At 39.2% G+C, this 144179-nt stretch overlaps 2 protein-coding genes across 4 annotated transcripts; one reads left to right on the forward strand and one right to left on the reverse strand.

Annotated features, from left to right (window-relative positions):
• The first annotated feature begins 6845 nt into the window (after window positions 1-6845).
• VRK2 (VRK serine/threonine kinase 2) lies at window positions 6846-53652 on the forward strand. 3 transcript variants are annotated; one of them, XM_074817124.1, is made up of 15 exons: window positions 6846-7006; window positions 7277-7417; window positions 18230-18285; window positions 18804-18873; window positions 19703-19790; window positions 19929-20037; window positions 21452-21544; window positions 30335-30467; window positions 41481-41601; window positions 44154-44212; window positions 46012-46193; window positions 50172-50345; window positions 50648-50854; window positions 51591-51682; window positions 53116-53251. In XM_074817124.1, exons 2-14 carry the CDS (start codon window positions 7282-7284, stop codon window positions 51660-51662), a joined length of 1500 nt encoding a protein of 499 aa, XP_074673225.1. In that variant the 5' UTR covers window positions 6846-7006; window positions 7277-7281; the 3' UTR covers window positions 51663-51682; window positions 53116-53251. The 3 variants fall into 3 exon arrangements, with proteins under 3 accessions (XP_074673225.1, XP_074673223.1, XP_074673224.1); XM_074817122.1 differs by lacking the exon at window positions 51591-51682 and having other exon boundaries at window positions 6847-7006; window positions 53116-53652; XM_074817123.1 differs by lacking the exon at window positions 51591-51682 and having other exon boundaries at window positions 6847-7006; window positions 50648-50773; window positions 53116-53652.
• FANCL (FA complementation group L) lies at window positions 53193-84859 on the reverse strand. Its single transcript, XM_074817125.1, has 14 exons — window positions 84713-84859; window positions 81741-81799; window positions 80705-80765; window positions 79630-79686; window positions 77860-77957; window positions 71247-71343; window positions 66545-66613; window positions 57919-58069; window positions 56040-56123; window positions 55371-55416; window positions 55197-55278; window positions 54283-54399; window positions 53914-53985; window positions 53193-53454 (listed from the first exon to the last, which is right to left on the reverse strand). Exons 1-14 carry the CDS (start codon window positions 84803-84805, stop codon window positions 53419-53421), a joined length of 1122 nt encoding a protein of 373 aa, XP_074673226.1. The 5' UTR covers window positions 84806-84859; the 3' UTR covers window positions 53193-53418.
• Between the last annotated feature and the right edge of the window lie 59320 nt (window positions 84860-144179).

Here is a 144179-nt window from a genome sequence, read left to right on the forward strand (position 1 = left end):
AATCAAGACATCACTATCTTATTAGATGTATTATACAATCTATTTGCCACTTCACCACTGTTTTCAATTTGAAAAAAACACCACCAAACCCCAAAACCAAAGCACAACAACAAACTGAAAGCCGTCTGAACAGTCATTAAAATCAATGGCTTCCTGATTTCTCCTGGGAAAGAAAGGCATTGGCACCCTGCCTCTTTCTTTCTGGATGGGATCTGAGAAATAACAATGCAAATATATTAATATTGCATGGTCAGGGCTACTTTCTATTAATATGCCATTAATAGAATGACCTTTGCACTACAATTAAGGATCATGAAGATCAATATTTATTCTGGGGTCAGGAAAAAAATCAATCTTGCAGTAAAATGAGTCATATTTAATATATCCTATCATCATAATTAAGTTTATACATAAAAGTAGCATTGATATGTGAATAATGAATGCTATGACAGATGATTTTCCCTTCTCAAACAACTTTATGTGGATAATCTCAGAAACAGAAAGACTTAAATGATTATATGCACCTTCTCCCCGAGTGCTTTGCCAAACCCCTCCTTGTTTCTCTAAACCTTTTCATATACACTGCTGTATAGGAAAAAAAGTCACTGCCTCCTGTAGACCAAGAACACTGGTGTACTACTGGTAATATTGCTGTAATTTCTTCATTCCCATTCCTAGACATCGTTTGAAAAGGCCTAGGGTCTACATAATCGCCATGGAAGATTAGCAACCTTCGTCCTGCTTTTCGGATCAGTGTATCTTTACTTTTATGCCTCAGACAAAATGTATGAGAATACCAGTGGAGGCAAACTACTTATTTTCTTTGCAAGGCTGTAATAACTTCAACTTCATGCAAATTTTGTGTGTTTCACATGTGTTTGGTTTTGGAGGGGAGAAGCCTGAATTAAAAAAAAAACACTTGAAACAATGACAGAAAGAAGAAGATGCCTTCAAGCTGCCTATACGGGAAACCAGTTCTAATGCATCACATGTCCCATGACAAGGTAGGGCTAATGTTCACCGCCAGGTAATAGCCATGGCAATAATACATATACAGTAACTCACAGTAACAAGCCACCTGGACCACTTCAGATGGATAAAATAAAACAGATATGAAATTATTTGTATAAGGTAGTATACCAGTAGCAAAGCCAGGATTAGGATTCCTGGAATTACTCCCATAAGGAAAATGATTCCTGATCCCCTTCTCTGCTCTAACCACTAGACATTCTGCTCTCCCTGCAAACACAATCCATTCCCACAACAACAATAAACTTACAATATCTCTTTGCACATTTCTGAAAGTAAATAAACATGGATAAGAAAACACTTCTTCTTCAGTGCTCATAAATAATTGCTTTCTAAAGGTATGAGCAATAAAACCTCTGACACACAAGAGATAAGGAACACATCCAAGGTCTGACTGTCTTTCCAGTTATAGCGATAGGAACTGGGAGTAACATCTCATCCCAACAACCATTAAAATGATGCGAGAGCAGGAACAGACTTGGGGAGCAGAATCCTGACCCTGACTGGACAGACAGATCCTGTAGCTCATTCGAAAACCAGACATCACTTCTTCCCTGTTTCAGGGCTTTTGGTGCTTTTGTTGCCAGAAGGTTTGACCTAGTTGTATTAATCCACTATTCTGCTTAGTTCAGGATGTAGAACTGGTTACATGTTTCCACAGCATTGGTAACAAGGTGACCGTTAAAGGGAGACTGGGTAGACAGAAGCTAAAGTGGCCCCTCTGGAAATGTGGGAATCCCTCTTTCATTCAGGGACATTAAAACAAATGTCACCCCTTGCCACTGCCACCTCCTGTACTTTAATAGAGCTTTTCTAATAATTTGTTTGCAGTATTATATTTAAGATGAAAGTTCTAGGATTTTTTTCCATTTTTTGTGTTTTCTTTAAAGAGAGGACCAATTTTTTGCCTGCCTTTTAAAAGTCTCGGCTGTTCTCTTCTACTCTGTTTAACACGTAAAAGCCTTTAATACTTTGAACTTACTGTGAGATGCAAAAAACAAGAACTGTCTACATGGAAAACCTTAATCAGTCAGGAAGTTGGTAAATTATGTCTTCATGCCATCCATATTGAGTGTCCATTACTCCTGGACATAGCACATTAACTGACTCATTAGCTATTACAAACCATATGGACTTAGGTTTAGGTGGGTTGCTCTGATAATATCCTGAGGTGAGCTTCCTAATTATTGTAATTATGTGATCTCAATCATGGGGCCAGTCACACAAAATAGAGTCAAGAGTCCTTAAAATGGGTGTCAATGCACCTAGACAATGACTGAGTTGAGCAACATGCTCCCTGGATGGTGGAGATCCCTTGATACTGCAGAAAATAATTACTTTAGAAGTTCTAAGAAACTGGCAGCAAGTACAGCGACAACTGAATAAGCACGGCAAGCGCATGGGACTCTGCACAGATGCACGAACACAAATAGATTTCTCGGCAGAAATCGGGAAGCAGTCTGCAACTTGATGCCTTGTTGTCAATGATCTTAATACAGAGATGTTACATCTATAGTATAAATTTAGCCATGATATTTTAAGCAACAAGGAGATTGGGAGTGGAGGAAGGGGAATTAAATATGGAAGTGTTAAAATGTCAGTGTTAAATACCACAAAAGTGGCACAATGTAACAGTGAGAGAAGCTACAACTTACCTACTGGAGCAGTTTTAAGGAGCTTTGTGTACGTGATATTACGAGTTTTTATATAATTGACTAACATATTTTATACTTAAACTTTGGTCTGAGCAAGAAGAAAAAAAGGATTGAGATAAATGAGAAACATACCAAGTGTTTAACATACAGTGCTTTAAAACAAAACCAAACACAGGCTCAGGACAGAGATAGAAATAGTTTGCTGCGTTATTAAACACTTAAAAAAAAACCACTCCCTGAGAATCTCACCACGCTTTTTAAACACAACCTATGATCACAAGGCACAGTTTTTTAATAATCCTTTAGAAATTATTTTGGAAAAAGAATTAGGAGTAGAGTGCTACTTCTGAGCCACAGATCAAGATAAGACTTCCAAAGTTTGTACTCTACAAGTTAACTTCCAACTTTCAAAGTACCTCTTTGGCACCTACAACTCCTATAAACCAAATACTAAATAGTACTAGACACCTGAATGCATAATTGGTTACACAGAAACAAACATTCAAAACTTGTTTGGGCATATAACTATGATTCACTATGTGAAGTGATCTACACTCATGTTTTCACTGTAAAACTAGATCAGAATATTTACCTTGCAGAAGCACCAGCCCAGGGTATTAGTGATGATGGCAGAGTAACCTAAGTACAGCACTGCTATCTTCTTTTTCAGTAATACAATAAGAACCATACCAAGAGCAACTCTGCAGAGAAGCTAAGATATCCTTAGATATTGTATCTCAGTAAGCATATACTAAACAAAATAGACTCTTAAAACCTGAAGGATATCAGAAGCACTACCCAAACAACCAGAGTATTTTTCCATTGCTTCTAATATACAATTCTGAGTAACGAGAAAATGCCCACCTGAGTTGCATGAGGGATAGATTCTTCATGAGAAAGGCCTGGGGCCCTCAGCTGTTTGCAGCAATGTGCCATTAAGAAGTAAAATAACAGTAATTTGGTAGCATTTTCAGTTGTATGCTAGCAGGATTTGTATATTTTTACTCTTATTAGCATACACACCTTCCTCCGATTGCAATAATTGAATTTGGCTGTAATGGTGGCTATATCACCTTGAAGAGAAATTGCTTCCATCATAATTAGGGTTTCCTGACAAAAAAACCCAACAAACAAAAAACCCCACCCTTGTATCTATAATTATTTTGGCCATTCATATCCCTTACATCACATCCCCAAACTGCTAATTTGAAGCAACTGTGAAGAGTCAATGGAGATTTTAACCTGATTAAATGAAGCTCATGTTTCTTGGGAGGTTGCTAATTGGCTGATGATAAGCAGGGGAAAAAAAAAAAAAAAAAAGCCCTCTCTCCAGTTCAGCCCAATAGGAGAGGAAGTTTCCTTAGTCCCACCCACAAAACACAGGGATGTGCTATTTATAGGGCTAAAGGGTGTTGTATCAAGTTGTAATCTGTTTAGAAGTTTCTTAGGTAATGTCTTTGTTTTTTTATTGACTTTTAAAAATATATGTGTGGGTTTTTTTTGTTTTGCATTGTCTAGAGCAGTGTTGTATGAAAAATTTGTTGATGATATTTGTATACAATTTTTGTGGTTGGTGGTTAATAAAAATCTGATTTTAAGTCACAAGCTCATTCTTCAGGAGTATCCTAGTATGTAGAAGAAACTTTTTTTTAATAAATCTTTTATTATGTGAGTTATATTATTAGTCTTTATTACTTTCCCCTGCATCTGCTTTTGAGGGTTAATTTTTCTAATAATGACAAAAGCTTTAAAGATTTTTAAGCTTAAGTTTAACCTTGCTTTTTTTCAGAGAAAAAAACCCACAGACAAACCCGTAGTGATGTTATGTGACTTGTAGAGTATGTATTTTAAAGTTTTCTATACTACATGATAATGTTAAGCTGTGCAAGTTGTGAAAGAGTTGTAGGATATGAAAGATGGCTAAGACTTCATGTACTCTTGTGTTTAGATAGAGTTGAAATTGTATGTTTTCAGTTTTTTTTCTTTTGGTAGTACAATGAAACTTCCATTTCAAAATGGAAGACCTTAAGTCTTAGCTACCTATGTAGATACCTGTTACATGAGTTAAAAAGATGTTATGTAGCCTAAATCAAGCTTTCAAAAACAGTTACTAGATTGCATATGCTTCTGTATTCATTAACAATGAAATAGATCTTTGTGTATCTACTTCTACTTTCAGTTTTGGTATTAGCTTATAATAACTCTTTCTAAAATAGTATTTTCTGATGACTTAATTTCTCTGAACTGCATGAATTTGTTTTCTTTGAGTGATCTTCTCCTTTCTCATAAATAAGAAGCACTGAAGAATCTCAAAACAATTTATATTTTTTTACTGTGAAGTTTTGTATTGAACCCTAACTTTTCAGTAAATCAATGTATCTATGAACTTTCTCATGTTAGAGCATTCTCAATAGTTTTGTGGGAACAAAAGGGAAGTCACCTTCACTTCTTGGGTAATTAAAAATGGAAATAGGACTATCTAATCAGTTCTGTTTGTTTAGGATCATGTGTTTCTCTTAATTCATACTTGATCTGGCTTTTTTCTGCACACAACTTCTATAAACTGAGTCTTTCAATTTAAGGGATTTCCTCTGGGTTCTACGAAAAAGTTTTAAATGATGTAACAATGTAGGAGTCCGCTAGCGAACTAATGCTATTGCTGATATCTGCTAAATGTCTAGAAGACTAATATAAACCTCATCTGTTTCACTTTCCTTTCCTGATGTTGTACTCCGGTGGGTAGGGAAAGGCAGTTCAGAAGCAGTAGTCCTCTAATACATGCTTTCGTTTTGGTTTATTTATGTGAACACCTTTTTGCATCACTTGAGCAAAACAGCTTTCTCCTTAAACAGAGGCTGGTTCTCTGATTCCCAGACAACTTCCTTCTGAAAAGATCCTTCACTTGAGGCAGAATAGTAGCTCTCATCCCAAGTGACAGCATGAGAGCATTGCCCAAACTGTCTCTGAAAAAAGGTGCTAGTTCTTTCAAGTGAGTGGAAATGATTTCTTTAATGCATCTGTGGTTGCTTTGGGGTGATTTTTTTAAAAACCAAACAAAACAACACTAACCTTCTACAGAAACCTTATGAAATGCTTTATGGAAATCTTGAGTTTGTTTGCTTTATGGCTAAGCTTTCTACTGGCAAGTCTTTAGCTGGTCCTTTCAGTAATGTAAAACCACAAGGCCTGCAACACTGATAAGGCAGAAAGGGTTGTTAAGTTAAAGTCTACTGATGGTACTATATACTTTGCCAGTCATTATCTGTTACTATTTTCAAGTTCACTTGCAAATTAGGTGGTTGCTGAAGGTGTTCTGGATTTTAAGTTCTCTTGAACCTTTTCTTTTGCTAAAAGGATTTGTAGTCATTGCTTGGAATATGTGGTCCCCCATGAGCTCTACCCTTGGTAGACCCTACTAATAAAGCAAAGCTTCCACAAGATGGTGGCTTGTGATCAGAGCTGTGCCTGTGACCTTGGGGAGGGGGGAAAAAACCCCAAAAAATCAACCAAACAAAAGCCCTCCAAACCAGACAAATCGTGTCCTTTACCAACTTACTAGCTGATGATGGTGATGGGGCTGATCCACCCTTGGGTCAGCTGCATCCATTTTCTGTATGTGTGTGGAGCAATTGTTGCAAGTTGAGTTGGGGTGAGTATCTATGCTCCTGCGTGTAGAAATGATCCTGGAATACAACAGGTAGGAAGGAGATGGTGGACCTCTGAGGGCAAGGTCCTGAGGTAAAAATGAAGCGGCCTGACTTTGCCGTGCCACTCCGACTTTGCTACAGCTCTGGCAGTCCTGGCTGCGCAAGAAAACGGTCTTTTTTACCTCAGGTGGGGAACAGTCTGATCATCTACTTGTATATGCATTAAAGTCCTTTAAGGAGGAAGATAAAAAAAAAAAAAGGAAGGTATTTCCTCACTTGCGAAGTGCGGGGCTGAAGCAAGGGTGGGGGGCAGCTGCGTCATCCAACGTGTCCTTTTTCCCTCAGGCGAGATGCCGTCGCTTCAGGGGGGAGCGCCGCGCGGGAGAGGAGGCGGGAAACCTTCCCGCCGCCGGCCGGGCCCCGCCCCGCCTCGCTGAGGGCCGCCGGGCGGCAGAGGCAGTCCCGCCCCGCCGGCGAGGGGGCCGGGCGGGCAGAGTCCGTGTCGGGCCGCGGCTGGCCCCGCCGTTCCCCGCCCCGGGGTTTCCCGCGGGAAGACGGCGGCCCGCCTCCGCTTCCTCCGGCTGCTGCGGGCGGGCCCGCGCCCGGCCTGCGGGAAGTTGCCGGGTGGGAAGTTTGTGGCTGGCGCCGGGGGGAGGCCGCGGGGGCCCTGCGGAGGTGGGTGAGGGGGTAGCGGGCGGTGGGGCTGAGCGCGGGCCGCTGACTTGCGATTCCCTTTGCATTTTTACCTTGACGGGAGCCGCCGCGGCCTGCCGCGCAACTGCAGGGCCCTGGGGCGGCCCAGAGCCACCCGGAGGGGGATCGCCGGGGGAGGCCGCGGAGAGCTGGGCCCCCAATCGGTGCCCGTTGGGGAAAGGACGCGGAGGGGTGTTGTTTCTTCTGACAAAAGTCAGATTTTTTTTCTTTCATTTTCTCTCCCCTGTCAAGGTGCGATGCCGCCTAAGGATCGCAGCAGAGGCAAGCTGCCAGCTCCCCTCCCAAAAGACATGATCCTGAAAGACACCGAAGGAAAAGTGTGGAGGCTGGGCAGTCAGATCGCCCAGGGAGGATTTGGCTTGATCTATTTAGGTAAAATACTGGTGGTGATCAGAAGGGTGATATGTAAATTTCTTTCTAACTTCTTGACCTAAGACAGAGTTTAAAAAGTTACTGTTGTTTACATGCTGGTGGTCATCTGTGTTGAAGTGTAGTTTTCTGAGGTTTGCAGCTCCCTGTTGGCTGTCGTTGTAGTTCAGAAGTGTTGGTGATGGTGCAGTTAGTTCTCCGTAGGCTGTCCAGCCCAGTTTGCTGGCTCCTAGAGCAGTTTTCTACAGATCTGGGATGGGGTAGACAAGGTGCTGCTGCTGTCAGAGACTGCCAAAGAGCACGGGCAGGCGATGCTCTTCAGAGAAATGGCAATGCTTTCGTTAGCTGCTGCCTTGGGCTTACGCCAGTCTCATGCTCTGGAGTGCTCTTTGGGTTTCTGGTGATTGGAAGCGTTATCTCTGGCCAAGACTAAATCAGTTTTCATCCCAAGAAGCATAACAGTAACAATAGTTAGCTGGGTGTTGCCTCTGAATTAAAGTCTTTCACCAGAGGTGGAAATGCTGTTCTTTATTTGCTCCAGCCTAGATATGTTTCTGTATTTTCATCACAAGAAGCTGCTGCATGTCACTTTAGTCTGTTTTATAAAGAGTGAATGGTTCTGAAAGGCAGTTTGTAAAGCATTCTGGGTCACTGGAGAGGATATAATGTTTGTTACTATTGCTAGTTTCTATGAAAGAGTAAATCCTGTTTTCAAGACAATGTTGTGAGTTTGGGTTGGTTTTGTTTTTTTTTTTTTTGCATAGCAAACATATACAGGCAAACTACTCCACAGTGACTGTTAGGGACTAAATTGAGCTTGTATTAAGACAGCAGTGAAGAATTATCTAGAAGCAGTTTAGGACATCGTCCGTGGAGCCAAACATGATCTTTTAAAGTTAGAGGTATGTTAACTCTCTATTTGGAGTATTTATGTTTAAAACTTGATAAGCAAGTCACTCCTATATATAAATTGACTTCCTTTTATGCATAAATCAACTATACCTTCTTTTTTTAAGCTTTCCCTTTTTGTGTGTTTCTGTCATGGGAAATAGTTTTGATTGTTTCCCACTCTTGTTCTTTTCCAGTTCATCTGTTAATAACGTTTCCTTCATATTGAGTGAATTGTCAGAAAATAATCTGTTAATACACTGTTATGAAGCGCGTGAGCTTTCCACTTAGTGCGAGTTCCGGATGGTTATAATGAGACAAGTTTTCATTAGGACAGGCATTGTGTGTCATGTGCCTTCTCAATTCTTTTGTCTTTAATTCCTTTCAAATATGCAGAGCTGTGCTAGGTTTGATGTGGCTTCATTGAGGTGAAGGAGTTGTCCATCAGTGTCAAATTGTAGCATCAGGCACCTACTGTAGAGAGAGAGAAAGTGTGTGTTTTCTACAGAAGGGTTAGCATGTTTGCTCTTTTCGTATTTGCAGACATAAATGTAGCACTTGTGTGCCACTCATCTCTTGGTGACAGATTTACTGTGATCTTTGTTACATCTGTCTGGCTATCTCATGGTGCTTGTCTGCTTTCAGCTGTTCAGGAACGTTTTATATTGCACTGAAGTGTTCTTCCTCTCCCTCTTTTTTTTCTTCCTTGTGTCCATTATGGTTAATCACAAAGAACTGAATGGCAACTGAAGACTCAGATTTTATTGCATGGTGTGATAGTCCTATATGTGGTCAGATGTTGCTTCTCTAAAGTGGTTGCCCAGTTATACTGTTCTTCCAGCTATTAATGTGTGGTTGTAAACTACAGGAGGCTGGACAGTTTTACTTGTGCACCTGCACTTGTTGCATCTGGACTTGAGGTTGGAGTGGAGAAACTTTCTAAGGGGTAGAAAAGGCCAAAGCTGACACTTTGTTCCACTGAATGCCTGTGTAAACAAAGCAAAAAGATTTCAGTAATAACCTAATGCCACCGCTTCTGCTTTTTCTCAAAGTAAACCCAGTCACTGAAGAACCTGGAGAAATCTGAGGCTGGGTGTATGTTTGCAAGTAGTTTGGTGTAACAGAAGTGAATGGGTAAATGGCAACAGTTGGTGGTTGTGGCCCTACATCTACTCTTTACTGAAGTTGAGGTTTTGTTTTACTTACAACTAGGTTTGAGATGGTCTGCTGCACTGAGTTTCCTCACCAAGTGCGTGGTTTGAGGCTATCTGAAGGAACTGTTTTGAATCCTTATGTTGCTGCTCGTAGTTGCAGTACATCAGATGGGTTCCCGCAGTGGTGTTTCTGGTTTGGTTTCCTCTGGAATTCATGTAGTTCACACATACCTAACTGCTCTCCAGACTGAACCAGCGGGGATAATAGGGGTTTCAACCAGCTGCAGTTCCAGAGGAGTCAAAGGTTAGTTCACTTAAAGAATATTTATTTTTGTTTTTCCTTTTGATATATCTGATAGCTTATTATGACCGTCTTTGAAACATCAGTTGGTTATGTTTCAGAGATGTTGTGCATAGAGCATGTATGAGGTGTTACCATAGAAAAATAGGCCTTGGCCTGAGCCAAGAAGTGAAGTTAAGGTGTCTCTGGATATTGCCGTTCAAGGATAAAGGAGAGGAAGACAGAAACTTGTAGAAGGCTCCCATGGAGAGGAGGGACTGAGGGAGCTAGGGATGCAGTGCAGAAAGCAAGGTAGTAGTAGTTTTCCATGTGTAAGACAAAAAATGTTGTGTTCCTGAATCACTCGAGATACAGCTCTGTCATTTGCTGCTGCAGTCAAATCGCTCTGGACCTTGTGGGTGGTATAGCACATAGGATTCAGTCAGATTCATGCAGATTTTATTCTGCCTGATGGCACAGACTACTGAGCTGATTTCATGTATTGTGGTGTTTGTTGCAGTTTGGCTCCCAGTGAACTGAGGTAGAAAGCAGTCAGTGGATTAGTTGAGAATGAGAATACAATCTAGGACCCTTGGTATTACTATTCTGTGTTTTTTCATAAGTGACGGCAAGGCTGAAGAAATACAGCTGCCACTTTTATAATAGTCTTTGTGTGTGTTTAATCTCTTCTTTCATAAGGGGTAGTGAATGTTATATGTAGCACTGCACTGAAGGCTTACTTCCCCTTGTAGCTCATCCTACAACTAAAAGAGGAAATGGGCAAGATTTATCCCCAAGTATTGGCCCTGACTGAAGCTTTCTTGTTTAGTCCACCTCTTTCTGATACGTCTTTATATTAGGTGAAGTATACCATTCAGTAGCTTTTCTAGGGCTTCATCCTGCAAAAGAGTTCAGCTGCCTTTGAGAGTCAAGGGGAGTGAAGTAGGTGATGAACCTTTGAGAGTAAGCTATGGATGCTTGGTGCTGAGGGGCACCTTCTTTCTCTGTGCTGTTCAGACTAGATTTTAGTGCATATACAGCAAGGTGTGAGAGGACCACTAAACTTTCAGTGAGAAGCTAACCCAGAAAGAGCTGTAGAGAGGTGGGCAAGACAGGAGAGTGGAGACAGATTCGACTGCCTGCCAGATAGGAACAGCACAGCCCTTTTATAAAAGTAAAGGTTAACTTTGCCAGCTATATCTTTTAATAAGTATTTTTACAGTAGCGGTGTAAAGATTTTGATGTGCGTTGTTATAGCTTAATTTCCCATTAAGGGTACTCCATACTCCATTAATCTATAACAATGTTCTTGGGAAATTTTACGGTATCTCTACAAAGTATATTTACTAGGGTTGCATTCTGTGGAAGGTTCTGTTCACTAAATCAAAGCTGCTGGAAGCCATTTACTGACCCTGAGCCCTAGGATGCAAATAGTCTCTTCAGGTGCAGGGTTTCTAAACTTCCAATTATGTATGTGAAAGTTATCACTATCTACAAGTTCTGTCCTGCCCCTGATTTTTTAATTATACCTTCTCTTTCCTGTCTGTGCCATCTTCTCTGATTCTTTGTTGATTTGTTCCTTCTCTTGGATTCCCTCTGCATTTTAGTCTTGACCAGAGCAAATGTAGGAGCAGAAGGCTTAAAAATACTGATTCCTCCCAATGAAGAGGAGAGTTTCTGCTGCTGCCAGAAATAATAGAAACCATTTAGAGATGTTGCCTCATGCATTGCTTCTGTTGTAGCAAGAGCAATATGGATCATAAGATGGAATTAACTATACTGTTGTGTGTTAGAAATTTTATTTTGTTACTGGTGCTGATTTGCAGGCACCTCAGACAGAACTGTTACCCCTTAGATAAGGGGGGGGCAAAATGGAGAGCAACCAGTGAAGAATGTGAGGTACTGGTGGGCTCATGGCTAGTTTGTAGCCCTGTGGAGAACTGAGGCAGTACATGGGAAAATTACGCAAGGGTTGAGGAGGGTGCTACTGAGAGCCTTACATTCTCTCATTTATCTTCCTGATCACAGTCAGTAATTAACACCAGTCCTTATATAAATCATTTTCTAGTCCTACTGCAAGCTCTCTATTAATGCACAATTTGGACTGAAAATTTAAACACAGAAAGGTCACACAAAGTTTTGTTAAGATTCCGCTGTCACAGTGAAATCTGCTGTACACAGCATTATCTGTTTGCAGGCTTCTTTCTCATGGAAACTGAGGGTTCTGCAAGGTATTTTTTACGTATAGTTTTACATACACATGTTAGTGTCTTTTACAATAGAACTTACTACGTGGTAAATGTGTTTTAATTGTATTATAGCTGTAATGGGACTTTAAGCGGTAGGTGAAAACTAAGAGTTTTGAAACCATTTTCCGTAGCTGGCTTTGGAGCAGGTGCTTATGTGTTGCTGTTTGACTGCTATTTTTGCATGTGTTGTTACGATACGTGAAGCTCAGGAAAGTATATTGGTAAAGCTATAATCAGTGATAATTCTGCCCTGCTTGGGGTTGTGTCACCAGTATAGCCAGGACACTGACCTTTTTTTCTTTCCCCCACGCCCCCATTTTCCAAGAAGCAGCAAAGAATACCTGCTTGAGCAGTAAACAGTGATTATTGTCTTTTTAATGGTGAATATTGTCTTTTAATCCCAGCACCACAGGGAGCTCTGCTGCTGGTGGAAGTAGGGAAGAGCTGTGCTTGTGGCATTTTCTGCTTTTAAGCTTGGACTGCAATACGCTCTGGTGTTGATATCGTGAGGCCTGGTATTCTGGTAATCAGGCTGAGGTGTGAAACTAAGTTTGTTTCTCTTTCAGAAAGTAATTTCTGTGGATCATTCGTGTAACTGCGATCAGGGGTGTACATGTGTCAAGGAAGAGAAGCGTTGATGGAGCACATTCTGTCATTGTCATACTGTTCGTTCCTTGGTTTGTGTTAGGAAGCTGAGTTTAGCAATCGGTTCTAGAAAAACTAAGTGCTTCAACAGTTGCTTAAATTAGCTTCACTGAAAATATTTACTATAGTGCAGAAAATGAATTAAAAGTTCAGTGAAAATGAAAGATACGTGTTCAGTATGATTTTTATAAACTCAGTGGAAAGAAGAATATTAATAGCAAAACCCTGTAATTAATAGCACTAAGACGTAGCTGTCTGGTTAGGGGTAGATTTTTCTTAACCTTCAGATGTTAAGATGTATTTCAGGAAAGGTCTCATTGTACCTGCAGGTGTGAACCTTCCTATGAGAATAAATTCATTGGCAGACAAACAGCACTTCAGGAGAGTCTTTATCTAGTCGCTAATATTAAACTATATAAATGTAGACACAGCAAGTAGATTACCTTATCTTTCACCCTGTCTGTAGGCAGATCAAATCATATATTTAGCCTGATTTTGCTACTTGGTGGTTACTTAGAGCTGGCCACAGGGTACAGGATGTGCCTGCACTATCTGTTAAAGAGGAAATCTTCCTTACCTCAGCTAGTTCTTGCTGATGACTGCTTCCTCTTGAATCTTCCCTCTTTCTTTTTTAGGTCCTCTGTAGGCTAGAAGTCAGAACTTCGAACACATAACTAATTTTTACACAGTAGTCTAAAGCCTGTTATAAAGTCTGCAGAGATCACTACTATTACACTTTAGTGTTCTGCCACAGAATGTGTTGGTGGGTTTTTTTTCCCCTATGTATGGACCAGTGATTTGGAAGCCATTGTCATGCTCTTCATTAGTCCACCTTGTGAGAGTTCTGGTCAAGGACTGAGACCCTGGCGTGCCAAGTAAAACCAGAAAGTTGAGAGAGCAAGTTTGAATTTTTTTTTTCTTCTTTTTTTTCCCCCCCAGTGGGGGATGTATTTCTGAGCAGTGTTACATAGTAAGAGGAGCTGCTTTGGGCGAAAGGTAGGGCACCTGTTACCTTATGGAGGGCACTCCCTTCAGCCGCCTTTGGCACCTGTACCCTGCTGAAGCTGGCATAGTAACTTCTGAGTGGGCACCATGTCAGACTAACAGATGGGCTGGAGCAGAATCTTGCCAGAAAGCAGTTTGTGCATCAAGTTTTAAATATTAGAGGCCTGGACTCCCATCTGAGAGTGCTGTAAGAGCAGACCATGTATAGCTTTTCTGCCTGGGGTTAAAGGATGTATCATACCTATTCCAGCTTAGAGTAAATAACTTTGAAAGTCAAACAGTGGCTTTCATTGCTGTGGAATGCAAAACCTTGGCTCTAGCGAATCAAGATTAAGGTTTCATAGAAAAGTGAGTAAGAAATGAAGTGAAATTTCTTAGCAGTACTGAATGTTTTTAACTTGGAAGCATTTGCAGTTATCTGCAAAACAGTTTAGCAGTTGAGCAAAATTTTCTACTAAAACCAGTGTAGTTAGCTCTTGTGGAAGATGGTTTCACAAGCGTGGTACAGAGAGCTATGTATATGTAATTTGTATAATAAAACTCTGCGTTCACAAAGCTATCTAGAAGAGGAATTGAGAAAAAAACTTATTCATAAACACTGCTCAGAAAAGAGCCTGTCCAGGAAATGATGATGCATCTTTAACAATATGAGCAGAGAAGCAGGTCTTGCTTAGGCTACGTTACAAATGGACTGTAAACACCCTTCAAGCACTGAATGTTTCAGTTCTTGGGAAATATTAGATATTGTGAAGGCAGGGTGGGAAAGCAGTGTGCTTTGTTGGCCTTTGAATATTTGCCTTAGTACCCTCCATATATAGGAAATTTTTGAAGATGTGTGTTAAATAGCAGATGCTACTTTTCATTTATTTGTGTACATTTTGTTTTTAATAACTGTATTCCTGCGACTTGGATCCTTTTTTGATGTTAGATGCTCTGAGCAATGCTCCCCACCCTGTTTGTTAGCCATTGAAGTTAACAGCTCTTGTTTTGACTTAAATGGGGTCACACTTTTTCCAGCTTTTTTGTTAAAGGTAGCCTGTAACTTCTAAGTGTGGTATTTTTGAGGTTGTTTTTTATTTCTGCAAAAAACTAAGTTGACAGTATCACTCGTCAGGATTAGTTAACCAATGAAACAAAAATAAAACACTAGCAACCCAAGAACTTCTGAAAATAATTTTATTCATGCTTCCCAAACAAATATATCCTCAAAATATGCAGCAGTGGCAAAGACACCAGCTGTGGACAGGAGCAGAAATGTTTTTTCGAACTGCCAAATCAATGCTGTTTTCTTTTCCACTGTGTAAACTTTGTCAACAAAACTGGTTCTGTGAGAGCCATTGAAAATATTTCACCATCTTCCAAATGTGACTGCCACAAATTAACTGCTAAAACTACAACAAGCACGTTTGAACTGGCAAATAGAATTGGCATGTTTCTTTGTCAGACTGCATGCAATTGTGCTGTGTGGTTGTAGGAAATCGCAGTTCATCCAGAAACACCCTTTTGTTACCATGTCTTATTAACATTTAGAAAGCTACATTAATTAAGGTTGTGGCACTCGGCAACAAAACGGATGAAATTCATGATTAAAGTGGATGATAAGACCATAACTGCTGTGTCTGGGTGAAACTAGGGAATTCTGGACATGGGTTAATTTGAGGTGAGTTATTTGCTCTGTGCAGGCACAACAGTTGGAAATTACGGCAAAGAATGTGTATCTTAGCGCACTGCTTTATTTCAGAGTGCATTTTAAATTCGTGTGCTTTTCACTGGCGTGGTAGATGCAACTGTGGGACGAAGGGGAGGAAGGGAAAATAGGGCTGTGCCCTTTGCAAATGTTTTGTGAGACTTGTCTTGGCATGAGATAGAAACAGCCACGGCCCCCTGTGTAGCTTCATCTTGCACCAGTGTTCCCAGTTAACAATTATGCAGACAATGGTTTTGATTGTGTGCATACAACACCACTCCCCCTAAATGTAAGGAGGTTGTGTGCCTCTAGTTGATAAATGCAATGTTAACTGTAAACTGGGAACTCTCACACTTGTTATGCTATTTTAAGGTATCCTTTGCAAACATAATCTTGCCATATAGTGCTCCTGGTACTCTATGTGTGTACTTATATGCCATCAGAGACCTCCTGCCTATCAGCATTGCTCTCCTGCAGGGTCTCTGCTTACTGTCCTGCAGTCTCGCATTTAACTGATTGTAATATTATAAATAGCCATGTGCTACCACACAGAACGAGGATAGCACATGGCTAATTACGAGTATACAGTAATTAACTATGAGCTAAACTCGCAGGAGAGTATGTGGTGGTGGTCTATGAGGTATGTAATCAGACTGTTTGTTAAACCTTGGGAGCCTTTCCAGTCTGTTAAGTAACTATACATAGTAATGAGACAATTTTTTAAAAACCATTTATGTTTATTTATGGCCAAAAAATAGTCTGTCTTATTTCTGAGCTGCGGCTGCAGTATTGCTGCCTGATATCTGAATGGTTAATTAAAATGATGTAACAAAAGGTATGCATGCAACTTCTGCTTATCTGTATGTATGAGACTGTCTAAGCATTATCTGTGTAAGAAGTTTAGAGTGTTACTCATTGTGAATGGCATGCCTTGTTTCATGTATGTGCAGTAAAAAGAATAATACCATTTCTCCTTTTGTAGTCTTGAATGTCATGTTACTCATTTTGTGGAGCATCTGTTCATATACCTTGTTGAGCTTTGTCTGACTTTTCTCCCTTTTTGCGTTGTAACGATAGCCAGTTAGTTTTGGTTTTATTTTTCTTCAGGATGTTCTTTCAGAGTGAGTCCAAAAAGCCTCCACACCGGCATAGTGTAAGAAGCATGGGGGTTAGGCCCTTTTGCTGGGCTACCTCCTGTTAATTGCTCTTCTTCATTACCCTGACAGCTGTTACTCTCTGTTCCAGTTTACCATGAATGAGGCCTCTCTTTATAAAATGTCAAGATGTCTACAGGGAAGTTAGAGCAGACTCTTTCTAATACATTTAAATTTGATACTTGTCTATACCTATCAAACCTTTGTTAAGTAACTTGGTATTAAAAATAATTTTCTTATACACTGGTTATTTTCTGATCTGTGTCGGTAAGGGAGCACATTTAATTCTGTTTGGGCAATGTGATGTTGTTGAATACAATGAAAACGCATGGGATGTTCCTTTAAACTTAGTCTTCAGCCATTTACACATACCCTACATGTGGCAGAGGAAGGTAGACCTAAGCACCTGTGCCTTAATTCCTGCTTCAATACAATAATATGGTAAGAATAAGGTTTACCAGAATTTCCTTCCTGGTTGTATGGTAGCTTTCGATTGTATTCTTAATGTGACTGCTACTCGTCTGAGTCTGTGGATAGTTCGCACCTCCCAGAGCTACTGTTTCAGGATATATTTATTTTATCGTAATGTGTTGTTTAGCACAGAAGCGTTCATGTGGGGAAGAGTCAAGCAGAAGGCAGTGGGGACCCTGCGGGTGTTTGGGGTATGTACGCTACCAGATTCAACCCAGATGCTGAATAGAATTGAAGGAACATGGTAGCTGAAGAACTCTGTTCATTGTAAAAATATTTTTATGCCCTAACCATCAAAAAATGTAAGCTTGGATGGTTTGATTAGATCCAAGTTTACTTGATTTTTATTATGTGGATAAAAGTAGTCTATTTTTGTGTGTGCTGATAGTTGAAGTGTTTCACACCTGGACTGTTGTTGGTATTTGATCATTATAAGAAGTTTGAAAGGGACACTTATTTCCTAGGAACTGTATTCTTTTTAGTTTTTTTCAGTGATGATTCTAAAAGATGATTTAGTCTCATTAAATTTTAATCCCAGTGTAGCTCCATGTAGCTTCAGTAGTATCAGAGAGAACTGATAGTTCTCTCAGGGTCAGAAGAAAATAGGATTGCATTGTCTGTGCAGAGAGGTTCTGTCTCCTGGGCTGTAATTGGCACATGTGGTCAATTATTGTTTTGAAATCTCTACTTGCACTGAGAGACACAATCCCTCATCTCCCCTTTAGGCAGGTGGTGGCTGTGCTATCCCTAACTTAGGCCAGTGTCTAAATAATGTCAGAATAGAAATCAAGGTTCTAGGGCCAAATTAATTTGTAATAGAGAAAACCAGACAAGCCTGTCTAGAGGCATAATGTAGGTCATAACTTTTAAGTGGTGTCTTTGTCACGACAGTGGATTGACAGCAACCAAATACAGAGGTTATCCAATTGACTGGAATGACTTAAACATAGTCTGTTATAATGGAATACCTCATTGTGGTGCAAACGTGCAGTGGGGACATCCTGCGTACTCCTTAATTAGCATTGAGGGAGAGACTTCTGAAAATGTGGGTTAAAATTGCTTCTGTACTTGTTTATTAAAACTTCCCTGGGTGTGGTGTTTTCGTTTCATTTTCCTTTGAACTTGGGAAAACTCTGACCTTTAAAAGCAGGAATTGAGGCAGAATGTTGGTTATCTTTGTCGTGTATTTTTTGGTCACCTTACGCAGTGTTAGCTTGGTCTTTGTTTGCAATTGTATTTTGTTGCATACAGCTTGATCCCCATCTCTCTTCTCATTTTGCAGCTTCCCCTCAAACTGATGTTCCTGTAGAAGATGATGCAGTACATGTAATTAAAGTGGTAATGTGTAGATCTCTTCTCTAAATTGTTAACTTGTATGCAGTTCTTTCTCTTAATTATCTATCCTTATTTTCAGCATTGGGTCTATATTGCATGCTTGTGGCTTTTGTTTTTTTCCATTTTTATAATATCTTGATATACTTTCCCTGCTTGGGGATGTATTTGGCATTTCCATGACACACGGTATTTTCTTGGCTTGATTCTTTCCTTTCCATGATTACTGCCCTCAACAGTTCAGTAAGGAAAATCAGACTATGAATTTAAACACATCTGTCCTACAGTATTTATAAAAATAGTGTCTTAAATAATTTCTGAAAGAATCTGTCTTGTTTATGCAAATGTGTTGCCAGTTTTTCTTTTTACCTACTTATTAAAATTACATTTTAGATGGCATGGTATATGGGAGGTGGGGAGAAAAAGGGAGTTTCATCCTCTTTGAGTTTCTTACACACTTTTCTTTAGAAACTGTTTGCTGCTTAATGCATTTTATGATACTAACTTTGTTTATTTCTCAATAGGAATATCTTGAAAATGGCCCCTTATTTTCTGAACTGAAATTTTACCAGAGGGCTGCAAAACAAGAGCATAGTAAGTAATATATTGGTTCTGTACAGGTAGATTTAAGGACAAGTTTGGGTTGAACTACTTCTAGAAAGAAGTAGTGCTGTAGTGCTCGATAGCCAACTCATTTCATATACACTGAATTAATCCTAGTCGGTGCTACAAAAAATTTCAGGTACTGTAGGTTTCTTTACTTGGATGTCAGCCTCATCCCTTCTGATCAGAAGGGAGAACAGAAGTGTGCCACATTTATTATGTGCACACTGCAGAGTGCACAGCAATGAACAGACTCCAGAGAGAGGCCAGCCTTAGAACAGAGGTACTACATGGACTAATTGGTGACCATATTTCTGCTAGTAACTATTTCCATGTGCACAGCTAAGAGTGTGTATAATCATCACAGGATTTAGTAGTAATCAAGGCACTTGATTCTGCAGACACTTAAGCATGGATGTGATTTATTCATGGGAACTGTCCTAAAGACTTTACATGACTTAGGTTGCTGGTAGACATAAGCACTTTTGATAGCATTCTGTATTGAATAAAGTGAAGCTTCTGAAGGAATTAATTCTTCAGCTATTGATAACTGCTTATCTGCCTTCTAAGGGAACGAAGTACCACATGCTAGAACAAAACCTGATTCTTTTTTTGCAGATTGTGGAGAACCTCAGAGTAAAGTTATGGTCTGAATTGTTTGCTACACAAACTGCCAAATAAGCCTTAATTGTTTCATTGTTTCATTCAAAGTCTTGGCTTGATAGCTAAAACAGAAACAACAACAACAAAAAAACCCACACCAAACCTGAAATTCTCTAGTTACCTTTAACTCAATGTTATCTTTTTATTATTATTGCAGTAAGAAAATGGATGAGTCTCAAAAAAATAAGATGTTTAGGGATTCCAGTATTTTGGGGATCAGGCTTGACTGAGTACAAAGGAAAAAGGTAATAAGATGAATTGTAATTAAGTCTCAAATTGACTGAAGATCCATTTTCAACAAAATGGAGATAAATCCTTTCAATCTGACACAAGCTTGCAGTCTTGTCTTAAAGGATTCCTCCCTTTTATGTATTTCCTGGTAGCTATAGATTCATGGTCATGGAGAGACTGGGGGAAGACCTTCAAAGAATCTTTGAAGATTCTGGAAGCAGATTTAAGAAGGAGACTGTTCTGCAACTTGGGGCACGAATGGTATGTACGGAGAGAGGGGAAATTGCTATGTCTCAAACTTGTTGAGTTCAACTATAAAATTATCTTTGTAATATAGTTCCTTTAGCTCTTGAGTTTAGAATTAAATGTGTAAATGCTATGTATTTTCTTATTTTTCATCTTTTTTTAAAATAAAATGTGTGTTAAGTGGAAAATCAAGACTCCCTGGAGACTGGAAGTTGGTGGGCTCAAACCGAAATGTTTTCTAATAGGTTAAAACATAGACCATGCACTTCAAAATGTGTGTCTAGACTGAGATGTGTAAGCCTATTCTCATATGCTTTAACATGTATTGATTTTTTCCAGTGTCTGAGGGTATTGTATTAGACATCCATATTTGTCAAAGTTCACAATTGCATGCCTGAACGCAAAATTTTCAGTGTGTTTGCTGAACACACTGATTGTACAGGCCAGAATTAGGCTAGTCTGCAAATAACAGTTTTGTTTTCAAATGTGTGTAGACTGGCACATACTTAACGGAAGATTGTATAGGTGCTCCTTTGTGATATCTTTTGTGTTGTGAAAGACTGCTGTTACTGGACAGAAGCGCACAACAAATGGAGTAGAGGCAATGGTCATAAATAGCAGGAAGAGGAATTCTTGACTGTAAAGGAAAAGTTTTCACAGACAGAGTGTCTTAGGATTGGAGTGTGCTTTCCAGAGGCTGTGCAACATCCATCCTTGGGGATTTTTAAAACTTGACTATTCAATCTCTTGTACTACCTGATCTAACTTACATTAGTGCTGCTTGAAGCGGGAGGTTTAGACTGCAAACCTCCAAAGTTTCCTTTTAACCTTAATAATAATAATTAAAAAAAAGTGAAGGGCTCTCATAGTCATATAATTGACAGACTTGTAACACTCATTGTACTCTGCAAAAGCCAGGATTAGGTCATCCTTTGAGTTGCCAAGCACAAATGTTCTATTTAATAACAGTTGGAGCTATCATACCTCAATAAGGAGCTAAAGAAGGATGATGGTGCAGGGGTATGGTGACATGCAGTGCAGGTCATATAATAACAGGCATTATAAACCTTCAGGGCTGATTGAATATCTTCTTTTTAAGAGCTTGGTATTCTCAACGTTTCCTCCAGTGTTTGTAAAGTACTAGTTTCGTTCTTGCTTTATGACCTTAGAAGCTGGCACTCATAGGTAGTTATGCAAGGATACCTCATGGCAAAGCATGGCTTGTTTTTGATTTGCCATCAGCTATGTGCCTGGGGGGAACAGACCCTGCGGACAGAGTGGGTAGTCCTTGTGCTCTAACTCAAACCAAATTTGTCAGCTCAGTCTGTGTAGCCCTTGATTTCACTGTATAAGTGAGAAATATTTGGTGGTAAAGTTAGGGGCAGAGTGGAGACGATGGTGATGTTTTCTTTTCTAAATCCTTTTCTAGTTGGATACTTTGGAATATATACATGAAAATGAGTATGTTCATGGTGACATTAAAGCAGCAAATCTACTCTTGGGCTATGCCAATCCACATGAGGTAAGCACGTTTACTTATCTACACTGTTACTCTAAGGTGTTTCTAACTGTTTAATAGTTTTAACTTATGTATATTCTGCATTAACAATTCACCTATTAAAAGAAGTTTATGCATGAACATTAACATCCTCTCACGACAAATCTGAAAGTGGCTCTGTAGAGCTTAAGGTCTGAGAAGGAAACACGACAGACCTCTGCTTTTGTGCTCTGCTGACTGGGGTACTGGTATGAATGGGTAAACTAATCAAGAGGCGAAGTTAGAGGACCTAATTGCTGTTCTAGGTTATGCTGGTTTAAGTATATCAGTAGAGTTTGAGGATATGGCCTATTGTATTTTGATTCTTGGGAAGTTCTAGCTTTCTAATGTTGTCACGAATTGTGTTTCCATGCTGCTAATTCTTACGTCCTGCTCATTGTAGTGGATATAACAGGTAAGTAGGATTAAGGTTGCTGCTCTCTGACATGCCAAAGCCTAAAGCTAGCCTTGAAAGTGTTTTGGTGAAACGTTCTGAAACAAATCTTTTGATCCTGTCATACTCCACATGCTCTTACAAGGTCTTTTTTTCTTTGGCTAATAAAATTGAAGTATGCTTTTTTTTCTTAGAAAAAATATCATTTAGGAAAAAAGGACATCTCTTAACTTCAAGTAAATATAATTAGCTGTAAGCAATACTTCTCCCTTTTTTTTTTAAATTTTTGTTTTTTGGCTGTAGTGGTGAAGAAACAGGTCTTGCAAAACAGCTCACTGCCATCAGAGGTTGAACCATTGAACTATATCTGCTTTTTTACAAGTTTCAAGTTAAATAGTTGAGTCAAATTTAACTTTTGAGCTTTCTAAAACACATAGTTTGAAAACTATTGTAGCTGTTTAAAACAACCATGTTTTAGACAGTGGCAGCAGCCAGTACATAATCTCAGTTTATGGTGTTTACCAGCCTGCTGAATCCAAAGGAGGAGGCTATTTAGAGACAAAACGATCTGCTACCCAAACCCATTAACATAACTCAAATGACTTCTTTTGTCTTGGCTATTGTGTATTTTTATGACAGCAAGATATGCGGCTGTTTTTCACATTGAAATCATTTTGGAAGTGTCCATTTACAGTAATCATAAAATTTTAAGACATGTAGCTGGCTTTGATCAGCTGCTTTTGAATTAGCCAGATTGTGGGGTGATTTTCTGATTTGTTTCTCATGTTGTCTGTATCATGCTATACTAGTGTTTTGTTTTCAAGAGTAGTAAATTCATTGACAGATTGAAAATAAGGTACTTGTGAGTTACTGGACAGAGGTTTTAGGTGGCAATATAACTTAAGTTTATTAAATAGATCAATAGATATTCCAGTTTAAGTGACTCCTAGCTCAGCTCGTACAAAGCGTATGTTACTGCTGAGAGGTTTTATGTAGAATTTTGTTTCAGTAAAATTTCTTTTTCACTGAAGTTATTCTATAAAAAATTCTAGAAAGTTCACATTCTAATTCAGAAGAGTTAACAGGAGAGAATTTCTAATGTTTGCTTGCATTTGTAAGGTATGAATTAAACTTTCATTTCGATATGCTTAAGAAAACTTAGAGCTGTTCAGATATTATTCAGGTAAACTTCCGAGTCATGGGCCCCAAAAATTCTGCAAGTGGCCAAGGGTCTTCTGATTTCACTGAAGCCATGATAACTATGCCATGCCAGTCTACAGCCATGTAGACAGTGATGGTTATTTCTCAATGTATTTTAAGGTATTGTGTGTAATATTAGCTTCCATAGCAGGGCAGATGGCTTAATGGGTCTGTTTCTGGTCAAATAAAAAATTATTTTCCAGATGCAGCTTGCACAATACCTTGAAATGTGTATGCTCTGTGACTTGTGGGGCATGAAAAGGAGAAATAATCTCACCAACACAACAGCTAAAACTTTCAAATTAGTAGATCTTCATATGTCACTAATTGAATATCCTTCCCCTGGAATTACTGAGTCTGATGTCTGTCTGTCCTCGTACTTCAATAAATGTTCTTTACCTGGGTTTGGAGCAGTACTAGACAATATTCTCACACAGATTCAGGTATTCAGAACTATACATGTGTACTTGCGCAGAGGAGTTTGCATTTGTCATGTCCTGGCTATTTGCATGTGCCATTAATCTGCGTGTAATTTTGCCATGAAAGTTGCTTCTTCGTATTCCAAACGTGTCCAGTTCCTACGTAACATTTCATGATGTTGCGACAGCCTTTTCTACAAGTCAAGCTGTCTTTATAACATGCTGGTGAGCTGAATGTATTATGTATTTACCAGGACAGTATTTTGGGAAGCTCTGTGGAGCATTGTCGCTGACTAAATATGACAACAATATGGAATATTTTGTCCTGTATCCTCTAAACTGTTGTCAGAGATGCTGTATTTTAATTCGGCAATCTTATACTAACCTTGAACACTTCAGATAAAACCTGAGACACTGTTATTGCTACCAAGTGCCTGTGAAATGTTTAATCCCACTTTCTCTCTTTGCTAAAATGGTGGATAGCTAGATTGCCCTTGTCTTGTTTTTTTTTAAAACAATGGGACTGGGAGGTAAGGTGATCAACCTGATCTCATAAATAGGGAGCGAGAGCATCTAGCCAATGTCAAACTCAGGAACACAAGCTGAGACACCTGTAGCTCCAGTGGGAGTTGGCATGATAAAGCTGTCTGACCTAACAATTTCTGTGGTGAGTTTTTGTTAAGAATTTTATGCTAGTGGGTTCTTGTTCTTTAGGGTCTAGGATCTTAAGAGAAAATAAATTGGAAGTGTTCTTTAATTCTGCAAATTTGTTTTTAAAAGAAACTCATAACTAATCTCTTGGAAAAAAAAAAGTATTCAAAATGTATTTCCAAATTCTGTTTCGGTGAAGAGACACAAATCTCTGTTCAAGAAAGCATGTGTACCTTTATACTCAACTTTGCATTCTTTTATCATTTAGTGGCTGTTCATGTGTACTCTTATGAATGAATTTGTCACCGACTGCCTGCAGTTCCAAAAAAGATCTTTTTTCTATGTTAGACTTTCTGCTGCTACTCTCTCTCTCTTCTGTAAATTAACTTGGTAAATTTACACCACAGCCAATAAATATCACAGTCCCCTTTTTGAAAGAACATGTGAAATCCATACTGGTATCCCCTACCTTCTGTGGCAAGGCAGAGAAACAAATAAAGTAAAGGTCCTGTCACTCTGTAACCTCCAAATGATGTTTAGAAATGGTTAGAAGATCAGAATCAACTGACCTCAAAGAGCAGCCTGCTGCAGATCTGTTCAATAGAAGGGAGCGAGGCCATTCAGTGAGTTACAGGTCAGAAGATCAATTCTGTAGTCAATATGTTTCTGAACATGGACCCTGCACAATGACTGACAGAACAGGAGTGATGTACTGAGGGAAGTACACAGCCCATGAATCTCGGAGAGGCCTGAAAGAAAACTTGAAGTGATCAGACCTATAAATTACAGAACAAGTGAAGCACTGTCTCAGTATTGCAGCGAGTTAAAGATAATTTGGTGCATAGTAGTAACTGTATGATAAAGCAGAATAAGCATTACTGATATAAGCCCTGAAAAAGAAATTGAAATCCATTAAACTCATTTAAATTGTGATGCTGTTAAAAGGGACAAGTGGTCACCAGACAAGAGCTTAAAATCCAACTTTTTAATAAATGAAATAAGGTTTGGAAGAATCCCTCTTCCAAATGATTACCTTGTAGTATTTTCCTTTCTTCCCCCATGGAATAATTGGGAAGTGTTGCAGACTCCAGTCTGTACCAGAAGTTGTCTATTTGGATTTTTAAGTTGTAAATTTTAATTGCATTTGTACCTCAGTTCTGATCTTGATTGTAGGCATTTCTTAGACAAGACAGGTACAGACTAAAACTCTCAGACTTGATTATCATAGATAGCCCTAACCATAAAGGAAAAACGAATACAAAAATGCTTCAAAATAATAACTTCTAAGACCAGCTTTCAATGGACCAGCGTAGCAGATACAGAACTCACACACTGATCATACGGGAAAAACAGGCATGAAAACAATTCCAACTTTAAGGCATTTTTCATTGTGAGATGAACCATTGTGATTCCTGCTCTTTAGTCAAGTATGCCAGACTGGCTAAAGAGCAGATGAATTGAGAAAAACTAAAATCTTCTCTGTTCTCCTTCACGTGTTTTTAGGAAGGATACAGTATGCAGAGGTACCGGACAGAAACAGCTGAGTTTTAACTCATGGATGCTGGCTGCACCCCTGATCTGAGATGTAGCTTCACAATCAGATGACCTTAATTTTCTTTCATCAGTCCTGCTGCTATATTTGGATAGAACTGTTTACACTGGTTTAATTTTTTTTGTAGCAATGGCCCAAATATCTTGGAGTTCAGTTGATTCCAGCATGGGGACTTGCCACTGACAAGTCACAGATGTTGTTCCCTCTCTCCTTTGTGTAACCTGCTCTCCTCCTTCCTTTGCTTCTGTTTTGTGAAAGATGCTGTTTCTGACCCGAACACTATACTTCAGACTTCTTGTCCCAAGACGGACTTCAGTCTACATTTAGTCGTCTTGTAGCGTAGTGTCCAACGGAAGTTGACAGCACTTCGGCCATTAGCAACTAGAAGTTGACAGCACTATGGCCATTAGCAACCAATCTGCCTCTTATTAGTAGGTATCTACTTAATTATTTACAACGCATTACATAAGCCTAGTAATGGAACCACTGGAAAGAAAATATACAAAGAAAATCACTGTGTTGTTATCCTTTCAGTGATAAATCTCATGCTATGTCTACTTCAAGATAAAGAGAACACCATGAGAATCCAAAGCGCTAGGCTTGTGACTTCCCAGATTAGTGTAGTTATATATCATAATGCATACAGGTTGTAAGAATTTTATATGTTTAGCAGATACTTAGCACTTCAGATATAAAGCACTGAGGGAGTCTTGCACAGAAAGGACAAGAGGACCGCTGAATCTACGGCTGGTTGCTTGTGCATGTAAATTATTTGTGCCTGTGTGGCTGGTCGCTTGAATAAGATGGGCACATTCATGTTTGCATGAAATTAAGTGTGAAGACTTCAGAAATCTGTCTCTTAATCTATAACAAAATCTATTAATAATGGGCTGTGCTAAGCACTGCTGAATCTAGTGCAGACTGGGATGTGTAAAAATAAAAAAAAAAAAAAAAAAACAAAAAAACCCCAAAAAAACCCCCAAACGGAAAAACAAACAAACCTCCCACCCCCAACAAACCAAAACAAAAAAACAAACCACGAAAAAAAGAACCAAGAGTTACAGTAAGTGTATGGAAAGGAGTGTACAACGTAACACAGTTAAACCCATCTGTATTAGGCTTATGTCACTGCTGTACCTTCAGCATCCATGTTGCCACCTCTTGTTTCGGGTGCCTTGTTTCTCTTACTGTGCATGTTTTGTTTGCTTTTTATTCTTATTTGTTTTGTTGCTTATAAAAAAAGCATGCAGATGAAAAATATTTATGGTATTGAAACACATATGAACACTTAATTTTTCTCAATATTCTTTAATACTTATCTTGTTTTCCCCCTCCCTGTACCCTGAAAACACTTGCAAAAACCTACAAATTTGTTAACTACCCCTACCAGCCATGTTCTGAGCAAATTTGGAAGGGCACGCTGTGCTACATTATCAAAAAGTGACAACTAGCTATAAAGAATTATATATCTTTTTAATGATGAAAGGGTTATAATGAGAATTGATGAAATGAAATTAATGGTAATTTAAAATAATGTAGTTGTACTGATAATGGTTGTGGCAAGGTTGTAACAGTGCATTGCTGGTTTTGTACAAGCTGAAGGGGATTGATTTTTGTTGGTGGCCAAGAGGCTTTGCCTTGAGAGGCTACCAGCGGTTGCACGTTTGTGGAAAAAAATCTGATGTGAACGTTGTGGAAGTGATAAATGGCTCAGCTAGAAGCTGAACAATGACACTCACAACCAACTTCTGGAGCAAACTGTGGTGCAATCACAGATGTTGTTGCAACTGCATGTGAGTGACTTGAAGTGATTGCTTCTTGGGTTCCAGGTCTTGCCACCATCAATCAAGGCAGGATAACCTGAAGCTATTTTTCATTTTTAGAGGGGTTTTTCAGTATAAGTTTAAAAGTGCTTAGCTGATACTACTACAGGAGGTATTTTGAGCAAATCTGTTGCTTAAAAATGGATTAAGAGTATATCGTTACTGTGATGTGTCTGTGGGATAACTGGCAACTTTTTCGTGTGGTTCAGGTTTGACTAGCAAATGTTTGTGGCTACTTTCTAGACGCCCTGTTGTGAGTTTTAAAGACCAAGGCTGGGCTGCCATATGGGAGTGTCTATCACATAAGCTCGTGTTCCCGGCTCAGACAGAACCGGAGAGCTGGCAGAGATGCTCTTCTTGTATTGTTTTTTCTAACGGTTCAAATCTCATTTTACTATAAGGCATAGCCTGAATTTTTAAAGGTTGAAATCTGCTCTGTATTTCATGTTATTGTACCTGGTCAGCTGTACATGTCAGAAATCTAGTTGAGCAAAAATCAAAATGTACCACTTAGCCTGGGAAGAATACACCTTCTAGCCTGCTCTCCTTCCCAGCCCACAAAGGATGCAGAAGACTCGCAAAACTTGATATTAGGGTAGTTTAAATTAGTTCTCTCACACTGACTGTGGGCTCAATTAGGACAGGTACCAGAGCGTCAGGAATACGCTGGAGAACAGATGCAAGAGAAAATCAAATCGGTCAACCCAACCAAGTTTATGCCTTGTCCCAGATTTTCTCAACGTGCCTACGGTCTTTAATCTTGTATCACAGTTTGTATAGTCTGTCAGGTGAAAAACATCACCGGTAGTCTTAAAAGCCATCACCCTGCAGGAAGTGAATGCTGCATCCCAGCTTACATGCTCCAAATAAGCACAGATCCTGCAGCAGAAACAGTAAAACCAAGAGACCGACCATCCCAGGATTTGAAGCTGCCTGGAGCACAAACAGGAATCAGTAGTTCAACAGACTGTGCTACAAAATAATGCGTTAAGTTTTCTTGAGGGTTTTTTGTTTGTTTGTTTTTCCTCTACCAGGAGTGACATAATTAAATTACAAGTGAGTGCCAGAAGAGTTTATTTTAGACTTTTACAGGATAAACTATTTTTTTAGCTAAAGAGGAAACAAAACTAAGGTTCAGATAAGAAACTTTTTCTTTATAATACGATTTAGTAGACATGATCTCTGTAGGCCTTCAGATGATTTATCTTTTGCCCCAGAGATCAGTTCTGTTGGCAATATAATAGCAGTCTGTAGCATTTTTTTAAGTGAAAGTACCATACTTGGATATTTATAAAAAAGCACTTACCTAATGTGAGAACTGGTCAATGTAAAGGGCAAAGGCCAGTGGGAGTGTGAAAATGACAGTGAGAAAATAACCTGTGGGATATTGTGAGGTGGACAGTCTGTGATGAAATTCCAGCTGCTTTCAACAAGTTACTGCTTGTCAGTTGAGCTGCAGTAATTGACCATGTGCATGTATTATTTCTACCCCGTTGGAGGGTAGAACATGTTAATCTGAACTTCATAAGGTGGACTTGTGCCCTTAATCTGAGTTATGGTGAGTGGCAGAATTGACATGGATGCAGTACTGCGTGCACGGTGCCCGTAGAGAAATAGAGGCGTAGGAGCCAGATGGCATGTTCGGGTTTGTCTTGACAGGCAGCAGCAGAACAGAAAGTAAAAATCAGCTCTCCTGAGCTATTCCGTGTTCAGTTTCAAATACCATAAAAGTGAGCAGGACTAAGTTTAAAGTCAGTTTAAAGTCTGTTAATACTTTCACAGTTAAGTCCCAAGAATATGCAAGGGCATCTCCCAGAGATGTCATTCAGAACTGTGGGGCTTCTTCCCTCTGATCATTTAGGTAGCTCTAGTGAAGCATCTTGGAAAAAAAAAAATTGACCTGTGCCAGGATGGAAAGATAACTGTGGCAGAATACATGAGCTTGCTGCAGTATACACAGTGGGGGCCCAAATTTCTTTCCTTTATGCCGATTTAGCTTCATGTATTTGCTTCAGAGTAACTGAGAGCGAAGTCTGGCTCCGTGCCTTTTAAAAATTTATTATAAATAAAATTTATTATAAATTACTAAGATGGCTTTCTGAGTGGGGGGGCTAGTTTTGCTTTGTTTTATCACGTACTTGGTGTTTAAATGGTTGTTGCCAGTACGAAGTTACGGACAGTGACATTCCAAAAGATGAGGCTATGGTTAGGCTAATGGCCAGCAGTCCCCTGGTCACAGTCCCTGTTAGTGCTGCAGCCCCTCATCCAGTCCAGCTGGGGGAAACTACTGCCTCTCTTTTCCTCTGGCTTTTAAGCTGCACTGCTGTTATGAAATTGTACAGTCTCAGCTGGTGGAAAATTTGAACAGGGGTGTGTATGTGCCTGTTTAAGTAAGGAGGGGAAGGGGTCCCATAAGCAATGTGAGGATCCATAAAAGGCATATTGCAGTTTATGATGTCTAGATGCCCACCTGGAGAGGAGAGAGCTTAGGAACAAAATAAAAAGACTGAAATTCTGCTCGACTCTGAAATAAGAACATAGTAGTGGAAGGATTTAAATGGGGAGGGCAGCTGTTATAGCCCCCAGTTGTACATATTTTATCCTGAGGCACCATTTGGTTTAATAAAATTTAGATCTAAGGCTGTCCTTAACCTATCAGTTTCTTAAGACTTAATTATAAAGGTTATACTTTCAAAGGACAAAAGCATTATTCATTTGTCTGTTCATGTCTTCCAGGTTTATCTTGCAGATTATGGACTTTCCTACAGATATTGTCCCAATGGGAACCACAAACAGTATCAGGAAAATCCTAGGAAGGGCCATAATGGGACAATAGAGTTTACCAGCATAGATGCCCACAAGGGAGTAGGTAGGTTTCTTTTTTTTATTTCAGAGGAGTGATTACAGAATGAGTAATCAGGCTGTGTGAGCTGATGTATACAATAGGAGTAGTCTTGGGGATTGCTCAGGGTTGATCAGACCCTTGTGTGGTGACCTCTTCTTGTACCTGGGAACGCTTCTCCGGGGCTGGTGGGGGAAGGGGGGCGGCACGATGAGAACGGAGAGGCTGCAGCACATATGGTACTGGGAAGGCGGACCAAGATGCCCTGAGAAGAGCTTGCCATTAAACTTAATTGGTTCATGTTGGGAGTACTGGTTTGTGTTTGCTATACTCTGCAGAGGCGATGTTTGCTAATGTTGCATTGTCAAGGAAAAATGTTTCGAGTCTGCACTCTCCTTTAGGGAGAGCTGTGTCTGAGTGTCACCATCTGTGTTATGAGAGGATATTTCAAGATGACATTCCTTCTGCAAGGAGAAAAACCTTTTTTGAAGCCATAAAGTGTTAACTTTTTGAAATCTTTTTCCAGTAGCCTTTCATATATCTTACTTATTTAAACTCACTTTGATGGTATTGGAAACACATTTGCAGGTAAATTACATACATAGTCCTTTTATTGGATATTGATTGTACTGCCTTGCATTCCAAGGCAGACTTAATTCAACAATTCCCTAATTAGTTAAAGTCATAACCTATGTCTTGTATTCATTTACCATTAATTAAACCTTAGCTGTTTATTACACTGCAGTCCAAATCCAATAGCAGACCCATAGAGCCATGGAAAAGGGAATGGGAGGTCAATATTGAAAATATATGGTGCAGAGTCCCACTGATGGCTGCATTGTTCACAATCAATATGGTCAATGCGACACAACTTTCTTAGTTGCTATGTCAGCAAGACAAAAAGTCAATTCTAATGTTATGCTAGTGAAAAAAATGGTGATTATTGAAAAACTTTGACGCTTCCAACGAAGCAGTGTTTTTGTTAACTTTTCTTTCCCTATTCCCCCCCACCCCAAGATTTTCTAAAACAAAAGGAATGGTTTTCTGCTGCCAGCTTTGCTAGGATCACAGTGTCACAAGCGATAACTGTAGAAATTTGTGCTTGTTAATAGCTGCTGAACTGTTACCTTAAACTAATACTTTCTAACGAGTTTTAGTTGGCACAAACAACTGTATATTATTGCTTTTTCTATTAAAAGGACCATTGACCATGTAATGTAGAGGGTCTTGATAATTTGCCGGCGCTGTTAAAACCTGCAGTCGTTTAACTCTGGTCATTAGGAAAAATGAAATAAGACTGTCAAGTATTTGCTGCTAAGACAATTGCACAATTTCGCTTGCTAAAAAATATTTTGTGGCGAAGAGGGCATCTGTTTCAGACTCTTCTAGCCCTCCTGAGCATACCGTGCATTTTTTGGAGATCTGGCTTGTTTTTCCTGGTAGTGTGAGCAGTGTAGCTGTGTACTCATATTTGATGTGGATGCTATTTGAAGAATAGGTGGAAGCTGGAGTATTTGGCATTTGCGAGTTGGATAGTTATAGCAGCTAGTTTGTCTAGTGCACAGGTGTCTGATGGGTATATGATTGCAGAACAGATAATTCCTTTTATTTGAAAGAGTATGGAAATTTTACAGGCTTGGGTGGCAAAAGGTGTCCCCATGCAAGTGTGAGTTAAGTTGTCTTTTGCAATCTGTGGGTTAGATTCCCCGCCTCGAGGAGCTAAAGCCATGATGGAATTGGTGAAAAGCAGAGGACTCCAGGAAGCAAAATATTCAGAAAGGTATCTTGGGGGAGCTTACCCCCCATCTTAGAGTTGAAAATTTTTTGCTTGTTAATAGCTGCAAACAGAAAATGCGCAGGTTTTTCTGCTGCTCCTGCCGGAAAAGCCTGCAGAACATGATGTGGTATCTGGTATGTCGCAGAGAATCCAAACTTTCCATGTTGAATGCCTCAGCTCTGACCTTGCAACAGCCTGAATCCATTAAGGTCAGGTTACCAGACTTTCCCATTTGCAGCAGGTCTCTCAACATCCCAGGGAAAATACGCATCTGCAGCCACTTCTGTCTGAGGTTGCCCAGGTCCAGATGGCAGAACACAGCGACTCGTTTCCCTCATCTTGTTGTGAGGTTCAGAGTTGCAGAGATGCTTCAGGATTCTAAAAGACTTCCAACAGCTGGGGCAAAGGGTTGCTTTCCTCAACAGTCTCCTCTACTCCCAACTTGTGATGGAGTATCATGTACCAAGTGAGGTGGGGTGTTCTTCTGGAAAGTGTTTAAAGATTACTTCACTGTTGGCAAATTAAAGCTGCATGGACAGCCTTCGTTCTGGTGTTCCCCAGTTTTTCAGAATGGAGTATTTTTTTGTGTCAATGCTCTTGGAATATAGTTCTAATTTTTAAATTATATTTTATATAATTGAGAATCCTTTCCAGAGGGCATTTCCTGAATGTTCATAACAACATAAATATCTCGAACCTCAAAACTGCTGAATAGTACCTGTTGTTGTATTGAGTGAGACAAATGAGAACATTTAGACTTGCTCATAAAGTAGCTACCTGAATATATACAGTGATTTGAGGTACATACTGCAACTTAAAACAAAATTACAAATTTGTTGATTTTGCAAATGCCTCTTGGCAATGCTTGAAGCCGATAACCTCCTTGCATAAAGCCAATCAAATGCAACCACTTCCCACTAATTCAAATCAACGTTGATGTTCCCCGACTTGCATTGAGAGTTTAACCCAGCTGCATGCCTGTTTATTCCCTAAGCTCTCTGTGGAGTTCATCAGGTGTAGAGGTTCTGCAGTCCACCGAGATCCAGAAAGTTTCCTACTAGCAGCCACTGTGTGGGAACACTTTTGGGTGGTAGAATTAGTCCATATTTTTCTGACAGCCTGTGGTAAGGGCTGAGTCGGATGAGCTGCTCCTGTGGCAGCTGATGGCAAAAGGTTGCCTTCAAACAAGTTACTTTAATGAGTGCCCGATGTATGCTGGTGGTGCTGGTGGCTTTCATTTTGTGCTAGAACTGAAGAGGAATTCCCCTGGAGCTGGGAAGGGCTGGGAGCAGCTGCCCTGCCTCGTGTCTGACCTCTTCATGCTGGCTTTGTCTTTAGTTTTCCACGGCTCATCTCTGCTCCGCAGTGGGTGTGTGTGGGCCCCGCAGGCTGGTTCTCCTGTGCCACAGTGCTGCTTGGGGGCTTCCAGGCTTGTCGGGGGTTTGCAAGTGTTCATCGCAGCCTTGGTTACATCCCTGTCTAGGTCCAGAGGTCACTTTGAACCAAGTCAGGGCCTAAATGGGGCTCTGCCACAGGATCTGACCCACCCCATCAGCATTCCTGTGTTTGGTGGCTGGATCTCACTGCAACCAGCGTGTGGGTTTTTTAAATTTCCAACATTTTTATTTTGATGCAAATTTCATATGGCACAACTGCATGGTTAGTTTTAGCGTAGTGTTTGAGTGTATTCATTGTATTCATTTTTAAAGACCATACTGTATAAACAGTATTACATTTTTGTTTGCTGATTGATAATTAAACAGAATTATATCTGCACCCGGTGTACATTTAAAAAACTGTTACATAGTTAGTGTTAAAAAGTAATATTTGGATCAATGCCTCCTATGGATTTTTGTAGATTTTCTACTCACTGAGGCATGCAGTCAATACCTAATTTCTCTGGAGATATACTGCGCTTAACATATTGAGTTTTTTTTAAATACTCCAGTCCTGTGCATTGAGTGCGTAAGACCAGTTTTAATTTGCTATCATTGACGAACATAAGAGTATGAACTGTCTATGTTGAATTCCCTCCAGCATATATTTGTGTTTGCCATAGATTTCAAGATGATTCTCCTCTTCCTTTTAACAATGTTTCACAGAAACTATTAGCAGTTTTGCTGTCTCTTGCATTAAGTAGAGGGCCTCCCAAAATCCTTGCAGAACCTACAGCTACATCTGGAATAGTAAAAGCTGCTGAAGACAGTAGTGGTGACTTTTCACAAGCTTAAGGATAGGTAGAATGTCTGATGGCATTTGCCTCAGGCTCCAATGGTTGTTGCTTTTTTGTAGCTGGTGAATACATTTTGTCCGAGCTGGTTTCATTGAGCAAAAGTGTGTTTGTTTATTTTCATCTTCTGTGTTGAGGAAAGCAGTTGGCCACGTTTGATGCCAAGTTTTAGCCAGTTCTTTGTGCCTTTTCCATTGTGTTATTGGAACATGTGCTCCTTGAGCTCCGTCCCAGTGCTTGTGTGCTGTGTTTGTACAGGACAGAGCAGGCATCGGGCTGACTGTGGGGAAGGCTCTGCAATTCTTGTTCTTATTTTCCCCACTGGTCTGGCAGAACTGTTGCTGTTTGATATTAAAAACATAGCTCAATGCTTGTCCATTTTTCCTTTTATTTTACATGCAGGGGTTGACTGGAATATATGCAAGGTTCATTTTGTGAGGAAGGATGTGCAAGAATATAAACACCTATGCCTGGAAACTCATTCTTTCTGAGCCCACATGGCTTGCAGAGAACAGAGCACTAAATGGCTCTGGATCAAGAGGTTTATTTGGCGTCTATCCATGTGTAGTTAGGATTCAGAGGGAGCCTGCTGGATTTTTTTGTTGGTCAAATGAATTATTGATTTGCTGCAGTTTGGTATGTATTTCCCAAAGACTCTGTGCAGGACAAACTGTAAATCCTAAAAATAAAAGGAGAATATAACTGGTCTGGCAAAAAGCAGGTGGAACTTTGCAGTGTGAAATAAATGAAATGCTGTTTTAGTTTGAGTGTTGGATTAGAAATGTGTGTCCAGCAGAAGAGGGAGCAGGAGGTTGTTGTAAGCAAAAGAAGAGTTGGGCTTTAGCAAGGAGAAGATTGAATAGGTTCCTATAAACACCTCTGTAAGCTTATTCTGTCCTGCCAAGAATTTCCAGAAGCAGCAGAAATAAGATGATGAGCAGCACAACTTTCTAGCACAACTGATGAGTGTAGCTGGGAATTGGCTGTTGAATTTTGGCTCTTGTTCTCTACACCAGGAATTTGTAAAGTTAGTGAATCTCCCAGCTGCTTGTCAGCCCCTTACCTTTGTGATTTTTTTTTTTTTCTGCCACACAGATGTGAAAGAAGAGTAAAACTTCCTGTCCCCACTCTCCTGCCACATGTTCTCCTTCCTGCAAGCTTGGAACCTTTTGCTTCTGTCCAGGTACCTGCACCTCTTGCCACCACCATCTTAGCTCCCACCCAGATCTCGTGGTGAAGTTCTGTTGCATCTCCCAACCTTTCCACTATATAAACCTCTCCTCACCAGATCAGGACCCCAGCTCTCTGCCTTTCAGCGCATCCAATTCCCCCAGTCCTAATGATTATTCACTCTCTGTCCACGTTTAGAGGAAAATCCTGCTGTTGGCTGCACTCTTCTATTAAGGATGCAGCAAAGCAAGTGTGAAAACGAGGAGGCTCTGCGGTTAGATCCTGCTGGTCAGTGGATGTGTGTAACTCCTTGTGTGGTACTTGCTGTGCACGGCTGCACATTGGGCTGTTGTGGTTGTCCGGGACAGCTCTGCTATTTCAAAGATGTGTGAGGGTCACAGGTTGGGAACTTCTGGCTTGAGACCTCCTGTCTCACTGTGTGCTCAGCAACTTGGCCCTGGCAGGACAGCGACAGTAGTGTTGCTGCTTTTGTGGGTCCTGAAGTGAGTTATCCGGCTGCTGTGCTGGGACTGCATCCTGTGACCGACAGGACAGTGCTGATGTGTGGGCTGGTCACCAGTTTTGATGCCACCTTTGAGAGGATGTGAGCCCTCAGGACTGTGAGGCTGATATTGTTAGGGTGGCACTTCTGAGCGCCCAAGGCAAGGTCAGTGCTGGGCAGTTGTGGTTGTATCCTCCCAGTGAGCAGCTGTGGGAACTCCTGCCTGCTCTGCTGTAGGTTTTGTGCCGATCAGCTGTAGGACCAGTTGAGCGTATAGCTGTTTGATTCGGTCATGAGTGGTGTCCCCCAGGGGTCAGTTTTGGGGCCACTCCTGTTTAACATCTTTATTGATGATCTAGACGAGGGGATCGAGTGCACCCTCAGTAAGTTTGCAGGTGACACCAAGTTGGGTGGGAGTGTTGATCTGCTCGAGGGTAGGGAGGCCCTGCAGAGAGATCTGGACAGGCTGGAGCGATGGGCGGAGGCCAGCTGGAGGAGTTTCAATAAGGCCAAATGCAGGGTTCTGTACTTTGGCCACAACAACCCCCAGCAGCGCTACAGGCTTGGGGAGGAGTGGCTGGAGAGCTGCCAGTTAGAGAGGGACCTGGGGGTGTTGATTGACAGCGGGCTGAACATGAGCCAGCAGTGTGCCCAGGTGGCCAAGAAGGCCAATGGCATCCTGGCTTGTGTCAGCACTAGCGTGGCCAGCAGGGACAGGGAAGGGATCTTACCCCTGTACTCGGCACTGGTGAGGCTGCACCTCGATGACTGTGTTCAGTTTTGGGCCCCTCACTACAAAAAGGCCATTGAATGACTCGAGTGTGTCCAGAGAAGGGCAACGGAGCTGGTGCAGGGTCTGGAGCACAGGTCTGATGGGGAGCGGCTGAGGGAACTGGGGGGGTTTAGTCTGGAGAAGAGGAGGCTGAGGGGAGACCTCATCGCCCTCTACAACTCTCTGAAAGGAAAGTGCAGAGAGGGGGGATGAGTCTCTTGAACCAAGAAATAAGCAATAGAACAAGAGGGAATGGCCTCAAGTTGTGCCAGGGCAGGTTTAGACTAGATATTAGGAAGGATTTCTTTGCAGAAGGGGTTGTTGGGTGTTGGAATGGGCTGCCCAGGGCAGGGGGGGGAGTCCCCATCCCTGGAGGGGTTGAAGAGTCGGGTTGACCCAGCGCTGAGGGATCTGGTGGAGTTGAGAACTGTCAATGTGAGGTTCATGGTTGGGCTGGAGGATCTTCAAGGTCTTTTCTAACCGCGATGATTCTGTGTGTGATCCAAGATTAAGGGAGAGACACAGGAAAAGTTATTCATTGCCATGTCCCAGACTGAGTTCTCTGGAAGAGTTGTAGTCCGGTTGTGGTGACACTGTGTTTGCATTGGATTTTTTTTTTTTTTTGCAGCATTCTGTGGTGGTGGTTTTTGGTGGGTGCTTCAGCAACATGCCAAGCCAACGGTGCAGAACTGTGCATGAGGGTTGGAGAGTTTGTTCCCAGCCCCCGCTGGCAGTTGCCTTGCCTGAGACTTGGTAACTCTGTACAGAATGGCCTCTAAGCATTAAAATTTATCAAACTTTTAAAATTTAATTATATTTATCTAAACTTTTCCCTGTAGCTACCCACTCTATTCAGTTAGTCACTATCCTGTTGCAGTGCACTCCTCAGACTGACCAGTACCTTGGGAAAGCAATACTTTGTTCTTAGCTTTTTTCTTTTCCTTTCTTCTGCCCCTAATATAGGCACAGGTTTTTGACAATTTCTGTGTTTGTCTGTCATCTCAACCTTGAGTTAAACAGTTATATCACTATTAGTTCATTTATTAAAACATTGTGATGATAAATTTTTTAACATAATTCTGTTCCTCCATGGTCATGTTAATACTCCTTTCCTTTATGGGCTTTTGGATTAATGGCTATGGTATGAGTTAGATTTGTTTGTGAATTAACATGAATTTCTATGCTGTAATACCAGTGAGAATTGGAAGTTCCACTGCATGTAGATGCAATATGAGCAACTAAAATGATCCTTTTTATGAAAAGCTTCCAATCTAAAGAAACACTAATGGTGAAATTATAATGTAACAGTGCTAATTAAAAATAATAGAAGAACATTTCATCTGTTACTCGTTAGCCTCCTAGATCTTTACAAAAGGCTTGAGAAAGTTAGCTTAATGGGGCCATAGAGGAAAACTCCCATTTTCACGTGGGTTTCAGATGATATCTTGGGAGCAGTGTAGTTTTGAGAGCATATTGTGGTCAGTGTGATACCATTTATGATCTATTTTGAACTAGTAATCTGAATATAAAATAGGACTCGGATAGCTGCCCAATCCTGTGTACAAAGAAACATAATATATTTTCTTCTCAGGGTGAATTGCTTCAGTTGTGTTATCCTGAGTTATTGTTGAATCCTGTGCCTGCATGTTGAGTACATGTTTGCAGCGTATATAAAACTTCTTATGGCCTAACTCTTGAGTTCATTGACATGGCTGTTAATTCATTAACTTCTGTGGACTTGTTCCTGATTTATCTTGGCAGGAGTGAGGACAGAATCAGGCCTTAAATCTTAAAATTAAAAAATTAAACTATAATGAAAGTGTTGTGAAATAAAATATTGCCAACAAGTTACCATTAAATAGTATTTCATACGAGATTAAAATAATAATAAAAAAATCTTGGTTAATAGAAAAGCAGAAATCAAATATCTATTAAAAAAGAAAGAAAAAACCCCAAGTTTTTAGTGTACATAGAAGTAAGATTTTGATTTACATAAGTACTGTTTTGAATGTATACTCTTGTAAAAGTGACAAGTTATCAAGCAGGATTGTTTTATTTTTGCATGACTATCACATTTAAAATGAAGCCAGATTGACTTCTCTGATGTTTATCAATAATTCTTGTAATCTCCAATTGTATTAGTTATTTTTTCAAGTAAACATATAGTTGAAATTTATGTATTAGTGCTTTCTTTGGGTTTAAAAATTATTCCATTGTTCACAGATAATAGTAATTCATTGAAGATTAGTTGAATACTTTTTTTATAAGGATCTAAGTGAATTTAAAAGTTGAGGAAGTTAGCATCTCTAATATTGAGCTGACAAGGTAGCAGAGAAAAAGAATAGGCTAGTACAGTCAAATAATCAAACGTTGACATTTTCATGTGGTTCTATGAAAAACACATGTAAATGTCTTTATGGAGTAACACTTGCAGTGACCTGGGAGATAAAGCGATATGGGAATTTACCATCTCTCTGTAAAACATTTCCCCTTTTATTTTTGAGAGATGTATGGCTTAGTTATAGGTACTCCCCCCTCCCAGCTGACTGCTGTGTCTTTAGGAAGGTATGAGTCAAGTCTTACTTGCACACATCTCCCTCTTTGTGTTGGCTTTGCCCTGGTGTGAGTCTGGAAACGGCTGGAAGATCTGCATGTGTGTGAGAAGGTAATTAGTCATGGCCAAACTGTTAACTGAAGTAAACTTGACTCTCCGGGGACTGTTTTGTCAGAAAGGGAGTTATCTTAGGTTAGCTTCTGAAATCTAATTGACTTAGCATTATTTACAGACTCGTATCAATTAGCCTTTCAGTGGAAAAAAGCGGTCCATTGTAATTTTGACAATTTTTCTCAAAAGGCCACTTTCTGGAGCCCATCTTACACGAGCAGGTGCCAGAAAAGCATTGTGTGAAAATTAGAGAATCTGCAATCAAAAATACTGGTTTATATGGTTATAATTTGGAATTGCCATAATGGAAAAAGGAGTTGTGAACACATGCGTATGAATGGAATTGTTCCACAGTTAACAGGAGATTTACGGCTGAAGAAATCACTACAGAACAGCAAGTGGTAGAGATTGTGTTTTTATTTTAATATGAGAGCCAAGTCTTGCATTAGGACGTTGCTGAATCTAGTGCAGAAAATAAACGACACCCAAGGGATAGTGCAGCTTCTGTTAGATTGAAGGGCCTTTAATAATCCCATAGTCTAATAGCAGTTAAGATAGAGAATGTATAACAACTAATCTTCTGCTTTTACTATAATGTGTGTACGGTAACAAGAAACAGTTATGATGTGTTGGCACCATAGCTTTTAGCAGATGACTTTGTAAATTAAAAGATAAGTTTGCTGAGTGACTTTCTGGAATTTATTTAATGAAGGCCCATAAAATATGATATCTGTTTACAGCTGGATTAACAGCACTATGCTCAACTACTAGTCTTTAGGCTAGACAAAAAGTACTGAACAAATCTGAAATCTTCTTTCCTTCCTGAAAAGTGCAAATTCATTTTGGAAAAGCATAAATTTAACTTCCACATCTGCCTTTCTTTAATCACCTTTAACAGTTTCTGGTTTTGCAGATTCCATGTGGTCTTGACTTGCAAACTATAGGCTGCAAGTTAAATGTGTACAAAGAAATATTGCAGCAATCCTGCTTGTTCAGTTTTTTCAAGTTTGGGTTCCTCTGAATAGCAGCAAGCAACAGCAATTCTATTAGTATTGCACTTTTTCACCCCTCTTTTTCTTGGAAAAGTCAATCTATAGATTAACTTCAGTTACTTGATTTTCTGCATAGATGATGATGTTTGGGGATGGGGTTAATTTTTGATTGAGTTATATCTACTGCATTTTTTTTCTGTAGTTAGTGTATCTGTTTTGTGGTGTGCAGAGTGAGTGTAAATTGTTCCTGAAGTAACTTCCTTTTTGGAAGCAGTAGTGGTAAGTTTACAGAGGACTTGCCAAACAGCAAGTGTATTTTAGCCTGTGCTATGACTCTCTAAACAAACAGTCCATGGGAGTTGTAAGCAGACAACCTTGGTGTGTAAATGTACACTAGATGGCAGTTTTGTCCTATCTTCCAAGTTCAAATAGCTCTGGAGGAGAACAGGAAAGGCCATCAGTGTTTAGTCTGCACTCGCAGGGTCCCTGCATGACCAATGTGGACCCCATGGACTTCCTGGAACATGTGTTAGCAATTTAGCAGCAGACATTTATTTCTTTGTTTTACTGCTTGGCTCTTTGAGAAAGTGTTGGTACTCAGTTATGGGCTGTCTGGATCATGTCAGAGGCCATGGGGATCAAGTCCATGTGACAGGCCAGACTGAGGAAGGATGAAGTTGGAGGAGGTGAGGAAACTGACCCTTACTTCAGCAGTAACAAGTCACTGCCTGTCTGTGGACTGCGGCCAAATGCCGCGGCGTTTTAGGTCTAATACAGCTGAATAAACAAAACACGCTGCCCATTTGGCTTTTTCATATTTCATCAACACTAGTTCAATCAAAGTCTTTTCTATTTCCTAAGATGAGGTTCTTATTTTTCTTTTTTTTTTTTTTTTCCCCCCCCTCTTCTCCCCTCTCTCCCCCACATTTTAGCCCCATCCAGACGAGGTGACCTTGAAATCCTTGGCTACTGCATGCTGCAATGGTTATGTGGGAAGCTGCCCTGGGAACAGAACCTGAAGGACCCTGTGGCTGTCCAGACTGCAAAAACAAAGTAAATATAAAATGGCACACGCAAGTACACACACACCACCCTAGAACCCTGCAACGTCCTCATCGCTTAACAGAACAGGTCTGAAAAAGACAACTTTACATCGTGTAGAATAGCACCTTACGAGAAAGCCGAAAAAATTTTCCTTAATTGAGCGATCTTAGAAGCAGTTAAAAATGTGAACTCTACGTGCAGATACACCCACTTCCACGTGTTTATGTATGTACTGCTGTAGAGATATGATAAATTCAAATGCGCAGTATGCAGTCATTTTGTCTGCTGTGTGGGCTTTTTAGTACTCTTTTTTTAAAGAAAACATTTGTGAATTAGTGCAGGCCTTATTGCACATGCAGAAGGTGGTTGTGTGTTTCCATTCAACTTCGTGGGTGCTTTATAGAGACTATAGTACAAACATCTCTTGGAAGTTTTTCCACATGTGCATTCAATTTATTTCACTTTCTATATGATACTATTTTTCAGATGGTTTTATGTAGGTTTTTAATGTTATATAAGCCTACTGCCGTTACAAACAATTAAATACCAAGATACTAAAGAACTTGATTAAAATCTTTCTTTTTTCCCAGCATGACTCATTTAGAGCTTACTAAAGCAACAGTGTGTTAGTGTTTCTTTCTCTGCTTTCACAGTTGGGACTTGAGAGAGTTAATTGCATGTGGTACAGTGTAGCCTGTAGAAGGCTATACAGAAGAGTAGTTACCCATAAATGTAACATCACAATTGGAGGAGGCAGCAAACTTTTAAGTAGGGCAAGTCACAACAGAGGTACACAATAGGGATAGCTGATCCACAGAAATCAATCTGCAAATTCAGTGTGGCATCGGCTCTCAACAGAGAAAAAGGTTAGCCTGCAGCCTGTGGATAATACAGATTGCATCTGTAAATGTTGACATCGTACGTTATGTTTAATATTTCTCCTTTAGAAGTTCTGATCATTACGCAACCCCCTGCAAGGTAACACTTATACAATTCAATGTTAAATCAATTTAATCAATCAAGCTGCTTCACTAATGCCTCACTAATTCTCCCCTTGCGGTTAACCCTTAGATTGCTAGCTTGTTCAGGATGCCAAGCAAACAGATGCTTCAAGGAAATGCACAGAAAATGATACCGATGCCATTGATCAGAAATAGCCTGTTAGTCTAATGAATTACGTTCTTGGTATTAAATAACTTGCCCAGGTCATCGCCTTTTATTTATCTTAATTTTCAGTGCCAATACTGTTTTCAAAAGCCAGAAATAGACATCTGGATAGATGTGTGTATGTACCCAGTTGCTCATAAGTTAATACAGCAGCACAGTTGAATCGCTTCTGAGCGTGCCAGTCCTTTGCTGCAGAGGCTGTGTGATGGTGAAGAAGGGGCTGGGCCTGGAAGGTGGGGTGTAGTTGAAAGCAGGACCTCCAGTGCTGTCGTTCACCAGTTGCCTCATTCTCTCATCCCTTCACTACGAGTTCAGTCTTTTCTCCCAGTAATGCTGGGGCAGTGAGGCAGCTGTGCCAAAGCTTTGGGCATTAGTAAGGGGGTATTTAAGGGCTGCTGGTATATTTGAGTTTAGAAATGTTCACACCGTGCTATAATTGGAGGAGATTCCATTTGAGTTGGAATTTATGCCAGATTACAGGAAGATTTTAATGTTTAAATGTTTTTATTTCCCCAAAACTGAAACCCCTACTTCAGATACTAAACAACAGATTACTGAGTTGAAGGTTATTAGCTGATGTACTGCAACTGTATGCGTTTGGGAAAACATCCTGTTACTTACTGATGGAGCTTTATGACTCCTTCAAACAAACAGAAAGGATCCTGTAAGAGTATTAACAGCTAGACTGAACTAACAGGTTTCAATTACTTAGGAGATCTAACTAACAGATTTCACTTAGGAGATCATCTGGGGTCATGCCTGCACGAAGATGAGAGCTGGCATTACTTTGCCTGTTTTTAGGGTGCGATTGATTCTGAGCTCCAGCGTCCTTCGCTATTTCTGTTTCTGGGTAGATGGAAAGTACATCTGTGGCCCCGCTCTTCAGTTTATGAAGTGCATGGGACTTCAGGTCGTTTAACCTCCCTCTCCCCTTTTGTCCCTGCCATGCCTGCTTGTAATTTTGACAGCCATCACCCAGCTGCCTGTGAGCTACATGGCAGAAAGAATCTGATGCTAAATGACCCCTAGGCTGCCCAGAACTGCTTCTTAAATTCCAAAATACAAATATTAATCATTAAGCTGACATCAGAACAAGCCATCTCAGCTCAAAGGATTTTTATTTTTCTTTCTAGAAAGGTTAAAACATCTACAAAGAAAAAGTTAAAGTACAGGCTTTAGCTGTAAGCCTGGTCTTGGTGAAATCAGCAGTCTCCAAAGAGTTAAAAATGTAGCTGGGAAGAGGAGATTTTGTTTTAAAAGCAGTACTGTGAATCATTAGCTATCCCGGAGGTCCACTCCCTTTGGAATTGAGACTTGCTGTCTTCCTAAATCCCAAATGAAGAATCACCTGCTTCAAAACCACATTAAATTCTTGCACTCTCATGTTGTTCCAGACTTATGGATGAGCTCCCACATTCAGTGATGGAATGGGATTCTTCTGGAAGCAGCTGTGGTAAGTGTACTCGTACTACGTACCAGCTAGCTCTTTAGCCTGTTAGAAAAAACACTGAAATGTCTTGCTCTGTTTGGGAGAGGCAGAAGGTAAGTAACACAAGTTTAACAAAGTCTTCAGTTTAAAATCTTAAATGTAATTGCTAAGTTTTGCACCTTAGGGCAGATGCCTTCACCAGGCCTGAGCCCATGCAGTGTTACCAGGCTCTGGTTTTAGGGTGAAATATAGCACGCAAGCAAGGAGTCCTCCTTGAGTCAAGGCCCTGAAATGGAGCCTGCGTGAACCACTCTGGCACAAACCTGGCCAGCAGAAGGGTTCAGCCTCCAGTGTCTGTCGTTAGCTGCTAACACAGGAGTTACGTAATACTCATTGGTAGGTTATATGTCACGCTCATTAATTCCGGGTGCAGTTTAATTGAACTAATAGTTCTGGTTTCAGTGGAGCTGGATCAGGCCCTTCATGTACAAGCTTACTGTATTTTAAGCATTTTTAGCTTAAAGGCTTGTTTACTGCGAGGGGAGAAGGTAAATTTCTGGTTGCTGTCAAATGCTGGTCGCTCTGCAATAAATGATTCTTGATGCTTACTGATACAGGATACTCGGGATACTTAATGCTTTTATTGCAGGAACTCTTTTTCTGCTGCTTTCCTGCATTATCCCATAAACAAGTACTAAGTAGCTGAAATAGACATTGAGGGCTAAATTTTCAGCCCCAGTGTGTGGTAGTATAAAAATCTTGATCAGTCTCATCTGTGATGTATGGCATAGAGTGACATAAGGGATCTTTAGCCATATGTAACGCGAGGTGTTAGGAAGCAGTGACTATCTTAGCAACAGAAGTAGCTGTTAGTATGGAAATAGTAAGCAACTGTCTGCAAAAGGTTTATTGCTTAGTATTCAGAGTTAGAAAAAGCAAATGAATGGACAGTTTGTCTTGTCATATGTTTCCTCCTTCACTGAAATACAAAAGTAACCCAGGGAAAACACCAAACTTCCTTCAAAGGTCTGTATCTATTTTTGATTTATTCACTTATTTTCATAGCATTTCTATACTGGAATTATTGGAACGTCTTGTGTATTACAGAAAGTGTATTCATGGTGTGTATACGTATTTAACAAACCTTTACTTCTGGGATTTTTCTGGATGCTAATATCTCCAGTTTTAGGGTATACTTGGGTCATCAGCTGAAAGAAAAGGTTGATCCCCCCCATATGTGTTTCCTAATAGCATAATTTCTGATCATTCAGTGGTTTCCCTGTTTCTGAAGTCACTCTATAATGATAGCAAAAGAATGCTGCTGTTAGACCCTTTTAGGAAGTAATCTCAAAATCAATATTTGTCCAATTAGAAGCAAAAAAAAAAGTTGCTTTTCTCCAAAGCATTCAAAATATAATATCTATGCAGATTAAAATAGTGTTGTTGAGAGTAGTTAATAATTAGAGGGGTATTATGATCTATCAAGTATAAAATACTTGTGTTTTACACAGAACTATCAATATTTGTCGATAAAGTATTTTGATTAATTTTTATAGGCAGGTAGCTTTCGGTACTATACGAATTAGTGCATGAGCATAACAAGACATAGCAGTTAAGGGATCGCTTGTTTATCCAAGTCTATCTTTTCCTTTTCTCATCTGAAAAAGACAAGATATTGTCAGTTCTGTGTTTTGAGTGTGTCTTCAGCTGAAATTGTGTCATCTTGTTTGGCAATGCAGGATTGGCATCCCTTTTGGAATGAAAATCTTACTGAAGTTCTAGGTCTACACCAAGTGAAATTTACATTAAAATATGCTCTGCAGGTGAAATAGCCAAGTTTTTGGCATGTGTCTATGGCTTAGCTTATGATGAGAAGCCAAAGTACCAAGTGCTCAAGAAAATCCTGCTGGATGGGCTGGAGTCAAGTGGAGCTCGCTACGATGGCCCTCTGGAATTTTCCGCTGCAGCACGCACGCGGGATCACTGTGCTGCTAAAGCGTCCAAAGTAAGTAAGACAGCTCTGGGATTATTTCTGACATCGCCTGCTTGATTGTTGCCTTTTCTTTTGGAGAAGAGGAAATAGTTTAAGACCTCAAAATGAGACTGACGCAGCAGTTCTTTTGCCTTAAATACACCATGTTTGTTAATTCCCGTTTCCCCTGGCTTTGCTAAAAAGTGGGATGTCAACCCTTAAGGAGGAAGAACTGTCATGAGTCCTTTTGACCTACAGCCTCTCACTTCAAAGCAGTAGGTCTGCAGAGAATGATTTACTTTCAGGATAATGGGCAAGTCAAGGACTTTGTTCACTAACATCTTGAAGACCAGCCTGAATGCCAGGTTTTTCCTTCGTTCCAGATTAAAAGCGAAGTTACCTTTATTAGTGAAAGCGTTTAATTCATTTTCTTGCTTTCAAACTGTTCTTTGTCGTTTGCCTTTATACTCCTGCAGCCACTAATGTGGAGGAGGTATTATTCTGGGATTTAACTGTGTTATTGGTATGCGGCGCTATGCGATGCGCTAACGCAGCGTTTTAAAACTGACAGCTCTCGTGTTATATTTTCCTGTTGTACTTCTAAGTCTGAAACGATACAGTTAATAAAACCATGTTTTAATAAGTGGAGATTGAGGTAATTAGCAGTCTTGCTGGACGTGCTGTGAAATGTCAGTCCCATCATACCTCTGCCTCGAAACTCCCCGTATGCAAAAGCCCCGTTTCTGTCTCTGATGCGTGTGCAATAAGGCAGGGTCAGGGGACCATTCATTTTTAATATTTCTGGTGAACTTTGGACCATCACAAGTGTACGTGAGCCAAGAATGCAGGATGCAAACTAATGTGACTGATAGGCTGCTAGATGAATGGTGATTCAAGTATCAGTGCACAGATGGTTCTGATTTGCTGAGTTTTGTAGCTGCTGCAACTGAAGACATAAAATATCCTTCTAGTCATAAATTAGCTCTTTGGAAGCAAAACCTTGGCACCAGAGCTTTACAACCTTCAATTAGTAGGGAAAGAAGTATTTGAATGACTGTGGTATTGACATCTGTAGGCCTGCATAGTAATCATTCCTAATAGAAGAGAATATCTGTTTGAGGGGGTTTTGCATGGCTAATTAACCACCAGTGAGAATATGTAATTTTTTCATGATCTCCTGATTGTCACCTTTCTCTCATGATACAATTACATTTTATTGTAGCAAGTGCCTCACAAACCAATTGTCAGCACTATTTACGTATTACGGAAGGCAGAACAAAAGTTCATGTTTAATAAAAAGGCACTGGGTTTTGATCTTGGTAATTACAGATACTTATTTTAGCAATTTTACTGACTTTTCTGGTTATATCACTTTTTTTTTCTTTTAACAAAAACAAAAGCTGTTCCAGTGACAGTATTTCTTGTGCTGTGATGGTGACCACTTTGTCCTCACTACTCTGAGCAGCTTTTTTTAAAGTTTGTACAGTTTTCTGAGCTGAATTGAAATATCAGGTAGCTGTTAACTGATCTCCAGCTGATCCTGTTGGATCTCTGGTTCACAAGAGTCTTAGATTTCTTAGAGTCAGATACTGAATAGTAAATCTATTTTCTTCTTATTGCCTGCCTAAGACTTGACAGTATGCTGGCATAAAAGATGATCCTGACCTTCCAGGCCGTAAAAGCTGCTGTAGCACTTGCTGTTTGCAAGTGCACAACCCCACTGAAAAATCCATGAGTGAGGAGTGTCAGTTATCAGCACTCCTGTGCTGCAGGACTAAGCAGAATTGGTTTTGATGGCCAAGACCAAGATCAGAGAGAGAGAGTATGTCTGCATATTACTGAATCTTGGCGCCTGCCATCACTTTTTCAGAGAAATGTCTAATGTTGAAGGTCTTGCTTCTTGGAGTAGTAAGAATGCTAGCACTGCTCCAGTGATCACCTATTTTTTTGAGGATGTTTCTTCAGCCAGTTCCGCTGATTACATGAGCAAGTTTCCTGTAATGTTCACTGCAAGACAGCTGCAGAAAGGAAATTTCTAGGGTTATTCAGAGGACTTAAGGAGCTTTTAAATACAAGTACAGAGAGCAGAGAACTGAACTTTCTCTAAATTTATTGCTCTTCTCAGAAAATCCGCTTTTTCAATCTGTGGTTATTGGCTGTGGAGGATATTCCAGGCCTGGTGCGCTTTGGTGCTACAGTCCTGACAAAGTGTGGGATGACAGGCAGGCGCTTCCCACTGCATCTCTTCACGGCACTGCCGGTAGTTATCCTAGGTCTGACTCTTTTCATCTCCGCATTCCCTTTCCACCTCTCCTTTTATTCACCAAACACTTCTCCCATTAAAGAGGCAACCGAAGAATAGTGGGAGCCACTACAAACAGTCCACTGGCTCCTCGCTTCTTGCTTACGAGCAGAGTGTGACTCCAGGTGACCTGTCTGATTCCACCTGTACCAGTTTGGTACACAGGAAAGGGCTGATTTGGGGTTAATTCCTTTCTGAGGACCAGTAAACACCTGTAAGTACCAAGAAGGGGATCCTGTACACTAACTCCTTGAAGATGACGTGCTGAGGAATTGCTACAGATGCAGCTCCCGGCATCGTGCATGTTGAGGTGAAATAAAAGCATAGCAGTGGCTCCATCCTGGTTTTGTTTCAACTGCGCGCCCAACGTAAGTGATAAAATATTAATTGCGTTCATTTTCAAGGGTTTTTTTTAGCATCGGACAAATAGTTCCAGCTTTTTCACCTGTGGTAAAAGTACTAGCATTAGGGCCAAATGAAGTACAGTAAGGCCAGCTGACTACTTGGTAGATTTTCTAGAGCTCACATTAAAAAATAACGACATTGATACCAACCTGTAATTTTTCTTAGTGTGGCATATGGTAATTTTTAGACAAATATTTTCACGAGTGCTGTAAGTCGTGTTTCAAGCGTGACATAGTCGTTCTGCAAAGATACCAGAGCTGGCTGTTGACAAGCCGAGCAGTTCTTGTGTGGGGCCGTGACCAGAGGAAACGGGCTGGGCCCCTGCATTCGGGTGACTCTTGGCGTGGCACCACACCTCACCTGTGCTGCTCCGTTTCTCGGGGCTACCTACGGTGTTATGTCTCTTCTGAAACTAGCTCGAGTTGTTCAGAACAGATACATCTTTATGTTCCTAAGCATTAATAATTTTCACAGAGCAGAACTAGGGATTATGTTCTTAAAAGGTGTTTTGGATTAAGCAGTACGTGAAGTGCCTACTGGCACTTTCAACGGTCTTTAGTTTGTGCTGTTTGTATCTCCTGTATGTATTTAATTTGCAGTATAAAAAAGCAGCCCATTATTTCTTTTTTAGCTGCTATATTCAGATACAGCTGCTGCATAGAGGACCATATGCAAACATTACAGTTACAGAGTTATTAGTGTGCCAGAAGTACCAAAGGCATGTGGCATACAGCCTGTGTTTTGGCTACATTTGTCTTCCAAGTTACAAAAGCCAAAAACAGACATCATTTGATACTTAGTGCTTAGAGCAGCACTGGAAGAAACTTGCATTAACTCCTGCAACTATTCACCGTGTGTTCCCCATTTACATTTTAGAAGACTGTAAAAGAATATAAGCCTTAACTCTTAAATTAGATTACCCGAGTCAGAGGACTTGGCGATTATCTTTCTTCAGAGAGTTTTGCATTTGACTCAGTCCAGTGCTAGGAGATGCGTTCAGCTCTACTTGTTAATGAAACAAACAGTGACTTATTGGCATCATTCCCAATAATGGTTATTAGTGAATGTTCTGAAATGTGTAACTGAAGTTTATTTTATAGCATACTTCCTAAATAGAGCATAGCTCTAACTTTCTGTGCTTTGAAGAAGACATTTATTGATAATTAAAATGCTAAAACCAATTCTGTTGAGAAAGATAAAAGCTTACTCTCGTTCTGTGTTCTCAGTACTGAAGAGGGAGCATTTTTCTTTCTAAAATACTGACTTTTTTTCACAATACTAAATTGTTCACTGTACATCAACAGGTTCGCTTACCAAAGCCTGTGCCAAAACCAGTTCAGCAGACACAAAAAAAGATGGAAGGTGAAGAATACGTCTGTCAAAACAAGGCCCGTACTGGGGTAACAGGCAAACAACTCCAAGATGAAGAAAAGCCCAGTCAGTTAACCAGGAAGCTTCACCAAACGGAGCCTCAGCAGGTGAGGGTTTGGGTGCTGCAGTAGCACGTGGTATCTCCTGGGAGTTTGTCTGCTCCGTTAGCTCAGTGTCCAGCTTCTGGGGTGGGCAAGGGAGAAAAGGGCTTGAAAAACGCCACGAGCTCTGCCTCAGACTCCCAAAGTGGGCAGGTGCTATCCTAAACTTAAAACTCACAATGGTTTCTTGTGTAGCCCAGGACTGCAAACAGGGCACAGTCATTGCCCGCTGCCTGTCTCAACCCGGACAGGTCCAAGTATCAGAAGGGTACCTGGGAGAATTTTGAACCTTACTGACTTCTTTTCAGGGTGCAGAATTACTGCCTGTCCACCGGCGGCTTCGCTCACCAAGGTCTTCACTGAAACCAGGGCACCAGAAGCAAAACACGCTGCGGGAGGAAGGAGAGAACTGCCTAAGTGGGGCCCACGCGCAGGTAACACGCCGGCAATTCCAGGCTGAAGAGAAGCCAGGTAGAATTTATGCTGCAACTCAGGAGCCCGACCACCCACAAAAGGTGAGATTGTTGGTCTTACCTCAGAACAGTCGTGGCCCCCTGTGAAAGAAAAATCAGCTTTTCTAAAAATAAGAGTAAACCCCCCCCGCCCCCAAGAAAGCCTAAATCAACTCGATGCAAACTAGGTGTTTGCCACAAACACTAAAAGTTTGGGTGTAGTCGCATGGTTATACTGTTCCCAAACTACCACTCCAATTTTTTATTTATAGTTTGAAAGTAAAGCAGCGCACTTCAATACTGCACCAGTGTGCAGATAGAACTGTTGGGAAACCAACAATCTCTGATTCTGAACCTTGTTGTTTCCTTGGGAAAAGCTTTCAGTAGTTTCCTTTCCTACATAGTGGAAAACTTCGTAGCACTCTTTAATGAAGTTCTTAAATTCTGACACTTTAAGCTGAGGATTTTAGTAATTAACTAACTCACCTCAAATGTTATTGGTAATTTACTGTGTAAAAGGGTTGGACGAATGTATGCAGTCTTATTCTTCAACTGTACATGAAAAAAATGGATAAAACCATCAGGGTTTTAGTAAAAATAATGCAGAATGAAGTACATCTTAGTAATCACACTGCTCCTTTTCTATGGAGTTTTAAGTATATTTTAACAAACAGATTCTACGCTGTTTTTCTTTTATAGAGAAAAATAACTTGTTAAATGAGGACAAGTTCTAATAAGCACAAAAATGCAACTTTAAAGATAGCTTTATTATTAATCCAGAATTCTTTGCTTCAAGCAGTCTGCTGATCACTGCCGGGAGACTCTGGTACAAGCTGGGAGAGTGAAGCAGAAAAAGCACAGCTGTACCTGAGAGCATCAGGCAGTAAAGTGGTGAGCAGAACAATTTTTGGAGATGTTTTGGCTGATAGCAAGGTAGACAGATTCCGAAAAGTCTCTGGAGTTCTGACACAACAGTGACTCAAAGTAACAAATACAACGTTGTAACATGAAGGATATTCCAGGGCTATTTCCTAGTCCTCCAATGTGAAATTTAAAAGATAGTAGCTGAAAAAGATAGCAAATTTCTCCCACAAATCTCATCCCTCTACTTACTTTGTGTAAAAGCCACTTTAGTCCCAAGAAAGCAGATCTGGAAAGAGACACATTTAGGTTCCCAACATGACAGAGGGAGAAAAAGAGCTGGTGTAACTTCCCTTGTTTACCTGAACAGCACATAGTACAGGTGGTAGATTATGACAGCAGAAAGTAACATGGGGATTTGTGTTTCCCTCCTGTTTGTAGGAGGAAGGGAAAGTACATTTTTACAGAAAAGGGACCAATTGCTGGTCCCATATTTAGATGAGATTTGTGGTCTGATTTAGTCTGCATCTATGTAGAATAGGTCTGTGGTACTCACTGTTATTAATAATAAGGGAGAGTTAAAATGGATGACAGACAACATTTAAGATACTTAAATGAGAAACTGGAAAAGGGAAAAAAGGCAGGATTGTGTTAATTTCATTTTGCAAACTTCCTCTCAATTCCTTTCGCGTAATTTAGGAGATGGGTAAAGGAAAGGTATACAGGAAATTTTAGAGGTTATGAAAATTCAGGAACATTCTTAAGGCACAAAGCAGGGAAGAACCAATGGTTCAGGCAGGAAGTATAGAGGTGAGAGGCTGTCAGGCAGCCCCCAGAGAGCAAGTCCAAACACATTTTTCTAAGGGACAGTGGAAAATGTGGTCAAGTCTTGGGATATGTGGGAAACAGAATCATCATGTTTAGGGATTCCTGTCAGAGATGGAGATCAAAATGGTAAGCTAAGGATGACACTGCTTCTGGAGATGTAAAACACCCCCAAACACCACCCTATCCCCCCAGAACAAACCCCACACTACCAGCATATTCATGCTATCTGTGAGAAATCAGGAGAATTTAAGCTTCGCTATGAAAGGCAAAAACTTACACACATTAAAATGGCAAATCAAACTTCAGAGTAACTGCCAGGGTTGCCAGGACAAAACTTTATTGGCAGGAACACTTTAAAGACTTGATATATTAACATTTTTGGAAACAAGTTACAGATATAGAAGAATTTCAGCTGACTTCAGTAATAAATATAGAGTATGTCTCTTTAGAAGGTCTGTAATCACATCTAATGTTATACACTTAATATACAGTACACTCACACTGCAAATTCTGGTGTTAAGACTTTGTAAGAATTGCATTGCATTCTCTAGGATAACTGAAATACCTAGATGGCATCTTTGTTTCTTCCCGTTCATCTCACTTATTCAATATTGTTTATTGTTTTTTTCCTGCAGAGAGACACTGCAAGGGAATTACCACCATTCGACCCCCACGCAATATTCCCAGAATCCAAAAAGAAACACGATCAACTTTTAACTGCAGATCATCCAGGTTCACTGCAAGAAACTGGTTCTGACAGCACTAGTCCCTCTGTCTCTGTTCTAGTTAAGCTCGCATTTACTGACGAAACGTACCACTACACTATAGCTATACTCGTACTTCTGCTACTAATATTACTTTCCTTGTATTTTCTTTGATGTCACTGTTTCAATGTCTTCAGTCTAAGTGCAGCGGTGTTCCCAGCACGCAGGTTTTTCTCAGAGTTTCTTCACTGAAGATTTCAGTGTTAGTGGCTTGGAAAAGATTTTTTAAAATAATACTGTCAGTGTCTTTTAAAGGCAAGTTCTCTTAAAACGCTTCAAATCTGCACTCAATAGTTCTGGATACACCAAACTGTTTGTACAAGGCTGTTTTGTGTTATGGATGGTGGGATTCTTTTTTCTTTTGGAAACTGGACCCTTTGCAATATTAAAAAAGTGTCCTGAAATCCAGTGGGGTGTGATATTTAATTACTGTGACACTAGTATGTCGATAACTGGTGTGTAGCTGTCTTTATACTGTTTCAGAAAACCTTTAGTTAAATACTAATGCATTAAATGCATGGGAGTTTAGTTTTCTTCTCTTTCTTCTAATGTGTAAAGAGGAGATAGTAGCCACGTATTCAGTTTTACAACAGACGTTGTTAGTTTCTGCTTTTATCTAAGCTACCACACAGTTTAGTTCAATCCCTCATTTCCATTGCATTTCCTTACCTTATTACAATAGGGACATTCACCAAAGATGACGTTAAAACTCTGTCTGCTAGAAGGAAGACCTTGTAGCCACTGCAACACAAGTCAGAGCATTAAAATTCACATTTGTTTCATAACAAATTCAAGAAGGATCTATTTTCAGGAGTGTTCCTCCGATCAGCATCTGCCATGGTGCGTGTTCAAGGCAGAGTCTAAGCACAACATGAGGCAGGCTCTGTTCTGCAGGGAGGGGGTAAGACAACAAGAGGAAACCCAGTGACTTGTAGCACCCCTGAAAGGATATTGCTTCATCTGAAATGCAAGGGGGTGATGCTTATTTTCTAGAATCTGCGAGTTAGCGAGCAAAGTTTGTCCCATTAGTTACTTCACCTCGTACAGGCAAGCCTGGTGAAAGGGTTGGCTGCAGCGGGGGTCATCACACACTTGATCGGGAGCAGCGCCGGCGAGGCGATAGGCGTAGCAGATTCCACAGTCCTTAGCAAAATCCTTAAAACACAACAGCGTTTAGCTTCCAGTACAACTGAATGGAACAAATAGGGCTGGTACCACATCTTCATCTATTTGTCTTTGCTTTGCGTTTCTTTGTTGCTTAGAATGAGTAAATATCTTTGCCTTCAATATATGTTTACACCATAGCACGTGAAGAAGGAGAGAGGCTGCCAGATGTGCAGGACTTGACTAGGTCCTACTTGATCCTCTCACTGCATTACATCTAGTTTGACAAGTGTTTTCTTACTCTTGGGCCCTATTGTTTCTTTCTTATTAAACACAATGATTTGTCATTACATTTGGACATTAGACACAAGACCCCAGTCAGATACTAATTTAAAAATTTCACAAGTGAAAGCAAAGCTAGTAATCCAGCGTTACAGCATTGTCAAAAATTAATTCCAAGTTTGTTTGAAATGCACCAGTATTTGGATGGCCTCTTGTCCCCTCTAAGCAGCTCTACCTAATTAGAACTTAAGTCATCAACATCCATAACAGAATGTTTGGATTTTCCACATCTCATTAGCTACTCTGGAACTTCCTCTTTCCCTTGTAATAACGAAGCCTGTTATTAATCGCCTTACTGCTACGCAGGCCACAGGGAAGTGTGCACCTCTAATCAGAGGTTAACAAGCTCTGACAATTGTTGCTTGAAGTTCAGAAGTCCTTATGACAATATATTAATCCAATTACCTCTCTTCTAAATTTCTTATTTTTGCTGGCAGTTATAAAGTGACCACTTCAATTTTACTTATTCGGAAATAACAACTGATGACTAACAAAAAGCAACTTACACTTTTTTCTAACACAGCACGAGATGGAAAATCAATTTCCAAGAGGTCTTTCAAGTTTTGTAGTAAACTGATTTCTGGATCCCTGCAGGTGGGAGACAGGGGGGGGGGAAAAGTCAACACTAGGAAGGGCAAATACCATTTTGGTTTAACAATATATGTTGGAAAGATGCTTACCATAAGTGCAAATTGGTGTTCAGCTTAATTCTCAAAGGGTTAACCACTGCAAACAACATACAGAAATAATTACATCATCTTTAGGATCCCTTTTGCTCCCCCACCCTGCGTAACCTCTCCTATTTCAGCACTGAAGGGGAAGGCAGGGGTTGGGTTTTATAATTAATTAAGGTACCGAAGGCAATGACTGCTCTTAGTTTTTAGTTTGGGGAATTCACTACACTAATATTAAAAATATCATACTGTTGAAGAAATGATTGTGGTTACCTTAAAAAGTTAGTAAAAAGTTGTGGGGCACAGAGTAAAAGGCTTATATATTTCCAAACACTCTTAGGACATATAGTAAATTTTTTTAAAAATTAAATTAATTTTATTAAAAAAGAAAATGGTATTAAAATATAAACATGATGGGGTGATCATCTGTAGGACACAGGGTTCCCTTCAAACTGCTAGGAAAACACTGGAAAAGTGTCACTCAGAACAAAACAGGTTCAGGCTGTGAAAACCCCCAGCACTTCCGTGTCAAAGTCCCTCACACACGTATTCAGCTTAATTCATGGCTCTGCTTAAGTGAGGTTTACCCTGGGAGTCTGACAGCTCGCACTAGGATCTGCTCACCAGAGATCAGCTTCCAGAGGAGAAACAAACTGTCCGTGTCTGCTGCCTTACCATGATCTGCTCCGAGAAAGTAGCACTCGGGGAGCATGTTTGGATGCCGAGGATCTACCTCTACGTTCACCGAGACGTTGCTCCCTAAAATGAGAAAGCAAATAAGTCATAGAGGAAGCTTTTCTTTGCAGTCAAGTATTTGAAAACAGAAACATTAACCTTTTTTTAAAAGCAGTTTTAAATTCGTTAGTTCAGGCTGGTTTTCATTATGATAAATAATAAAGTTGTTAGGCATCCAAATTAATTGTACAAAATACCAGTATATATTAAATATTTAAATGGCAATGGACTGTAATTAAAAATAGCAACTGATTAAAAAAAACCCACCAGTCTTGCATTTCTTTTAGACTAGTCTTAATCTTAACACTTTTAGACCTATTTCCAAATAATCAAACTCAAGGTAGATGACATAATCCATCTGAAGTCTTCGTGAAATTTTAAAGGTAGGAGAGGGGTAATTAATTCCTCATTATCTTTTGCGGTCCAAAAGAGAAGCAGAAAGACAGTATTAAGCAGTAAAAGTCAAGCCCCTGCACAGCATACTCCTGAACTGAGCAAGCAATGGCATATTTTTTAAATGGCAAATATTTTTCTCCTACAAGATACCCCCGATCCTCGTATGATCCACTACTCATTCAAGGGGTAGGCAGCTCAAAAATGTTCCAGATCCAGGTTAAAAACCTCACAGCAAATTCTCTTCTAAACAAAACCAGGTGAAACCCAGCACTTTTTGTAATTAAGAGGTGTGGTAGGCTTGCCCTCCTTGAAGAAATTGCAATGAATGAAATCAAAGTTTCACCAGCACTGCGGATTGTCTGTGACCGACGACAGAGGGCTCAAAGCCTTGCCCTGCCCTCCACTGATCTAACGTGAGGTGCTTTTTGAGGCTTTTCTTTCCTTTTCATTGGTCTGTGTCAAAGTACAGCAGAACCAAGATAAAGCCACCCTGACTGCACACACAGACACACACAAAAAGGAAAAGTGGGTCCGACCCATGTCATTTTAGCCAGGTGCTGAACTTTTTCTGTCCCTCCTGGCACCCCCAGTAGAGGAGCAGCCTCAGCACCCCACTAGCTCCTTTCCTTCTTCACTCTGCAGGCCATTGGTCCTTCCACAGGTTTCGGGGACAACTTAGGTCTATTTTGGTCCACTGTATGTTCCCACATTTCTACAATATGCTAGTGATATTTTGGATTTAAGCTAAAAATCAAAACATTCCCTCGCCCCTGTTTTTCTAACCTCCATGGTGGCAAGTTGCTCCTCTGCAATTACAAGACTCCTCATCCTATATATATATATTAAAACCTTAAAAAGCCAGACATCAACATATGAATTAAGGTACTTTTTCAGGTGGTTAACACTATAAGCCTGTAATTTCCTCTCTTCTCTTATTTCTCTGTCCTTTCCACCTGCCTCATTTAACCCCCTTTTGACAGCACTCTACTAGTCCTTTCACTCTTCCAGGACAGGATCAATCTGAAGTAATAGCCTGTTAAAAAAATCTCGAATTTGTGATTGAGATAAGGGCTTCATCTGAGCTGATTATTTTTACATACAGTGATTTTTTTTTTAAGAGTTATCATGCAAGTCCTCAGGTTTTGACAGTTACATGTTCATAATTTACAAATGCACGATACTTTCCTGCAGAAACTTTCATTCTATGTAACACCAGAAAGTTGTAATTAATTTCCTAAAGAGGTTCAGCACTCTGTGGAAGGTTATGGTTTTTTTAATACACAAATTGAGTTGTGTGTTGCTGGTTTTAAGTACTACACCTTTCATTTTCCTAACTGTAACAAGCACCATCTGATTAAATGAGCAAACAGCACCCTGAGGTTTACTTCTCAGTTCCAGTGTATTCCTTCAGATCTTTTCATACCTATTGCAATTCTTCTTGTTGTAGCACTCCGTGTGGGATTTTCTGGCTCAAGCACCCATGTCTTCCCATCTATTTCATCCATGACATCCCAAAATTCTTTCAGCGATTCTAATGCCGCCAGGAACTGATTATAAATGTCGATTAAGGAATCCTAAGAAAAGAAGAAGTTTAAACAAATTTCATATACTTTCCACTGACAGCCATACGGACTATTCAAAAAAAAAAACCCCACAAGCTGTAGGTAGTAGGAAGTGTTAAAATCTAGTATGTATCCAGTTGTATCATGGTAGCGTAAAATGTTGAACCTCACTGGTTTTTTTTTTTTTAAACGAAAATAGCCCAAGTAAAGAAGAGCTGTACTCTGAGGACGAATGAGTTCTCCAATCCCAGTAGTTGTGACATGTTGTGATACACGTACATCGTTCCTGGATTTGGTAGTGGTTTATACTGCTTTTCAGAAAACATTTCTGAAAACTGGTAACAACTACCAATTTGCATTGTAACTTGTAACAAACTACTGTAAAATTTAAGTAAAAATCATAATTAGCTGCTATTAAACCTCTAACATTCTGACATTTCGTCTCTACTTCAGCTGAGCAACATGGCAATGGTACCAAATACAAATACACAGAAATACCCACGTAACTAAAGTAGCTTATTTATTTTTTAAAGACTCTAAGAAATATAGCCTAACAATGTCATAATTATCTCAAAATTAAGCAGTACAAAAACAGGTACTTAACATTAGATTTCAAGCCATGTAAGTACGGTAAGAGAAGGAGAAGCCATCTAATAATCAGAGGATTACACTCAAGGGATTTCAATATTTGAGAGTGGATTAGATGGAATCAGACAAATCTTTCATTATACAGGACAATATACAGAACAGCAATGCGAAAGAAGTCTTTTTAAAATCATCACTGAGCACAAAAGAAGTAACTGTTTCTACAGGGAAATACTTCTTCAAGTCGAGAAAACACTCAGCAGTCAAGTCGACACCCTTCCAAATGCAGAAGCCCAGAGGGTACAAAACATCAATTTAGGGAACCAGAGGAGGAGGAGAGCGATGAGTAATGCCCCACAACCCTTTGGAGTAATGCCCCATAATGGGTTTTGAGCCCAACGTCAAGACAAACCCAGTGGAGGAACTGGGAAGCGTGATGAACAGAGCAGCAGGAGAGCAAGGGGCTGTCGGACAGTGGCTGCGTGGGGAGAGATGAAGCTGCCACAGGAAAAGAGTGAAGGTGTCAAGAAACTAGTCAAAGGCAGCTCTGAGGGGAGATCAAGGGTGGGGGAAAGTGCTTTGGAGACAAACTCTTCACGGTTAACTTGTTTTCTCAAATTGTTTGGTAGTGGGAAACTCAAGAGTAGAAAAAGAAGACTGACTTGGGAGCACCGAAGGGTCTTCTGAAATCGTTTACACAGGACACGACCGAACAATGAAACGCATGAGCGAAAAGCAGGAAGGACAGGAGAGAACTGATGAGATTTCTTCAATTCGGATCAAGAGAGGGTAAAGGACGTTCTAAAAAAAATTAAAAGATAACAAAAAGATTTCAGATATCTTTTGGGCTGGGAGCAAGTTCTTTGGGTCAAAAAGAAAAAGCAAATTAAATGCTCAGTTCTTAGAGAGGTGTTTTTCTATCAATAACACAAAACATACATTTAATGATTTCCTTTAACCTTTAGTAATTATCTTCTCCCTTTCTCACCTGGACAAAAGGAAGCAAATTATGTGAACATTCTCAAATGAAGAAATATGATTTTTATATGTAATAAGTTTTTATATTTTACACATACATATTTTAGAAGGAAACGGTGTAGCTTAGAAATAAAATGCTACATTTTTCCTGCTGTTATTAGATTATATTAAAGTAGGAAAGCACTTAAGCAGAAAAGTGTGAATACTGCCAATCTCAAAATGTAACGCTTATTATCTTTAAAAGCATTTTGTTACTTTTATAATACCTGAAGTGATATAATAGTGTCAGTCACTTAACCACATCTTAGAGTATAATATCTTCATCTTAAGTACTATTATTTCCAGTATTTTAATAATTTTCACACAGTCCTGAAATGTGATCTTTTGTGCTCTGATGACACTTAAATTAATAGCATAATTTTCTGGTACTTGCAACAGTTGCTTTCCATTTTGATTTTTTACATTTTTCTATATCACATACAGATAAATCCTCTAATAATCATTTTTATCTTTATCTTCCGGGAATTCAAAGGGTTTCACTAGAAAAAAGAAACATCAAGGGATTATAACCCACAGATAAGTTTTAAAATCCAATTAATTTTAATACTAATTGTAATTTTTCAATGATGTTCCTTAAAAAGGTAGTTAAATCTTTTTTTTTAATGCACTGTTCATTTGATCTTATTTGCATGCTTCATTGATGTTGCCAGCTGTCTCCTGCTATATACATAAATGCATCTATAGCTATTTAAATACATCACATGCTTGTCATGCAAACCATGAAAATGGTAACATTCCTTTTTATTTCATTAACCAATTAATTTTTGGTCATTGCCCAACACTTTTAGAAAAGACTGCTATCATGCTTTTTTTTGGTCTACGCTACACCAAGATAGTCGTTAATAATGTCAAACAGCACAAACTCTTTGTTTCTTGGTCACCTTTGTATAAAAGCATTAGAATTTGTATGAAATGTGTCACGTATTCTCTGGCAAATAAGACACTCATAATTCAGGATATCGTCACTGGCTGCCCTGACCCTAAAAAGCACTAGCAAAACCAAACTGGTTACTCCAGCCTCTATAGCTGTTAGGTTTCCATGCTTGTCAGGCGAAACAACCGTTATAAAAACAAAGAACATTGTGGCAGTTTAATCTTTCACAACTAAAATGAAGGTGTTTTTAATGCAAGAAGTGAAGACAATTTTAGTGTATAGTACCAGCCTTGCATTTTATTTCTAACTACTGAAGCTACTGACATCAGCTGTGCAGAAGGCTCTAGGGAGGGTAGGGTCCAAGCTGAAACACTGTGATCCTGACCAGACCTTCTCAAGCAAACCAACCAACCATAGCTGGGACAAAGAAGTTTCCAAGATGAGGAATGGAGAGTCCACCATTAGACAAAGTCCAAAATATTTTCCTGGTTTAGACTAGCAAAACAGCGTAAGAGGAAAGGTGATTATTAACTCCTATTACCTACACCGTGGTAGCTGTACAAGATACCTGGAGCTCTAGGGGTACAGGATGCTGGGCTGCATCAACAGCAAAGATAAAGAAGTCATCATCCCACACCACTCGGCGCTCATCAGGCCACACCAGGAATGCTGTGTTTATATTTGGTCCCCCCTATCCCAAAAAGCTGTGGCCAGGCTGGAGAGGGTCCAGAGAAGGGCCCCGAAGATGATCAAGGGACGGGCAGCCTGCCCCAGGAGGAAAGGCTGAGAGAACTGGCTTTGCTCAGCCCTGAGAGGAGAAGGCTGAGGGGAGACCTTATCCCCATGTTCCAGTGTTTGAGGGGTGGCTACAAAGCAGATGGAGACTCCCTTTTTACAAGGAGTCCCATGGAAAAGACGAGGGGTAACAGGTACAAGTTATTCCTGGGGAGGCTCCAATTGGACAAGAGGAAAATTTTTCACAATGAGAACAATCAGCCACTGGAATAATCTCCCCCGGGAAGTGGTGGATCGCCCAACACTGGACACTTTTAAGATTCAGCTGGACAGGGGACCGGGCCAGCTTGTCTAGACCGGGCTTTGGCCAAGACAGGTTGGACCAGATGATCCTTGAGGTCCTTTCCAACCTGGGATTCTGTGATTTGAAGGACCCATCAAATGTGAATTCATACAAAATCAGCAGCTGGAGCTGCCTTCCCCTCCTGAGAAAGCCGTGCAGACCCAGGACACCTCATTACTTTCAAGGGGGAGCTTGGCCAGTTTTTGACAGCGAGATACTGCATGATTTAATATTCCTGTTCCCTTCAGCTCTCCGTAACGACCACCACAGCAACCAAGCAGCCCCAAAACATTACCAAGTTCATCATCAAAACACATTTTCAGATTAGACGGCATCATTCTGAGTTTTCAGATCAAAAAATAAGAGACTGAGAAAATGTTAGTTTGGAATACTCAGCTTGAGATCCCTTCATCTGGCTTCAAGAGGACTGTTTTTATTAGAGCATCACCTCCCGTGACCACCGTCGTAACTTTAAACACTCAACACTTGTCCAGATTTTTCAAATTTCAAGTTGTGAGAGTAGAAAACAAAGAATACAATTAGTGTGACTTGTGAAAAGGTGCTGTAAGTGACTCTCAGCACAGACAGTTTTCTCTCTCAACAAAGCATATATTCAGCCTCAAAGTCCTAGTTATGCACGGCTCTGAAAGGCAAAAATCTGATACACTGATATAAGCTATAGCAACACAGTCCTCTGACACCAACCTGATGTTAATTTGAAGGGCTGTGATTCTGCAATCTTAACTTCTGAAAACAGGCGTTTGCCGAGACTGGGTTAAATTGGTTATTTTACAGGAAAACAGACATGTAAACATATCAACTTTGATGATTCCCCTACAGTTTCAGAAACCTTTGACCCAAACATTACCTTTGTGCTATCAGGTATATGTATCCTCCATTCGTTTCAACAAGTGCTGGGAGACAAAGCACTTACTTGGGTCAGTGTTTCTGTATCGGTTTCTGAGGGGAATGTACCTTCCCTACTACCAGGAAACAGCCTCATGTAGTTTTGCAACGTTTTTTGTTTCCATTTCTATCCTCTGCACTCTCATCTCCATCTCACCAGTGGTAGCTCCTCATGCCAATTCTCTCCTTCATTTTTTACTTCATTCCAATTCAAACACTTTCCCAAGTTTACCCCTATTGCTCATACACCATTTTCTTCAATTAAAGGAATAAGAAGTAATGGAAAAAAGAAAAGTCACTCTACTCTTGGTTCTTATTTCTAGAGTCATAGCTGGGAAGAACAGAGAGAAAGTCTTAAGTCTGCACCTGCCATAAAAGCCATGAAGCCCTTTGGTAACTTTTAAGAAGTGCTATATGCCTATATGGCTATTCTGCCAAATTTCCAACACCTGCTCCAAATCCTGGATGAACTAAATATTAACGAAATGGGAGCAAGAATGTTCTAATTGATGTCACTACATCACAATTTATTAAAATCAATTTTTTTAAAAGAAGAGAAAAATGTGATCTTTATTCGGAGATTTCTTGCTAAAATTATTCCTAACACAAAATTTGCTTATCCAAAATTAAAACAACTGCAAAGTCTCCTAATGGAAAAGGTAGTCTAAACTATAGGTGCTGTTACTTGTTTGCCCTTTATGAATTCATAGATCACAGAATCATCTCGGTCGGAAAGGACCTTGAAGATCCTCCAGCCCAACCATGAACCTCACACTGACCATTCTCAACTCCACCAGATCCCTCAGCGCTGGGTCAACCCGACTCTTCAACCCCTCCAGGGATGGGGACTCCCCCCCTGCCCTGGGCAGCCCATTCCAACGCCCAACAACCCCTTCTGCAAAGAAATCCTTCCTAAAACACAGTTTACTAAAGTGAACAGTTGTTGGCTGGAAAAGGGATCACCTGTATCACCTAAATAATCTAGGATTCCTCAGATTTGTTTGGAAACTGTTTATTTCTCACAAACAGTAGTTTAACAATTTTCCCCCTCCTTAGCACAAATCAAACCGAGACACAACACTCTGAAATCTTTATAAAGCGTCTTGTCAACCACCTCCACTCTTTTTTTATTTATAGATGCATATAAAGCTGGTGTCTCTGAAGCTCCTTTGCTAAGAAAAAGCACAATTATGATGCATTTTATTGTGTTTTCATCAAAATAACTGAAGAATTATCTCATTCATACCACTATGCCTTCTGATTCTTGCATTACTGTTTCATTGTTGGCTGGCTGCATGACCTCATTAGTCATTAATTTCCACGCTCATGACCTTCATGTAGCCAACCAGGTGGGCAGTGGTCAGTATAGAAAAAATACCCTGACACGAGGGCAGCACAATATAGATGCACTGAAACTGCAGAACCATGTTTACTGTGTATGCTAAAATGTGGAGACAGCACATTTATCTGGTTCTTTAGAAAAAGAATATAACTGAAATAAGTAGACGTTCTTGCACTTGTCATTGAGAAGCACTCTGCATTTATTTGGCACTTATAACAGTAGCAGCAGCAGCAGCATTGCCCTTGGTGCTGATTTCTTACTACTCTAAAATGTCTCCTCTGAGCCAGAATACACTGGCTGTTGCTGATCATGCTGTGAGACACCTGCACTGGCTACTAGGCTTGTCATGACGCACAAAACCCTACCATCTTCAGCTTGACATTGTGCAAGTTATAATTATTCATCCAAATGAATATGTCAGAGCAGCAGCAGCAGACCTCTCATCAGAGCAAAAGAAAAATACATCAAAACATTATCAACCCAGCAGGAAGACAGGGACCATAAGGAAAATTACCCATTTTTAATATGGATGCCATAAAGCCATGTCTATTATTACACGGAGGGAGGAAGAAAAAAAAAAAAAAAAAGAAAGAAAAAAACCAACCACCCAACAACCCCTCAAGTTTAAAGTCCATGAGCACTGAAAAGAACCTGAAATAGGCAACAGCACACACAGGGAAGTGGAAAAAAAAAATCAATTACCTAAAATCTATATTTTCTTTTACAGGAGTTTATATTCTAATGGTGCAACTGCATAATTTTAGTTAAGCCTTATCAGTTTTTACATTAAACCTGACCAACAAATATTAAAATTTAAGACCTATCAGTGTCAAAACTTCATGTTATTTTAGCAGAAAATAGGTATAGCGTGTTCTTTTTCCCTTTTAGGAACCAAAATTTTCAACCACTTGAGGACCTGCTAAATTCTGCTACCAGTGGCTTTCAGCATTATCCAAGCTTAACCCTTATTTTACCACAGCGTGAAGACAGCTCACTGCAATGATTTCCATGAATTTTGCAAATAAACATTAATTTACACATTTACTACACACATTTTTTTCCCCAGAAGTGTTAGGTTCATGTCGCCCACACAGATAAGGTCAATTTTCAAAACAACTGTACAACTAAAGCATTTCTATCAGAACAATGCCCAGTTCAGCATTATAGCAGGCTATCTGCAGCTAGAATTAGTATCTCACGATTTCAGAACAGGGTCTTCAGTTACATACAAACATGTATTGATCACATTTTCAAATCGTCCGTTGGTAATTCTAACTAAGAATTCTAACTAAGATTTTAAGATCTCAAGCATTAAAATGTCATATTTTTAATAGTAGATTTTCACTTGGTTGTAGACAATATTCAATATTAATATATTTGCTCCCCTCTTTAACTTGTCAAAGAAGGCTGCTTCATATCATGTTTTTCAAGAACATTTTATTAAAACATAAGTCCAGCTAGTGGCTTTAAAATTACTAACAGTAAACACACAGAAGTAACGACTGTCAAGGATATTTGAAATGTTGTTAATTTGAGGCAACATAAATGGCAAGGCTGTAAAATTAATAAAATACTATTAAAAGTATGTATAAAGTTTGAGGTCAGAAGCAGTACTTGAAATCCCGCCTGCAGTATATGGAATCCAGTATAATTTAAGAGAAAAACAATATCTGTTTAAATTGTTCCCAACCATATCAGAGAATCAAAACCTAAAATTACATGTGAAACTAAATATATTTTTCATTTGCAATGGTCCATGCTTGCAGTTATTTCCTCAAGCTCTCATACCAGAGGATCTGAAGTGACACACAAGAACCTGAGCTTTGCAGTCAAAATTATATGCCCGTCTTAAAATCATTCTGATGCAACCTTTCAGCCATGTTCCCTATGCAAATTTAGCACCATAAAGACAGGCTTTACTGATGGGTAGAAATCCTCGTGAGAGTTAGAATTATGAAATGCAATCAGTTATGTAAAATCTATTTTCCAGAATTAAATGAAATTAAACATCAACTATTTTCTAGAGATAATTCAAATTAACTTACATCTAAGTGGTCACATTTAAATCCATTTAATCAAGTACACACGCTCTATTAAGGAAAAAAGATACATGAAATAATGCAAGACAGACTAAAAGAAGACAATGGCTCTTGGTTCTTCATATTAACAATATCAGTTTAACTATATTCTATAAAGTACTTTCCTGTTGTTCTTTTGATTGTAACTGAAAAAGTTTTAGTATGCTATGAAAACTATATAGGATAACAAACTGAGGGAACACCTTTTTTTTTTTTTTTTTTTATTGTCTGTCAACTTTAGAAGGTGCTTCTTTTCTATAAAGCAATCGTTTCTCATGCATATATTTTGCCAATATCAATCCTAAAGATAATTTCAGCCATATTAACAGCTTAAGAAAAAACCTGCCAGTATGAGTGCAAAGCATACAAAAGTAAGGTCTATCTACATGGCAAGGAAAATATTTAAAACACTATCATAAGGAATATGGAGTTCAGTATTATTACATTTACATAAACATGTATAAAAGTAAAATGCACACAGGGGAAAAAGCTGGAGTTAAAAAATAAAGTCCAACCCATCATTACCACCTACATATTACATATGTATCTCAGTTATTAAAAAAAGATGCATAGTGTAGCAGTTTACCTGTGGCATCCAAGAAACAGCAAACTGAACAGGAAAATCCACAAGGCAATCCGGTGGTTCTGTTGGATACTGAGGGAGGGAAAGAAAACACAGTTTTTCTTTTCTTTTTTTTTTTTTTTTTAGTGATTTAAAGTCAGACAGATACTCAGCTGCCAAATTTGATAATGAAATATGAGCACTTCAAGCATCTTGAGGACTTGGCTCTTAGAGGAAACAGTATGTAAAGCATTTTCAGAAATAGTTATGAATGTTAATTATCATTTAAAGAAGAAATCTACATGTAAATCTACATGTATTTTTATATATCAGTTTTTAGGAAAGGCAGGAGAATCACAGTTTTCTGGGTTCAGTGTTCACAAAGACACATTAAAAAAAGAATTTAAGACAAAAAACATCAAATATTTTTTTAAAAGTTCTCCTCAATTACCTGTAGAGGATAGGAAATTTAAAAAAACAACACCACCCAAACAACCCTTCCATGAGTCAAGAACTAATTTTCATTTAAATTAGAATATTTGGTCTGACTGGCAACATTTTTTGTTTTGAAACTGAAAGTAATCAGAGTAAGTATGTAACTATTTAGAAAGAGATGAACATACACTCAAAATTAAAACAACTCACTGTACCGCCTGCACCCCACTCCAAATTAAAAGGTATCAACGACGAAAAGAAAAAAGAACAAAAAGAAGTATAGCAGTATTAAGAAAACTGAAGCTATAAAAGGTTTGATACATCCAAAAATAACTGCTGACTATTCATTACATGAGTAAATCTATTGCTGTTCAGCAACCAATATGAAATCTGTGGAAACAAAACCCTGGTATTTTCTGAAAAATAAAGTAGCAAAGAAACATCTAATTACAAATAAACTGTGTCCTTTCTAAGAGCACCTATTCAAAATTTTATTCACCTGAGAAGTTGCGTCCTTTAGTCCTATGTAACCTTTCAAATTCTACCAACGATGTACACAGCAATTTTATAGAAATTGTATTAGTATTGCATCAACTGCCAACACAAGAAAATGTTACAGAGAATATTATTTGGGGAGACATATGAAAAAAAGTCCCAGCTTCCTCACAGAATTAAAGAGAGTTAAGACAAAGAGGCAAAGTTTCACTGTGCTGCTTACCACAACCATTCTCCATCCAAAGTAAACCTCCAGACATTGACACTGTCCTTATTTATCAGACATCTGGCAATCAATTTATGAGAATTTTTAAAATGTGTCTTTATTTTATGCAAAATGTAATCCTACAGTAATTAGTTTCAAATTGTTCTCTATGGCAAAGAGCAAGCAAGAGACATAACTTCCCTAGAGCACCCATTCTTCATTGCTTTGATTTTAACAATAGTCTGGTGGATTTATGGATTTCCATAAAACTTGTTTAAAAGAAATTTGTTTAAAATTGCTTTGTATTTTGCTTTCATTTGTGGTTTCCGTTAGGTATCTGCTTTCTGAAGACAACTCCTACAATTTGAGTATCTCGTGTTTTACCATTTTATCAAACTGGTGGCAGACAAAACACCACTGGCAGAGCAAGAGAAGCGAAACAACTAATTTGGACAGGAGGCAGTTACAACTTAGAAATGTATATCCACAAAAGCTGTTACAGTTTCTTTTACGGTAGTGTTACTGTTCTTGTAGGCATTGTAATGTTAGTGGGTTTGTATCATAGCTATTATTTTTCATGAAATACTTCAATGCTAGCATAGAAATAAACTTATTTTTAACATATAGTGGTATGCCTAGAACAAACTCAGAAGAATTTTTCCATAGGACTGATTTTAGGACCACCTTATTTAAATCCCAGCAGCTCTAGCCAATTATGTGCTCACTTTCTTGGTAAGTAAATTCATTTTATGTAGTCTTTTGTAGGGTCTCTTCAAACAAATGCTTGCAAACAGATTCTAACTTTATATTACTTAAAAAAAAACCTACAGCACTTTTCGCCCTCCGTTTTTAGTCAAATTTTCTTCAAGAGCACACTATTATACTGTGCACCAGATAATTGTCAAGAACCATGCAACAATGATTCTGTACATATGTACAAAAGGTTTTTAGACCTTGCAGAGCGAAATCCTATATAAAATGAGGTGAGCAATTCCCCAGGAGAAAGTATTTTAAAATACTATACCAGAGCATATCGATGACATCATATTACAGCTACATTCAAATGTATATGTCAGAAATCATCTATTATTCTTCAGAACAACTTAGGCAATTATTAAACAAAATATTTATATTGTATTTTTGAGCATGCAGCTGACTTTACCTAGAAAAAGTATTTTGATAACCCTTGCCAATCATTCAGATAATTACCAAAGCATCTTGTTTACTACATGGCATGTAAATTTTTGCAGTGGCCTATCTGAATTCTTGGGATCTGAAATGGCAAACACCCAACCCACTTCTCATGTAATATAAGATGAAATCTGATAAATAAAACCCAATGTATTCGGTTTTATACTTGCAAAGAGGCATGCTCTGTTTTCAGAGAACTTTTCTAGTCATTTAAATTCTGAATGGATAAAGCTTTCTGGACCAGGCATTTTCAACCAAATAAATGGGAAAACTATTTCACAAAATGTATCCTGACCATTAAAAAAATACATCCGCTTATGAGGTTTAAGCCTAATCATTTCGCAAAAATCAAAACTGTGTAGCACATGACTCGGTTAACGTACCTACGATATGACCATCCTCAATTCTTCCAGGTTTAAACTGATCACCCCGAGTTTCCTAGACACTTTACAAGCACAGTTTATAGAGAGCAAATGTTTTGAAAGGACAGCTCCTGTCACAAAGCACATTAAGACAAGGATAACAGGCAGAAACATTTGACAACACATTAAGGAAAAGTCCTCAAAACACATCCAAACCATTAAGAATGACAGCAAAGGAATAATTAGGGGATTATCTCAATACACATGATAGCCTTATGAAAAGGAATTTCCTAAACCACTTATTGAAGAGTTTCTACCTGAAAACACTGTCAGCAGGCTTATAAACTCATTTCACTGTACGGCATCCACAAGGACAAGGCTGAACAAACCCATCTGCCCCAATACAGACAACAGCCAGCAATATGCGCTGGGGAGGAGAGCTTTAGCTCACATACTAACAGTCATCAGAGAAACAGCCTAACACAAATAGGCATACTTCTATTAAAGCAGGTTATCAAAAGAAATCCCTTCAAAAAACACTTCAGCAAAGTCTTTCCAAATGTATTAGATACATATAGGAAGGAAAATCAAACCCCCATGTCACCAAAACCACGTTTCACATATAAATTTTCTCCTGTGGCAAGTTTAAATGCCAGACATGGTTTAAAAAGGACAAGAAATTGATCCTTCATCATAACAATCACTTGAAGAAAAAAAAAAAATAAAAATTGATGTCTACTTGTTACAACAGACAAGTTGGATAATCTAGTCTCTTTATTACACTATATCATTGGTTGTTAGACGGTGCTTTCTCCTGCTATTCAGAGTCTCAACTTAAGATATTTTATTACTATGAAGAAAATGCACGAGATTTTACAAGAACAGAAACCAGTATGCTCGATTCCCCTTACAGTACAGTGATAAGGCTAAACAGAACCAGCCAACGCCTAAGTGTAATAGTGTTTGACTACGGCAGCTGCTTGGTCAAAATAGGTATTGTCCTTTACTTTTTTTTCCTGCACTTTTACACTTCCACATAGTTAAAAGACTTTACTTCAGTTGCCATAAAATCAAGAGGAAACTTAGGGGCAACAGGCTGCACTTAATGTCCAGCGTCATACTAAGTATGGGACAGCAGTCCCTTATAAACAATGACAACACAGTCTGGTTTTTCTCCTTGCACGTTCAGTAGACCATAAATGTACTTCCCCATATATTTTTTTCCATCAGTGTATTTAATAATGGACTGGCTGGCAAATTAATTATGCATTCATTACTCTGTGGGTGTAGGAGAGTTTTACTTTTCTTTTAAAATCCACTTTAGCAACCTCAATTCCCAAACAGTACTTTTTCCACAGGCTCCTTTTTCCCCTCTAAGGGAAAGTTAGCTTGTCTTACATAAAACTAAAAACCTCCTAGTATCTGAAGGAATATAGGCTGTCTGTGAAGGTGAAATTTAATTTCACAATACCGTGCCCACTCCTCATCCCTTCTAGATTATTAGTCCAGATAATGGACCAAGGATAGTTCCAAACAACATCGCTTAGACACTTTTGGATCCACTTTTCCCCCTACACTGATTTCCTGAAGACAACAGCTATTACCATACAATTGTCACCATACAGCCTGGATATTCATAGGTTTTGGTAAAAGCTTTATGCTTTGAAATGAGAAATTCTATGAAGAAACACTGCAATTTGAATTCAGTTCTAAGTACCAGGAAGAATTAAAATTCTTCTGCTTCCACACGACTTTGTCAGTAATCCAGTAAAACAACGGCGGTATCATCAAGTGTTTCTCATGTGATGCACAGCTTCACCTGAAAGGATTCTTGCAGGTAACCGTAAGGCAATATTAATTTTGAATATAGTTAAAGTCTGAAAACTCTATATTAAAAAATTTCTCTAAAAAATCCCCACCGTTATCTTGTAGAACAGATACACTAACAAACCGACCAACTCTCTAAAATCCTTATGAATTAAGAAAAATCCATTTAGTTCCAGGAAGCCTTAAAATATTTTCTCCCACTTAAATTCACCTTTGCATTAAACTTCAGAGTGACGAGATGCTGTCGACCACAAGAGTCTTCAGCTTTTAGCCTGATTGTGGTAAGACCGGTATCCACATACGCGACTCTGAAAGAGAAATGAAAACTCTAACAGCATTGTAAGAAGTAGTTTGCAATGTCTGCAATACTCTTATTAGTCTGTTACAAATATTAATCAGAGGAAGTCCTATATGCCAACCATTTCTGCTGTTCTAGATTTACTGCTGTTAATACACCAGTCTACTGCTTAATGCAGTCATATATCTTTGGGTTATTTACAACGTGTGTCAAGGCTCATGCTGTGGTCAGTGAGCACTGTGTTTCAGTTTTCCATCACTGGAACCTTTGACACACACAGCATGTTCCTGTCAGCCTCTACTTATGTACACATTAAACTTCCTGTCAAATCTTTGATCCATTTCTGCAGTTTCTTACTGTATGAGACTTTTATGCTCTTGATTTGCTTTTCTCTTCAATGAAGTTCTCTTTTATTATCAATACTATTATTGTGGAAAATTCAGTGGATATTGGTTCATATTCTGAAATTGATTTTCTGCAGAAAATAGTACCCAAACAGGTACAAAATGAGTTATTTATGATGATTTGCCTTCGTTTCATGGCAGTTTTACACGGTACACCTGCACCCAAGCAAGTAGCAAGTACCTACTAAATGTAAATAAGTTTTAAAACTTCTGACATAATCACTGACTCTTTGCTTAAGATATCACTGATTTGTGCTTCCCACAACAATGAAGATGAATACAATTGTAAAATACCTTGTTCTCTAGAAATATGTTCTGCTGAGTAGCTTCAGCAGCTGTCAAAAAGGTTCAAACTTCTCCATATATTTACCAGTGAATTGGGCATGTGAATATTTCGGCATTTTTACTATGTCATTCTTGCGTAAAGATAAAAAAGCGGTCCAAGATTATTGTACAACTTATCACCTAGATGGATGGAAAGGCCTATCAGAGTTCAAAGAAAGCATCTGCTTGCTGGCCTAAGCAACATTTTTTTGAAAAACCATTACATACTAGCCCAGTCACCCGAGCCAGCACGCTCAGAAAAACGGTTATCTTTCAAGGGAAACTGGTAACAGAGCTGTAGAAGCCTGTACAAGTATACACACACCAAAGGGAGTTCACATTCCTAGGAAGTGAAAAGAAGAAAAGAAAATGATCTACATAAATGACATAGCCTCAATATGAGGGAACTGAAGAATACAGCTGGAAAAAGCAACAGTGATACTACGTAGGGAAAGAGATATATTATTTAATGTTTAATACTGATTAATGCAATATTAAGTAGTCCTACAAATTCTTGGGAATATTTTGACACTCCTTTTCTCCACAACAGTTGAAAGAAATACAAGTCTTGGTAATTCCACTGTAGTAAATTAAACTCAATTTATTTAGAAAGAATTGGAGCATTCTTCCTCTAACTGGAAAAAAATCATTACTCCTGCTTTCTTCCAAATTCACCTCAAAATTATATCACAAATTTTTATAAGGATAAGAAAGTTTCTATATCCCACCCCTCCATCTACTGTTGCTTGGGGCGGGGAAATCCTAAACCAGCAGCTAAGGCACAGAATGATTACCGCAATAAAATATATCACATTGTCCCAAACAAAGCCTGCATCAATGCACTGTGAGGTTAGATAGCAAAGGAGAACAGAAAAATTAAAGGGATGCTATCGAGGTCTTTAGGATTTAAAATTATCCGTTCTGACAGTCATCTTGCTTGGACAACTTCACTGCTGAGGTGCCAGAAAAGTATGGCTTATGTTAGTTTAAAATCAAACATTTTTGCAGTTCCTTACTCTATACTGGGTGGGAGGGAACAAGTTTACAAAATTATTTTTACCTCTTAGATAGCAATGGACATATCTTAAAATTTATTTCTGAAATCCTTAAGGGTTCAGTACTTTTACAACTAGTTTAACAACGTGACAGCCTCTAAAATAAATGTACGCATATGTGCCAATTTATATATTTAAAACATAAATTTAAATATAAAAAAATATATGCACACCATTATATAAAAAATATAGTGACAGTATGATTATATTCAATCATTTTTGTAAAGAACCTTAACATTCAGTTTTACTGACAGTGTAAATTAGACTTTTTTTTTTAAAGTAAGCATTTTGAAAAGGTGCTAAAAGCACCGATAATGGCTACCTGTTTAATTATGTATAGAGGGATACATCATAAAATGATTTTCAAGTTCAGCCCACTATTCAATTTTTAACATATTTTTAGTTTTAGAATTCATATTTAAAGTATCATTTAAAACCAGTTTAACATGTGATTTTCACCAAGCTTGGAGATAACAGAGAAAAACTGTAAAAAAATGTAGGTCATAACCTCTATGAAGCACCACCACAATCCAGACCAATCTGGAAATTCGTACGCCTTTTATTTAATTTTGACTTCAATAACTAGCCACTCATAGAAGACAACTATCCAAGCTAAGCAACACAACACCTTTTAAGTATTATTCATTACAGACAACGTACTTAGAGGTTTTCTAGTAAAACGTTCTCTTCCCTTTCAAACTTTTTCACAAACAGGAACAGCAAGGAATAAAAAACTCCTCAGACAGGGTTGAAGAACACCCAGAATGAAAATTCATAGCCAGCCTTCCTTCTTCTCAACAGCATGTAAGAACAATAAATTGCCTCCGGGGAATGAAGGAGGATTCAATTTTCCATTTAGGATAGGAAAAAAGAACTCTGTAGCTTTGTGGCTACCTGTTCTGTAACATCACCCTACCCATCTTTGGATAAGAAGAGATGAAAGGGTCAGTGCTGTAGGACTGGAGGAAGTTGGACAATGCTGTAAAAGTTGTATGAAGTTCGTATGATTGTATAATCAAATAAGGAATTGTTTACATAGGTAGTATTTCAGTTATATAAACCTTTATTCCTCTGTAGGCTCCGTTTCATCACACAGAAAAAAAAAGGAATGACCATCAAGATGGAAAGCCTCAGTTAAACCCCTGAAGTACTGTAACTCAGCGTAACAAACGATTGAGAGCACACGACAAGGCAGGATTCCCTTGGAAATGGAGAAGGCAAGAGGAGAAGATACTTTCTATGAAAAACTTGGCAGGTATCAAGCAGAAACGCATTGAGACTTGAGACAAGGGGGATCATGACTCACACCATGGACCTAAAAAGATACTGGCAATCTTTATGAGTCCACATGAGGGTGATAAGAGTCCTACAAATGTTTTACAGTCGATAATTTACCTTCCCAAGACACTGTCATTGAATCAACCAGCAAGATTATAAGATAAAAGAGCCTTTCCTAGAACTTAATACTACTACACCTGTACTCTCTCCCACCTCAGCTGATTAGGTTTGTGCTGGTATTTTGCCATGTTCTTAAAATGAAGGAAGTATCCTCCTTTGATCTCCTCAGCTGTTAGGACAGCACTCAGTGTTAGAAATTTGGTACAATCTTATAACCTGTTGAACTGTGACTTTCGTGGACAAGTATTCGAATATGAAAGCATATTCACCCTCCCCCACACCTAAATTAGGTCCAAAAAATCAAGTTTTCTGTATCACAGAGCAAGTGATTATATCTAATCACAGCAGCCTACCCATTTGCAATCTTCATTACTGTTTGTACTTCCAGTGGTTTAGGAGGAAAGCGGTGTAAGATCATTGCAGATTATGTCTTCAATTTGTTTCTGAGAAGCCTCACATATTCCTTAGATGAAAGCCATTAGAACACACTAAATTTGTGCCGTACCCGAGAGCTCCGTAACTCACTTCAGAGGTAAAGGAACCATAGCTTATTGCTTTCTCTTTCAAACAAACGATCCTGTACTTTTTCAGTTTGATTTGGATGCAGTCAGCTTCCAGCATGACCCAAAACTCACTAGGAAAAACTAAATCTAGGGTCCACAAGACAGTTCTTTTCTAAGAAAAATCCTGATAAAGCAAGCTGGAGGCTTCTCAAGGTGTGAGCAGTGATTGATCCTTACTGCCAGTACTAAATGCAGGCTTAGTTTTGTGCTGAAAGACCATACCAGGGTGTTTTTGACTAACACACAGACATGCATCACCTGCAACTCAAAATCAGTCCAGGTTAAGAGGCCTTCTTAGTAGTTTGTTATACTGTTCAAAGCACACTAAAACTAGAGGTGTCACTTACTAACGTACTTCAAATCGCCTCTCTAGGTTATTCGCCTTCCAACTCGTAGTAAACGATATGATCCTGTATGTATAGCCTAGCCCTTTGATTAATGATTGACTTCACCAACCAAAAAAACCCAATCAACTAGAAAGTTTGCAACGTAAGTCAATCAAGCAGTGTATGTTTACTGCATTACACAACCACACCGGACAAAAGCACAGCATAAGCTGTGTGTCTACATGAAGACCATCTCTGCCTAGAAACCAGGTCAAATTCTGCCCTAGAAGCATGCTCTCTGATAAAACACTGATATGCTTTTTAATTATAAACCACTGGATGTTTTCTATGTGCAGTAAGTCAGAAAAAAATATCAGTTTTGAGATAAACTACTAAATGATATTTTCAAAGTGTATTTTTAGTATATTTAGCTATATACTATATTTAGCTATCAAATTATAAATATAGTACTTTTTATACATATCTTTAAAGCATATTTATTTTATATCAGTGTCTGTTTTGCTGGCATCAGATTTTTGAAGGTGATGGGGTTATTTTCATTTTGGGAGAGCAGGCACAATTCAAAATTTATTTCCCACGTGTTTAGGAAATTTTAACTAATATTCTCCGACCTGAGTCTAAGAAATTTTAATAGAGCGTTTCATTAGCTGGCACAACTACATACTTAATAATGGAAATCACTGAAAAGACTTCAGCTGATTTAACTGGGATGTTTTAAGTCTTTAAATAAAAGTGGGCCTTCAAAATAAATTCCTACTTAATCACGTTATTTACTTATCCACAAATCAGGTGAGAAAACTCAAAACTATTCTTAAACTCAAGGCTTCTTTAACAAAATAAACACATGTTAAAGTTAACTTACCATCCAAGACTAAGGTAAAAGTAGCTTTGTCTTGTTGAACGACGCAAATTTAGGCTTTTTTCAAAACTTTTATTTTACTGAAACTAAAAAGTAGCGTCTCATTCAAAACTCTTCAACATCCTACATCTTTTTCTTCCTAACCCCTTGAAAGAAGGCACTGTGAGATTAATTGCATATTATTAAAGACAGCCTTCAAATATATTTTCATAATGCCTCCCTACACAGAAACAACTACCTTCTTCAAGCCCATAGAGGTTCTCCTGGAGGTTCCAGGGGAAAGAATAGAAATCATTCATTTCAGGCTCTCTGCCAGAGGAGTAAAAGACTCAGAGAACTTGTCAGTGGTGGCACATGTGATGGCAGTTAAAGCCTTTCAAGTCTGCAAAACAGGAAGCTTTGCAGGTTGAAAAATTTCCACATGGACCTTGAGTACTTCATCACAACTGTGTGTTCCTTCAGGTTTCTATAGGAGGTGTGAGGAGAACAACCTTGTTTTCCTCTGTAGTAGGGTGAAATGAAAGTTGTTCTAGGAGCTCATCTGAGAGTATATGGGACTGTAAATAATGACCCTAATGAGAAGGTACCCAGAGGCAGCTATGTGTACATTAGATTCCTCAGCAAAGCCCTTGCTAACGTGACATTCTTTCCCATGGTATTAAACCAACCATTTTAGCTGAGGTAAAAAAAAATTCATTTCTAGTTCTCCTTCCCCCAGAAGACAACCTGAACTTGTTCCACAGATACTCAATTTACAGGATATACATGAAACCACGTTCTTGTGTGCGCTGAGCCTCCATCCTCAGGTGACACATTTTATACACTCCTTGTGCAGTAACCAACATTTTTCCCACTTGGAAATGCTGCCCTGCTCCCCCAAACATGGTCTGCTTCCACTGTTTTGGAGACTAAGGAATGCTTTTCAACAGCCCTCATCCCTAAATCCCTCTGGGTAGCACAAAATATATATATGCTCCTCCCTGGGGGTGTCACAAAGAGCTGGCTGTTTTGAAGTTCTGGATTTAGAGCTTTCCAAGTTCTTCCCTCCACTTTTTTTTTTTGTTGTTGTTCTTGTAGATTTAACTTTTGGATTTAACTTACTCCTTTGTCTAAGGAGATCCTTCTTTAAAAATAATTATTCTAGCTCTAAAAAAATCTATGAACTGCTTTTATGAAAGCATGAAGATACACCTTCATGATCAACCATAGCATACGGGAATAGTCAAAAAAAGCTGTACAAAGTAGAAAAAAGAAGGAAGAAAAAGGAAAACTATAAAATTTGTATTAAATACGTTTACTATGCCAATAGTTATAAACATAGGTCAAAGAAGAATTGATATCTTAGTAGTAGCACCTCACCTTTCATCTCAGTTACTTGAAACTGAAAATATACCTTCAGTTGATACAGGTTTGTTGGGATTTCTTAAATTAAAAACAAAGCAGCAAAGTTTCTAAAGCAAAGCCAGTTTGTGATCAGGATAAATTAACAGAACAAGCGCATTTTATATGTTCAACTCACAAATGCAAAAGAAGAACAGATATTCTAAAGATAATGTCTGTTAAGAAATAAACATACTTATTCCAACCCAATAGTTCTAGATCTCTGACAAGACAGGAGTAGTATTCTGGCGGCCGTGGTATATGCAGGTCTTGTGTATTCTTTAAAGCAATTTCCTGTTTAAAAGAACATTAAAAACATCATTAAGAGAGATTTCAATATTTTTGCATCTATTTAGTCATGTGATTTTTGCAATTCATTCAAAAATATTAAGCTTATGTAAAATTAACTGTAGACTGCATTTGTTTTGTTATAGCCTCCAGCTAAAGCAGACAAAGAAGCTGTTTGGTAAATTACTTCAGATACTGGTAATGAAAACATCTGCAATTTAAAAAAACCCACAGATGTTGACAACAGTCTTCAGATGCAAATATCAAATGTGCCTCTTTTTCAGCTAATAAATTTGAAGTCAAGCATCTTGACTGAAAGAACATTTCAAAAGAAGGTTCTATTAAGCCCACAGCTGTCTCCTGGGCTCCACAGCCACAAAAGACGACACATATATGAAATCGCCCATATTATTTTTAAGTAGCTATATACAACTTTATATAGCAATCAAAAAAAAAAACCCCAAAAATCAAAAAAATCAATTTCTGTTTTAACATCATAGGATCCCAGAGAGTAAGTTTTGGTACAGACACTCAAGTATGTCATAATGCCTCAAAAAAGAAATTTCTATCAAAAAGGTAACGCTGCATTACAGAGAAAACCAAAACCAAACCATACGTTCCACATTTGTGTTGTGTTAGTTGTTCTTTAAAAGTGAAGTTAAAGTTATGCTTACAAATACAGAAATTAATGTAATTAATAATAAAATTATTAATAAATCTAAATAAAAGAAATAATAAATAGAAAAATAAAAATCAGTATAACCATTTCTGCCCAGTTCCCCTGCAGCATCTTCTGTTTTCTCCTATCTGCACTGAGGATCACTATTTTATTATTTTGCATGAATCACACCTTCACTGCATTCTCATTTTCTGATCGCTTGTGCATCCAGGCAGAGAGATGGAATAACTGTTGTGAAATATTCCCAAACAGCCACACATAGACATTATTATTCAGTCCTATCCCAAGCATCTTTGCCTGGTTTAATGTTTGGCAGGGATTGAACCAGGACTACGAAAGGAATTCTCAGTGCAGAGTAGTAATGTAACACCAGGAGGGTATTTCTGTTGTTGTTTTGAAGAGTACGTACTGTGTTTTATTTCTAAGTTGAGCAGGTTGTACACAAGCATTCTGTGCCAAGAATGCTCATAGAATAATGTTTTACTAAGACAAGAAATTCTCAGTTTCATGTTGTAAACTACAGACTTTGCTGCTCTTAAATCCCAGATTAGAAAATCTTTTTTAAAAAGAATAAACAGCAGTCTCTGAACTATAAAAAAAGCTATCTGCTTTCTGCATTTATCGGTCAAGTTGTCACACAGGTGAAAGCACCTTCAGCAATCCACTGACTGTATAATCCTTTGTATGATTATAAGCCTTCTTTACTATCTGGACAATACCAGGAATTCCAAGAAAATCATTGTGAAGAGGATGGCTCTATACTGAGATCCCTTGCCAGGATTTTAATTTTTCTGTAACACTCCAATTTCCAAAGAGTACAGTCCTGAAGGATATTTATACAAATATTACATGAACGACATACATACAAAATCACCTCTTAAAAAAACCCCAACCAAACATAAATCCATTTATCAAACAGTAAACTGTAAAAAAAACCTGAAAGTGAAAACCAAAGCTATAAGAACATCCAATCTCCCACACATATATTCTGTCACTTACCAAAATAGTTTTCAGCTCCACCATAAAACTGACAAGATCTGGACAGCTGTGCAACCTCTGGAGGGAACACAGTATCAGTTCATTTTCTTCAGCTCCTAACTTTTAGTAGTAAAAAATTTCACTCTAACTATCCATGTTTCTAGTACTGTCAAATCAATTAACATAAAAAACCCCAACTGTGTACCACATGTTTAAATATTTCAATTACAGACCAAATCTCCCAGAGTACAGGAAACTTTACTGAAAATTACCCATCACCTTTGTCACATTACACATTTACGTAGTTTATGAAGACTTTACACTTTGTGTATTTATGAAGACTTTCGTCTTCTCCAATGAGAACAAAAGCTTTAGAATCACTCAAACATGTTTCTTAGTCGGTTACATTTTCCTTAGGAACTTTTCAGACCCATCTGCTTTTATATGGTGTACATGATTAAGGATCCTTGCCTATCTTCAGATGCAGTAGATATTTACAATTACATTTCCTCAGCTCTGTACCTTTGGTTACTCCCAACTCACAGCCCTTGTTCTACAACGGGGTGCACAGCCCATGAGATACAGGGTCTCAACTAGCACATGTGGCAAAGGTGCCTTCTTAGAAACAAAATATTCTTTGTGACTGCAGGGCTGTTGTATCCCTGCTACAAAGTTTCTTCTGGACAGGGAGGTTTAACTCACATTCCTTGACTGTCTACAACACAGAATGAGCTAGATCTATCAATAATTAATATGAAGTCTCTTCTTTGCATTATGAATAGTTCATAAAAAATAAGTACTTAAAAAAGGAAAAACAAAATCTGTTTCTAATTGAGAGATTAAAGAAAAATTCCAGTAAAATGTCAGCAGCCATGTATTAAAAATCATTTTCTCTTATAAAAAAGCTTGAATAAAAATAAATATTTACTAAATTCTATCTCTCTCTCTAGATTGACCCACAAATCCTCAAGCATTTCAAAACAAATCTTGGTTATACAATGAAAGGAGCGTTCTTTAACACTTTTACAATAGGTGTGTGAGTATAAGATTTTCAGAATTGTTATATTTAACAAAAATGGTTTTAGAACCTGTATACCTGCTTCAAAATATGCCGATATCCATGCAGTATCTTCTTTAGGTGCCAGCTACACTCTATCCTAGACAAACAGTATTTTGTATAAATTTTAAATTCACAGTACGTGATTTTTAGAAGACATCAGAAAGTCTGCTACACAACAACATAAAAGGTTTTTTTAAAAACACAAAATAAAAAAATATTTCAAAATTTCTTTTGATTTCCATATTCAAAGTTATTTAACACTTTCAAATGTCACAATCTCAAAGTCCATTAAAAATGAATCATTTACCTACAAAAGCCTGTTCTTTGCCAAAAACAACAACGTAATTCTTGCAAGCTAATATGACTTCATAAAATATACCAATATTTAAAAATGATATCCTGAAAATGTCAAAGTTACCTGTAATGTGTATCCGACCTAGAATGTAACCAAGCTACCGAACCAGGCAGCTGTTCAGAGCTCAGAGCAGGCTGGCCCAGGCAGAAGTACAAAATACAATGTTCAGGAGTAATCCATGTATGTGTGCATACACACAACACACACCCCACACCCCCAATATTACTGTGATCAACACTCACAGCAATAACAACAGAGCTTTTCAAGAAAAGGGTAACACAAGTGAATACATATTAACAGGAAAGAGAAAATGAAGTTAAAAAAAAGCTATGCTAACCATCAAGTACATAATTGCTTAAATTTACAACTTTGCACTGATTTTTCTGTTTCCCAAATGGTGACATATAAATAATCTGATTTAAATGAACATCTTTTTCCAAGTACATTGATTTATATATAAAAACAACCAATTAATTACAACAGGTTTCCAAGTTAATTAACAACAAAATATTTTGATACAGGCAACGTTTATTGTCAGCGTTTATTAACACTGATGCTGTATAATTCTGTTGCAAGGTTAAATTGAAATTAATAAGAATTAATTACCACAGTGATATTGGAAAAAAAGAATAATTCATATTCATATCCATCATTGCTTTTATCAAAACAAACTTTTGTTACATACACTTACAAATTGCTTTCATGAAACTATCTTACCTTGCATTTTTCAGTTGCAAATCCATTGGTAACAGTATCCTGATATGGAAGTCTCTACCCTTGAAAACAAACATTTAGTTAAAGGAAGGTCAGCAAAGAAAAATATTAGACACTTGTGGGAATTATTCCCTATAAGATCAGCTAAGAAAGAAAGTTTGTCTTATCTGACTTTCAGCAATATTAGTCAGAATTTCTTTCTTTAGGAAAAAAAGCAGCATGAGTGACAGGTAGAAATAATGCTGACTTTAATTCTGAAGTTGAAATACTCATGACCTCTAACTGACAGTATTCAGTAAAAACTCTTCAGTGCATCACATTTCATAGAGCAAAAATAACACCTTTCAGAAGAAAAATAAACTTTATCCAAATCCGGACAAAACCAAGAAATATAATTTAATCCAAGTCATGGTGAAGAAGTACATGGAAGTCTGTCTTCAACTCAAGTAAAAGTCAGATTAGACTCTTATCATAAAAGTACTACACTACAAAGGAACTTGGGCACTGATCCACAACACATTTGGGCAAGGTTTTACAAACTGTAAACAAAACCAGTCCCAAGTACGTGAATGTAATTTTTTCTTCCCTGTTAGTGCAATCCATATGGGTCAGTTCTTAAATGCCACCTACTTGTATTTTCAGTAATTATCCCTACTTGTGATCCTCCTTCTACTTGCTCATGGGATGATCAAAATAAAACTGAAATAAATAAGGTTTGCAAGTAGGTTTAACTCCTCCCTGAAGCAAAGAGGGCAATTATCTCAAAACTTTTATTCCAGACTCAATTCCAGCTCAGCATACCTTGAATTATGTCCACAAATTCTGAGATTTCTTCAGCAGGAAGTTAAGAACAAAACCAGATTTCCTCCTGTGATTAGATGACTGATAGAGTGGATGCTTTATCACAACTTCAGAAAGGCTTTTAATACTCTTTCCCATAACATCCTTATAGACAAACTGAAGCAGGAGGAACTAGATAAGCTGAGAGTGAGGTGGAGTGAAAACCCGCAGAGCTGCTGGGCTCAAAGGGTTGTGATCAGCAGGACAAAGCCCAGCAGGAGTGCACACGAGGGGTCAGTCTGGGGCCGACACTATTTGACCTTCATTAGCGACTGGGATGATGATGGGACAGGATGCACCCTCACTCAGCAAGTTGGCAGAGGATACTAAACTGGGAGGAGTGGTTGACAGACTGTGTGATTGTGCTACCATCCAGAGGGACCTCAACAGGCTGAGGAAAGGGGCTGACAGAAACCTCATGAACTTAAGAATGGAAAGTGCAAAGTCTTGCACCTGGAGAGGATTCACCCCATGTACCAGCACACACTGGTGGCTGACCAGCTAGAGAGCAGCCCTGCAGAAAAGGACTCGGTGGTCCTCATGGACATGAAGTCGGACCCGAGCCAGCAGTGCACCCTTACAGCAAAGAAGACCAACAGCCTCATGTGCTGGATTAGGAAAAGTATTTTTCAATAGGTCGAGGGGGTTGATCCTTCCCCTCTGGTCAGCACTGGTGAGGCACACCTGGAATGCTGGGTCCCCGGTACAAAAAAAGGCATGGACATATTAGAGTTACTCCAGTGAAGAGCTACAAAGGTGATTAAGAGCTTAAAGCACCTCTCAATTGAGGAGAGGCTGAAGGAGCTAGGGCGGGCTAGCCTGGAGAAAAGCAGGCTCAGGGGGGATCTTGCCAGTGTGTACAAATGCCTGATGGAGGACGACTAAAGAAAGTGCAGCCAGACTCTGAGTGACACACACTGATGGGATGAGAGGCAACGGGTACAAGTTGAAACACAGGAAATTTCACCTAAATGCAATGAAAAAAACTCAGTAACAGCGAGGGTGGTCAAACACCAGAACAGGCTGCCTGAGAGGTTACGCGGTCTCCGTGCTTAATATTCAAAACCCAGTTAGACATGGTCTTGAGCAACCTTGAGCTGACCCTGCTAGAGGACTTCCAAAGGTTCCTTTCAACCTCAGTGTTTCTGTGATGCTCACAAGCAAAAACAAGATACCTGTTTCAGAGCTGAATATAGCCCATTGGCACATGAGTTGCTCCCAAACTCTTCCAAAGCTGATGCTTACTGCATGCTTAAATTAAACGAGGTACCTCAGGCTTTGTTACATTATGGCCTTAACCCTAATCAAAAAGAATCACATCTGAGAACAGATGTTCACACTCGCATCTTAACCTTCCCATTAACTCCAGGATACATTCTAACACACAGAGCATTTCAAAAGGTACAGCTGTTCAGAGCAATATAAATATAAACACACGTCTGCTAATGTCCTGTGAAAGTTCTACACGAGAGTCACCAAAAACCTTCCTGAATTTTGACTGCAAAACTGCTTTTGAAAACGCAAGTGTGACACAGCCCATGTCTTTTAACTTGTTTTTATAGGAAGAAAATCCCACGCTATTTCTAAATGAAATACACCTGTTAAAAGCTATTTCTGTGGTCTGTGTGCACGCATAGGTGTAACATTTTAAAGAGCCATGGCCGCAGCGTCACTGCATAGTGCCTCTGATGGCAAAGTTGGCTTAAAAGCATCCACTCTCAACCTGAGGTGCTGCTCTTCTCCCTGTACAGCACTTTACCAGATCCTGAGAGAGCTGATGCAACTACTTAAGCTGAAACCTCACAAACACATAAAGTGAAAGGAAAACACTCACAATCAGCCGTTTGCTTCAGCCTTTACCCTAGGCTAGGAGCGCAGGCACGGAACATCTGCCCCCAAAACAACATTTTCCAGCAGGACGAATCCAGCCCACAAGCCGTCAGCGGCCGCCTGCCCGCAGCACCCTCACGGCCCACAGCAGGAACCGGCCCCGCTACGCCCCCCGGCACTTCCCGCGTCACCAACCCGGCGGCTCCGCGCTCTCCGCTCCCACAGCCCCGCTCCCGGGGCTGCCCGCCAGCGCGGGCCTTGGGCGGGAAGGAGCGGAGCGGGGGGAGGCTCGCCGGACCCCGTACCTGCGCGGTGACGAAACCCTCGTAGGCCGTCCCCTCCCGGTTCTGCGGCAGGAGGAGCGGGCACTGGCGACGCAAAGCCCCCCAGTCCGCCATGTCGCCTGGCTCCTTCCTTCCTTCTTCCTTCTTTCCCGCCCGGCTCGGCAAGGCCCGGCCCGGCCGTTCGAATCCGACGCGCCGCCGAGCGAAGCCCCGCCCCGCCCCCGCCGGCAGACGGCGCACGCGCCTGAGGGGAGGGGCGCGCTGGGCGGCTGCTTTAGGCGGGACGGGAGCTGAGGGTTCCGGCGGCGAGAAGAAGGTTCTAGATCTCTGAGGAGCCCGCTTTCCCCGACGCCCAGCCGAGCCCAGCAGAGCTTGGGGTTCCTCACGCTTTAGCGGCTGCTTTAGGCGGGGCGGGCGCTGAGGGCTCCGGCGGCGGGAAGAAGGTTCTAGATCTCTGAGGAGCCTGCCTTCCCGCCACCGAGCCGCGCCCAGCAGAGCCGGGGTTTCCTCACGGTTTAGCGTGCCGGGCGGCTGCTTTAGGCGGGGCGGGCGCTGAGGGCTCCGGCGGTGGGAAGAAGGTTCTAGATCTCTGAGGAGCCCGCCTTCCCGGCGCCCAGCTGAGCCCCGCAGAGCCGGGGTTCCCTCACGGTTTAGCACGTCCTGAGGGTACGAGCACCCTGGACTACAGAGAACCATCGAGCAAGGCTTTTAACTCCCAGCCGGCTATGCCAAATGGACTGCAGTGCCACCCAAGGCAAGGCGAGGGGATACTTTTGGTTCATGTAGTGCTTTTCTAGAAATCATAAAATGTTTTCTGCTGCAATGCATTTAGGGTGATAAAAGCTCTTCTGCCCTCTCATGCAGGGGTCGGGATAAAAACCTTCCTCTCTTTTCTGGGTGGGCCGCCACTAGGACCTGATGGTCACTGTGTTTGAACAAGTCTGAGGAAAGAAACTTAAAGTTTGGGGTTTATTATGTATGATTCAGGAGGCCTTAAGACTTTGAATATCACTAAGGCTGAGCATTACACAAAACACAGCGACAGGCAGTTTCTGCCTAAACAGACATGTTTCAGAAAGAAGAAACATTGTTTTACAAAGTGATAAGTGACTTACCAAAGTTACCTAAGGGTGTGTTGCAGAACTAGTGACTGAATCTTGAGAATAAGGCCTCCAGTGTTGGCTATGGTATAGATGAATAAAGTGGCTAAACCCAGTCAACTTTTCCAGTTATTCCATCTCTTGTGATAGAGAAAGTTATTCCTCCCAACATGTTTTAAGTTATTCATATCTTTAAACCAGTGCTTCTCACTGTGAAAATGAATACAGAAGGATCAGCAAAATGTAGAAAAAGCAGTATTAGCAGGAGCTCAGCTGTTCCAGACCAGGAAATGGGGAAGTGGCTTTAAGGGTTTTCTTAAAAGTTTTTATGGCAGAGAACCACTGTCTCTGCTGGCAGCAGCTCAGTATCTGCGGAACAAGAGCAGAACTGAGAGAGAAGCAAAGAAAATAACAAAAATGTTTATATCTGCAGCTAGATGTTCCCTTAGCCTGGGAGGCCTGTAGATGGGGATTGCATAGAAATACAGGAGTCAAAAGGGGTCAAAGCCTTTGCAGTTTTATATTGTTGTAGTGGCTATTAGAAATATAGCTACTATGTGAGGGGAGTGAATGCGAAACCTTGTTCGCTCATCTGAGCTACCTGTTAAAGTCTCTTGAGTTCTTTTTGTGTGCTTCCAAAGTTCCTCTGTCCTGTATCCAAATGCTGCCAAGCATCAGGCGTACAGGGCACTAAGAACAGTCAATAGAGGGGTAAAAGAGTCCCAAGATTTGCCATTTAAATTCATCATAGTAAGATTTTCAGGAATACGTGCTAATAAAAATAGATCCTCAGTGCTGGTTAACATGGTTTTTTATACCTTGAAAGTGTCACTGATGATTTCCAGACTTCCAGCAAATTACCTGAGAAAGACATGTTCTAGCAGTTTAGTTCTTTGCAAGAATGTTGCTCTATTCACCCTTTTTCGCTCCAGAGAACTTTGGACAATGCAAGACTCAGTTACCAATTCAAGAAACATTTTCCAAATCTATGCACAAACAGGTTTTAAATACCGCTGTGTTTAACCTGTATGCCCATAGTTTGCTCCCCTGAAGCTGTTCATGTGCATTTCAATACCCAGCATGGCTCGCCTTGAGCAGTTAATCCACCGCTTCATAGTCAATTGCATCCTTCGTATTATCTATTAATCTAATTTTGAGCAAAACATTTCTCCTCTTGAGCTGTTTTCTCTCCATATGCATTACACTGGAAATTACCTTATTTAATTGTGAAGTATCTCTGTGCTTTACCAGGTACAGAGATTATTTCTTAATTGCATCAAATGCAAAACTGAAGACAGGTTTTTTTCTTCTTTTGGCCATGTTTATCGTAGTCTCTGACATTAAAAGAAATGTCAAGTCACTTTAGCTAAGTGCAGTTACAGAGTAATGTATCTAAATAAAAATAATGTAGTATCAGAACCATAAAATATTTCAGTACTGGGGTCCAGAGAACATTAATCATTATCTTACACTGTATATACTGCACACTTTTAAACTTCATATTAAAATGCAATTACTTGAAACATCATGTTACTTTGATCTGGCACACAGACTTCAGCTTTTTTAAAACAGGAAAATAACAAAAACAAGAAAAAAGTTTGACAGGTATACTTCTTACGGCAAAGGAGTCCTGGTCTGATCTTTCAGCCACAGGCCACCTTTACTAATTTCATTACAACCATTGTGTGACAGAAGTATCATAATGGAGTTTGTTATTATTTATTTGTCCATTCAAATATCACATTCAGCCAGTTAGGTGATCAAAAAAATCATGACTTGAGTGACAAAACAAACAGTAAGCAGACCAAACCTTGAAAGCAACAATTTCTAGGCTAGATTTTGTGGGTAAAATTATCCCGCGAGCAGTCAGACAGCAAGTACATTCACAGAAGACAGAATTCACATGAAACCACTCAGTAACCTAAAGAAACAATTCATTGAAATAATGTAGTTTTCTTAAGAGCTTGATTTTTTATTTATTTAAGGATATTATGAAAGGCAAGAAAATAACAGTGCATCGTTCTCCGTTACTATCTCCAACATAAAACAATCAATTTAAAAACATGCAAAATTGCTAATACTGTTATTGCTGTCCTTCTTTGTAACTCAGTGTCATTTTATTCATCTTGCCCCTAAGAAATGACCTTTTCTGTGCATATCCCCACCTTTCTCCACAAATCCCCTGAGTGACAGAATCTCATCCTAATCCCATTTCCACTTAGATATTCTAGAAGAGCATTGTAGACCTTAGAGGGAATAAGTAATCATAATGGAAAGATAATAATATGTTTATGAAATCTGGATTTTATAATAGCAAATTGAAAAATTACAATAGTATGTCAAGCCACTGAAGGTCAGTGTTACTAAGAGTGCAAAGCCATCGATCAAGTGGTTTTAAACTTTAATAGTTTAAATTATTTTTTAATACAGAACATCTCTGTTCCAGAGAGCACCTCTCTTCTGAGGTGATTCCCCATCTACTTAGCGGTCATAAAATCTGCTGTTAAAAGCAGTAGTTGTTTGTAAGGAAAAGCCCCACTAGAAAAATATTTAGTATATTTTAGCTGTCCTTTAAGCAGACCTAAAAACACAGAAGAATTTTACAGGCCATAGACCACAGTTTAAGAATTTCAGCCCTAATGAATTCTCAAAGCTAAAAGCATATGCAAGGACTCCTAATTAACCATAGCAAAAGAATGTTTTGTCTAGTATGCAGTTGTACCTTTTTTTGCTAAAGTTAAATTTGCCTGCCTTTGCCTAAAAGCTACATCAGAGGTGTACATACTGAAAACCAGTGAAACTTATCTGAGGTCCTAGACAGAAAGATCATGCTTAAACCTTATTCTGAGCTAATTAAGGCGTTTTCCTCTCTTGAGCTCCAGTTTTCCACTGTTTGAAAGCACAGCTCAGACAAACAGCCATTGGGACTAGATCGAGTTTTCTCTGACTAAACCACCAGGTCATGGTTGTAATCCAAAAGAGGTTTTATTGTGCTACTGCTCCCACCGAAGGGCTCGGTCTTGTTGTGAAGGACAGTCATGCTCTTCCCCTCACCCTGTTCCTGGCCCCCCAGCCCCTTCTTCTCACTTCTGCCAGCTCTTGTTCCCAATCGATCCCCTTGTACACTGGGCCAGTTTGTTCACTGACCAAAAACTAATTGCTTTTTTGATGAATTAGTTTTAGGCTGGCCTGGTTTGCTGAAGCTGTGACACAAGTCCTAGAGCTGACATGAAGAAAGCATCGGGAGGGCACATCCACAAGCCAAAGCACCCCTTTTGGAAACAGTGAGCTGTTAGATCAGACGCTGGAAGAGCATGCAGGTAAGAAGCACTATGCTTCCCCTTCTACCACAATCCTCCCAGGCCACAGCCTGTTACTGGCACAGTTTTCATGTGCACTCCTTCCTTTGTTTTACCCAAGAAACGTTTGCTGCAAAATACTTCTAGTGATTTGCATAGAGTTGTCTTACACTGTGCTTTTATTTCTGGCTATTTTTAAACCATTTTGCATCATTATCAGCTCATAAAGTCAGATGGTGACTCTGGACATCTCTATTATAATACCTCAGTACAAAGCAGTGCAGCTGTTAACAAGTGTCTGAAGCAGCAAATGTGTCTGTTCTGATGATTTTGAATCTTCTGTGTTAAAGATCTTTAATATTAGAAAACATATGCTGGTACCAAACCAAGAACACTGATTGATCTATTAACAGTACAAAATGATTTAGTAAGCATTCGATATTTTAAAATGTCTTGGGTCTAGAGGCCTCTCAGGGCTCATGTTCATCTATGTACATATAGGCAAAATCTTGGCGCTCTTTTTGGCAGATGACCCAGTGAAATGACTGATGTATGAACATTAATGCATTCACATAAATTAACTTGTGCACAAAAAACCCACAGAGGCTTTAAGCCCAATTACTTCTTCCTGAATTGTACAAATACTCCCTTTGCAGTCCGTGGCAACTCAAGACGACGAGGCCAATCCATATGTTATATTGATTCTAAAGGCACAAGAGTATGCAGTTAATCCCTTTCAAACCTTGCAGAGCACAAACTCTTGGAGATCTTCCAAGCAGCCAGATGAAAGTTGCCTTTCAGAACCAGGGAATGTATGTTGTTAGAGATTCCAAAAGATGCTGGGCCAAAATCTGGCCTTGCTTTTACCAGTGTAAAATGAGACTTATTTTGGTGGAGATGTGTATATGTATGCCAGTGTAAAACTGATCATTATCTTGCAAGATAGAGCATAATGCTAACATCCTCTTTCCTGTTAATTCCTAAGAAAATCAAAGTGAAGATAACAAAGATAAAAATATTGTCTTGTTCCAGCTAGAAGTTTTACAACCCCCAAAACGTTTGTCAGACACTTCATGATAGCTTGGAGGGTCTTTTGTGATGCTAATAGGTTGTACCTGGAGATAATTCAGATACCAGAGTGATGATTGACAGTATAAATCTTCCCGGATAGGTTGAAAACTGTTAAAAAGTTCCAAATGCACCCATGGGCTGTGTTTGCCTGTGAATGGGATCTCCTGTACACACATGACTTGTAGCATCCATGACAGTTGTTATAGATGTGAAACTTGAGAAGTATCCTTCTGCAAAGTTAAAGGCTTAGCACCTTTAGATGTGTTCACACTGAATTTTTGTCTGTCAGCCAGCCACTGAATCCGAGTATTTTGAACCTATGGCATTTCACCTGGGTGTTGGCACTCCCTTTTTTTGCGGGATTTTCTAAATACTGCAGGAATACAAAACCATCTCTCAAGCGTGGCTCAGCATCCGCAGTCTGACTCCCAGGATCCAGTTCAGAATCCTCAGATTTCGCAGCGTAGCTGGGTCATGCAAGTAACACTGAGGTTGAAATGAACTAAGTTACTAAATAAATGTTGTATTTGTATGGTGTTAAAGCATATTGTTATGACTGGATAAATTCCAACATTAGTGCCCATTGTAAGTCAATACTTCCAGCCAAATAAAATAAAATGCCTGTATTATCCCAAATGAGGGAAGGGATTAAGACAGAGCCATACCACCGAGCATAATTTTCTCTACATTTTCGATACTTCCTCACCATCATTTAGAAAACTTACATAAAGAAAAAAACAAATTTGGAAGAAAAACTAGATATGTTCTTTTATAAATTTTGTGGTGGCATAAACATGTAAATCAAAAAGTATCTAAGTTTGTATGCGTTTTTAAATGACAAAATTACTCCATATTCCCCGACTGTTAGGAAGTGCAAAGTATACTCACAGCAAACACTTAATTTTGAGAGTACTAAGGTCAGAAAGGTGAGTCATTGCTGCCCAGTACATTAAGAATGTCTTTAATTACTTTTAACTCCTGAACCATTTAAAAGAGTTGCCTCAAAGCTCACAGAAAACTCAGCCATTATTCATGGATAGCAGTCAATAAATTGGGGCAAATCCATTCTTTGTCTTAGAAACAAAGATGAATACTTGCTGTTCTGTCTAAATTTAAAGTTGTATGTGATACGTGTCTTAAAAATTCATTATATCTGCATATGCACCTTGTGAAGAGAACTAGTGTTTTTCTAGATTAATTTTTAAGCCAGTAGATGCAACTCTAGTGATTTTATGCTAAGCAAAAAGTTTACGTTATAGCGCTTTATTACATTTAACTTTATAATAGTTCTAAGTAAATGTGTAAGAGGAGCACAGACTATAAAAGTAGGGAATACTGTGCAGAAATTAGAAAGAAAAAAGAAAAATACATAATGTATGATGTAAAAAGAAACAGATAACGAAAATTAAAAGGATTTTACTAGAGAAAAACAATTTCATTTTATTGTAAAGCTCTAAATGAATAAAATAAAGTCTTTGAATGTGAAGATGATTAAAAAGACAAAATCATTAGCTAAAGATATTTACAAGTTTAGACTTTCATTTTGATTGTAATTTTAATTAGCTGGACACTGGGGGGGATGAAAATGAAAGCCTACATCATCTACTTACTCTTTAAATTGCATTCCACCTTAATTTTCTGCTCTTCAGTTCTTAATTTTCTCTATTTTTGTTCTAAGTAATCCGGTTATCAGAATAAAGTGATTTCTTCTCAGCCAGGTTTAACATTCAGTATTTGAGTCTGTGAACCAAAAGTTCACCCCACTGCTTCAATTTTTATTCTTTCAATAGCAGAAACTCTCCAGGAAACTTTTCCAGTCTTTTGTCTGTACAGCAGGGTGCTTTATGTACACATGACAGTTATGTAGCTAATAACAAAGGATTCTATTTTAAAAATAATTATGTTCCATTTACACAGTTTCCCACGGAATTTACTCATAAAATGCAGGATGCACCAAAAGATTAAATGCCATTTTCCTGTTCATTAAAGCCATTTTTCTAAATGTAACTGAGTTATTTGCCTTTTTGTCTTGAAGGAACCACATGCCCAAGAAGTGGTTAGAGTCAGTTTATTCTTAAACAAAAGAGCTAATTACATTTAGGCTGTCTCTGCAGCGTACAGTTAACGTGCAGATTTGTACCCCTGTGTCAGGCCACGGACAGATAGTCCCTTCGTGAATAGCTGTGCTGGTTGAAGGTGCTGAAGACACTGTTGACCTGGCTGTTCCTTCGGTGCCCAAAAATGCTGCTTCAGCTGATCAGTCCAAGCGAGGCAACACAGTAGGTCCTCCTTCTTCTAGCAAAGCCATCCGGGTTGATTTAACTATTTAACGAAGGCGATTGAAGCAGATTATGATGCCTTTTCCAGAAAAGCTCTGGAAGCAGAAATCCAGAGCTGAGATGGCTGCTGCAGGTGCAGAAGCAAGACAGTCTAGCCACCGTGTGAGCATCCTCACTAGCAAGCCTTATCTGTATGAAGGCTTCCTCACAGTTTCTGCCTTTCCCTGAACCTGTTGTTGAGTAACATGAAATTCCTCTGCAAGCTGACTTGTAAGACACCTTGTTGGCCCGCGAGGGTGAGCTGCGGAAAGAGCGTAAAGGGACTAGCAACACATCAGGGCTTTCATCTGCACTGAAAATGGAAGATGTTATATGAAAGGGAGCAAGCCTGTATTTCAGCCCTTAACCTAGGCAGGTTAGCTGGTTTGGGCTAAAAGCATCTACACTGCAATTGATGTTTTCTCTTAAAGGTCAGCAGAAGAGTTAATGTTATCTCAGCACGTCCTTGTGCCTTTCCAAAGAGTTTCTTCTAGGAACAATTTAGTCTTAAGAGATGTCTTATATACCATTCGTATATTACATGATTAGTTTTAGCTGGCTAAAAAGCAGCAAGCATAGTTTGATCTTGACAAGATCATTTTATCTCATTGTTTAAAAAGCAATTCATTCACAGGCCTTCTTGCCCTGTCTCCCCACTTCAGGAAAGAACGCAGATAGGATTCACTCAGGGCCTTTTTGTAAGAAGACAGTTTCCACTGAGCGTATAAACAATCTTCAGCAAAGCCTACAAATACCTTTCTGTACTTGGGAGTTCTTCTCTTTTTAGTGTCATTTTAGTTCAGATCGGCATTGTGCTTTTGAACTGAATCTCTGATGGTCCCGATTTTCTGTGCTTTGATTCACATCATGATGTGGTATTGAAGCACAGGAACTAAATTCCTTTTGGATTAAACTGAAGTGGAAAATTCTGGATGCATCTAATGCACTCCAGCTGCAAATGGGCATTCAGTCAATGGAACCCAACTACAGCTTTTTTTAAATAAAAAAAAAATCTTAAAAGAGTGTGATACGGACATCACACCTTCATCACCACCTATTTTGTTTTAAGTTAACACTTCTTCTGGTCTATAAACACTGCTAATGCAGATGCAAGTTTAAGGGTAATCTACTGCAAATTCAGCACCTCCCTATTTCTAGTTTCACTTCTCTCTCTTTTATAGAATTAGATGTTCATCATGTAGTCACCCTCTCCCAGCTAATTCTAATAGGTTCAGAACTCCGTCAAGATACAGTTGTCTGTTCCCTGGGCAGAACAGTCTATTGCAAATGTTATATTTAAAACTAAAGGTCCAATTACAGGTCCAATTTGTGATCTCAGCTGAGCCAATATAAAATCTGATATAGTTCATTGACTTTAACCTGACTGCAGTAGCTTTATTCCAGATTTGCTCATGTGTAATGAAATTGAGTTCAGACAATGGCTCCAATTATTACTTTTTTTAAGAATTAACTAGTAATGCAAGTTGTAATACAGGGTCCTTCCACCTTTGAAATAAGGCTTCATAATTATCACTTGTGGGTCAGAAGCATGTATTCAGTCCAATGGTTCTTCAAGGACTGAAGTGCTTTAAAGATTTTGCTTAAGAAAGCAAGAGGTGGGCATATCAAGACATGAAGACTTCAGCCACACTGTCTGGAAATAAGGACTGGTCACCTGGTATAACATATACATCCATAAATACAAAAAAGACCTTGTTTATCCAAAGTAACTGATAAGTTTAACTTCCTGTGTGCATGCTGTAGAAATATTAAGAATTTTTATGGGTTTCGGTTTGCAGGGTTTGGTGGAATTCTTCAAAGGGGAGGTACGCTGTGCAGAATTTGCAAAGGCCATGTTTCTGCAGACTGATTATTTTCAAGATCCAGACTGAGAATAGAGATATTGCCCTAGAGATTCAATGCTTCCATCCTATTCTTTAGGGGCTGGGCACATATGCTGACTTTAGCACTCTCAAGCAATATCTGTATAGCAAGAACCCAACCCTTCCAAAAGCAATTCAGAGCACTTAAAATTAGGTTTTTGCTCTGTATTTCTCCCTGGAGGAGCCTGTTTATCTGTAACAGCTAACACAGTTTAGTGAGGCAAATCTCTGTAGACAAAATTTAGATTTTTTTTTTCAGTACATTCCCTTATTCCTATAGAAGCATAGTAGTTTTCTGGGTGTGTCATTAAATACGTAGTAGAAATTTGTATACAGGTGGGGCTGTTTTAAAACACATAGGAAGAAAATACTGTCTCTTTTTTGTGCACTCTGCAGAATGTGGCACATATGACTTCCTCAGTGCACACAGATAGTGAATAAGCAAGCATCAGTACTGCATAGTCACTTTTCAAACCAGAACTTAAAGTATCTTTTCGAGTTTTAGATGCAGACTCCCTATCAGATATTTAGCATCTACACCTTCTTTCCTCTGTTTTTCCAAGTAACTTCTCTTTCTGGAATGTCCTTAGCAATAGCAGATACCTTAAAGGTTTTTGTCTGGTTGAGAGTTGTTGGTTTGGGTTTGGAGTTTGGGTTTTTTTGTGTTTGTTTTTTAAACTTTATGAAGTTCAGTTATGTTAGATCTTGCCAATAATTCAATGCCAGTTCAATTTGGTCTTTTTTTTTTTATTTTCTTCTTACTGACATTTTTCAGAAGGTCCAGGGAGTAGTTTGAATATCCCTGTTTCCTAGTACTTTAAAGGCTAGCAGAAATCTGTCAAAGGAAAAATATGGCAGTGGAGCTCTCTTTGGGGCTTTCACAGTCAGCCTAGTCCCCTGGTTTCTGTGATAACTATTTGTGAATTGCTAGAGAAGAAAGGACCGGGTACTCTCATAAGTAACTCACGTTAAACAGTCCAGTTGAAATAAGTATGACTACTTACCCTCCATATTCAAGAAAGAAGAGTCATTCAGAAAAATATTTCAGTAAACATTTAACATAAACATCTATTTCAGAGCTGTCCAGATCAGGTATGGTTTTAAGTAGATGCTATCCTCACAGAAGCTTTCATCCAAAATTCCCTAAAATTCTTAGCTATCCCACTTTACTGTATGGAGTTTTATTTTTGTCAAGTTACCAAGAAAGAAGTTAAGTAAGTGAATAAATGCTCTACCCAGTTATCTGCTGCAAAATGCTGCAGATAGTTGATTTTCAGAGTTGATGACTAAACTATGTTGGAACAGAGGATGCTGAAACTGTAGACAGCGAGCGCTAGATCCAATAAAGCACGTGGAGACTGAACACAGGGTTAAAATGGAATTCAGGTGTCTAAATTCAAACTACACTGCATACCATACATTAGATACATAATAAATAAACATGTTTCAATTAAAGCTAGAAGTGAAATTCTTGACACTGACAAAAGTTTCTTACATGGGAATCAGAATCTGGCATAGCTCTATCAACCTCTGAGTTTATGCTGGCCCTGGGCTTAAGTCTGTATGTTTGAATGCTTAGAATTAGTTTCAGGTGTAGGAATCACAGAAAGAAAACATGTGCAGAGACATAACTTTTAAAAGAAATAACAAAACTGAAACAGGTTTGGAGAATTATCCATCAAATTACATTTTTAAGAGTGGCTATTAAAATGTTGATGAAAGAATATAAGATGATGAGTCAGGGACACTAAAAGACCAAATGCATGGGTTCTACAAGATATTACACTAAGTACTAAGAATTTCACTTTATAACCCGATGTGATTAAATAGCATACTGCTGAAAATGCAGATGTTATACTACTATAGTAAAAAAAAAAAAAAAAAAAAAGCCTTTTAAAGATGTTTCTAATTAAGTCATGAAAGATCACAAAGAAAATAGGGAGGGGCTTTGCTAAGAGTGCAGTCATATAGAAGGACTAGGCTTTGAGGCTGATCTTTGAAGTTTCCTCCAAACTACATGGCCTTGAAGCTATTGAAAGCTTGAAAGATTTTTCTGGTGAAACTGGGTAATGTTATGGTTATGTTGTACTACTCAGTAATATGTGTGAGCTGTTTGTAAGGAAGGATTATTTTTAAGGGAAATCTGCTTTCAGATTGACCTTGGACTCATATTTCTAAGACAGCTAGAGAGAAGGCAACATTCCCAGCAGTGAAGATTCCTGCCAGCTATGTAACAGTCAAATCTCAGTTAATCATGTTTTAAAATGGCAGTGATAGTGATAGATAGAAAAAGTAAAATAATTCACCTATTTTTCAGAACAGAGGTGTTAGTATAAAATAAGCTTCGGCAAGGACAGCAGGATTTATGAAAACAATCATTTGTATGTGGGATTTTTTTATTTTTAAGTAATCCTGATTTCTTAGACATTAGACAAGAGACTGTTTCTGAACTAAAAGAAGTGTGAGCATTCTGTCATGTTTTATAGGGTTAGAAGCACATGTCAGTAAATATTAAAATAATCCATAACACAGCTGAGATTGTAGACCTTGCTTAATCTTATAATATTCCAGTACTTGTGGAATAATGTCTTCTGTATTCCAAAGGCTTTTCTGCTGCCATTCAACCAACTGTCATTATGTGTTGTTTGAAGGAAGTACTTAACCATAAGAAGTTATGGATGAATATTTTCAAGTATGGGAACAAGTCCATGAATGTATGCCAGACCCCGTTGTTCTGGATATTCCATTCGTACACTTAAATCCATTTTTACAGGGTCAAGTCTGGCTCTTTGTCACTATTTTCTTCTACATAACCAAATTCTTCCAGGCTGGGCAAGAAGTGTGTTTCTGTTCAGTCTAATGTTCTTTCTCCTTTATAGAAATTAAACATTCTGATTTGGTAGCTGATCTTCTTCGCTTCCCAGCAGGTCAGTAGTAATTACTTGATTCCATGCTGTCCACACCCTTCAAAATCTGCAACAAGATACTCCTAAAAATCAGGTGCTGATGGAATTGTGAATATATTCATCCTTGCAAACCTATTCTGAAAAGAGTTGAAGGAACAAATTCTTTGTAGAGTTAGATTTGCCAGGCTCCTTGGCTAACATCCCAAACTAAAAGCTCTCTTGCATTTTGAAGTCTAGATGTGACCTCTTCACCCACTCTTCTAGGGAACTACTTTAGGCTGATTGCTTTATTCATGTCTTTCTTTAAAGTTCTCATAACTTTTTTTGTTGTTTTAGTACAGTGACCGTACTATTAACCCAGTCAGTAGTGTCTGAATTTAACTCCGAATGATTGAGCCATCTGGTGAAGTTCAGTTTGTATTCTGTCTCTGAGAGTTAATTGGGGTTTATGTGGCACATCTACTTCAGAAAGCATGTTGGGGCCTATAGCAATGTGATATATTATAGATATAATGCATCTCAATCCATTAAAAACTTCATCAGATTCATTAACTGTAGTTTGTACATCCATTTCAGTAGAAAAAATTGATCATATGCAGTTGCAGTTGGTTGTTATATCTGTTTCCTCTTCCACTGCTTGTAACTTTAGCCAGTGGCATCTCCTCTGTAGAAAGAACAGTTTGGCTTCATCTCCTTAACACTTTAATTGCTCACTACTGAATCATATTTAGTACTTTAGTATTTGAGCATTGGGTGCCTGTTAAGTTTGTCTGCATATGTTTACCACAAATGTACTATTACATTTCATACAACTTGCAAAAACTGCTGCATGTTGCCTTTATTTCTAGTGTTACAAACTATTACTGAAAGGCTCTGGTTTTGAATGTTTGTATAGAAACAGAATAATTAACTCAGTGTCTTCATGACCATCTAAACATTGCTCCCTGAGTATATGCCCAGCATGTAATTTGGTTTTGCGAATATTAAATTTTTGCTGGACATAAACCAATTTTGCTGATTTTAGAGTGGATGCTCTCCTGGCATACCTAGTATACATCCAAATTTGAGAGATGTGACTCTAGATACCATGACTAGTGTTTAAAAGGCCTAGCTGCTGAGAGCAGCTTAAGTCGATGACATTGGGGCTGTCAGCAGAGCCTGGGAAGCACAGATTCTCTGTTCTGTCGACTAACAGTAAAATAGAAGAAAAAGTTTTTTCCTTAAAGCAATGACTTTAATGATAATCTTATGATTCATCAGAGGCTGACTCCTTATTTGCAATCATTTAGAGGGTGCAAGTATTATGCAGTCTTTCCTCATATCTCTTCATCCTGGTGTGATTACTTTTCTTTGCATTTTTTTTTAATTGTTGAGCCTTGAACTTTGTCTTTATTGAGATAAATTGATTTTTTTACTCAGATACATTTATTTTTCAAAAACTTGCTATTTCATTTAGAAATATTTTTTGTTATCAATGTAAACATTCACTGGTTTTGTAACATCCAAATTACTTGATACAGTAATCCTGTAAAATGACTATTTACAGCAAGATATTCATCCTCCAAACAGTTGCATGGAAATTGAAATTTATCAGATTTTGAAAACTATGTTACAAAAATATTTATTTTATACTTAGCTAGCCTGAATTTATTTAAAATGTTATTGTAATACTTTCTTTTTCTAGAGTTACCATTTTTCATTAAGAGAAGAATATCAGCAATCATTCTTACAAACCTTCTGTGGATTTTTTGATAAAGAGGGAATGACATTTTTATAGGAAGATAAATCTGAAAAGGGTATCATCTTCCTCACAATACTTATAAGCTTCAATTAACCCCCCCCAAATTAATTTGGTTTGGTCCAGTCTTTTTTAATGTTCCATGAGTAGGCTAGTCACATCTAAAACATTCTACACTGTCACGTGCATGTTCAGAATACCCCTTAGTGGTCTTTCCACACTACTAGTTTAAAAATGTTTCTATACCAATAACTTTCTGGGGTAGATCAATGTTTATTTGACTTTTTTTCCCTGAATTGTTCAGCAATTTCCAGCTATTTCTGGTTGCAAAGAAATATACAATAGGCCTTGAAACCCTCTGGGCCTATGACATGCAACAGTGTACATGATTTCTCTCCCTTCTGTCTTATTTTTTTACAGTTCTTCTTCCAGGAAAATCTGGGAGTGCTTCAACTGCTTTTGGGGTTGCAAAATTCCTTCCAGTGTGAGGAACAGTTTGCTCTACTTTTGTCAAGATCCCATTTATTTCTGACACTATATAATTAGAACAAGTGGTGGTTAAAAATCCTCCCCAAAACTAATTTCCTGCTCCCATTCAAAAGCATAGATCAAGGTCATGACAGGCTATGCTTCTCTCACATCTCAGCATGTACTGGCTCTAATGGATCCTCAACAAAATTCTGGAGTTGATACACCTAAAGAAGGCATTTCTTCCACAACATTATGAGCCTTCCCCTTTTTAAAGACAAACCAAAACAGAAATCCCAACCATTTAAACAGAAATTCAGTGGAAAAATTAAATGTGTTCAACATATGGCATCCTAAAACACCTGATATTTTGAATCTATGGTAAATGTTAAGAACATTTTTACTGTCCTCCCTATGTTACCTCACTTGGATCATTTGTCTTTCAGAGGACTAGTAAACCTTAATTTGCTTTAGCAGCTTTGAATGGATTTTTATTGTTTCTTACCCCAGCCTTTCAACTCTGGTAATTTGAAAACTAAATATGAACTGCAAAACTCAATCAATCCTGTAGTATTCTTTTAATAACAATTTTTATATAATTAGCCCCCAAACTGTGTTCAATTACTGACAATTATTCTCATGCACTTTTGAGGGACAACACTAATTTCACACTTAGCAGCGTTTTAAAAGGAAGGTGATTCAAATACTATATAAAAAAAGTTCTTCTCTCAAGAGCTATACAGCATTGTTGCAGACTTATGAGAAAAATAGGATTCCACCGTGGTACAATACTGGAATTCAGATTTTACAAAGCCACACGTGTATGTGAGATTCTGTTTGGCAGGTAGTTTGTGTTAGTATTCTTATAATGCTAACTAGGCCTATTATAAGCTTAGCTGTGTTCTTTTTAAACCAATAAAATTATGGAAAAATCCACAGAAATTGATGGGCCAGACTAAGATTAATGATTAAAGTGATATAATCAGGATCTCTTACCTCAAGATTCCTTTCTCTTAAATTGTCTTACAGATATTAGCAGCATCCCTCTTAGGACTGTTATGAGGTGTCTTCCCTCAGTTTATAAAATCATATGTTTTCTCATCTTCTGCCCATTCTTTCTCCCTATGCTATCAGAATACAGGTGGAAAGGATTGGTGATGTCATTAGAGTACTATGGTAATGCCATACAGCTTCTGTTCCAGTGAGGTCATTGGAACTATCAGTCACTTTGTAGGGACAAATTAGTTTTGTTATATCTATTTTGTTGCTGGACTCTCTGATGGATCCTGTGACAACTGGAAATTCTATTTATTTATGTGCATATTTTTAAAAGGTTGTCAGTAGAGCTCAGAGCATTGACTGGGTGCTCTTATTATAGGGTACTAAAAATCCAAATAAAGAAATAAATCAAATGACACCTTCCTCAAATGAGACTTACAAAATGGAACTAAGAGATATTGATAAGTAGCAGTCTTCAGAAGATCTTCTAAATTATCTAGTATGTGCTATGAAGTTTAAGCAGAGGAGACAAGGAAGCAGAAGAATTATTGTCAAAACAGCATGCAGACACTTAACAACAAAAATAACAACCTTTTGTTGGCAAATGACAGCCAATCTTAGCTGAAGTGTATATCTCAATGATATGAAGGAAAGTTCTACGATAAATAAAATTGTATGCATTGCAACTTCCCAAACACGCTGAGTGGCTGAAGAATAAAGACCAGCAACTAAATTCCTGCAAAGGATAGATAGAAGGTTATTTTAGTTTAAATGTAAATTTTGAGTAGAGTCCTACAAACACCATGAAGTGTAGCGGTTTTGTTGTTAAGATTTCATTCTTTATAGTAGGCTCTAATTTCAAGTGAAATGCTGATTTAAACATCTATAATGATGATTTTAAGGTGAATCAAAGCCAGCCCCCAGTACTAAGTGTGATAACCAGTTGCAGGTTTTAGCAGTATCTTCTATTAGGTCGGTTCATATTTTTTCCAGAAAGCTGAGCTATATCTTCTTTCCCCTTTATGGCATACCTGTGCCATTATAAGTCACCAGGAAAAAAGTCAAAACTTTATAAAACTGTAAGAGACAACTGCAGATCATGCCGGTGACTACTTGGGTAACAAGATGAGTGACAAGATGAGAATGCAATAAGAAAAGGAAGCCCCAAATGATGCGCAGTCAGCATCATTGATAAAAAAGAAGACCTAACTTGGGGGGAAAAGGTGACCAAAAGGGAGTGGAGCTGCTTGAAGGACACAAGTAAATTATGACTCATAGGCTAAGTAGGATCTGTCTTTGGGGAAAAAGAGGAGCCGTGCATGTATAAACCCCATCTTTGAAAGGTCTATTAAAATGTAGACTAATCCAAAGCCCACTGAAGGCAATACATTTTTTTTCTGCTGACTCGGGAAGCTTTGGATAATGATCCTGCAGGTGATGGAAGCAGCCTCAGGAGCTTTTGCAGACTAAGGAAAGGTATGATTTCTACAGTATTCCACCGCTTGTATAGGCACAGTACTGAAAACAATCTCAGTGCTGTTAGTAACGCTTAACAGTCCACAACTTCACAGCAGTAGTTATCCTCTCTAAAGTGAAAAATGTCTGTGAGAATTAGGGGCAAAAAGTATTTATAACAAACACTGTAATGACTCTGACAAGAGCTCAGGTAAGTAATATGCATTTTAAAATTAGGTTGCTCTAATCTAGCCAATTGCGGTGTTTTTTAGCATTGTAGATCCAAACTGTTACATGAACACTGTCTTTTAAAAGAAGTTAGCTGAACATTTTACATGTTTACACCAGACGTGTCTAAGGATATTTTTTACTGGATCACATAGCCACAACAAACATTTTAAAGTTGAAAAACTGAAATAGCAAAAGATAAAATTCAGGAAATATAGAAGGTCTGGTTAAAATAGTCAGGACAGAGAGTCTCATAGCGAAGACTGAAGGTGTACTGTGAGCTCACTTGCTTTTGTTTACCTATTGCACTGTTCTTGGTATATATCAAAACAATACGTACAGCAATACCTAGGCACAACAGAGCGAGCTGATAATTGAGCTTCAGTCTTAACTGTGAATTCCCTTGCATTAGTTGGTATATTGCCGATATAGATAGGGTTTTGTGGCTTAATACGTAGCAGCACATAGTGTCAGCTGGAAATCCATTTCGTATTTGTGGAACAATATCGAGAATACAATAAACCCATTCCCACCTTCCCATTCCTTTCTTACAGTAGGAAGCCAACATTTAGAAACCCATAGCAAACAAACACCTGCTAAGCATAAATCACAAGCATGAACACAGCACTGGACAAGTTCAGAGAGATACGATGGGAGAAAAATCCATTAAAAACCTTAATAGTCATTAGGAAAACCTAACATTTATTTCACAAACTGACAGGTGGCCAGTGAATCGACTTCAGAACAACCATAAAGAGAGAACTGGTTATTATGCTAGTAAAACTTAAACAGCAGAGCTTTTTAATAAGCTGCACTCTGTTAGGAGTACACTGAGGGAGCCCAAGCAGGAAAAAGCAATAATCACATCTAGCAATAACAAGAGGATCAACTAATATCCATCATAATTTCTCCCTGTTTTGCTTCTCCCTATTAGTATGACATATAGTAGAAGTAGAAGCAGCCTAACAAGATACTGAGCAAAACAGGTGCAGAAACAAAAGCATCTTCCATTTAGAGAGTCAGCATTTTTCTTTGGAAAAAACTCTTTGTACTATGCAGGTTGGAGCCTAGGTTGCCCATTGTTTATACCCATTGTGTGATGTGTGCACTATTTTATCTCTTCCTGCAGAGTTTGGTTGTGACATACATAACACATGTGCCCATAAAGTTACCCAGAAATGCACTGAAAAGGTTCAATATATGTCATGGCAAGCGTATTTCTTTGTTAATTCCATAAAGACGGTCTATAGAAGCCAAGTCTCCTACAATTTTTGTGTCCGCAGTGGGGAGAGAACAGCACATTGCGTGCTATCATTATCACAGAATTATAGCGTACTATGTAATACCTTTACTCTTGCCAGAGAATGATAGTGGAAATGGCATTGCCCCATTACTAATGCTTAATGTATGACCAATCAGAAGCTGAAAATCATATGACCAGTCGCAGCTTATGCCATCCCATCAGTTAGTAAATTGGATGCAGTTTGTCAGATGGACACAATATCCCTCCACTGTAGGTGGTCTCTGTTTCATTAGGTTTTAGATTGATGGTAGTGAACAATAATCCAAAAGTGTGCAATAGGTACATCAACCTCATTTTTCATTAACAGTGCTTCCCAAATGTATTGGAAGCAGGTACAAAACATAGATTTTGTTTGGCTTACTTTGATCCATGCAGAGACTACTGGGTATCTGACTTCGCTGCTGGAGGCTTATGGTTTCGGTTAGCAGAACCTGGTACAGCAACCGGATGAGGTGGTTTTGATATAATCTAGTCATTTAGGTGTGATGCAGAAATAGTGGGTGGCAAAGCTGCTAATTATGTCTTTTTCATGAAGTAATGAGCAACCAACATTCTATTTACATACAAGGCACTGGAGTTACTAGAGCATCTTTCGAAATTACGTGGTAGATATGACTGGTAGTGATTTTTTTCTCTCTGTATTTCCCAAGAGATTAACGGAAATGTTGATGCATTTTTGCTGCTTCTGAAAGAAACTAAAAGACTGAAGGTCTTTCCCAGGGTCACTGAAATGACATACAAAATAGCTACTGGTCTATCTCACACATTTCTGGCTTATAGGGATATGTTTTACTTCACAGTGAAATAAATAGTATACTGGGTTGCTCAAATACTGCCTAATTGAGAAGGCATTTTTAAAGCAGGGGACTTTGGATCCCTGAAAATAATATAATATTTATAAAGATGGCAGAAAACTGATATTAGACGCTGCAGCGGATGAGTAAGAGCCGCTACCATCAGAACTGATAGGGTAGCACATGCTTCCACTATCTTTGATACAGTTTTCTTTCTAATTTATGTGTTGAAAAAGTGTGCGCATACATGATTAGCAAGTTAAACATGCTTACTTTTAAAAATAAAATCAAAGCTCTAAGTAAAACATTATGAAGCAAATCACCATCAGTTTTCTCTTATATAAATTAATTTTTAATGTTAAGATGAATGGGTCTTATTATGTAGAAGTATATATACTGTTAATCATGTAACATCAAGCTATACATGTAGTCAAGATAGGCAATATGGTTTACTCTTTAGATGCATTTCTTATCTCAATTTTACAAGAAGTCTCCATCCACAATATTTCATTGTCTCATTCTGAGAAATGTATGTCTAGGTCCTGAAGATTTAAAGAAAGCTCTCCATTTGAACAGCATGAACACGAGCACTGTTCTGTATGGGGCTGAGGGAGGGGGATGTCTGGGTGTGCATGTATTTGGCATGAATTTATATGGAATATATTGACGCAGGGTCTCACTTCATGCCGTTTTTTCAACACCATCTCTTATCATTGTTTAAGAATATCTTTTCACTTTTATGCTTTTCTGTAGTTATCTAACATAACTGGGCAACTTTTCTTCTGAAGTTCTAAAACATATGTCCATTGCCCTGGTTTTTCAGCCTTGAGCATATCTCTTTAACAGATCGCTTTCAAGATGATGATACATTGATATTCTGCTTTAATTAGTGTCATGAAAGAGAAAAAGCCCTTCAAATGTCAATGGCTTGCAAAACTTGTTGGAGCATCTTCTTAAAGCAAATCTGAAGGACTGGCCCTCACTGTTTTTTTTTCTTCCTTTCACATGATCCTATTACAGGAGTTTTTTTGTAAACTGGTGTTATAAACGATTATTTTTAGTTAAGAGAAGCACCGGCAAAGATTAAAAAATGGATATAAAGACATTTTGGTTCTTGATCTTCTTTCTTCTCATCTCAACCTTTAGAAAGTCTTGCTGGAAGAACACAAGGAACAGCAGGAAGGTTTCTAACAGATCTTTGAGACCTCCTTGCAGTCAGATCCCAGGGGAGCTAGAACAGTATACCTCTGTGGTTCAAAAACTCTTTGGGCCAGAAAAAGGGGCCTTTATCTGCTGACATTTCAAACATATTCAATCAAATATTGATCTAGAAAATCAGCCACTTTTTCTCTAGCAAAGAAATTAAATTAGTGCTACCTACTGAAGATCTACAAATGGTTCTCCTGAAGATAATGATAGTACCCTAGGCTATTCCTAGGATCAAAAGTTTTTATGGACACCAAACTGATTTAATATTTCTGTAATGCATGGAGAAAAAAGGGTGAAAGATCTGCTTGCCAATAGTAATGTGCTGGAGATTATCTCATGTGGCGAGTCCTTGCATCAAGGAGACAGGTAGGTTTTTCAAATCCATCTCATCTTTGGAATAAAAGAAACAGAATGTAGCCCATTTCACCTTACACAAAGATTTTCATCACCAGAAACATCTGATACCTCTTATTTAAGTTGGCTCTGGTAGCACATGCTCCTCTAACTCATAAACATTTCCTGTCTCGGTTGTGTTCTGTTTTCAAGATGTCCCTTATGTTGCTTTGGAAGAAGTGAGAAGTCTCTTCTTCATACTCTAAACACTAACATATCATAAAACATGTCTAATGTGCAATAAGGGGATAGATTCCCTAGAAAATAATTGAAGTACCATTGTTGAAACATTTTCATCATTTCCATTATGAAAAAAAGGTAGCCTTTACAAAAGAGCATAAGGGTTTAATAATTTAATTAGTACAATATTCTATGAATTTATTCAAAATCAAAAATGGGGCATTAGTTTGTATTAAAGCATTTCTCACATTGTCACCCATAAAATCATGTCTTGGGGATTTAACTACACTGGGACAAGGAACTGAATTGTTACTGGCTAAATCAGTGAAGGGTGTGTTTTTCACTTCCCTCACTTCTTCATGAGAGAGAGGTGCATAGACTTGATGATGTTTTGAAATTCTGACAGTTTATATTCATTACTGGACCTGTATAATTGGACTAAATTTATGCATAAAGAAGAGGCACTAGGTATAAATTTTGTAAATGTGACGAAGCATCTCAGAAGTTTTGAAGACCTGACTTCAAAAGGAGTTGGTTAAGTGGTTTGGAAATTCCAAGCTTCACCAAAGACTGAACTACTCATCTGTTGTTTAGTTTGGCTGGTTTGGGATTCTGTTTGACTTGTTAATTAGTTCCTGTGTTTATATTAGTAGTTATATCTAACAATAAATCAATTAATATAATAATCATTAAATATTCTGTATACATTTACACAGAATTGTTTAGGTTGGAAGGGACCTCTTGGATCACCTAGTCCAACCCCCTGGCTCAAGCAGAATCAGCTGGAGCTGGTTGCCCAGGACTCTTTCCAGTCAAGTTTTGAGTATCTCCACAAATGAACTCCCCAGCCTCTCTGGGCAGCCTGTTCTACTGTTTGACCATCCTCACCGTAAAAAACGTTTTTTGTGTTCAGACTGAATTTTACGCTTTTTAGTTTGTGTCCGCCATTCTTTGTCCTGTCAATGGGCACTACCAAGAAGAGTCTGGCTCCTTATTCTTCATTCCTTCTGATTGGGTATTTATACGCATTGATAAGATTCCCCATCAGCCTTCTCTTCTCCATGCTGCAGTCCCAGTTCTCTGAGCCTCTCCTCATATGAAGAGATGATCTTAAGTCATCAGATCACCAAAAAAATTCAGCTTACGTATCTTGAAACTGCTTGCACAATGCAATATAAATTTCCAAGGAATTTAGAACCAAGAAAATTGATGTCTGCCACCCTTTCACTAGAACTTTTCTAACAGTGATCTTGTATACAACAGATAATCCAGCAAAGAGGTATGGACTCCTTCTTGTAAAAGGACTCCTTTGTGTAAAAATACTTCTATTCTGCATATTGAGCTTTCAGGTGTTTAAAAAGCTCCAAAAATATAATGCATGGAAAAAAATCTGTAACATGTGTTGCATGCACATTACATAATTACCAGAAAGATATCTTAATCCTGTGTGTAATATATTGTAACCCATGTTCCTGAGAAAATAATAAGATAGATTCCTTTCCAAGGAATTACAGAGGATGTGGAGTTATATCAATATTTAACTTAGAGGATTACGTTCCAATTTTAGGGAAGCATCAATGAAACTTTTATAGCTTCCAGTCACCTCCCTCTACTAAATCCTTAGCAAACTCAGTAAACTTTCCCAAGATATTTCAGGGAGGCCAGCAAGTGGATTAAATAGTTCCTTCTATCCTCTGTTACTCATTCCCTTTTCCACTTCCAAAATATCATTGGGCTTTGGAAAAGTCCTCTTGTTTCAGACAGTGGAAGGCTTCAATGCTGCTATTAATTTCACTTTCATCATCGGGCAGAGGACACCAACAGAGCAGAGTCTCATCTTTCAGGGGGAAGACAGGTAGCCCTGACATACCTGCCTACAGTTTGGTTACTTTTGGAGTAGTAGTGTGGCCCATTCTTTGGCCTTCATTGAACTGATAACTTGCTCTCAAGGGATACAGAACCGAAGAAATCTGCTAGTTAGAAATACAGAGAATTTTTATGTTTGAACTAACAACTGCAAATCCTTCTTTGCAGGATCAAGAAACTTAGCCTCTCAGTACTGGTAATGATTTTGCTTGCCAGACTATCCTAGGGAGCAATTACATGTCAGGTGGAGAAACAGGTTGCTTGTTTGCTTCTGAAAATGAAACCTTGCAGGGCTAAAAGAGGCTGAAGTGTGCTTAGTGTCCTCTCAAACATAAATGAGAGCCATGTGGGGAGCCACACTTTCTGAAGGAATTCAATTAACCCCTTCAGACAGATATTCTAAATAAAGACGCATGTTGAAATGCCCAAAGTGCTGAGAACAATACATCCTAGAATTAGTATAATATAAATACTACTTTTAAATGAACCCGATCTGGTAAATAAAAATTGTTTTTTTGATTTTCTTTATGTGACAGGACATTCACATACCAATTTATCTATTAGACCTCATTGAATATGTCATAAAGATGTGGATAAAGGTGAACTGCTTAATCATTTAAGTCTAGCCTTTTGAACCCTTGCAAAATTTAAAGAAATTAAGTAGTCACAAAGCTGGAGACAAAAATAGAAGTTCCATGCCCAGCAAAGTTCCCGTAGCTTTCCATCTGAAAAGATTCCAGTTGGTTTTTGTCATGGATCAATCCGACTAGGAGATATAAAAAGGAGGAAGAAATGAATTCTCAGCTTTCACTGTAGCAGAACTTGACATCCAAGTGCATGTTATTCTGCAGCAGGAGTGGCATAGTTTAATATATTTTTTAATGTACTGGAAAAAGGGATGAGCATTGAGGTGATAAAATTTGCAGGTGACACAGAATTATTCAGGTTCATCAAGTCCAGAGAGGGTAATAAGAAACTTCAGAAGAAAATAAACAAGTTAGGTGAATGATCAACCTCATGGCATATTAAATTCAGTGTTGATATAGGCAAATTAATGTACTTTACAAGGATTTTTTAAAATCTATTTTTACACCTTAGTGAGTTACAAATTAATTGTATCAAAGGAAAAGGACCTAAACAGCATTGTCAAGAGTGGACATAGCTGTAGTAGAAAGTTTTGGTACAGGAAGGAAGAATAATATGAAAAAATCTTCAATGTCATTAAATCAGCGTCCTCTGCATTTCAAACACCCTGTACAATCCTGCTCACCAGCTGCAAACAGAAGTTTTGCAAAATTAGAAGCAGCTCAGTTCTATCTGGCAAGAATGACAGAGGATAAGGAGAAAAGATTGAAACAATTGGCATCACCAGCTTCACAGAAGGGCTACATGATAGATATGATAAAAAGCTACGAAATAATGTCTTGATAAGGATGGTTAGGATCTTGTCATGTATGATAAGAACACTCAGTGAAATGTAAAGCAGAAGACATACTTCTCACGCAATGTGGAGCTTGTTGCTATGGGATGTTAGTTTGGCAAAAGTCAAAGAGGGGTTGGACATTTCTATGAACATAGAGGTCTTAAACTCTGGAGTTCAATTTTTCAGTTTGCTCTTTGCTTTGCAAAGATAGTTCTTCAGGAATTGCTTCTATCTGTTATATATAGACTATTTAATCATAATTGTCCTCAAAGTATTTCTTCAGAGTGGTAATTCCCCATAAAGAACATCTGTCATAAGGTAAGAGAAAAATTGAGAGATAGAGTGATAAAGAGGGTAAGAACTGTTATGTAAATAGAACCTAAATGCAGGTAATGTACTTTTAGTATGGGTCAGCTGTGCTTTAATGGTGAGCTAAATTTAGTTGAATTAGTAGACTGCAAAGAGGCGACACAGATTGCTAAAGAGCTGTCCTTGAGTTAATTTGGTAGCATACTAGTACTTTTGAAAAATGCTTATAGTAATTTTTAAGGAGAGTTTTCACTGGTTTGTTTAAGGTTGATTGCTACTGAAATTGAATCCACAGAAGCAATTAACAGTAAGCAGTGCTTTACTGTAACCAGCGAAGAAGCCATATACTGTGCAGCATGGTGAACATGAGGTTTAATAAATAGAAATTCCATGGGATTTTCACAGGTTTAGTAGAGTGGTGACATATGTTATCATCTTGCTCACCACAGACTGGAATATGATTTTACACTGTCATGTCACATCGGCCCATGATAACCAGAAGTCATTTATTTCCTAAGAAAATAGTAACTAGATATGACAACCTGTGTTGCCTCATGGTGAGGTTCTGGTAGTATTTACTGATAATGTGAAGTATAACTTGTGTCATCTATTATATTTTGCAGTAGAAATTCAGAGCATTTCTAAGGTAAAAAGAACAGTCCAGCTTTTTTGTGTCTTTTCTTTTTGCTTGGTAATATAATAAGAAGTTCCGTCACTTGCATAAAGCTTACATTAAAAAATATGTAGAAATTCTCAAATTAAGGGTTAACATATGTTCAGAGTACAATAAATAGACTGCTTTGTAATTATAAAATTCCTCATAATTTAGCTCCATTTTTTACAGAGGTAGAAGTCTGTCTGTCTGTCTCTCTCTTCGGTCTCTTCTGCTTTTATTTTTCTAGATAGAATATATTAGTTGTATTTTAATGCTGCAGAATCGAAAATGAGACCTCTATTAAACTAAGAATGCATAGTTACCATTTTGTTTTTATTTTCCTCAGAAAACATAAATAATTAAAATTGACTTCAAATAAAAAGATGAAGTTAGCCTTCCTACTGTACTACAATCTTTTTTCCTTTATGGTTTGTCTACCCGAATGGTAATCCTGTACTCTTGCTAAGATATGATGCTAGAAATTATCACATAAGAGTTCTCTTCATTTTAGTCCTTTTGCGAGATGGATGCAGTGGATGTATACAACACAATTTAAAAGGCTTTTCATCAGGCTTCATTCTTGATTTCTACTGTAAATTCCACAAGCTACAGTAGTTTAATGCAGAAGCGTAGATGTCCATAAAAAGCTGGAGGGAATGGTGTATGTTATAATGCTGTTATAAAACTGTCTGTGATATTAACACACACTGTATATTAAATACACAAAACTGTTACAATAACTTGAAGGTTGAGACAAACTCATGAAAACAAATAAATTCTTTAGGACAGTAGGCAAAAGGTTGTTCTTTGCAAAAAGATTTAAATACATTTATACAGCAGTCCAAATTACCCCCCCCCCCAAAAAAAAAAAAAAAACCAAACCCCAACATTCTCCCACTAGTCATGTAGTCTATGCACAAAAATCCATGCACAGAATAGATTCTCCAGGGAGGTTCTTCACCTTCGGGTAAGTTTAGGCACCTGGTGTATATTGGACAAAGGGAATCTCCCTCTATATGAAGAGAGCAAAAGGACCCTCCACAGGACAGTTCAGAACGGAAGCCTTATTCAGGTGCTCTCCGCCACTCTCTGGAGGAGCTTCTCTTTCCACATGGATTATACAGAAAGCTTTTGGGGACTAACCTCCTCACTGGGACAACGTTCTCAGTTTGCGCTCAAGTATCAGGAGGAATGAATGCTTCCCTGTTGCCTGCCACATTCATGCCATTGGCCCTCCCGGTGTGGCAAATTATGTAAAAGCAAAATTGTGAAAACTGCATGTAAAAATGGAATAAGACACAATTTCATGCTCACAGTCTGCTCATAGTTACATTATTGTAAATCCAGAATAACTCCAGTGATAACCTTAAAGGTAATTTAGCTTAGTTTATAAAAGAATTCTCTTACATTATGTGACATGAAAGTAGGATCTTCTGTTATCATCAGTAAGAACTGCTTTGAGTGTAGTGGTTCAAGACAAATAGAGCGGTTGTCCCATAAACCTGATAGGGTTTGCAACCCTTGCAAATGTTTTGGTTTTTTTAAGCAGAAAAAACCTTGTTATTGGGTTTTTGTTATGTACCATAAAGAACCTAAGAAGGAAAGAAAACCAGTTGTTTTGTTGTGGATTTTTTTCCAGTTAACTCTGAAAGATAGATGAATTTTGCTTTTAGTTGTATGAATCCAGTACATGGAAAACACCACCATCCACTACATGATGTGTTTGGGTTTCAGTATGACAGGGCTTCTAGCAATTTAAGATTTTAAAAAAATTCAACATTTGTCTGAGATGCCTGAGCAACAATGATGCATGTGAGCACTGGAAATTCTGAAAACTAAACCCAGTGAAGATATTTGTCGCAAGTATTAGACATCTGCAGTGAGGTACCCACTGCACACAAAGCTCCCTTTTAGGTCAAGAGAGAAAAACAGTCACTGAACTATTTTAGAGTCTACTTCAAGGTGAAACAAACTGAGCCCTAGGCTCCTTTGAAGAGATCTGAACTAACTATACCAAGAGAGTCTAGGTGATGTCAGGGCTGTTCTTAGCCAGATGAAGCCCACCCTCAAGTCTGCAAAAACTGTCTCAAAAGAAATAAATGAACAGCTGTAAAGTGCGGCCCTTCCAAACTTTCTGAGCCTCCAGAAGTTACTATAGATTTACACCAGCATAAGCAATATAAGCACTTCTCTCATCTGCATTGTGGTCCTGCTCAGTTCTGTTAGGAAAAAATAAGATTATTAGCAGTGCTGTGCCAGTCAGTAATTTCACTCACAATAGATAGGAATGCAGTATTGAAGTCTGTGTGAAACGTCACTGTTTTAACAGTGATTTTTCAGACACACAGTATGAGTCTTTAATGTGCAGCGGTGACACAGACTTAGTTCAGGATAGGACAGAGCACTCCAACTTAATTTACTAAATTATATATCTTTTTTCCTCAATTTATAGCATTACCGCCTGAGTGTAAGTCTATTTTACGTGGCAGGGTCCCTCATTTCTGGCCTAGCATAGTGCCTGGCTTTTAAAATGCCTCCTAAACCCACTCAACATTCATCTTCTCATGTTTTTTTTGTCTCTTGAAACATCAATAGAGTGAAAGTACAGATGTGCTTAGGCACAATTGCATTGAATTAAAGGTGGCTGCCATTTTAGGTAGTCCCAAGGTCATGAATAGCAAAATATGAAAATTTCAGCTCTTTACTGTTGGTCAAAACCTTAATATGTTCCATGACCCTACACTAGATTCAACCTATAAAATGAGAGCAGCTTAATAAATCTCTCTGTAATAAGTATTACACATTATGACAAGGAAAACTTAGATCAAGCTTATCCTTTGAAGTTTTAATGGACACTCCAATTTCATGACAGCAACTCACCTATGCTTGTAATAAGTTTGCAAAGCCTGGAGCAGCTCCAGTCATCTTGGACTATAGCTTTGGACGACAATGAACTCAGGCAACTGCAAGCTTCAAAGGGCTTATTCAAATATTCTAGCTCTGGTCTTACCAGGCATTGCAGGCAAACTTTTAAATACATTTCTCCGTATCAAAGAGTATTTCTAGCTTGAGCTGTTCATAATAATTTTGTCCTGTAATAAAATTGCAAAGCCTTCCAGTCTGAAAAGGATTAATCAGATATGCCCCTTTGCTCCACCCTTGTGCAAGCCAGAAGAGAAAAAAAAAAAAAGAGAGAGAACACAGCAGGGCAAAGAGAAAGAAAAACTGGCTCTTCGATCTGTACGTTTCTCACTGCTTTGTGCAACTACATCAGGTCCCAACTGGGAAGTCCACCAGACCAAAGGTAAAAAGAATATAGCCATGGAGCATGACAACAACAAATAGGCCAAGAGTTGCTGTAAGCAACATGTTCCCTTCTGTGCACTTACTGTGTCTGTTGGTGGATAATGTTTCAACTCATCCTGCATGTTCTGTGACAAGGGAGAAAGCATTTGGCTGCCAGATGCTAGCAATGAGACAGAGAGCTGACATTTCAGACTGATGTAGAAGGGCATCAGGACAATGTGTAGAAGAAGAATGTTTACCTGCTTTTTTTAGAGGGAAAGGCAAAGGGATTTAATGCTTCTGCAGCTCTAATGTACTCCTAATACAATTCCAAATAGTGCAGAATGAGGGGAGAGAGATGTAAACAAGTTCTCAGGCAAAGCCTGGATGAAATGGATATTTTCTTCTGTGGAGAAAATCTTTTTTTTTTTTTTTAAATTAAATGTGAGTTTCCTCACTGACTTCAATATGGCTATGGATAGGAATAAGACGTCTCCTCCATAAGAAGATGCATAGTTGGGACCATAAGTGTCTGCAGCCTTGGGACCAGGTATCTAAACATACTGATCTAGTGCCACTGCAGAGGCCCTAGGGTATTCTAGGGCCAAAAACATTTCTCTTACTACCTGGATTGTAAAGTGGACGTTATCCAATGTTCATGCTTTGGACAGATTGAACTGGAAAAAATAACGGAGGACAGACAAGAAATAATACTAATTAAAATAATTTGTAGTCTTAACAATTTAAAGTATAATAAATGATACTGGAAAGAGTTTCTAAAAAGTAGCTCTCTGTATAAATGCACTGTCACTTTGAGATGAGAGCAAATGAGAAAACACTGCAGTGAATGCATAGAGACTGAGCCCATTTGTTATTATGACCCGAATCTTGCAAAGCTTTATGCATATGTTTAACTTCCTGCATTGCAACACTCTTGATTTCAGTGGGACTGCCAACCATGTGTACAGACAATCATTTGTGTAAAGCTGTCTGATAATGAGCGTCTAAAGGATCGGAACTGAATTCAGTCTCTCTTTGCATAGGAAGGATGAAGCAGAAATAATGCTCTGTTTGTCTAGGCATTGTGTGCTATAACCACGGTGGTATGTACCCTGTAGACAGAAGTGATTAAAATTGCTTTAAAAGTCAGGGAAATCACTAAACTTCTGTAAGATTAAAAGAGAAGACTGTGGCCCTGTGCATTTTTAAAAATCAACTATGTAGTAAGGATGTAGTTTACCAACAGAAAACATGAGGCAAGCATTTCTGAAAGGCTGTTCTTCCTGTGAAAACACAGGGACCTGCCCCTATCCAGGCACAGGTCTCTTCCTCTTATCCCGTGAGTCAAAGATAACTTTGATTTCCTCAATGAGCCTTCTTTCTGGGTGAATGTGGCAGCCACATTATCTTGGCTTATATTTTTCATTCCCAGTTTAACAGTTATAAACACCTTTCAACATCAAATAAGAGCAGCAGGGTAATCCAGATAAAAGAAAATTCTTCAACCCTAACAGCATGACTCAGATTTATATGCCTTTTTCAAATTTCTGTGCCTCATTCCAAGACTTGCAACATTTCACAAGTACCATATAATGTGCTACTTGATTGGCCTTTCCAAGGATACAATGTGCTGCAACACATTGTTCGGGAGTTTTATAGGTATGCATCCCTACCACTTCTGGTGTTCCTTGAAAAAATACATCATGGGCTTCTCTTTCTGTGCTCTACAATCTTGACGTTTCTTAATATAAGGTTGTATTCCAAGATGTCAAACTGATTTTGAATTATTTTATGGTGTTCTCAGTTAAAACAGTGTCATGTAAATCAATCACATCCTCAGTTCTCTGTCAGGGACCTGCAATCTTAAAGTACAGCCTTCAAATGGAATCAGTACTGTTACTAGATTTCATTGCAGAAGAGCAATGATCAGTCTGGGATTTACTTGTTACTGTCCCAGGTAAAACCTTTGCTAATAAATTCTTACCAATGGGTATGAACCTTCAAAGAGAGTTTTCCCTTGTTTGACCTTGATCCAAATTTTGCCAGTTACCACTGTTAACCACGCAAATATCACTTACCATTATTATTATTGTCCTGATGCAGCTTTCAAATTGAAGGAGGGCCAAGTGAAATGGTCAAAGCTTAGATGCAGCTTACAAGCCAAGGGGCAGAGGCCTCCTGTGAGATTTCTTGAAGCTTTTTACTCACAACTTAACTGTTTTCCCAGCAGTTGGATACAAGGTTACACAGCTGCAGCATATCAAAGCTGACCTTGGATGCTGGGGGGAAAGAGGTTGTAGAGACTGTTGGTACACGCAGGGCCTTAACATGCTGTACAGGTGAACAAAAGAGGCAGAGGAGAAAGTAGTATTAATCTCATTTTACACACTGGACACTGGATCTTAGAGTTGAAGGTCTTGATTTAGAAAAAAAGCTCTAGCTCATCTTTTAAGCCCATGATTAAATCTGTTTGAAGTCAGTGCTTCAAACTGCTGTGGACAGGGATGGTGTCACCAATTTTCTACACTCGAGGTATAGGTGATTCACCTGAGGTTACCGAAGTCATATGTGGCAGAGGTGAGCGTTAATCCCATGTCTTCTGAAGTACTGCACAGTGCTTCACTAAAGAATCATCAATCTTTTGTCTTCCCTCCATAGAACAAATTTTCCTTATTTTCTTTATTATCTTATTCACTGCAGCTGCTGGCCTGGAATTTCACCTGATGTATTACTGCAACCATGATATTCCCAGTTAGTGACTGATCCTGTGAGATCCCGTTCACATTACATTCCTTGAGTCCTGCTTTCCCAGGCTTTGCCTTTGTGCTTTATGTGGGGTAAAATAGGTGTAAATCACCATCACTGGTTATTTTCTTACTGCTACAAAGTTTCTTTAAAGATTTTATAGAGACCCATGGTTTATAAATGATTTCATATGTCCCAGAGTATTAATGTTTATAGCTGGTAGTTAGAACATAATTTATTAAACATCTTTTGAAACATCATCCATATGTGTTCCCACATGTTAAAGCATACCTACAATAATTTAGTTTTAAAGTAATTTCTATTAATCATGTAACATTAGTAAAATATTTATAAATGTACCTTAATTTAAAGTGTCACCATTTTATTCTCAGAAGTCAATAACCGGTGAGAAATTACTGGTGAAGAATGATGTTGCATTAGAATAATCCACAATTTTGGAGACTTCAAAGCTTCAATGCATAGTTGTTTCTCCTTATGTTGTCAATATATGCAATTTTGCTACTTTCCCCCCTTTAAGATTCATAATGCATTTCCTGTTGTCTCTTTCAATGCCCTCAAATCCTGAGGGGGGCAATCTTGTAATTACATGCATTAACTCCATTATACTGTGGACTTCCATGATTCTGCGCCCACAGAATGAGTAGCTGCTGCATTCTTAAATGCCAGCTACTCTTTAACTGTAAAGGCACCTACTATTTTATTGGAACTATTCTTGCTTTATTACTGTAAACAACTTTGATCATAATGATGCCATTTGAAAGAGCTGATCAAGCTGAGAAAAATGACACCACAGTCATAAAGTCACACTAAATTTTGCTATTAACATTTTATAGTGCATATAAGGAAAGCGTTCCAAGTTGCAACTACAGACAAAAGAGAAAATTAATTTTACATAGAAATGTAGATTTAAGCATTAGCAATATACTGGTACAATCATTTGCACCATATTCTTAAGCACAACAGATGACCCTCTTTGTAGATAAGAAAGCATGCTGGTTGTCATATCTTAGATGAATCTGTGCTTGCTCTGTGGCAAACATGAGAATATATTATGGCCCTTAGCCCTGAAACAAAGATAGAATTATTGTGTTAGGAAGAAAATATAGAAATGTCATATACAACAATTTGAAAAGTTAGCAGAAAGAAAACACAGTTCACAGCAGAGCTCTTGATAGAAAAGAAAGCCTTAGCTGAAGGCTAAATTGCTTTCTCCAGCAAAACTGATCATCTGACCCCTAGGATTAGTTTGCTTTCTGAGATATATGCAAAGCATGGAGTTCGGTGACAACTGTGCAAGTAGCATCCTCCTTTGGACAGAACTAAAAAATAGAGTAGACTGGTACCTGTACTGGGAAATTTCACTAAAAGTGATGTAGTTTAGGCTATAAGGTAAAACAAAGTGATTCTGGTACAACGTATGTTGTAAATTCACCAGGGAACTGCAGGTGACAGATCCAAACAGTGAAGTAACTACATAAGGTAAAACAAAGTGATTTTGGTACAACGTATGTTGTAAATTCACCAAGGAACTACAAGTGACAGATCCAAACGGTGAAGTGACTACTAGCTCTGCTGTAATACAGATGAAACTGGTTGTAACAGGGTGAAATGAAAATAAATGGTAGTTGGTAAGAAAGATATGCAACTGTTTTAATATGAACTAATGAAGTTAGACATGCAGGGCTGGAACCTGGCCTTCATTAGGGTAATTTTCCTTTTCTCTAATAGCACAAACATGTCCTCAAGCAGCAGTAAGTGGGAAGTCTTTGGATGAGGGTATCTTGGTATTAGTTCAGTAGAAGAAACGGCAGGGGAAAAGCAACATTACAGAAGCACTCCTAATTCTCTGTGGTTTCTGGCTGCAAAAACAGCCCCTTTTTGATCTTAAGTTGCCCCAAGTTATGCCAGTGAGTGCAGTTCTCGGTTCCATGCAATGGGAGCTCTTGTCAGCCCTTCTGTTTTGCTGTAGCAGTATGAATTGGAATAAGGTGGGGGCAAGTATCTGACAGCAGGAAAGTGAAGTTTTTTGGTTTCTGGTGTATGTGGTTGTAGCAAAAGGATTGCTCTTGATCTCATAGAGCAGCTCTTCAACAGTGCTGCTGGAGGACATCTCTTTGCAGGTTACACTGGGAGTACAATACTTCCACATGGAAGTGGAATAAAATCGCCTCACTACAACCTCTGACATGGGCTACTTGCCTTACTGACTTCTGAGTGCTGTATACTTCTTTGGAACTGTGAGCTTTCTAATTAAAGGGATAGGCTTAAGCCTGTGTGCCTTTGTAGGTACACTGCCTTGACTTAGCCAAGTCCGAGATCTAGCGGAATTTAAGTGCATTTGACAAAGCTCACAGTCAGCTTTTGGAAGCAATGGACATTTAAGAATATTAGAATGGTCTCACCTGAAGGAAGGTAGAACAAGGAGCATTCAGGTTTGATCAGCATCATGCCTCTTTACAAGGCTACAGCGGAGGTGTTAGATCCTTCCTGGGAGGTACAGCCCTGTCCTCTGGAACTGCACAGAGCTGCTTTGCCTTGAGGGGTGCAAGTGGGAAGGGAGTATCCTTATAATGAAAAGCATTGTGCTTGCTAAGCTAATGGGAGTCACACCTTCCTAAGGAGTGCAGCAGGCCTGTCTCTAAGGCCAGTGCATGAGATGCAGAGTCCTTGCTGAAACTATTACCCCTTCCTGCCTCCTTCAGGATATACTGCCCTCAAGGGCTATTTCAGTATCAGCCTTTTTGCCTAAGACCAGGAGCAACTCGTTCCAAAAGATCAAGTAGACAGATTGCAATTCAACTTTATACTGCGCTTCATGCTTGTGAGATCCCAGCTAGGTACTTAATTGTTACTGCTTGCTGGTTTTCACCAGCATCAGGTCGTCCGGTCTTTTAAAATTTCTGCTTTTTTTTCCACCAGTTCTCCACTCATGTTTCTCTTTTTATTTTTTCAGGGCAATAGCATTATTTTTCCTTTAAGACCTACTTTTTGGATAATTTTATTTTTAGATGTTCTGCCTAACTTTATGGACTTTTGCATAATAATGTGGAAAGTTCTGTGAAGGTCCACTGTTTTGAGAAGACATTTTTGTTTTATTGCTAAGGCCTGGTAAAGGGAAAAGTGACATTTTAAACAAATATCTGGTAAATTAATAAGCTTCATAAATTACAAAATCTCTGAACACCAGCTGCTGAAATACAATAACTCTCTGACCTGAACCTATTAAGTGAATAATAAGTCTGCTGTACATAGTTTACACCAGTGCTATACATTAAAAATAGCTTATGTAAAAAGAATGCAAGATGTCTTTGGTAGAAGCAGGACTTCTGTCCACAAAGATTCATCCCAGCAACACTGGCTCCTCTGCTATTTTGTAACTTTCATTTTTCTTAGTAGGTAATTGTCTAGAATTGCACAATTATCAGTAATTTAGCAATCTGGTTCCTCTTGGTTATGATATAGGTGAATGGCTACTGTGCTGTCTGTGATGCTGTATCTCATGCCATGTATATGTAATATAAGTGTACATATGCGTATTCTGTTATACTGTATGCTCTATCTTTCTGAAAAGTTCCATTTACTTCCTATAAATAGCTTTGTCTGTTTACTAAATCACAAATCAGAAGCTTCGTGTAGATCCCCAAATACTTGAATAAGTCTGTTTTCTAACACTCGTGAGGTCCTTTTAAATAAATCTGCTATTCCGTTCCTGTAGATACTTTAATCATCAGGAAATCCAGAAACCTCGATAACAGACATGTAGTTCTGTTACCGTAAAATGGTTGTAAGTTTAAGGTTGGATACCTGTATCTTTCTAGTGCTAAATGCAAATACTGGTATCTGTAGCTTTGGGATTCTCCTCTTCCTGATAGCATAAGCTTGCTTTGTCTACTTATGCAAGCAAAATAGCTGACAGACAAGACTGTGAAGAATTTACTATTTGCATGGAGGAAGAAGAATTATTTCTTTGAAGACTGACTAATGGCACACCAAAGAGAATGCAGATAAGAGGGAAGAGGAAAAGAAAGAGCAATTTTTGAAAATAAAGCATGGGGGATGAAAAGAGAGGAAAAGAAAAGAAATTTTTTTTTTTCTTATTTGGGATCTAGGGGACCTGAAGTTTTGAAGCAGGGAGCTTTGCAGTGCCCCCACTCCTCTGACATTCAAGTTTGATAAATGGCAGCTTGATTATTCAACATCCCAAATGTCTCCATTCTTTATAAAGAAGAAAGATACCCGTAAGTACATATCCTGGTGTAAGAAGCATGAGTGTTTCTAAACCAAACCAAACCACACCCTAGCAGTTCTCTATAAACCTATGGGAAGAAATGCACTGATTCAAGTGGAGAGATCACCTGATTTCTTACTGACACTTTTATTTCTGTAACAGGTTTTTGTTTATTCTTCAGGGCAGAAAGGCTGCATTTTCTCTTGCCTTGAGCTAAATTCTCTAAAACTGCTAGGCAGGAAATATAATATCCAATATCCTACTATTTCTCACTTCATTATACTAATGTAGTTTCACATACAATGAGGCAGAAATAATGAAGAAAATATGCTGTAGCAATGAGTCTTTAGGTGACTACTTTTTTAATGTAGTCTTGTACAGTGCGTTTTCAGCCCCCTTACATGCGAGTCTCCTTCTATATTTTAATACATTTAATTGTACATTTTCATTTGATACGAAAGCTATTGGGAAAGAATCTAAAAAATACCACCAGACAATGGCCCTGATTCTCAGCTGTCACAAGAGAGCTCTCAGGGCTGCATGAGTGGTGATCAGGGGGCGGAGTATCTTTCAAGAAAAATCTTAGCCAATGCCAACGCCAACAAAATCAGTAGCTTAGGCTGGGGCAAGTATGCGTTAAAGCAGGGCCTGAACTTACATGAGAACTCATCTGAAGGATGAACTCCTGAGTAGAAGTGTTAAAAACACTGTTCTGGAACTACACTGAAATGACATTATTCACTTAGTGCCTCCTTGCTGTAAAAGCAGTCTCAATACCAGCATCATTTGTGCCCCATAACAGGCAGAGACTTAAGATTTTTACAACGGAAACCCCTTTGAGGACCGTCTTGGCTAATGTTTCAGCAATTTCAGCAAAGGACATTCAACAGTGATTATGAAGCCTTTTTCAAAGAAACATATAAGAAATGCTTACTTATTTCATATTGGCTGTATTACTCTCTGCAGTATTTTGCTCATATGAATACTTGAACTCCTCCAGCAGTTTAGGGATTTCAGGAGCCAGGAAACACAGCTGTAAATGTGAAATCTACACTCAGAAAAGGTGCTGATTGGCATCCCCAGAGGCTGATGACCTCCATTTCTTTGTAAATTGATAGAGCATAGGCAGCAGGTTCCGCAGAGCCTCCAGCATGACCCAGAGGAACCCCACGCGGGGCTGATGGCATTGTTCATTCTCTGTGCCCGGGCAATCCGTAGCTATATCCAAGCTAGACTTGCCAACAGGGATGCTAACCAGTATCACTCAGAATGGTAATTTCTGTGGCGTGAACACTTAGGAGATAGGAATTGGACCAAACCCAGAAAACTCACTTCATCTAGGCCACTGTCAGATTTGTTATGTAGTAACTCCTTTTGGTCACTGCGAACTTGGGCTGAATTCAAACTGAAGACTCACAAAGTTTCTAGTATTAATCTTGTAAACTACTTGTTAACTCAGTCCAGCTGGTCTCCCTGAATATAGTTTTCTAAAACTGTGCTTCCAACTTGTTTGTCATTATTCATGAGGCTTTCTGGAAGTGCTGATCCTTGCATTTAACTTCATCGTTCATTTTCTCCATTAGATTCCATCTGAAATTGCATCTGCTACTTGTAGATTGATAAACACTGGATATATCTCCTAAGGGCTCCTAAAGTTTCAAAATGGGATTGGTTGCTATTATTATTTAAGGAAAATGTATCATTAAAATACGCACACACATACTGCAGACTAATAAGTTACCTGTGAGGAAAACAATTTTTTTTTGTACGAAAACCTCATTCCAAATTTTCAAAACTCTAAGCAAGCTTACAAAACTTTTAAACATTCTGTTGGTTTTAAAACATAAAAGTTATTCCGCCATTACAAGCAGTCATTGTGTCTGTTTTTCATAAACTGGATTTAAATACATTTACATAGTTCTTGTGTGGAAAACAGTATTATAATTGTGTGGTTTAAGGATGATTTTTATTCAGCATAATGAAACAATTACATGTTTTAAAGTTGTTTTTCCATTGAGTTTAAGAATCTACTCCCTCACATTAATCTACCTTGTTTTATTTTCTGCACTGTTGACTTCTTTCTCCACAAACAGTTTGTCTTTGAAGCATTGTTAATCTTTTGCTTTCAACATTGTCAGGTCACAGTACTGCAAGAACTAATAATGAAGTCATGTGTCCTGACAATTACATATCCTAAACAAAGGCACTTCAGGTTGCGTTTGGTGATTATTTGACCTTACTGGATCTTATCAGCTCTATCCATAGGTAAACAAGTGTGTGAGAGAGAGTTGCAAGCACAGAGATTGGTTGCTAAGTCACAGATGTGTGAAAGGGATATTCCAGAATAATTGTATCAGTTCTGCATTATGTATATGCATGCTCTTCTGATTGGTTTAAAGCAGAAATTATATTTTCATCCGACACTCTCTTTGTTGCAGAATTTCATGTAGTAGAATGCTATAGTAAAACTTGATAGTAAATAACAGTAATAGTTTTACTATATAGTAATAGTAAAATAGTAGATAGTAGTAGTAGAACAAAAAAGTAATAGTAAAAAAACCTGGATAGTAATAGTAAAATAGTAAAGCTAGATAGTAATAGTAAAACTCGGTCATAAGATGCAGGGAATGAATTAAAAACAGGGTAAATGGATGGCAGAGAACAAAGCATAAAATGAAAATAAATGCAAAAGCATCTCAATGGCATGTAATTTATAATGTATTACACAGTAGGAAGAATTGGCAGGTTTTATGTGACTTTACCATGGTCAAAGCACCCCCACAAAGTAACTGAGAATATCTCACTGATTTTCCAGGATAGGTAAATGGATGTACCTTTATTGGAGAATCTAACCTAGATTGCTATAGGACTAGTACAATAGAAGACTGGAATGCTCTTCCCTTAAGACTTTGTATCAGGATCTATTTCCCACTTGTGGAGAAAGTGGAGAAAGGAGAAAAATCTGTCAAGTGAACTATCAAAAGGAACAAAATAAAAACCAAAATAGATTTAATAATACTTCAGTAGAATCACATGCTTTTTTGACTATCAGTGAATCTCATAAAAGGCTTTACAAAACTTTGAAAGATAAAACACTATAATGTTAGCATTAGAGAGTTCAGCGTAAGCCATGCATGCATTGAAAATGAAAAATCTGTCCTCTCTGAAAGATGAAACTTCATCCTGTCCTGTCTGTATCACAAATAAATACATAAATAAATATTCAGTAATTGCCATGCAGCAAGGAGGTCACAGAACAGACAGAACTATCCCTTCTGGTGCAGAGGTGGCTTTCCCAGGCTCACGGCAAATGCATATGACAATTTGGGAAATGTAAATAGGAGATACCATAGTGGATCACATCAGCGGTCCAATGCCCTGCCTCTACAGTAAGTGGCCAGGACCAGATGCTTCAGTGGAATTTGCAAGAAAACCCATAATGGACAATTATTGAATAATTTGCTCGTAGGGGAAGTTTCTTCCTAATCCCAGACAGCTAATGATTGGTTTATGCCCTGAAGCATGAGGGTTCATACATCTCCACCCCCAACCATTTTTATCCTATCTAAGGTATCCCTGGGCGCTCTCATTATCCAAATAAGTGTATAATCCTTTTTGAATCCTACTAAGCTCTTGGGCATAATGATAGCTTGTTGCAGGGAGTTCAACAGGCTAATTATGCATTGTGTAAAAAAGTATTTCTTTTTATCAGTTTTAAATTTGTTTCTTTTCAATTTAATGGATGTCACTTTGTTCTTACATTATGGGGAAGAGTAAATAGGAGCACCCAATTGACCTTCTCCATACCATTAATTATTTTATATCTATCATGTCCCCACTTATTAATTTCCTCTTCCAACTGAACAGTTCTCATCTTTTAAATCTCTTTTAATATGGAAGTTTCTCCTTTTCTCTGTTCCCTTCTGTTGCCTAACTTTGGGCTCCTTCTATTTCCACTATGTATTTTAAGATGGCATAACCAGAAATGAATACTGTATTCAGAGAAAGTGTGCCAACAATGTGTATAATTGCACAATTACAATATTGTCATTGTTTTCCATCCCATTCTTTATACATTCTCACATTTTGTTTGCTTTTTTAACCTCCACTGCTCATTGATCAGATGTTTAATTGAGCTGCCCGCAGTGACCCCCAGGTCTTTTTCCCAAGTTGTTACAGTTAATTTAGAACCCAGCAATGTGCATGAGCAATTCAATCTGTTCTTTCCAATATGTATTTTCATATTTGTCAATGCTGAATTTGGCTGCCATTGTGCAGGCTTATTAGGTCTCATTGAACATCTTTGCAGCGTTCTGTAGTGCTGACTAACCTAAATAATTCTTTGCTATCTGGAAAGTTTACCACCCCCCCTGAATGCTCTTTTCCAAATGACTGAATTTATTTGACAGTACCAACCATAGGACAGTGCTTCTGGCATGCTACATGTAGTCTGTGGCTGGATATAAGACTACTTTTGATTAAGTATCTGACTAAGACATAGGGGTTAGAGTAACTAGAATTTCCAAGAATAAAACATAAAAGCTAAACCCTACCTGCAGTTATACATTAAATTAACTCTGGTTGCCTAATGAGTCCCCATTTGGACACGCATCACAACTACAGTGAATTTCCACATAATGTACAATTTTTTTGTGTAGGCATAACCATATAATGGGATCTTATGAGCATTACAAAGGGACAGAAGTTTGCTGCAGAGCTGTGCATGAGACTTTAAATAACATTCTGCATTTCAGACTGCAAAAGCCAAAGTTGTAGGCTGTCTCTTACCAGTCTGTATTTTATACTGGTTAACATGTGCCCCCTCTCTGGTGCTTGATCAAGGCAGCCACAACCTGCAGGTTAGCAGCAAAAAGATTCTAGGTCTTGAGATCTTAAAATTCTCTTGTGCAACAGACACTCAAAAAATTGGTCTTTATATGTACCTTTTTTCAGTGTTAATCAGTCTGAAGAAGTAAGAGTACTTTCAGTTTTTCAGAGTGACCTGAACTTATGTTAAGAATTGGCCAAATTGAAAACAAAAAGAAGTTTATACAAGTAAACCAGAGGCTTAAGTTCTCAATTACAAACTTGCCCTGACAGTTCAAGCGGAGCACCCAAAACACTGTCTGAAAGGTAGTTTTCTTTGACATGTGTAAGAGAGTTCTTTTAGAGAGCTGATTTTTTTGCACACGTACTGTTTTTCCAGAGGAAATCAAGGTAATTGCCATAGTAAAGCTTGCATTTATTTGTGGCCTCTTGCAATCCACTCGCCATCAGGTTTTTCTGTTTTGCAGCGTTTTCACGCATCTCCAGCTTATTAACATCTTTAGAGAAGCCACACATGGCACAAGAACACCTCTTCAAACATGATGTTGATTTGAGGGGTCACCATGTCGCGCTGTTGTTAATCTCTCATTTTCATAAGCACTACATTGATATAAAATCTTAACATGTCTATATACTTTTAGTTGTGCTGATATGAGAGCTGAGGGAGACAGTGGGATTTAGTGCACCGCTTTATCTACTTTGGGATATTGTTGCTTCCTATCATCTAATTCCATCTGGAATTTGAAGCACTTCCGTAGCCTCTGGAAGCTATTTTTTTTACCTTCTCCAAGAAACACCTTTTGCCCCATTTCCCTGAACCATCGAGATGCTGGAAATGCTTTAGGTGAAGAGCAGGTAAACAGTAGTCTCTTTTAAGGATGGCACTACTCCCACTGCATATGTCAGCCTACAGAGTGCAGGTATGGAGTAGGAGCTTTCTATTACTTTCACCAGGCCATGGAATGGGTCATCATAAATCTTATCTCTCCATTCTATGGGAATACACCATCTCTGCAGCACACCTGAACTGCACTGACCCTGGCACAGACCAGCTCTCAAATGGTGGCCTTCTGTGCGGTTGCCAAAATAATGGACTGAGAACATATTGCTTCTCTATCCTTAACTGTGCTGGACAAAACCAGCCCAAATAACACAAAGCAGGGGGAAGACCTGGAAATATAGCTTGTCCATACAGAACTTGAATCTCCAAAAATTTAAAGCAACAGACATATAAGGCAAAATAAGGGCTGGTTGAAAGAAAAAATGTTCATCATTAATTTGAATTATTCTAATTAATTAAAAGGATCTTGATAAATAATATTATTGTAGGTATAATTTTTAAAAAAATCACAGCAGGCCATAAAAACATCTATGTGGAATAAGATACGTAAAGTACACTCCACTATTCTTTACATTTAACTGGCCTACAAGGAAATGTATTTGCTCACCATAACAACATATAACTTCTTGATATATTCCCAGTTCTAAATTGCAGTTTTCATGCACTAAAAATCAGTTGACCTGCTTTTTAGTAGTGTAAGTGATAGGGATCATTGCTGACAGTTAGCAAGAAAGCAGTATATTAAAAAATATCAATTACTAATTGCTTCCAAATATTTTATTAAATGTAGTATGTAAACTAAACCTTGGACATTTCTTATAATTGCCATACACCTATTATTTTGCAGTGCATATTTAAAATTGAAAACAAATCTCTTCAGCTGATATGAGATCTTTGATATCTCTATCTGCAGAAGTTTCTTGTGGGTAAATATGCAGAATAAAGAGAGGATATTTAACAGTTACAATTAACTGGCCTGTGACAACAGCTCCATGCGTTGCAGTGAACAGGTGAATTCTATGATAAAATTTCCTTTCAGGTTTTTATATTAAGTGCATTCTCAAATCAGTGTTAGGAATCTTCTCGTAAGACAGTTGAGCCTAGAAAGTAATGAGCAACACAGAAAATAACATTCAAAGAAATCAGTCCTTACAGGACTGAATCCTAAACCAGTTGAACAGCAGTACCAACCAAATAAATTACTTCGCTTCTGTAGTTTAAAAGTGAAAAAAAAGTATTTAGCAGTCTTCTGTATGATCCAGTTTAAACTTGTATGTCCAGAAATCAGTTGAAAAGCTCTGAACTGCCTTCAGTGGAACAGAATAAGCCCTCAGAAACACATCCGAAGGGATGCTTTGAATGTATATTACCTATTCTTTATAGCAAAGTTAGCTTGAGAACAGTATAAAATGAAAGCAAAATTGATTAGAGTCTGTAACCCCTTTGAATGCATTAGATTTATACTAGACTAGATTTTCTTGGCCAAGAGATTAGCAGACTGCTGCAGGGAAGAACTGAAATCTTATCATAAAAATGTATTTGCTGTCTTTTTACTTTCAGCTAAAACTTATCTTTTCAAAAATATTTACATAAGTTATTTTGCCTTTCTCTGCAGAAATTTGTCATCGTTATAGTTAGATTTTGTTGCCCCAAATTATTGTTTGCTTGCTCATCTGTTCTGTAACAGTCATGTAAGTGACAGAAATGGTATTCAGTTTACCATATTCAAGAAATTGTTACATTATGGCATAGTTTTCTGTTGCTTTCAACAGCAACACTACTGCTATTTATAAGGCAGAGATTGATTGTACTTGCAGAAGACTAGAGGACACCAGCATTGGTCTGGTAATTACTATCATGAAATTTATATATTAGCAGTGATGACCCTATTGAAAGCAGTGCCTTCCAGCTTGGAATGCAATAGTGTCCTATTCAACGACTGACAGATTCTGACATGAAGCAATGATTCTCCACTCAAACATCCTTTAGTTTGAAAGACTAGCCCTGTTAACACTATCATAAATAAGACCATAAAAAAGCCTAATATTCTGATAAACTTCAGATGTGATATAAATAGTCAAAATATATGATGAATTCTCTGTTCAGAAAATGTGCCTGTGTACAACCTGATGCCCAAAAGTACCCAGGTGCTTTACTAGAAAACAGAGTTTAAAAGATTACAAATACACAAGCTTAATGTAATTAAAATTAGTAATACAACTATAAATAAACCAAAATGGTATGCTAAGGCCTTACTTAAAAATGAATACAACAGTCATGTAGAGACACAGGAATGGCATTCTATAAAATGAATTAGTTGCATATCCACGGCACAGTTACAGTGCCAAAGGCCATCTGAACTAAAAGGCCTTTTAAATACAAGTCAAGAAATAATTTGTGGGGACGTTAACTTATTGTATATCTCCCTCAACCAGCTTTTCTTCTCTTTTACCCTGGACTAACACCTACCTGGACAATTAAATTTTCAGGACCTGCTTTTCCCATACAACAGCTATTCTTTTAAGTGGGGAAGTGGGGAGAAACTGTGTTTAAAAAAAGAAATTATTTCTTTTTTCAGAAAATTAAAATTGTCAGTTCCTAAATCTCCTTTTCTGCCTCAATTTAAACTATGTCAGGTAGTTTAACAAATTTACAAACCTAAGAAGTATAATCTGGTTGGGAAAATCACTTAAACTTTAAAACAAAGAAAGAAATTGCTGGGAATTAATAAAAAAAAATAATAAAGAACAAGTCTTCATTTTCTGCATTACGGCCCATACTGAGAGTGAACAGAAATTCTGTCTAAAAAAGAGCTCAGAAGTTGGTCCTGCACTGGATGTGTACAGAGTCTGTGAAAACTGTGCTAATGTCGTTGGTAGAATGGGTGTCCAGAATAATATCCTGTTATTTATTTAGTTTTTACTTCTTGAAGAAGTGTGTTTCATAATTTGGTGAACTACCAAGTTATTTGTGTGTCTGTATACTTATGAAAACTCAGTAATATACTGTCCATTCAGTATTGATTATTACAATTACAGCATCACATCATAAAAGAGTCCTGAGAATTTTGTCAGGACACCACAGTCCTTGGTCGTCTGCTCACACCATCACTAGGAGCGGGGAGCCTGCCCAAGGACGGGAATTTCCAGTAAAGATTTTGCCTGGCTCTACCAGAATATGTTCTGGAGATTTCTGTCCTACAAAGAAACCCAGCAGTCTTGGAAAAGTTAGAGTGAATATTTCTAATCTCCACTACCAACCTATTTCAATGCCCCAGATCACGGGTAATACTTCCAGTATTACTGCCTTGTATTCTCTTCCATCTTCTCGGTCAACACCTATCCTTGCTGAATAAAACAGGGACAGATAGGTCTTCTGCCCTGAAGGGCAAGGCGGATGAGCTGGCCGTGACCACAGCGCATTGCACTTGACCCAGGGTCTCCTCTGAGCTCTGTGTGATGTGCCCATGTCCATACAACAGAATTATTCTTGTGTGGGTGTGTCTTCGTTCACAGTAACTGAAACACTGTGAGAGTTTGTTGCCGTACCGTGGAGTATGGCATCAGGGCATAGAAAATATTAGAGGTTCACAGGCTGCTGGGACACTGCTGGAGGACTCTGAAGAATGGTGGGAGGCAAGCTTTAGTGCAGTCCTGTCCACACAACCTCGTGGGAGTGGCTCCTTCCACGTACTATCCCTCAAACTGTGTCCAAGTGCGGCCTCAGAACTGAGCCAGAAAGCAAGTTAAATACTGTGCAAGCAGTTAATATTATGAAGAGTCATCCAGCTTGCTTTCTGGCCCTGGACATGATCTGTGGCACTGGCCCCACTGTGAAGACGAACCTCTAACTGGTCCTGCAAATGCCTGCCTACATGTCTCTGGCTGTTGAGTAAAGTATTGTTCAGGAATCAGGGCAAGGAAGTTTGTATGGGCGGGTGCCACAACGCAGACATGAGGAGGTGCAATTTCTGTGATAGATTTATCATGCTGCAGCTCCCACTTGCATTCATATGCATGCATCCTTTTAGAAATGTGATACCAGATGCTGTTTCCTGGCAACAGGCCCAACACCCCCTTTCTCCTAGGTGTGAATTTTGACAACTCCAATTCACTGGAGCCCTAGTTATGTTATCTTTTCTAAATGCTTAGAGACTAAAAAGACCTCTTGCTCTTTCTGCTGTGGACTGAAGTGCCACTTGGGCCAATTTGCAGTGCTGTATTACTCCAAAAATATCTTCTCATATGAGTAGCACAATTATTACCACTAAATAGGGAAGGATGGAAACATTCTGAATCAAACGTGGATAACACAAGTCCTTTTTTGCTGTGTTGTCAGTCAGAGCTGTTGTTATGCTCGGCGTATGTCACATCAATGTATAATAAATGCCCATGTCAGTCAAATGCATGTTATGTGTAGATTGGATGTCAATCTAATGTTTTGTATTAAAATCAGTGCCACAATACCAGCACAACTTTATAAACATTGCTGGGGAGATTTTCATTTTGAAGGGCTACAGCTGCTTGCAGCCGTGTTTTGCACAACACCTTAAGAACTTAGAATTACTCAGAAAATTAAATTTCAGAAAAGGGGACAGTACAATACCAACTTTACTTCTCTGTTGTTGCTTATGTACCAGAGGGAGGTCATCTAAGCCACTTGCTTCTCCCCTTGGCTTGTTTCCTGTTAAGAAAAATACAGAGGAGCAGCTGAGTACCAAAGACGGGAACTCCAGAGCAGGGGGTCCTGGGCCTGGCGCTGGCTGACACTGCGGCCCCGTGCGCGGTGGTGCCATGCCTAGGTGAGTTCTACACACATGAATGGGAAAGGTGGGGAGAGGGGCCAGCCCCAGCTGAGATCTGGGAGCTCAAGCAGTACTTCCAGTCCTAGACAGACTCGTTGCCAAGGGAGAAGCTGAGAGGCTTTCAGGGCAGACAGTCAGTGCATATGGACTTTGGGGTCATTATAAAACTGGTCCCAACGTCACTATGGATGTTTCCCGAGGAACTTTTTTCAGCAAAGCACAGCCTAGGTGTCACAGCTGCCCATGCTTTTGCTCACAGAGATGCTGTGGCCCCACCAATACAATAGCAGTTTAGAGAATAAAAGCTTTTTATAAGCATTAATTAATCTTTGCAAGCAGGTCATTGTTATTAACCCTATGGTATGTGTGGGTCACATTTGTGGTTGGTGCAGTCTCGTTCAGCTCTCTGACTCCCCTAGGATGGTTCCAGCTTACGGTAGCAGTGATTTTGTCTAGAGATGTTTTAGCTAAAGTCATTAACAGACTGAGGATTGTTCAACAGATATTGGGAATTCTGCTTCTGATTGTGCTTCTAAACCCTCCAAATACTTTCACTGGTGAATCACATGTTCAAATGAAGCAGTCTTGCACAGAGACAAGCCTTGAATCTAAAGGCTAATTTTTGGTCATTCTGAAAACTCAATAAATTTCCCATTTCATTTGCATTTGACTGACTGGGTTCAACCAATTATTGAATAAAAGCTATGTATGTCCAATCTGACCCTTGATTTCATTGTGGCCTATTGCTCGGCAGTAAATACTTATTTTTCCAGTGTGACATTTTGTTGTTAATCAAATGAAAGCTATTCCCGTCTTCCATTAAATTAGCAGATTTAAGCCAAAGAAATTGCTCTGTAAATTATAAAACGGCCAACCCAAAGTAGTTGGCTAAATGGTAAAAATGTTGTGTTTCGCTGGCTTTTAAACAGATGAGAGGTTGGAGATTTGCCTCCTGGTTTCACAAAGCAGCCAGCAAAACCAGTGACGCCAGTTCCAACAGGATTCTCATGGTCTGGGCAATGTTTTATCTTTTCTTGATTCTGAGGCACCAGATGTTCATGAGGGAGGGAGCAGGAAATCCCACTCCATAACCCTGTTACCTCATTCAGGTTGTTACTGTTAGAGATCTTAGGGAAATCCATACCTCATCTTTCTAATATTAGTGAGGGATACCATGCCAGAGAAAAGGATGCTGGAAATATAAAAGGACAGGATGAAGAAGTGGGGAGGAGCACGCTCACAGGGGCCTGAAGCTACCTGCTTTCCAAACAAAAAACCCCAGACAAAATCATCCTGCAAGTGACTGGTTGGGGGCATGTAAGACAAGTTCACAAATGAGTGCCTCTGTAGGAGATAGAGCTTAATCCTTTGGAAGGGCAGTTGAATTGTACTCTAGAAATATGCTGGACAGTACAGACTCACAATCCCCAACAAAAAGGGAGTTAATGGCCTCAAACAGGCTCATGCCAGGGCTTTTAAAAGGCAGAACATACAGTATTAGAATCATAAAAGAATACACACATTTGGCATTAAAAGGATGGCATAAATATTTTGAAATGGCTCCTGGGTTATGGACAGGGAACACTGTAAAACAGTCTCTTTACAAGAAAATATATGCTCATTGAAAAACTGCTGGATTGGGGAAAAGTGATTTCCTTGCAGCGTTAGAGCCCCAAAGCCTTGGTAGCAATTTTTCATCATTTTGTTAATTTTCACTGATATGACAAGTATGCTACTAATATGATTGTTCTGTTTAAAAACTAATACCACCATTAATATGTTACAGTGATAAATTACTAACAATAATCTATCACGAAGGAAAAATAGTGACATAATTAATGCAGTGTTACCATTGTGCAATAGCAATTTGTTAACTCAGTGCAAAGCACTCAAAGAAAACTTTATTTTTTGTATTTTCTTCCATAATTGCTTTTACCCACATTTACAGCGGAAAGATCTGCTCGCAGAAAAGAAACTCAGCACCTGGGTCTTTTCTTTTTGGTCCAGTGGATGCATGCTCTTAGACTGACAGATTTAATCTCGACCTTATTTTAGGATCTGGATGCTATCTTTTTAGGCAACAGACTTTACTGCTGGTTTTTAAGATCTTTTCTCTACTCCCTTGTACAACAGTGCGGCTTATTACACAGCTCTCACATTGCAACCATTTTATGACTAGGGGATACATTGTCATACTGCAGTGATTAAAATACTCCCAGTCTACCCATCACTGTGCTTGTCTACACACACATTTCAAATGCCGTCTCAGAGAAGGTAAACTAATATAGAAAACAGCTTTGCAAAGGAACTAGTTACGTTAGCATAAATACTTAACCTTCAAATGAGAAGAATGGAGGAAAATGTGCGTATTCCATTTGAGCCTCTTTCTACAGTTTTAAAAACCTGCAACGTTCTTTCAAAGTTTTTCTGCAAAATAGCCTTTTGCTGTGCCCATTTCCAGAACGAGATACTACATACACTAGATCATAAAGATACTCAAGTATGATCTTATTATTACACGTCTTTGCACACTTTCTCCTACAATCCTTATGCACAAGCCCATCCAGGCCAGTGAGTAGTCCCCTCCTTAAGACGGACCAGCCTTTCCTAAAGCAGGCAGTAAGCATACTGCTGACTAGACAGGGAAGAGGGGCACTCAGTATTTACTCAGTCATGAATCTGCTGCATTTTGGATTCCTTGCTCTCGAGACAGGGACTGCCATTTATTCCATTTTTCAAGAGTACTACGGGGTCCTCTATGCTTGTGCTCATTACATGGTAGTGCGATACAATGCCTAATTATAAAAGAAATTATTAACAGCTCTGTGTAAAGTGAGAGGAAATACTATCATGCTGGTCTGGTATGATTTTCCGTAACTTTCCACAGCTGTGATTACTGTCTGAGAAGCAAGAGGCTGGAAAATAATAGCCAGTCTGACTGGTGACACTGCTCTGGTCTCTAACCAGCAGTTATTGAAAGACTATCGGATCTATTGTAGGATCCGCTTTATCACATGTGCATATGTGCATACGCTGCGATAAAAAATATTACCTTAGTTACAATTGTTTAATATTACCAGTAGCTCTGCCATGTTCTACTGTGCTGGCCACTGTAGTAAAAAAGTTGAATAATAAAAATCCTGAAGCAAATAAAAGTTTGACTTGGTAGAAACATTTCTCGAGCAATTACTCAGCTGGAATTATACAATGGAATTCATGTTAGATGAAGTACTGCATTTGTTTTTTAAATTGATGAATAGAGAAAGGAAATTTGAGCTATCCAATGTAATCTAGTTTAATAAAAATCTGCTTGTCATTCTTTCTTCTTTGTAGCTGCGGAGGCCAACACAGCACTGCCTGAATATTCACACAAATTGGTAACACAAAATAAACAAATCTGTGCAAAACTTATTTTTCAAAGCATAACAAACACTTCTGCCCTCTTTAAGATCACATGAAAATTGGTTTCACTGTTCAGTGAGCCATACCTAAGAATGCAATAAAAATACCCTTGTGCATCCACAATGCCTAATTTTCACAAAGTTTTATGCTGAAATAATTCATTTTTAAATGATTGTAAAGCAGCATCTTTCTAAAGTCATGTCTCAAATGCTCTGACATGTCCCTTTGAAAAGCTAGTGGAATAAAGACAAGATCTGAAATCAGTACAGAATGATGCCACCATTTGGAACTACAACAAAATTATTTCTATCTTCACTCTCATTTAAAAAAAAAAAAAGAAAAAAAAAAAGCCTAAGAGCTGAGTATAGATTAAATATAGTAATTCAAATCTGGCTGAGAAGCTGCGAACTTTTATGCCAAGTTCTAGCCTGAAATGAATTTCAATGGCCACAAGTATAAATTCCACAAAGGGGAGATTGCAATGAAATCCTGGCAGAGAAATAAAAATAGAATCATAAGCAAATAGCACAACCTTTAAGAGGGAAGAGGAGAAAGCAGAAACTAGAAAATACTCTCAAACTCCTGTTTAAAAGAACAAGAAGTGGGACAGCAGGGCTGGGGTCACCGTTCAAAACTAAGTGATGGTGTTGGTTTTGTTAAATGAAATACGGGAGTGATGTCAAACTCTGAGGGGTGGTAGGAGGAGAGTTGCCAAGCTGTTCACAGCAACTCCAAGGCCTGTGTGGCAATTTGTCTGCTCCCACTAACAGCCACAACCAAATCAACTTCCTAGTTGTAAAATAGTTTACAAATAACTGTGCAGTTCTGAAATGGTAACTTGTCACGCAACCCTGTATTCCTATGAATGAGTCTGTGCCAGTGTGACGTATACATATACTCCTTTTTCGTTCTTTTTCTCTCTGCTCACTGTACATAAAGAGGGATCCTTATCCCAAGAACTAACAATGGCTTTACAAGGGATTAGTGGGATTTAGCGGAGGTTTGGGGGTCCAAACTGGTGATCCCTTTGCAGAACGAGGACCTCTGCCAAAGGCAGACACAATAGTTAAGGTACAATAATGCACAAGTCGCCAGTTAATTTTCAAAGCAGAGGCGGTTGGCTATAGGAATAGCGATCATTATCCTACTAACAGTCTCAGGGGAAAAGGTAGTGGGAACCTTTTTGACGACTGGCACATTGTCACTAACCATTTCTTCTTCCCTGTATAACAGCATAAGCAAATCACCTTATTTTTCTATATAATAATTTTTAAAATTCTCTTTGTGGTATTGCTCCTTCTACACATCATCAGCAAAGGTAACTCTTGAAATGCTGTATGTTTTGTAGCTTTTGAAGACCCCCTAGAAATGACTGATGGTTAAGTAAGTAGTCAGGAGAGAGAGGGAGGCAGTGCTCTTCCTTAATACATAAAGTAACAAAATACAAGCCAGGGAGAATTTCAAGTCTGCGACACAATTCCCAAGTGACGTGGTGCCTCAAACTGCTTGAATGCCCCATGGGAGGTGTGGGGCACCAGGGTGGCCAACGTGCTCGGCCTTGTCCACAACTCAGCCTCCTGCACCCTCCCAGAGTCCCGGGAAGTTGTGATCTGATGGGATCAGGTCTACGAAAAGGGATTTATGGACACTGATGAAGTGCAGGGAAATCTTTTGCAGGTTGTACTGACACGGGGAATATTCTAGTATTTTCAAACGGAGAAACTGGCTTCCAAGGGAGGAATGCAAATGAAACGTTTTTTAGTGGTGCTAACACCTCCTGTAAATCTCCTCTAACAAAATTGTGACTGTATTATCTGATGCGGAATTCCCGCATAATAGTAATAGCTAACAATAACAAGCTTGATTTCGTGTCGAGTTTGAATTTTCAGGAAATGCAGTGGAGCAACTTAAATCTGGAAGTTTCCATCCGTCCCCGTCCACGGCCCCGGCCCCCCCAGCGCAGCGCGCTGCCACCTTCCCGCCGGAGCGGGCGATGCCTTTTCCAGGCGAGCGGGGTGCTGCGGCGGGGCGCGCCTACCCCCGCCTCCACCCCGGGCACCCGCCGGCCCGGGCCCCGGCAGCCCCGGCTGCGGCAACGAGGAAAAAACCCTACACCGGCGGGAACAACTTCCTCTCCTTAATGCCTCCCATCGCTCCCCCCCCCCCCCCCCCCATGTATGTATTTATCCATAAGTATATATATATAAATATTTGTAAAACCAGTTGTTAAATGCAGCTACTAAATAACAACCCTTCACAAAAAAAAAAAAAACCAAAAAAAACCACCAAAAAAACCAAACACCCCACACAAGCCATAATGATGATGATGATGATGATGACGGGAGGGGGGAAATAAATAAATAAAAGCGAGCGAGAGTCGGCGACGGAGAGGGAGGCAGGTTCAATTATCTAAACAAAGAAATCATGGCGGAGTGTTTACATTTGGCAGCCCAAAGACCGTTGGATTACGGAACCCCCCCCAAACCCAAGCGGCCCCCCCCCCGGCCCCCCGCCGTAGCGGCTTGCCGGAGCCCGCCCGCCGACACCTCGCCGCGGCCCGGGTAAGTGCGGAGCTTGCGGCGGCCGGACCCGCGCCCCAGCCCTCCCCGGGCGGGCGGCGGGGCGGGGGCCGAGCCGGCTCCCCCCGCCCGGTGCCGTGTGTGTGTGTCTGTGTCTGCGTGTGTCGCGGAAGGGGAGGGGGGGACGGACGGGGACGGGACACGGGCCACACGGGCTGTGCACGCCACCGCGCTGCCCCCGGGCTCGCCGCGCCCCCCTCGCTGCGCCGGGCAGGGGCAGCCTCGCTCCGTCCCCGCGGCCGCGGTGCCGCCTCCCCGCCCTGGGGTCACGGCGCCCGGCGCTGACTGGCGGCTCCGCCCCCGCGGCCGGCCCCGCCGCGCCCCCCGCCCGCCCGCTGCCGCGGTGCCCCGCCGGGCGCAGGCAGCTGCCCGGCCCGGCCGTGGGGGGGGGGGGGGCGGCGGCGGGAGGGGGGGGGCTTTGCCGCTGCCCCTGCCCCCCGTTCGCGAGGCGCCGCGCCTGGGGAGCGGGAGGCCCCGAAATGGGCGTCTGGGGGGTGGGGGGGTGGGAAGGAGAGGGGACTGGATGCGGCTCCTGCTCCCCGTGTCCGAGAGCCGCCTCGCAGAGCGAGCGTGGGGACCAGAGGAGGCGGTCGGGAGCTGGCAACAGCACTGAGACCCTCTCCCCAAAACAGCCTCGCACCCAGACGCTCGAGCGGCCGAATGCCCTTGTCCCCAAATGCCCTCTCCCCCAAAGGCTTTTGCCCCCAAGTACCCTCAGCCTCAAACACCCGCAAGGGTCCTTGCTTCCAAAAGCCCTTTCTCCCAGATATCCTTGCCCCCAGTGCTCTTGTTCCAGTCTCCCTCGCTCCCCAGTGCCCTTGCTTCCCAAGAGCTTCACCCCCAGACAGCATCACCCCCGGTCTTCCTTGCACCAAAACACCCTCACTCCTAAACACTTCCCCCCCCCAAAGCCTCTTGCCCCCAACCTCCCTCAACCAAGTAGGGGGTTTAGCTGCTCGTGGTGTTCCTCGGAACTGTGACCCCCACCCCCCAGTGGGCCCTATGAAACAGCCAGAATGGCGCCTGGGGCCCTCCCCCTGCCAACAAGCAGCCCCCAGACTGCTGATCTGACACTGCCCCCCCCCCCCCCCCCAGGCCACTGCTGTGAAATGTGGAAATGACCCTTTCAAGCAGACTGCAAGTGTTGCTCCCATGTGTCCATCAAAAAGTCCCCTGGCCCCAGACACATCTCAGTGCTGGAAAGCTGTAAAACTAATTTGGCACCTCTGCCCTCGTGGATCTGGCTAACAGGCTGTGGCCTTCCCCTGGTTCTCTGGTACCAACACGTGGGCTGTGTGTCCTGCCGCACCGCACTTATCCCCGTATCAGAGTGCAGGGGAGGCTGCAACGTGTGTGTATCGCTCCCAGCGTTTTGCAGGCTGTTTTGTCAGTAGAGAAGGACGGGCAACATGACTACTGTGGTGGTAGGACATAGGGGCTGGGGAAGGCCGTTGGCTGGTTCCACGCTTTTTCTGGCACAGTGCTGAACCTATGTATGTTTCTGGGGTTGTGTTCCCCCGTGTCCCAAATTCAGAGTGCATTGAGCTATATGAGATTGAGAGAGGTAGAAAAGATACATCTTTCTTTATTTCTATTTGAACCGCTTGACTTAAAAGGTTTGTGGAGGTCCAACTCATGAATGAAAGAAAAATGCTTGATATTGTAGAGTTTCGAGGCACTGTAAACAAAAAGGGTGTTGGGACTCTGGGAGTTTGAGACGTTTTCATGCCCCTTCCCAAGGCAGCGGGTTTTGGAATTGTTTATTGTTGTGATGTTGAGAAGCCCATGTTCGTATCAACGTGGTGGTGGTGCACTGAAACAATGAGGGAAACAGAAAGGTGGAGAGGTATATCGCTGGCTGTGCCTGTACAAGGCCTGCGGGTTTGCTTCTCCAGAGTGATTGTCTCTCTGCTGGGTCCGTGGGAGCACACGGTGCACTAGGGGAGTGTCAGTGTGGCCCGCAAGCAATAGCTGTTGCATGAGAGCCCTGTCTGGCTACAAACCCTTGGCAGATGTCTTGCATTACCTGGTGGCATGGCAGCAAGTTGCATGGCAAAGATACAAGGCCCAGGTTAGCGCTAAGTGTTAAACCATGCAAAATTTTGGCTCTGAAGACATCAGCAAAGAAGCTGCTCAGAAGGTCATTGCTGAAAATCTCGTTTCCTTTCCTCTCTTTATTCCCTCCTCTCTGCAGCTGCATTCCCCTACACCTACACTCAGGCCAGGCATTTCTGGGTTTGTACATTCTGTGGATAAAAGGCCTGTTGAGGAAATTCCCCATACACTTCGATTTTTTGCCACTTTACTTCCTGCTTGAACTGTCAGTTCCTAGAGTCTCTGAAGGTCTGAGGCTGTTTTCTCAAGGAAAGCTCTTAATTTAAGTGGCCTGTTAACCGTTAATTGCTGTTCTGTTCTGGCTATTTACTTGAGTATCATGTCAAACCTGCTGTTCTGGTCTGGAGGCTACACTGGTTATCTGCTCTGATCTCTAAACTGCTACTGCTTTCTGCTGTGTTATTGAAGACCAAGGTAATATTTCTTTTCTTAATGCAAACTGGCATTTCCTCAGATTTAAGGATTTTGTTGAGCAAGCTGTCCCACTTGAAACTGCTTATACAATAATCTCAATTTTCTGTCTGGTAAAAAAAACCGCTTCCCTGAGACTTAATATTCAAAGAATTTTGTCGTTTGCAGCTCTTCAGTATGGATGTATTTAGAGGAGAAAAACATTGAAAGCTGGGCAAAACAATGAGGAGTTGATGAGTAGGCAGTTAACAGAGTTAGGTAGGAACTCGGGCTTACCAAACTACAAACACTGGTATGTTCAGTGTAAGCAAAGCTTGAACTTTTAATGTATTCTTACCAGGCTGATGGGAAATTTGGAGAAGGTCATGTTATCTCCAGGGTTGTCTTGAGATCTCCGCAGTTAATACGACACTGGCGGTGCCAGTGAAATTCCAACCCTAGGAACAATTTATTTCATCTACTGTATTTAGTGAAGTTAGGTTCTGTTTTCCGGTAACAAACTTTATAAAATCAATGCCATATTTTGGCTGTTTGACTGGGATAGTCACACAGAAATGAGAAAAAAATGCTGGCAGAATGGATCTAATTTTGTCTCAGACTGAAGAGAGCATTAATAGGGCTGGTTCCCTTTTGGTGAGTGTTTGTAGTTTTTTGATTAATGAGAGTTCATTCAGGTATTGAGAGAGGAAGAGACCTCTCCAATGACGCTGAATCTGTTTCCCCAGTATGTAATAGAACGAAACTCTCAGGCTGTTGCTGGACAGTAAGATATTCTGACATGAATATATATTTTGGAGCTCTGCACAAAATGAGGATTTCATGCATAGGCAACACAGTGTGACAAGTCATATCCTGTGTGACCTTGTGCTTACGATATAAAGTTGTGTAATAATATATTCTGCTAAATTAATACACAAAATAAATAGAACATACCTCATTTTTATGCTAATAATGATATTTTTCAATTTTAAGCACCTTTTATGCTAAGACCTCAAAGTAAATTACGGGTAGGGGTAAACCAAGCTTCACAACACCATTGTGAATTTCTGTATTACCATTCAGAGACTAGTTGGAAGGTATCTTTATTAATTATTGTTATTTAATTTTCTGTTAATTATTGTCTGATTTCCTTACTCACCGATACTGTTGTCTCTCTTAATATGTTAACAATGAAATATGATCTCATGAAACTGAAGGAAAATAAATATTTTAATTTCAGCCACAAGAATGGACAGATCTGTCAAGGCTAAGAGGAAAAATAATACTGACTGATTCCTCAAGGAATTAACAGAGATTTTGCCAGTAGGATGTATTTTATGTGGCCGGAACATAAAGTAAATTTGGGATCACTGTGATGTGTTCATTCTATGATGTAACTGTAGGTGAAAGACTGATAAGACTTTACAAGAGGTTAGCTGAGGGAACAAAAGAAACCTGAATTATTTTGTTTAATGTGAGTCACAGAGGATAGGATTTCCAAAAGTGCTGGTCACTGGCTTAGTTCTACTGTCAGTAATGTCAGTGGTAGAGCAGATATAGGCTGCTGACGAGCGCTTTTGCAATCCTGTCCTTTATGTTTGTAAAGTGTGAGTTGAATCTTGCGTTCCTGAAACTCCAGCATGTGTTTCTTACACCCTTCAGCACTGGATTTGATTCTCTGTTGTACCCCTGTATGTGGAGATAGAGTAGGATTTTTGGGGTAAGAGTCCAGCTCGTAATGTTCTTCAGTAGCTTCTCTCCATTGACGTGAGTGAGGTTGTACGGGCCATCAATTAGTACAGAATTTACTCTAACTTATTAATGCATATTTACAACCTTAATTCCAGTTTAACACAATGTTTTGTGGTGGAGCATTTACAGAAAGAGCATGTGGAAAAATTATCACTGCATGTATTAAGCACAAAGAAAGCATCCCTATACCACTACGTAGGAGCAACTGACAAAACAGGACATATTACATCTTTTTCATTAAGTCTGCACAAAATGAGGATTTAACGCATGGGCAGCACAGTCAGTCCCAGTGGTTTAGTGCCCGTAATCCCACCTTGAAAATGGCTTCACAATAATAATTACCGTTACAAAATGGACACTGCTTCCAATTTTGGCATGTCTACTTTACACATAACTAATTGCACACACAGAAGGCAAGATCTTATTTTACCAGTCACCTAGTTCCAGAAGTGAAGCTGTGTTAACCTTCCTGTAAGCTTTCCAGTCTCAAACTGATAACTCTCTGCTTTGCCTTATTTTGCCACAATAATGCAGAGCATGTGTGGCAGCCACCCTCACTTTGGCATGCTCAAACTATCCCTGGACATTGAGATACTATGACATGAATATATATTTGTGAGCTTTGCACAAAATGAGGATTTCACGCATAAGCAACATAGTGTGACGAGTAGTATCCAGCATGACCTTGCAAATGCAGGCTGAGCTCCAGAATAAACAGCTCAAAAGAGCAAGGAGTATAGCAGATTCTTGGGTTCTGGAAGGAAATCCCATTGCTTGGTTCCAACCTGCAGCGAGTAGCATATAACAACTCTTTCTACAAGTTCCTAGAACGTACCTGCTTTCTACAGGTGGTGAAGTACCATGGCCCAGGGAACAAGAATTTCCAACTACTTTTAGACGAGCAGGGTCATTATTACAGAAAATTCATAATCATCAGTGGAACTTATCACAGGGAGATGAAAATCCTCTTCGTGGCTGGAGATTTCAAAGCTCCTGGATTCCAGATGTGGAGTGTTATTTCTCACTTTAACTGGGCCTACATTTGTCACTTGTTTAGGTTGTAGTTCCTATTTCCTATGTATTTTCTTGTCAGCTTTTTTTCTCTTGCTAAATGAATGACAGGTTTGATGAAATAGTTTTTTCTGCCTTTCAGAAATAAAGTGTGACCTTTTAAAAATTGAAAATAACATGTATGCTACTGATACATATAGGGAGGTAAGAAAGTGTCTTCTCACACTTCTCTCTCTCACAATTTTGAACAATCTGGTGCAGTCTGGCCCCTTGTCGGAGCCAGCCTTGAATATGGGCAGCCAGACCCTTGGGCAAGGGGCAGAAGAGGTTGCGGAGCCTGTTGGTGCAGTCAGAGCCCTGAGACAAATCATCAGCCATACTAATGCTGCATATAATAAAAGCATTATTTATGCACAGCTAATGACTCAGCAGTGTGAAGTTTTCTTTAAGGTTATCTTTGCACAGATAATATTACTGTACGTTCTTGCTCAGGGGAACTAAAATGAAATATGATCCTGAAATAGGCATGTTATCCTTATTTAGGCTGTATCAGAGATGCATATTATTTAGCATATTTTTGAGTTCTTTGTTCTTTAACATTTCAGTGGGTTTCATTGACTTTTTAGGCAGAAAACTGAGTCTGCAGTTATGGGCTTGTGGTTAGTTCTGGAGCATAAAGCCCTATAGAAACAAGACAGGAAAGGATCTCAAGAGGCCATCTTCCTTTCTCAAAGGCAGGATAGCTGTGCCATTATTGGTGAAAGTTTGTTCACTCCATTCTTAAAAACCTTCTGCAACAAAGATTTTGCAGTCTTCCTGCAAAATCCTTCCATTACCCCTTGTCCTATCCAGATTGGACTATTTCACTCCTCTCTGTCTTTTCATGTATCTGAAGAACATTACTGTGTCCCTGACATCTCCTCTTGGGACTGAGCAATCCCGGTTTCTCCCTCTGTTCCTCAGAGGTCAAGTGACTCTCTCCAGTTAGTCCAGACCCATCCCAAAGGGTTGAGCTGACACCTGGACTCGGTCTCACTCCAGCCGATGCCCCACCATCTCGCATTAGGATGGAAATGATTTTGTTTTTATCAGTACTCTTGTTTAAACATTCCACAATGTAGTGTTTTCTATTTAGGTTCAATTCTTAGGGCTTTATTATTACCCGAGGCTTGTAGACTATGGAGGAAGTAGCGTTAGTAGAAATGAATAACATATTTATCTTAATATGGCAATATACCTTATCTGTAAGATATTTTTTCTTTTACAAGTTTTATCTTTCTTCTCTCTCCTATTCTAGTTGAGGAGGTAATCTTAGGTAAATGACAATACCACTCCTATTTCCGAAGTAGGGATAGGATTGTGTGAAGGGTAGGACAGTCCCATACTATATAACTGTCCTATATATTTACAAGAATAAGTTATTCTGGTTCTGCTTTTTGCTATGGTCTATTAGGAAAATCATGCCTAAATGTTAGAATTATTGATATATAGATGCAAACACAGCAGATCATAGACTCAGTGCATACATTTTGGCCTAAGAACCCATTCATTTTGCTTCTAAAAAGCATTCTATAAAGTATAATATATTTGATAATATTTCTTAAATTGTAAAGTCTTTGAGGTTGGGATATTCATAAATGTTTGCAGAGCACCTAGTATTCATCTCTGATTGGGGCCTATGGGTAGTTTAGAAACATAAATATTTAATGGTAATGGTAATTACCCTTTTTTCAGAATAATAACATCTTTGAAGTTCCATCTTGGATGAGTGAAAACCCCTTAATATTTTTTTTTTCCAGCACTTTGAAGAATATTCTCTTGTCATCAGAAGCATTTCTGGAATTCATAGTTTTGTACATTGCAAAAATGCCACACTTCATTAATTACAGAA

The sequence above is a fragment of the Strix aluco genome, chromosome 3 (assembly GCF_031877795.1).
Source record: "Strix aluco isolate bStrAlu1 chromosome 3, bStrAlu1.hap1, whole genome shotgun sequence".
In the NCBI taxonomy this organism is placed as follows: Eukaryota; Metazoa; Chordata; class Aves; order Strigiformes; family Strigidae; genus Strix; species Strix aluco.

Coding starts and splice junctions, on each gene's coding strand:
- FANCL (XM_074817125.1), bottom strand. CDS start 84,805: ATGGCGGACTGGGGGGCTTTGCGTCGCCAGTGCCCGCTCCTCCTGCCG. Junction 81,800..84,712: donor AGGGTTTCGTCACCGCGCAG/GTACGGGGTCCG, acceptor TTTGTTTTCAAG/GGTAGAGACTTCCATATCAG. Junction 58,070..66,544: donor CTGTTTCTTGGATGCCACAG/GTAAACTGCTAC, acceptor TTCTTTTCTTAG/GATTCCTTAATCGACATTTA.
- VRK2 (XM_074817122.1), top strand. CDS start 7,282: ATGCCGCCTAAGGATCGCAGCAGAGGCAAGCTGCCAGCTCCCCTCCCA. Junction 20,038..21,451: donor TGCAACTTGGGGCACGAATG/GTATGTACGGAG, acceptor ATCCTTTTCTAG/TTGGATACTTTGGAATATAT. Junction 46,194..50,171: donor GTGCTGCTAAAGCGTCCAAA/GTAAGTAAGACA, acceptor GTACATCAACAG/GTTCGCTTACCAAAGCCTGT.